The 144,179-nt window shown below is 37.7% G+C and overlaps 8 protein-coding genes and 1 non-coding gene across 10 annotated transcripts in view; 6 read left to right on the forward strand and 3 right to left on the reverse strand.

Annotated features, from left to right (window-relative positions):
• Positions 1–2,607: 2,607 nt before the first annotated feature.
• LOC149713649 (uncharacterized) lies at positions 2,608–6,206 on the reverse strand. The gene is made up of 6 exons (XM_089844097.1): positions 4,823–6,206; positions 4,670–4,753; positions 4,425–4,612; positions 3,711–3,911; positions 3,295–3,614; positions 2,608–3,088 (listed from the first exon to the last, which is right to left on the reverse strand). The coding sequence occupies exons 1-6, from the start codon at positions 6,204–6,206 to the stop codon at positions 2,608–2,610; spliced, it is 2,658 nt and encodes an 885-aa protein (XP_089700223.1).
• Positions 6,207–6,718: 512 nt separating this feature from the next.
• Positions 6,719–7,863, reverse strand: LOC149713650 (uncharacterized). Its single transcript, XM_089844098.1, has one exon. It carries the CDS (start codon positions 7,565–7,567, stop codon positions 6,719–6,721), a length of 849 nt encoding a protein of 282 aa, XP_089700224.1. The 5' UTR covers positions 7,568–7,863.
• A 16,667-nt stretch (positions 7,864–24,530) lies between these two features.
• LOC149713651 (cell adhesion molecule Dscam1-like) lies at positions 24,531–45,599 on the forward strand. The gene is made up of 3 exons (XM_089844099.1): positions 24,531–24,585; positions 24,672–24,833; positions 44,939–45,599. The coding sequence occupies exons 1-3, from the start codon at positions 24,531–24,533 to the stop codon at positions 45,193–45,195; spliced, it is 474 nt and encodes a 157-aa protein (XP_089700225.1). The 3' UTR covers positions 45,196–45,599.
• An 8,188-nt stretch (positions 45,600–53,787) lies between these two features.
• Positions 53,788–55,027, forward strand: LOC149713652 (cell adhesion molecule DSCAML1-like). Of its 2 annotated transcripts, XM_089843917.1 has the most exons (3): positions 53,788–54,145; positions 54,541–54,771; positions 54,835–55,027. In XM_089843917.1, exons 2-3 carry the CDS (start codon positions 54,606–54,608, stop codon positions 54,876–54,878), a joined length of 210 nt encoding a protein of 69 aa, XP_089700043.1. In that variant the 5' UTR covers positions 53,788–54,145; positions 54,541–54,605; the 3' UTR covers positions 54,879–55,027. The 2 variants fall into 2 exon arrangements, with proteins under 2 accessions (XP_089700043.1, XP_089700041.1); XM_089843915.1 differs by having other exon boundaries at positions 53,788–54,771.
• A 20,959-nt stretch (positions 55,028–75,986) lies between these two features.
• On the forward strand, positions 75,987–79,455 carry LOC149713653 (ATP-binding cassette sub-family C member 1-like). Its single transcript, XM_089844100.1, has 7 exons — positions 75,987–76,484; positions 76,994–77,082; positions 77,203–77,262; positions 77,337–77,512; positions 78,084–78,189; positions 78,273–78,797; positions 79,240–79,455. The coding sequence occupies exons 4-7, from the start codon at positions 77,397–77,399 to the stop codon at positions 79,453–79,455; spliced, it is 963 nt and encodes a 320-aa protein (XP_089700226.1). The 5' UTR covers positions 75,987–76,484; positions 76,994–77,082; positions 77,203–77,262; positions 77,337–77,396.
• Positions 79,456–79,540: 85 nt separating this feature from the next.
• On the forward strand, positions 79,541–82,967 carry LOC149713654 (ATP-binding cassette sub-family C member 1-like). The gene is made up of 2 exons (XM_089843918.1): positions 79,541–79,721; positions 81,923–82,967. The coding sequence occupies exons 1-2, from the start codon at positions 79,635–79,637 to the stop codon at positions 82,730–82,732; spliced, it is 897 nt and encodes a 298-aa protein (XP_089700044.1). The 5' UTR covers positions 79,541–79,634; the 3' UTR covers positions 82,733–82,967.
• A 37,332-nt stretch (positions 82,968–120,299) lies between these two features.
• TRNAV-CAC (transfer RNA valine (anticodon CAC)) lies at positions 120,300–120,371 on the forward strand. Its single transcript has one exon. It is a non-coding gene; the product is annotated as a tRNA-Val (tRNA).
• Positions 120,372–136,556: 16,185 nt separating this feature from the next.
• Positions 136,557–137,689, forward strand: LOC149713656 (uncharacterized). Its single transcript, XM_089844101.1, has 2 exons — positions 136,557–137,364; positions 137,430–137,689. Exons 1-2 carry the CDS (start codon positions 136,557–136,559, stop codon positions 137,687–137,689), a joined length of 1,068 nt encoding a protein of 355 aa, XP_089700227.1.
• A 4,658-nt stretch (positions 137,690–142,347) lies between these two features.
• Positions 142,348–144,179, reverse strand: part of LOC149713657 (uncharacterized) — a 5,175-nt gene continuing 3,343 nt past the window's right edge. Inside the window, exon 1 of the mRNA XM_089844102.1 lies at positions 142,348–144,179. This exon is cut by the window's right edge and continues 3,343 nt beyond it. Coding sequence (XP_089700228.1) covers positions 142,348–144,179 — 1,832 coding nt within the window.

Raw genomic sequence — 144,179 nt, forward strand, 5'->3', positions numbered from 1 at the left:
AAAACATTCAAATCGGTGGAAGCTCAGTGCTGTACTAGGGATACATTAAAAATATTCTAGCATTATGAAGGCTATTTTGATCATTTGAATTCATATTAATTTCCTTTTCAACACAAGCGTTCAAAAAATACCGCAAATAAAAAATAGACCGCCAATTATTTTTTAAAATCGGAAAAGTAAAGTGGACTTTTACCATTATATTCACAACCCAACACTTTGCATGGAACAACTTGTTTCCTTCCGCGCTCTTCTCTCCCAAACCTTTCCTCATTAGCTACCACTTACTTCCGTTTGCTTGCCCCGCTTATTAAAAATTTCTTTCGCGCCAAAATCATTCCTCTGGTTTAGTTCACAAATTCGCCGCTGCGTTTCGCATATACCGTTTTCTCTTCAGTGCTAGGAGACAATGCTGATGCACGGCGATGTTATATCGTCCAGTACTTCTAGGGAGCTGTAATATGATCCACTTCTGTCCGGGTGCATGAATTTAGGCCCTACGTATTGGTAGCTTTTTCCTAGGGCCTTTTTTATTCCTCCCATTTGATTAGCATTGGTGTTCACATTTGGGTCCCGCGTTCACTATTTAGGGTCAGGGTGTTTACATTTACCAGCGACTGTTCACATTTGGGGTCCTCTAAGGGGTTTTGGAAATGGGATATTGTGCAAAATTTAAAAGAGTTAAAAAGCTGAAAACAAAAACCATTTGTGTCTAAAGAACCATATTTCATGTCCTGAAAGTTTCAGGTGTCTAACGTTAGCGCCACGGAAGTTATTCAAAGATTTGCAAAAAGTGTTCACCAGTACCAACCCTACTTTGTTTAGCATAAATTACAAATAAAGTAGGGCTTACCTTAATGAACTTCCATTCCCGAGTCACGTTAGGCCTTCAAATCGGTTGATAACGTAAAACGCCTTCAAATCGGTTGATAACGTAAAACGCCTTCAAATCGGTTGATAACGTAAAACATACTCCTTTATAATTGAGGGGAACTTGATAATGAACACGTCCCTTAAAAGTGGAGTCTCTCTTCATAAAATTGAATTATTATTCTACACAACGATTAATGTATATGTGTTTCAAGTCCACCCGCCCTGAGAACATGTACTAGCTTTAAACACATTAGATTTCTTCCTTATCAGTGCCTACATTTAATATAGTTTGGCCTACCATAAGGAATTCAATAATGAAATTTGAAATCGAACTTCTCTGTTCAAAATAGATAGTCGGATATTTAAAGTAGGCTTAGGCTAAAGAGAGCTCCGTGCTTCCTTCCCCCTTGGCAACTGGGGGAGGATGCTTAGACCGTCGTGAAGGCCGAGGTTTATCAGCTCCGCGTTATATTTATATAGGTAGAAAATATTTTCCATATTTCTCTTTTTGTGAAGACTCGCTTTGGACGCAGTTTGGGGGAGTTCGTCGGCGACTTTTACTTTTCGAATCGATGAGGTAATTAGCTGGCTGAACGGAAAAACCAATTCGGAACTCACAATTTTTGCCGATAAAAGAAATAAAAATAAAGTCGAAACTCTCGCACATTTATCTGGTCTTCTTCGAATCGCAACCACCCAAATTATTCTTTCAAACTGCGCCTTCTTCGTTGAAAGGAAAAGTTATGAAATTGATCTATGGATGTATAAACGCTAGTTTTTCCTTGGAATTAACCTAATGCACTAATCGCGTGGTATTACTTTAAATCTTGTTAAAGTACACAAAATAATGAAGAACTTTTTACAACTAGACTTATAAATCGGTATCTCGAAAAATTTTGGTATTCTTGAAATACATTTGGTCCTATGGACGCTTTTGAGTGGATAAAGTCTTGGACAATTTGATGCCCAAGCCAGTCTGGGAAATAAGGATATTTTTTAAACTAGTCCTTTGGACCAGTGACCCCCTCGTTTCTGAAATAATAAACTGGTCTCCGGACTGGTCCCAGCCTTTGTTCTCCTATAGATTTGCAATTAATAAACTGGTCGCGAGGACCAGTAAACCCCACTTTTTGAATTAAAAAACTAGTCCAAGCAATTAATAAACTGGTTTTGAACCAGAGGAAGTGTGCTATTTCCCAGACTGGTCCAAGCTGTCTTTTTCGAGTTATGTTTGTAGTATTTTAAGATGACCCCTGTAACCCCAATCAAACTGGTAGGCTTACCCTAGAGTAATACAGCACTGTTTTAGCAACCAATAATTTATTCTCACTCACCCAGTCATCGTTTAAAGTTTAAAATAAAAAGTACAAAGTAAAAAGTAGAGCTTCCTCTCTTCGGTGAGCAGCCAAAAGATAAAAGGTCCCTTCTTCGTCCCCGGCCCCTCCTTTTATAGACACAGGGTCTCAAGTCGGGTCTACGGGGTCCTTCCCCCATGACTTTTGGTCAAGGGGTTAAGTCTCTGTCGGGATTCCGATGAGGACAGTTGCACGGTGCAATAGGACTTTCTTAGACCCCCCTGATAGTTTTACAAGCGTATGCTCGTTCCGCTGCCACCCCAAGCTCGCTAATTTTAACGTTATGAGGAGCAACGGCCTACCAGGGGTAACGCCATTTCGCGTTTGCGATATGGCCGTTACAACTCCCCCACCCAAAAAATACTTAATGGGTAGGGCTGTGCTATTCCAAGGAGAAAAGCTCTTCGTCCTCCAGCATTGGCGACAAATCCAACGCGTCCGAGAATTCGGACGGGCCGGACTCGTGAACCTCCAGCAGAGATGGAGCCGCGGCTGCGGCCCCAAAGTCGGTCCCACTCACCCCGACGAGGCCGTCAGGGGTGAGGGTCTTCCCCCTAAATATATTGGGGGTTGGGCCCCCAACACGGCTGGTTATCTGGCCAGCCGGCCACCGGGCGTCGCTGTAATAGATTTGGCCCGAGTGGCACCAAGTGGCGACGCTTCGCCTACTTGGCTGTTGGGGCGCCTTTGCTGTCATCTTTGGTGGGACGGGTGCCCTTCCCACCAGCTTCCCCACGGCGCCCTGTTGTTTCTGCGGCTGGCCCTGGTGTTGGGCCTGGCCGCCTTGGGCCACCACCACCACTGGTCCGCTTCCCTGACGCCGGGCGCGACCTCTATTGCTGGTACAGCTACATTTGGTACTACTATTTAAATCACGCGTATGCGCAAGATAAATTAGTCTTTCGGTTATTGTAAGGTTTCTTACAATTCCCAAGGGTTAAATGAAAAGAGTGTCGTGGTTTGGTTTCCCCCACCCAAAAACGTTACAAAGGGTTTCCTCTGGTGGAACGTAAATTGTACCTATGGCGAGGAACACTCTTTTCGCTCTCTCTCCGCCCTCTCCTCCTACGTTTCGATAGGTGAGTTTTCACCTGCGATTTCGCTATCCTGCGGAGAGTCTCCCGTCCAAGGTGGAGTGTACCGTTTCAGGTTTGAAACGTGAGAGATACCAGCGAATTTTCGCGTAGTTTCCTCCTCCAACCTGTACGTCAACGGGGTAGTTCTTTCCTGCACTACGAATGGGCCGTCGTACTTTTTCGCGAGCGAAGCCGTGAAACCACGACTCGCATCGGAAAGAGGGTGCGTACGGCGCAAAACAAGGTCGCCACGTCGAAAATACACGTGTCTCCGACGCTTGTCGTAGTGCAGTTTCTGCTTCAGCTTCGAGTCCTGCAGGTTATGCCTTGCATGATCGATAACATCATGAAGTCTAACCTTCAGTCTCTCAGCAAACAGATCTGGGTCTCGGTTCTAGTAAGTATTTACCGGTTCCAATTCCCAATCTAACGGAGCGCACAGCTCCCTACCGAAATTCATCGCCGCGGGCGTGAACCCAGTCGAGCTGTTTTCAGCCGACCTTAAGGCGAAGCCCAACTCAGGAATACGAGCATCCCAATCCCTATGTTTCTCAATATAAGAAATAATCATAGGCTTGATATTCCTATTCATGCGCTCAGTAATGTTTGCCTGAGCATGATACGGAGATGAATTTTTCGGGCGTATACCCAATCTTTTACATGTCTCCTTGAATTTCGGACTGGAAAACACAGAAGCATTATCAGTAATCAGTTCCTTTGGGAATTCAAATCGACAGAGAACTTCAAATAACTTCTCCCATATTTTCTCCGTAGTCATTTTTCGTAAGGGGTAGGTTTCTACCCACTTAGTGAAATGGTCTACGATGACGAGCAGGTATTGATTACCTTTCGAACTGCGGGTATAGGGACCCATGAGATCACAGGTCACTAATTCCCACGGCCTTTCGCTACGAACGCTTGATAGCTTTAATTGTGCAGATGGCTTCGATTTTTGACACATCTCACAACCCCGAACATACTTCAAAACGTCGCGCTTCATACCCGACCACGTGACTCGGGATTGTAAACGTTTATACGTTTTACAAACACCCAGGTGGCCGGCAAGGGGCTCGTCGTGAAAATATTTAATTGCCTCTAGCCTCAAGCTTCGAGGTAGTACTACCTTCCAAGCTTTCTCTAGGGCATCCTCATCTTCCTCGTCCCATGGTGCAAAGTATCTTAATAGAAGACCGTCTTGATCCATTACATACTGATCCAATACTGCCCCGGCCTTTATTGCCGTTTCCGGGTCTACAGAGCTTCTAACACGCTCTAACTCCTCGATTAAACGAGATAACTCTGGATCAGTAGCTTGGGATTTTATTATCGCCTCTTTATTAAAAGGTCAACCCAACTTGGGTGTGTTACCCCCCACTACTTCATTTGCAACCAATGTGACGGCTTCTTCATCGGCCAATTCGGTTTCGATTGGTGCCCGACTTAGAGCATCGGCTACCAAATTTAATTTACCAGGGCGGTATCGCACCTCGTAATTAAATGGTTGGAGGCCTAGAGATCAGCGGGCTAATCTTCCAACTGGCTCTTTCATCTTTTTAAGCCATTGAAGGGCCTGATGGTCGGTTTCGATTATCACATCAGTACCTTCAACGTACATTTTAAATTTCTTGAGAGCGAATACTACTGCAAGACATTCTAACTCTGTAGTGGAATAATTACGCTCTGCTGGAGTCAGCCCACGACTTATAAACCAGATAGGCATTAATCCTCTATCTGTCTCTTGTGCCAATACTGCACCCAAGCCGTGGCTACTAGCATCGGTTTGAATAAGAAATTTCTTATTCAAATCCGGGAGAGCTAATTCCGAGGTACTCTTTACCTTTTCCACTAACTCCCTCATAGCGTTGGTATGGGTTTCCTCCCAACGCCACGTGGAATCCTTCTTAAATAGGTTATACAAAGGACGAGCTATTCCCGCAAAGTTCGGTATAAACTGGCGGTAATAACCTATCATGCCAAGAAATCTTTGTAATGATTTCACGTCTCGAGGGATCGGGAATTCCTCAATCGCTCGAAACTTATCGGGATTTGGCATACAGCGCCCTGGACCAACCTTATAACCGAGAAGATTAACGGTATTCGTGCAAAGTTGCACCTTGCTCGGATTAATAGTTAATCCGGCATCTTTAAGGCGGCCTAGAATTTCTCGAATGTGAATCAAATGATCCTCAAACGTCTCGGAATATATGGTGATATCATCATAAAAACCGAGAGCGAAATTCCATTTACAGGGTCCTAACACACGGTCAACTAATCGCATGAAAGTTGCCGGTGCGTTTTTAAGTCCAAAGGGCATCTTTACGAATTCGTAAAGTCCCCTATGGCACACGAAAGCTGTCTTTTGTATATCGCTATCTTTCATCCTCACTTGGAGGAACCCCTTTGTGAGATCTATTGTCGTGAAATACCGCGCCTTCCCTAAGTACGCTAAAATATCAGGTATCGAAGGCATTGGATACCTATCGGCGGTAGTCACGTCATTTAACCTCCGCACATCTACACAAAGCCGTTTGATCTCACCCGGCTTTGGGTTAGCTTTCTCAACAAGAACTATCGGGGACGCCCAGGGACTATTGGATGGTCGTATAACTCCCAGTTCCAACAACTCATCAAAAGCCCTGTCGATCTCCTCCCTCTTCTTATTGCTAACCGGACGGGGATGACACGCTATAGGCCTAGCGTCACCCGTCTCTATAGAGTGCTCAATTAGCGAGGTTTCGCCAGGTTTCTTTGTGAATATACTTTGGAATTCCGAAAGCATATCCACCAACCTAGCTCTTTTATCTTTGCTATAGGTCGATTTCGACGCTAAAGCTTTTAACACATTTAAGGGGTCTTTTTCACTTTTGACGATTTCGCCAAAGCAATTAGACGCCCCTTTTTCCATTTCTTCGGTATCGAACGGGGTGACGTTTTGAGGGAAGGGGCCGATTTACCACCCACCTTCACTTAACCTAATGTCTATCCCCGTTCCTCGAAGAAAATCTCTCCCAAAAATAACTGAGGGTGTAAGACCTCGGACAATAGGAAAGCGCTGCCTTCTTTTCCCTCCGGGCCAATATACCTGGAGACGGATATCTCCGGCTACGCGGCATGTGCCGCGACCGAATCTAACCATTGTCCTATTAGCTTTTATCGCCATTTCGCGTTCTTCAAACATGGGTATGAATTCATCGCCCAACAAAGAAACTGACGATCCGCTATCTAACAAGCCAAGGAACGATTGCCCCATAGCTTGAAATCTCAATAATGGGGGAGTTTTCCCGCCAAAATCGGAACAGCGATTAACCGATGGCGCGAAAATTCGAGTTTTCGAATTTCTTGCCTGGTATTTGGCCCTCGTTATTTTGGTTTCAATTTTATCACGAGGTCCCTCCCAAGAATGATTCGGATTTCCGATTATCTTGGTTGCCTCGTTTGCCCATTTCCCGGATTAGTACAATCCCTTTTGAAATGGCCGGGTTGGTTGCACTTGTAACAGCGCCCAATACCCCGATTACCTCTCCTTTGGACTGGATTTCCGTCATTGGATTGTGCATTAAAAGTTGCACCAGAATTATTACCTGAGCGAGTATTTACTCCGCTCATCACTTGTCTCTGTACTCTAAAATAAGAGTACGGATCCAAGGCTGCCAATCCTACTCCCACCTGGTTTCCCGCAAATGCATTTGCATCCGCAGAAACAGACATAGTGACGGCTTTACTAACCGATTGATGCGATTGCTCAATCGTAGCGCTTGCCCCATATGCCAAACCAGGTTCCAAGGATTCCGCCATTGACGGTGGGGGTCTGTACATTACCTCGGCTAGGAGGTCAGATTGAATAATCTTAGCCTCCTCAGCCAATTCAGCAAGGGCAGCGAAAGCTTTCCCTCTTAGCATTCTACGGTATGTCGGATGACACTGCCGTAGGACTCGCTGAATTTGTACCGACTCAGACTCCGGTGTCTCTAATCGGTGAGAATACTCCGATAAACAATGGATGTACTGAGTGAACGGTTCATTTTCTCCTTGAGTTCGGTTATCCAACTCAATTTGAATGCGCCTAGAGTAATCAGTAGCCTGATACTCTTTTCTAAAACAATCTCGGAATTCCGAAAGGTTTTTGAAAGCGGCTGAACCCCCCACAAATTTAAACCAGCGATCGGCCGGCCCTTGTAAAGACAAAGGGATCACGTGAAAAAGGATATCCTTATCACTATAGCCGGTCGCTGATTGATACCGCAGAAGAGCCTCGAGGAAATCCATCGGAGATTTCTCATCTGCGGGTCCTAAATAGGTTGGAGCGTCTACTCACAACTTACCTGAGGTGTTTGCGTTGGATTTCCAACACTAGCTACCCCACTACCTGAGACAAAACCTTGAAAGGCTTGACGCAGGGCATCACTAATAAGTTGACTCATTTGTAGCGCCGGATCTCCGGACACTGCGCCTTCGTCATTATTAGTGGAAACCCCGGATCTAGTTTCCGGCATAATTCAATATAGTGGTATCACTATACTAAAATCACTAATTTCTAAACTAAACTAACTTTCAATCAACTAAATCGGGTCGCGACCACAACACTTTTTTAAATTAAACTTAGAGAAAAATTAAACTAAGTCCATGTAATACTCTATGTTCCCAAAGCCCCACGTTGGGCGCCAGTTTGTAAGCCCTACAAAACTGGTGGGCTTACCCTAGAGTAATACAGCACTGTTTTAGCAACCAATAATTTATTCTCACTCACCCAGTCATCGTTTAAAGTTTAAAATAAAAAGTTCAAAGTAAAAAGTAGAGCTTCCTCTCTTCGGTGAGCAGCCAAAAGATAAAAGGTCCCTTCTTCGTCCCCGGCCTCTCCTTTTATGGACACAGGGTCTCGAGTCGGGTCTAAGGGTTCCTTCCCCTTGACTTTCAAGGGGTTAAGTCTCTGTCGGGATTCCGATGAGGACAGTCTCACGGTGCAATAGGACTTTCTTAGACCCCCTGATAGTTTTACAAGCGTATGCTCGTTCCGCTGCCACCCCAAGCTCGCTAATTTTAACGTTATGAGGAGCAACGGCCTACCAGGGGTAACGCCATTTCGCGTTTGCGATATGGCCGTTACACCCCTTAAAATGAAGAAAGAAACGAGGACTCGCGTTCTTCGCCAGTTGTTAAAGGTGTCAATTTCAAAATTCGAAATCACATATTTTATTTAATTTACGATATTCTAATTACCCAAATGGTCCTATTCAAGAATATTTCTTCTTTACCTCTATTTATTTTAATATCTCCCCGGTTCAAATTTCATAGTGAATGAAGTTGAATCTTTGCTTTGTGATTATTATTATTATTATTATTATTATTATTATTATTATTATTATTATTATTATTATTATTATTATTATTATTATTATTATTATTATTATTATTATTATTATTGAAATAGGGGGGCTCCCGCCCTATCACCGATGCCAGAGGCATATTGTGCACCCTCATAATCAGGTCTCTCCAAGACCTGATTCAAATAAATAGTTATTTGAATCGGGTCTTGAAGAGACCCGAAGCCGCGGCGAAGCGGAGAATTCGCTCCACCGTGATAGAGGAGACCCGCAAGGGTTCCACAGTGTGTGAATCAAAGTATTCTAGTCTGAGAGAGGCAAAGCAGTTGCACTCGCACAGTACGTGAGAGGAAGTTTCTTCTTTCTCCCGGCACGACCTGCAGAGAGGGTAGTCAGCAAGGCCCATCAGATGGAGATGCCTATTGATCCGACAGTGCCCGGTCAGAAAACCGACTGCCAGCCTAATATCTCATCTGCTGAGCCCAATAAGGTCTCTAGCGCGAGACCCACAGGGGCCATTGACAAACAGCTTTGTCTGTCTCTGGCCCTCCATGTTAAGCCAAAGCTGGTTTTGCATGACAGTCAGCCTGTCATGCAAACTCCGTTTGACGTACCCGAAGGGGATGGGGACGACCGGCGCCGGCCCCAAGAACTTGGTCTCCGCCCCCCTTTTAGCAAATCTATCGGCTTGCTCATTGCCATGATATCCGCTATGACCCGGCACCCAAAACAACAGGACCCTGTTGCGGGACGCCAGTCGCGCAAGCAGATCGAGGCAACTGCGCACTAGTTGAGAAGTAATCTCATACTGGTTTAGCGCTTTCAAGGCAGCCTGACTGTCAGAGTAAATCTTCACAGTCCGACCGGTATACCATTTGTTAATGCAGTAATCCGCGCAGTAACAGATCGCGGCAAATTCCGCCTGGAACACACTAGCATAGGGGCCCAGATTAACTGAGAAACCGACCCTAGTGATTTGGCAGTAGTAGCTGGCACCAGCGCCGGAATCAGTCTTGGAACCATCGATGAACCAAATAGTTTCACCCCCAGTGCCAAGAGGCAGTAGTTTAGTCCACTCGGCCCGACTGGGAAAGTGGGTGCTGAACGGCTTAGTAAAGTCGAAACTGGTAACAGTTTTGTCAGAGCACATCAATAACGACGGCTCAAGTGCGGCAAACTCCCGGAAGAGCTTGGTATGGCTGTAGTCCCAGAGTCTGGGAGCCCAGCAGCCATTAATGTGAAGCCTGTAGGCCCCCATGACAGCCTCCTCCTCAACGAAAAGATGAAGAGGAAGCATGTCGAGGAGTATCTCCATTGAAGCAGTCGGGGTCGATCTCATGGCCCCCGTGACACCAATGCAGGCTAGCCTTTGGAGCTTGCGCAGGTCAGCCTGCAGCGTTTTGACCCGGACCCTCGTCCATTGCTTTGTGATACTGCACCTTTTAGGAATTTTCATTTTTCATCAGTAAAGGAGTATTAATGTAGCGAGCGGGTTATGATGGTAGTTTATGAAGGAACCATTCCGTTACGCTTATGTCGATATTTTCTTTAGAACGATTATTTTATCGAAGTTATAACTCTTGCCTGCCCCTTCCCTACTCCCGCTCAATCGCCCATTTTTCTAAAAGGCTACTCTTAACCCGCTTTTCTGACGTTCGATCCAACTAAAGTGCGTTCCAATTTCCTCGCAAGCCCGAAAGTCGTTTTTCAAGTTACCATATCATAATAATCATACTAAAAGGTGGGAGATTGGAGGGTTTGACGTCACGAGATAGACCGTAATAGCAGACTATACAGGATTTTATAAAAGGGTGGTGGGACTGAACTACAGCGGGATGGTTCTATAGACCCTAAAATAAAAAAAAACAAGCGCCCAGTCAAAAGCTGAGAGGAGCAACCGCCACGAAAGGGGGGATGAAAAGGGAGGGCAATTCGGTTCAGTTCAGTTCTTTGACCAATGAAATACGTTATTTTTCACCTCCCGAGTCCCACTCCCAATTTCCCAAATCATAATATCGTCTGCTCGACCAAAATCCAAACATTAGGCTTAAGCTTGTTGATTTAGCGATCTTTACTTAATGCCGAGTTTACCCTCGTAATATTGTATATTATATTTGAGATATTTTGTAAATGGGGAACTTAAGACGTGGTTCGAAATGTTGCGTCAACAACTGCAATCGTTTCTCTCGTACGCATTCCCACAAACCCACCATCAAGCATCAACCAAAGACAAAAAAGAAAAAACAGTGCTGTGTTATGTTCAGCACTGAATATTGTAACCTGCGATCAGGAATATTAACCATAAATGTCAACGCCGTATACTATAAGACTTCGGTTTTATCGATTACAGTTGACTGAACGCAGTTTAAGGAACCAATCAGGTTCGTCATACGGGTTGTCTTTTCCCAGCAAGCTCTGCGGCTACTGGAAAAACCGTTGGGATTTTTGAACGATTAGTTTTTAGGGTCTATTGGCGATTTTGAGTGAAAAATATTCTGACGTTATTTTGCCGTACGGGCTACCTTTTACAAAGTTATGATTGGAGTGTTTTGCAATGGATGACACCTTAATTAAATTGGCATTGTGTTTCAGTTTAGTACCTGCAGGAAGACATTAATTTCGTTCACTTACCCCACTCCCATCCACCTACATTTAAACACTGATGACTTTGAAATTAATTTCGAGTGACCACCGTAAACCATCCTAATTTCTAATGAACCCACGTATAAGACATGGCATATACTAAGTCACTTTTTCAGATTTGTCTACTAAAAGTCACGTTTACAAAAATTAGTTACTATTTGTCACTGTTTTCGGATTTATGAGTCTTTCGGTGTAATTTATCTTCTCGAACACAACGTTAAACCAGAAGCGACATAGAAATTATAATTTATTTCTATATCGCTTTTGGTTAAACGTAATATATTTGACTGTATGACGGTTTAAACGCAAAAATAGCGAGATCACAGTTGATCAAACCCCAAAATCGTGTAGCTTGCTTCGCTCGTTCAGCAAATGTTTAACTTAATATTTAAAATCAATTGAATTCAAATGAGTGGTTTCTTTCTGATTAAAAACGACATAAATTGCTTTGCATTCTGAGCTGTGCTCCAAAATTGTGTAATTGAATTATGAGATGACCTTTCCTTTCACTGGAATTTAAGCCCATATATTGGGCTTAATTACGACACCGACCCTTAAAATATCTTTTATTACAGAAACTAAGTATGAAAATTGGTCATCTTTGAAAACATTTCATTTCAAGTGGCCCTTTTTATAGCTTAATTTTCCCCTATTTAATCACTTTTTTCTTACTATTGACTTATTCAACTAAAATTGAGCGTATGAGTGAGTATCAGCCCTGTGTAATATTAAATTTGAAAAAAACCCATGACATACAAAACTCATAAGAATCGGCTTGCACGTGCATACCGTGAGATTTTTATTGGCAAAACTTTCTGTTTAACCATCTTCCGAAGATCCTTTGTGGATTTTCCAGGTGATCGCGTTTTGCAAATAAGTTTCTTAGTGCTTACTAAAGCGTAACGTTCCTGAAAATCTATTGTTCAGCGTCCCATATAAAAGAATGTGGTTTTTAGTTGATCACTGACTATCAATCGGTTGAGCCGGTATTTTGCACGCATAAATACGCTTATGGTTTTATATACATAGATAACCTAATGGTAACGACTTTTAAGCCATTGTAAAATCTTCTTGAAGTTAAAATAGACTTTATTTCTAAAGCCATCAAGTATTTTGGAATAAAAATAAGAAAGGGCGATTCACCTGCTCAAACAAAGTTGATAAAATAGTAACATTGATATACGCAATGTTAAATCTGATAGGTAATATAACATCCGTTATCCAGTATAGAGAAAGGGAATCTTCACCAAATATTATTATTCTATACAATTTCCAAACCTTTATTAATAAATCATAAATTTCATTCCTACTATAGGAAATGTAAGACTTATTGCTATTATGTTACTTGTGGTTTTTTATACAAATTTCAGTGACGGTAAGGATTAGTAATCGAAGCGTTAAGATACATCCTAAGGGTAGTCGCCTTGGAAGCAGGTGAACAATAAAACCACGTGGACCCAACTTAATAATTTAGTACTTGGGGAAAAAAGGCTTGTTCGCCAGTTCTCAAGAAGGCGAAAAGTAAAAAGAAGTGACTTTTTTGAAAATTAGCAGTCCCGTCTATAATTTTCCGGATTAAAATGTTCCCGAAAAAAGTATTGATTTGACTCTGCTAGGGTCCAGGCACATTAGAATATTGACATTGAATAACTTTTTTAAACACAAACTCCGTAATTTTCAATAACAAAACATATATAGTAGTCGAGGATAGGTAAGTTATTTGCAACGTTAAACGTTCTTCTTACTTAAATCCGTTTTTGATATTTTCGATAAGTAAATGTAAAATGACATGATCTCGACTGAATTCGTTGCCGGATTACGCGTTTTTGAGCGCCAAAATTCTGATCGATTCCAACAGCCTAACCCCCTAACCCCAAGGCCTATAATCCGGTTCTTTACAAAAACGAGGTTATGTTCCACATGGCCAAGGCGAATGAAAACAAAGGCGTGAAGGTTTATTATTAAAGATTATCCACGAGTTCAAGGCAATTGAGTCTTGAGACGACCCTGTACGTCAATGGGCTAGGGCGATCTATACGTAAGTTTTTTTGTGGCGCCAAATTTAATATATTTGGTTGATGCCTAGAGAATTTTAGGTATCACCAATTGATAAGTACTGAGGAAATGAAAGGCGTACGCTAGTCTTTGTTTGTCTTCGCTCGGATTACTAAATTACTTCAGCAATTTTTACTTTTCAAACATATAAAGTGTTGGCCTCATTTCATCCGAATTGAAGTTATTTTTGAGTAATCGTATTTTGAAAAAGCATTGGATCAAATGCATTCAATATTTTATGGAGCATGTTGTCTTGAATATGCACGCTTGTGTCACTTTTGATTTGAGTGTCGATGGGAAAAAGCGTGCACTCGCATAGTGATATAAAGGTGTCGTCATCATTGGAGATAAATCGAGCAGAATTCCGATTGGAATGCTAATAGCGGGCGAGGGCCCGCCGGATCATTACGGCATCATCTGCCTCCTTCTCCAGACTCTCATTCAAAGAAAGCAAGACTGACAACGCTCTAATCACTCTTTTAACGAAAATAATTAATATAAACGGTTTCCATTAATTACAACTTTGAACACCCTGTTAAAAACGTATAACAGAAAATGATTCAGTAAGAGCAGCGTGTGATTCATGTTGCCTCTGAGTCAAAGAAAAATCTCCTCCCGAATATGTAATAGCAGAAGTGAATCATATTACAGCTCCCTAGAAGTACTGGACGATATAACATCGCTGTGCATCAGCATGTCTCCCAGCACTAAAGGCAAAAGGGTATTATTAAAACTGTCTTTGTAGACAAAGACGGGAAAAAGTCTGAGATAAGTGAAGTAAATTATATCTCACCAAAAACATCTCTGTAAAAATATGCCAAGTTGTTTGGCCGTAAAAGAAGTGAGATCTAAAATACGGCCAAGTTATTATCTCCAGGTGAACCAACATTTTATTCGACTTAAAACTTCTCAAGAATGTTTTTCTGACTTGGCCATTTGCATATCAAGGATTCGTTTAATTCCAGATATGGATCGAAATTAAAATATTAAATCAAATTGGTTAAATATTCTTGATAAGCCTTTGTGGTTAAACTTGTAATTTCCGTTATTAACCTTCACGGGTGCAAAGAAGAAGGATGCAAGTTTGGAATGCTAATGGCCAAGTCAGAAAAACATTCTTGAGAAGTTTTAAGTCGAATAAAATGTTGGTTCACCTGGAGATAATAACTTGGCCGTATTTTAGATCTCACTTCTTTTTACGGCCAAACAACTTGGCATATTTTTACAGAGATGGTTTTGGTGAGATTTCACTCCTTTTTGTACGTGCATGTCCTTGTAGATTTATAGAAGTAGGATTATGAAGTGAAATAAACATTTGTACTTTTAGATTTTTATTTGTTCTTTCCAAGAGTTTTACTTGGCTTTGCCTTTTTCAACTTTTTTGCATTCAACTTTCTTTTTTTTCTCAGGCTGTGATAATTGTTAACCGTATTTCTATTCGAAGAACACAATATTGTGGCAAGTAACACTTTTAATCAACAGAATAGATTTAAGAAAAACTAAATGAATCAAAACACGCTTAGAACCATTTCAGACGAAATGAAAAGGAAATGAGTAAAAAATTTAATTACTAAAACATTATGTAAAAAACATAAATTTTGCAATAATACGAAAGAATCATATTAGTAAAAAATATTAATATTAAAAGACGAAAAAATTAAATTATAATGTCCTATTACGAGGAGATATAAATTATAAAACCCCCATTTCAGGGGCTAACAGGGGAAAATTCCCGCTTTTGGGACTTTTTCCTTTCTTTGTATGCTAAGTCCTACTTGTATGCCAAATTTTATCATTCCCGCAACACCGGAAGTGCCCTAGAGGTTTAGATGATGACTCTAATTTTAAACCCCCATTTCAGGGGCTAAAAGGGGGAATCTCCCGCTTTTGGGACTTTTGTCTTTGCTTGTATGCTTAGTGGTACAAGTATGCCAAATTTCATCATTCTAGCACCACCGGAAATGCCCTAGAGGTTTAGATGATGACTCTAATTTTAAACCCCCATTTCAGGGGCTAAAAGGGGGAAACTCCCGCTTTTGGGACTTTTCCCTTTGCTTGTATGCTTAGTGGTACAAGTATGCCAAATTTCATCATTCTAGCACCACCGGAAATGCCCTAGAGGTTTTGATGATGTGTCAGTCAGTCTCATAATGTGTCATTTTCACATAGTATTATCACAGAAACCAAATGAGTTAGAAAGCTGGAAGTTGGAGGACTTCCTAGGATTAACACTGTGCCCTTGAGGTGCAAATATGAGTGGTGTACTATTCCCCAGTACCGAGTTAAGAGGGGGTCAAAATGAGGCTGAAATGTTTCGGGTAAAGGATTGCTGGTAGTGCACGACAACTTGGCGGGTGCACTGCCGTGCACCCAGATCCCGAAGTAACAGATATTCAATTTTCACTTTTGAACACATGATTATAAAACATCAATTATTTGAAAAAATTCTACTAAAAAGATTAAGTAGGCCTGGGCACGAAAATATTCCATAGATCTGAGCACAAACAGATGCCATAGAATTGTGCACCAACACAAGTCATATGCTTATCGGTAATCTAGCTTAATTGACTTTTATCGGTAATCTAACTTAACTACCTTCCATCGGTAATCTAGCTTAATTAATAATAATAATAATAATAATAATAATAAAGCTTTTATTTCGTGCAAATAAACAGTACAGCGTAGGTGTGACCTTCAAGTATTTGCACGCGGGGACAATCGGTATAATGATACGTCGTTTGTGTGGTTTTAAATTATTAGGGGGTTTAAAAGTTAAAACTATGCTCATTTTGGTTCATGTTAAGTAAGGTCTATTTTTTTCACGTTTAACTTCTTATCATTGAAAATGTCAACATTGTTTCCATGAATATTAAAATTTCTCATTATCCGGCTCATAGGGTATATTGTAGACAATTGTGGTTTGAAAATTTGGTAATTTTTAATTCTTGTCTTCTGATTTGGGATATTTAGATTGATTTGACTTAAGAGTTCTTTACAGTCAATAGCGTTGTGAATTAATTTTTTTAGAAAGAGTATGTCTAGTTTTATTAAGGTGTCCCTTATTGAGTCCATTTTTAATGTCTTAATAACTGTTTCGTACTTAAACGGGGTTTTGATGCTAAAGTATTGATGGTAAAATTTAGCGAATTTCTTCTGGATACGCTCGAGCTTAGATATCTGGTATTGGCTACAGCTACTATATACTAGGGCACCGAATAAGAGCTTCGGTTTCACTAAAGTTGAGTACAATCTTTTAAAACATGTGGGTGAGTTTATATCCTTAGCGATTTTGAGTGCTAAACAGAGAGTTCTTAAACAGCTTTTTGAGGTGTTTTCAACTTGGCTTATGAAATGTAATCGCTCATCAAACAAGACTCCTAAGTCGCGTATGTTCTTTTCTCTCTTGAGTGTTTTTCCGTTCAGTTTGTAGGGATAAATAATTTTATTTTTCTTGCGGGTGTAAGACACTACATACGTTTTATCCTCGTTTATAGGTATATTATTTATGGTAGACCATTTCTGAAGGTTCATTAGGTCAGTGTTTAGTTTTCCACAGTGTTCTTCGTTGCGAATGTAATTACATAATTTGTTATCGTCGGCAAACATGTAAATTCTGGAGTCCTGGATCTGCAAGGGTATATCGGAGGTGTATATGTTGAATAGTAACGGACCTAGGGAAGAACCTTGAGGAACGCCACAAGTAACTCCATAGCTTGTTTTCGATATTTCTCCGTTGATTTTTAATGTGTTTTTCCTGTCCCTTAAGTAGCTTTCAATCCAGGCCAATAGTTTTCCCGTTAGGCCGTAAAAATTAAGTTTTTGAAGTAGAACACGGTGGGATACTCTATCAAACGCTTTTGATAGGTCTACATATAGGATGTCCACCTGTCCTCTATCATCTATTTCAGGAGCCATATATTCAAGAGTACTTAGGAGATTAGTTTCAACAGATCGACCCCTGACAAAGCCATGCTGATTTTCGGGTAAGTTAACCTTGAACCAGTTGTACAGTTTATTACTCATTAACATGTCAAATATCATTGGTAAGCAGTTCAAAAGGGAGATTGGTCTGTAGTTACTCGGATCGGCTTCCAAACCTTTTTTAAATATTGGGGAAACCAGAGCTTCTTTCCACATACTTGGGAATTGCCCAAGTTCTAGTGATAGGTTGAAAATATGCACTAATATTGGTGAAAGTAGGTCGCCGCAGCCTTTTACTACGAAGTTTGGAATTCCATCTATTCCAGATGATAGCTTAGGTTTGAGTTTCTTAATTGTATCTTTTACTTCCTGTTCTGATATTATATATTGATAAAATTCACATTGGATTTTGTTTTTAGGTGTGAAGGGTAGAAGTATAGAGTCATCATTCGATATATTCGAGAAAACCTTTTTGAATTCATTTGCAATTTCATCGTTATTTGTAAGGAGTTTATCTCCATTTTTAATCACGATTCTTTTCTTTTTTGACTTGGATTTACTGTTTATATACCGCCAAAATGTTTTTGGGTCGTTTTTAACACTATTACAAATTTCATTTGAGTATGTTCGTTGATCACGTAGTAGAAGTTTTTAACCGTTTTGCGAGCTATAATGTATTTTAAGTTATCATTTTCATTACCGATTCTCTTATTTTTTCTGTGATAGTAACGCTTATTTTTTAAGGCCTTGATGAGCTCACGGGAATACCAGTGTGGATATTTGTTTTTTGGAACATTTCTGGGTTTATTTGGATTACTACGGGGGATAGAGATTTCCATTGCTTCTTGAATATTTTTAGTTGTATAGTTTATGCAAAATTCTACGTCCCTAGATGAGTATACTGGACACCAGTTGATGTCTTTGATTGTTTTATACAGTTTCTGATAATCTCCCGTCATGAATATAAATCCACTAGATACACACTCTTCATATTGAATTTTTTGGTTCGTGCAGAATTCTAACGTAAAAACTGGGTGATATTTATCAATAGGTACTAACGGGATTTCATTGTGGTATTCTATTGTGCATTTGTCGCTGTTAACTAAACAGAGGTCTAGGATATTTCCACTGCTATTTCTTTTATAATTTAGTTGCTTGAGATTGTTTAGGTGGGAGAGCTCAAAAATATGTTCCGCCTTATGTTTTGCATAATAACCACATTCGTTAAGGTTCCAGTTGTCCCAATTGACACCGGGGAGATTGAAATCCCCCAAAAGAATTATATCCCCTTTAAAGCTAAGTAATTGATTTTTAATATTATCGTTAAATTCTTCGTAATCTGATATTGAAGAATCCGGGGGGAAGTAAGTACAACCTAATAGTAAATTTTCTCGATTGTTTAGGCGCACTTCAACAAAAACAGATTCATGTTGGTGTTCTAAGTCTGATCGCCTTATGGTTTTAAAGGTGTCTTTAATGGCTATTAGGGTTCCTCCACCAAGACTTCGTTTAATTCGGTCGGTACGGAAAACATTATAATTTCTAGGGAAGTAGTCAGAGCTACTATAAGAGTGGTTTAACCAGGTTTCGGTTAGGCACAGAACATCAAAATTTGTTTCTATTACGTTATTTAAAAATATAGTGGCCTTGCTACGTAGACCCCGGGTGTACCTTTCATCGGTACAATCTAGCTTAATTACTATTCAACGGTATAATTTAGCTTAATTACCTTTTATCGGTATAATCTAGTTTAATTACCTTTCATCGGTAACCTAGCTTAATTACCTTTTATCGGTATAATCTAGTTTAATTACCTTTCATCGGTAACCTAGCTTAATTACCCTTCATACCGCTGTCCTAGAATATGCGAAACGCAGCGGAGAATTTGTGAACTAAACCAGAGGAATGATTTTGGCGCGAAAGAAATTTTTAATAAGCGGGGCAAGCAAACGGAAGTAAGTGGTAGCCAATGAGGAAAGGATTGAGAGAGAAGAGCGCAGAAGGAAACAAGTTGTTCTATACATAGTGTGAATATAATAATAGACGTCTACTTTATTTTTCCGATTTTAAAAAATAATTGGCGGCCTATAGGTATTTCGCGCAATTTAAGCGCTTGTGTTCAAAAGGAAATTAATATGAAATCGCATGATCAAAATAGCTAGAGCATTTATAATGCATCCCTAATACAGCACTGGGCTTCCGCCGTTTTAAAGCTTTTTAGTGGGGATAGTTACACCGATTTATTACTTATTAAAGGTTATGTGCGTTGACATAGAAATTGGTTTTCCTTTTTAAGTCTGACACATTTTTTCAAAGCTATAACGTTTTCTGTTTGCGAAAGATGCTGGTCAATATTTTTCAGTTTTACAAAACGTTTTAGTCGCATACGGTTAAGTGCTTTTAATATCACAATCACACATGTTCAGATGTGTCTTTCATTTGGGCCTGCGACGATTGTAACTAATTGATCCTAGGCGTTTTTCCTAATTAGCAAAGAAACATAAGCCATTCTAAATCAAAATTATAACGCGATAACAAGCTTTATACTAATCACGACACTAACGGCGGTCTGACAGCCATTACCACCAACCGTAACTTCCGTAGGTTCAAGTAACTGCAGATCCGGTTAACGGGGGCAAACAATACCTGTAAACCAGGCGGGCTTGGACGTCTTGGAAGAAAACGCTGTTTACAAAAGTATAACCTACGTCCAGTACTTATAGGGAGCTGTAATATGATCCACTTATGGTAATAGGATATAGGTCGCGTATGAATATTAGTGCGAGTGCAAACCAAGGTTTCGCAAAGAAGTGTATGATCAAATGAAAGCAAAAATATTCAAATGGCTATTAATTCCTGAAAGCCGACTTGTCTACTTTCGTCGATATTAAACTTTCAAATGATGTTATAATATTAAAGCAGGAATGTATGGAGGGGCTGGAATGGCTAAGAAGTCTCTCGTTGTACCCTTGATGGTGGAAACATAAGGCGAGTCACTTTTTTTTTAGTGTAGCTCCTCCCCCTACGTCTGTTTAGCTGTCTACCGACGGCGAAAAATGTCATGACTCGTTAAAAAAGGCATGGCAGAAGTGACCTTCTAGTTTTTTTAAAGTTAAATGCGCTGATTCGCCGCCGTTCGCGTTCATATTCGATTCTCTCAGCCTAGGCAGAGGACCTAGGGTAGAGGGTGGAGAATAATAGCAAACAAGTTTTATTGGCAGCCAATGAATGAGTGAAAATAATTTAAGTGGTAAATACGATTTTTACGTCAGGCTATGACGTCACTGGCGTAAATTAAGCCACGCCAGACGTTTCCAAGAACATTTCACGTCGATTAGGATTTGGCCTTAGCCATTCCAACCCCTCTATGCATTCCTGGTTAAAGTAGAGAGCTGAGTGGTTCATTTTGAAGGAATCTAGAGAGAAAGCGAGGTTTGACGTGGTTGACATCATATTCGGCACTACGAAGGTCTTTAATCAACTCCGGTATACTCCTATTGGATAGAATCCCGTTGGACCGAATTCAAATTTCTACAAATGTAGCCAAATTTAAAACAATTTATAGCCCAAGGAGCGATTTTCTGCTGAATGGGAATATTTATATGGAAGAGCTTTCGTCTGAATGGGATGGGTTACACATATAAAATCATAGCGTTTTCCTTGATTTGCCAAGCTCCAGTAGCGCAATGGATTAAGTGATTTGGATGATCGAAGAAGTGAAGCAGCATCGAGTGCCGTCAGTACTTGAGAGGGAGATCTTGTTACGTTAGGTAAGGTTAGGTTAGGGTTAGACAATTTCAGAAATGAAACTTATTTACTGAAATTTATTGAAGGATGTTATTGGTGAACATACATATTATTTGCTCTAACATAGAAGTTTAATAAGAATATCAATTTTATTGTCTGGTTAGGTTTGGTTAGGTTAGGTTAGTAATATTTATAATTCATTTAATAATGTTACGCCTTTTCCAAAATATTAATGTTTAGCTTCATTGACTTCTTAAATAATTTGCCTTTTCCGAAACATTACTGTTATGTTAGGTTTGGTTAGTAATATTTTATAATTCATTTAACAATGTTACGCCTTTTCCAAAATATTGATGTTTAGCTTCATTGACTTCTCAAATAATTTGCCTTTTCCAAGACATTACTGTTATGTTATGTTAGGTTAGGTTTGGTTTTTTTTTGGTTCAGGGTTGTTTGATTTAAATCGGTTTGATTTAAATCATGATTTAAATCAAGAGATTTTTTTAAAAAAATCATTTGATTAAAATCAAGAATATATTTTATTTTTAAAAAATGTTTTCTAAGATTCCAAGAAGTAGTTTAAGAAACTCGAGAAGAAACTTAACTAGAAAAGACCTAAAATTAAAAATAAGCATGGTTTTGGTATATTTCAATGTAAGTTTTTCCCAGAACTCCAGTTTGTCTTGCTGGAAAGGCTAGGAAATGAAATAGCGGTCAAGCTAGAATTTTTATACAAGCATTTGAATAGTAATAATATCCAATAGCTGCTTAAATGTCATGATTATTTTGCTTTTGGTTAATTTTGACTCAAAAGTTTTCATGTTGGTAATTTACTATCTATTAGTTCAATAAAAATCAAAAAAATCAAATAAATCAATTAAAATCAAAAAAATCCGATTTAAATCAAAAAAATCGATTTTTTTGATTTTTTTGAAAAAATCAAAAAATTCAACAACCCTGGTTTGGTTAGGTTTGGTTAGGTTAGACAATTTCCAACAATGAAAATTAACTACTAAAATTTATTGAAGATTGTTATTGGTGAACATAAATATTATTTGCTGCAATATCAAGAAGTTTAATTAGAAAATCAATTGAAAAAAAGGAATGAAAGGAAAAACATTTTTTGAATTTGATTTGAATTTGAAAACCGCCCAAATTGCGGTATTCGGTCTAATGGGATTCGGTCGAACAAGACATTCGATCCAATGAGATTCGACCCAATGGTAGACAATCATCAACTCCCATTGCTTGCCACACTTTCTCTTATTTCTATTTTCCTTTTGGTTATGCAATATGTTTTAAATGACACCCACTATTATTAAAGGACATAGCGAACAAAAATAAAGGTACTTTTAAAAAATTCATCGGGACAAAATTTATCATCTAAATCTTCGAGCAAATAACATAAGAATTAAGTTTTGTTAACGTGTAAGACAAGATTTCCGCTGACCAGCAACATAGTTTTGGTTCAATCGACCCTTGGAAAGGCAGTAAGGCACGGAAAATAGGTGAACGAACCAAAGAAAAATATATTACGCTTTTAGAGCTTCCCATTTTCTCGTTTCAACATATGATAGAGAAAAAACCATTTTATAGAAATTCATCATTACGGATATAAATAGAAAATGCGTATCATGCTTATTAGGTTATTTATAATATTGTCAATAAACACAGCAGTAAGGTAATGTATTATCCTCTCGGAGTGGTCTTTCGGTGGACGGCTCTAAAAGGTTTTCCTGGAAACAAAAAGAAGATAGGGAAAAGAACGTAAAAAGAATTTGGCGTAAGAAAAGAAGGTAATGAGCAGATCGTAGCCTAGATTTGGAAAACTGAAGAAGAGCCATTTGGAATCCATTTCGTGCAGCTTCTATCTCTCGGCTCGCCAATGAACACCAACGATATCTTTAGCCAAGCTGAAGCCAACCCACATCGTTTGCCCATACAAAAGTATTACTATACCTACATGCACGAGATATCGTGGACCTATCTTTACTTTTCGCTTCGGAGATTTTTCTAAATGTAGCCACTCGATTTTTGTAAGGAAATCTTTTCTGTTCTCTTGGCCACCGAAGTAAGTCGCGCTAATTTCAAATACTCGTTAATTAGTTCATGCTTGACCTCATTTAAATGGAAGGTATTAGTAAAGACAAATAGATTAAAAAAGTGAAGCACTATGGATGCACGGATTTCCTTGTGACCATTATTTAAGTCTTGACCTCTTTCTGCCAACCTTCTTTGAGAAACTAATCAGCACTCGTCTTACCGGAAAAGGGAAGAAGATGGAGAGGTTGGGTTTAGTGGGTCTGACCCTTGGTACCAGAGTCAAATAGAACTGGAAGGATAAAAGTTTAACATAGTGTCCAATATGAGTTTACGAAACAAAGTCTCCACTCGCTAGTTTCTTTGTTCGACCAATCAGCATTGTACTTTATTGAGGCATTAGGTGCCTGAGAAAATTTTTATTTGCTGTTGATCATAGATTTCGCACGGCAAATATGGTTGCTAAATAAAACTCTTGTTCCCACGTGCTCGGCTCTATCATTCATCGGCTATTTTTCCTTAAACACGTTATTTTGTCATTTCGGTTAAATAGCTTGGTACCATCCTAAAGGCCATACTATTCACTCTGATGGATTTGAAAAAAAAATAATTTAATCTGATTGTATCGACAGTTTAGAATATAATTATCTGGAAGAACTGTGTCAAAATTTTTATATTGAGGCATTGGCTCGTGTACTTAACGTTTATCAAATGCATCGATAGTGAACACCTCCACGAAGAATTAAAAGTGATGTTATTTGCACTTTGGGGTCGGAAAAAGGACGCGATTGAGGGAAATATCAGTTACTTAAGATAAATATAATTGTTTAAGAAGAAACACTGGATTTGTTTGGGTTAAAGATATTTAGGAATGGTAGCGTTATCTTATTTTGTATCCTTTTACGGAGAAATCTATTATAGATGACCACGAGCATCGCATCAGACATTTATATGGTTTTTCTATCTGAAACTACGCAGAGCATGTTCTAATCTGAAGAATTGTAGGACTTGTCTAGGTTATTCAAGCACCCCTTCTAAAATTATTGATTTCCGTTTCGGAAAGTAGTACACCATTTACTTTTTTCCAATATTACGCGTATCACTAGTAAGCAATGGTAACGGTGAAAACTGATAATATTGTAAGAACTGCAATAATTTTGAAATGAAGGACATCATTTTAAAAAGTTGTCTATTATTATTTTAAAAGCCTTGAAGGAAAACATAACTCTTGTACACAATTGATAATATCGATATATTTTAAAATGTTTATTGTTTTTCAACATTTTTATATTTTATACAAAAACGTAATTATCATTATTTACCACTTGGTAGATACGCCTTTCAATTTCACCATTTTTTATTTATAATTTTTAAAAATGGATGGCGAAGATACTTTTAAACATTAGAAAAACTTATATGAAACTAACTTTCATAATTAGATTTGCTAAATTTGCTACTCAAAGACTATACAGATAAAGAGATTTTGAGACTATGCAGATGAGATGCATTTGAATTTTTATATTCTTTTGATACCTTTCTTTTTCTATGTAGATAAAGGTATAAGAAATAATATTCGTATAATTTAATCTGTCCAATTATAATATGGTTGACTTATGAAAAATACGTTTTTGTTATATTTCCAGTGAATGTTCAAAGTTACGCGGTGGACGTTTACGACGGGTTTGTGATTGCTGGCAACACTGCCGTTTTGAGATGTCACAATCCCGTATTCACGAAGGACTACGTCACCGTCAATGCCTGGATCACCCACGCCACTCAAGTCATTCCAGTTAACACCTTATCAGGTAATACGTTCCATTCATTCTACCAACATTTAAATATATTAGAGAAGCTAGCGCAGAGCGTGCTTTTACCATACACTTGCGATATGCTGGGAAAAATTAAGGTCAGCAGCATTTTCAAAATTAGTTGTTGCACCACCTTTGAGGTTTTTCAGTAGTAAAGAGATTTTACATTTTTTATTTTTGTAAAGTTCAACTAAGTTACATAATTTTTAAGTCTTCGGTAACTGTTCATTGAAGTGTGATAAAGTACTTGGAATTTATCATAAGTTATAAGGGTTTTACCTCAAATGTGAGAGTTCATTCTTGGAATTTATACCTATTTTTTCTTCCTCACCCAACAGGGATCGTTTTTCCAAAGCTAGGTTTGATTATGAAATAACTACTAAGGTCGTCAGGCATATTCATTAATGTATAATATTTTACTTAAAGGGATAGGATCAACGTTTTCCGACTAGTACAAGATGAGGGCAGTTTTAGGTAAAAATATGTGCCTAAAATTATGTGTGCCAAAAAAAATTCGAATTAAAACGTTTAAAATTAAGAAAAGTACGTTAGATATTTTGAAATTCAAACTAGCCGCGAAATACTGCCCAACTTGTTTTTCACACTATGACGTTGTAAATGTCTCTTGATTAATTGGTTGTTTGGAAATAGAAGAATGTAGGGGAACTCAAGTTGAGGATAGTAGGTTTTTTTTTCCGTCGTCTGCTACAGGAGCCAAATAGAAAATGTCATCGTCGACGTCGAGTCGTAGCTCGGAATCCGAAATATCAGACGGGCCTGACTCTGTAGTAGAATCCGATAGTTTAGACTCCGTTGAATCTTTCGAAATTCGTGAGTCAAGTGAGGAAAATTCAAATTCGGATAATTCGTTACTTGGTAGACTATGAAATGACAGAGATTTGTCCGAGTCTGTATTGGTACAGTCAAAAACAACGCACTTTCTACGACATTTTGGCAAAGGCTTAGTTTCCATGATCGATTTTTTTATTCTAAGTGGCCCTAAATTCAAGCTTTTAAGATTTATTTTTCAAATTAAATGTGCTAAACCTCTTACTTAAACGATTTAATTGCTATGAAACTATTTAGCTTCTTTCACGCCTCTCAAAACACTTAAATCGAAATAAAAGTTAAGGCCAAGTTTATTTGTGATCCACAAGTGAAATAGTATGAAAACTACTGTTAGTCATAAAGCTACCATATCTTCAAATAAGAGGAGCGTATGGAGGGGTGGGTAGATGTTTCAACCGTGTTTTTGCCAAACGACGCAGGAGGGGGTAGTGATCGGAGCTGTCCCAAAAAACAATACTTTTAAAAATTAATTAAAAATAGTTAAGTTATTAAAAGTATCAATATATATATATTTTTGAAAACGTAATTTTAGGTTCTATCTGATTTTAAAATATGAAATCTTTTCATTAGTAGCCAAAACATCGATTCTATCCCTTTAATTTCCATGTGTTAATAATATGTATTATTCCAACGGTTTATTCTACGAGGCTAAACGCTAAGAAAATATAATGGTTTTGTGCATGGGCTAAACCTAAGCATAAGGACATATTGTTTGATAGCGCTGCAAGAGCGTCGTTGTCTTTATGGATCAAGCCCACTCCATCAAGTTAGGCTTTTGATTAAAGTTTATAAAGTTGATCAGTGTCAAAAAGTGTAAATCCTTGTGATCGATTGCTCGGTGACAGAGAGTTAGGGTTAGGTTCTTAAACCCATCTATCGGTAGGTTTTTTCGAGTTCATCATGCTTGGTGATATAGTTCTGAGAGTTTAAGAAGCTGACCCATAATCGTCTAAGTTAATGGGAATGTGAAAACTGCCAATAATGCACATAAAATCGAAACAAAGATATGAGCTTTTCAAGGATCCATCAAAGTCTAAGTAAGAACAGTATGTAGGCGAAACTTTAACAAGCTAAATTTTTTTCAGTTTCAAATATGAATTTGCGTGAGTTTGGATGTTTGTTATTCAATGCCACTTTGATGGCTAAACGGATTTGGTTTGAGTCGGATTGTGAGTTTTTGCGACAAAACTATTGTTAGTAATTATCATGCCAAACCAGTCGCGAGAAAAAACCATAATTATTAAATATGGCTGTAATTTAATATTTTTAACTACTTTTCGATATAAGGCAAAAAAGGAGACTCATTAAGTTTGTATCTATGTACCTACATACTAAAACCATATATTCATGCAAACAAACATACACCACCAATTAGATAAAATTACCCATCTTTGAAAAACGCACTAAATCCACACGATGCTAGATAAAAACGAATTTAATATTCAAAGAACATTTCTAAGTATGTTTAAATTGTATTTTGAATTTGATATGCGCATATATTCGATGCAAAATCATGTAACCTTCACCATGGCCGCGTTTCTGAGCTTACTGTGGAGTAACCCCGCTGCTTTAACGGTCTGATAACGATACTTACTTCGATGTTGGATGGATCTGCAAACAGGCCTAGTTCACACTGTTCCTTTTCCTGGTTCTAGCTGTATTATTTATTAGTTATCACGTTATTAAAGAAAACTCGAATATGGTCTTTATGTAAGAATAACCTAATAATTCACTGTTGAAAAGATTCGTGGATGTAGACAATGTGGTTCCGGAGAAAAGCTAATGTACTTGTACTAAAACAAAGGATATCCACGAACGTTATAAAATGCAAATACCTTACGGAACCCCGTTGTGGGCGGATGACGTTTCCAGAGTTGTTAAAAATGGAAGGAATTTGACAAGGGGCCATCGTCATTTCCGGTGGGTGGCGTATCATTATTTTTGAAGTTTAACCGATTAGGTGCCTGAAAAAAAGAGAGTGTGGGTTGTTTTCCTCTTGAAGAGATTTATGATTTATGTCTGGAGAAGGATAACGGAAGAGGGAAGTTATTTTATCTGAAAAAGGAAGGCGCAACAACTTCCTATTGAGAAAATAAATCGGGAAGCTCCCCTAACATTGAATGATATTTCGGAAGTCCCAGTTTTAGGAAACGACTCACGTTCAGCAGATCATCCGCTCTCCATAGAATTAGATCCTAGCTCCCAAAACTTTCTTAGAACGAAATGGTCGTAACTGACTTGGGCTTGGAATGTTCTATCAAGACGGCAAAAACAAGGTTCGGCAATGGGAGTCGACATGGAAAATGCTGTTCCGTCGATTTGACGAAACACTCCGGTTTGAAATAGCGATGGTTTAGTAAGAATGCTTCGAAATGGTCAGCAACAATACGGTTGCGATATAACTTTCGCGCATGCGTATGAACTTGGTACTAGTGCCCCATTTGTGTGCGTGGAACTAATTACAATTTAGCTAGCATATTTTAGGGAATTCCTAAATTTTTCCGGTGCTACCCTTACAAAAATCTTCTTTAGAACTCTTTACAAAAATTCCTTGGGAAATTTCTTTAGAAATCCTTAAGGGGTTCTTCGGGAAATTGGGGAATATTGGCCTCTTTTTCTTTGGAAAATGATTTGGAAATATCTTTGGAATTTTCTTGGGAAATAGCTTTGGAATTTTCTTGGGAAATAACTTTGGAATTTTCTTGGGAAATATCTTTGGAATTTTCTTGGGAAATATCTTTGGAATTTTCTTGGGAAATATCTTTGGAATTTTCTTGGGAAATATCTTTGGAATTTTCTTGGGAAATATCTTTGGAATTTTTTTGGGAATAACTTTGGAATTTTCTAGGGAAATATAGGGAAGATTATTGGGTAAATTAATTTAGCCCTCTAGAAACGAGGATAGTTCTCACATGCAGAACCATATCCCAATGCAGGGAGTGTAGTTCTTATATGCTGAACAACACCCCTTATAACGCGGGCACTTCTCGCATGCAGTACGAAACTGCTTATAAAGTCAGACATTTGTTCGACTTAAAACTAACCGAAAACGGCAAAGTTTTAACCTTGTGCAAATGTATGGGGTACTAAGTAGGTTTTGGAGCGAGGGGTCGGTCATTCATGAAATCCCGTACGCTACCCGTGAAATCCAACTTAAGAAATCCGAAATCAATGCTGATTTCGAAATCAAATAAAAAAATCCAGAATCAGCAACGAAATCACAAAATCCGTAAAGAAATCATAAAATCAGTAAAAAAAATCACAAAATCAACAAAGAAATCACGAAATCAACATAGAAATCACGAAATCAGAAGCGAAATTAGTAAAGAAATCGTGAAATCCATTGCAAAATTCACGAAATCCAAAATCCAAAGAAATCACAAAATCCGACGAAATCAAGGTGAAAATCTCAAAATCAGAGGAAATCGAGCGAAAAACCTCAAAAACCAACGAAATCAAGGGAAATATCGCAAAATCCGTCGAAATAACGGTAAAAATAGCCAAATTCAACGGAATCACGGGAAAAATCTCAAAATTCGACGAAATCCGTTGGATTTTATCGAATTCTGAAATCAAACAAAATCCGATGAAATCAAACGAAATCCGAAGAAATCAAATTGGATTTCGAAATCCCGTACACTTTTTCCAAAACGTCCGATCCCTCGTTTTGGAGGCTTCAATGGCCAAGCAGTAGATACAGATGTTGTTGTTAAGTTTAATAATGTATTTTCACTTAGAGTTTTTTGAGTACCGGAAACGCGTTTAACCTAGTTTTATCTACAATATTTTTTTAAAAATATTTATTTCGAGACTCTAATTACGCTCGAAATAACGATAAAACATGTCACCAAGAATTAATTTTAGGTTAGTTTTACTTTTCAAAAGCGAAAGTTCCGACTGCCAGCTTATGCTCCCTGTAAATCTAAACATCACGATTTTAATTACGCGTATTTTACTTTTAATTTAATTTATCCTTTGCATAAACACCTCACGGATTATTATAGGGAAAAAACAAAAATAGGTAAATATGATAAACCATTTCAGCTGAGCCTTAGCTTCCGGACAAGCCTTCGTGAAACGTTTTTAATTTTTTAGCCATCAAGGCAATGTCTTTGCAGGAAAACTTTAGCTAAACAATTTGGGTAAAAATATTTTGAGATAATTATAGGTAAAGCATAATTGCAAATATATCTGGCCCTTTGAAACTCATCTCTAGAATTCTTAACGAATTTCATTGGAAAATAAACCTTATACCTTCTTTGGAAATTTATCTCTAGAATTCCTAAAGAATGTCTTTTTAAAATAATCTCAAGACATTCTTTGGACTTTTGTCTCAAGACTTCTTTAGGAAATTCCAAAGAAAGTCTTTGGGAATTGTTCCTTTAGAAAATGATCCCAAGGGCTCCATAGGGTTCCAAAGAATGGCCTTTGGAATTCTTAAGAACATTTTTGTAAGGGCAAGCTTTTTTGAAGGTAGATTTAGTATACCGAGAAGGCGGGTTAATGAGATTGTTTTATTTTTCACTGAACTTCGTCAACAACGTCTCAAGAATCCCCTTGATATTTGAAAAGCCAAATTACATTAGTGCCAGATTCTGATTCATTCGATTTGCTTTTTAATTTTACACGGAATTTTATTTCCGGTAAAATTTAAGAAAGGGCCCAAGCGCCTGTCCCTGTCCCTGTGCCGGACGCGTACACGATTCGGCGAGAGCGTACACGATTTGGAGAGAGAGAAGCTTGGAGAAAAACGAATGAAAGCGCGCGACGTAGAGGGAGAGCTGCCTGCCTGCCTGGTGAGAGTGGGAAGAGGGAGAGGGGGCGTCTCGCCCGGGGGAGAGAGAGAGAGAGAGAGAGGAAAGAAAGGTAGTTTAAATTTCGCGGGCTTTTTGAGTGAAGGGAACAAGATGATAATTTTCGAGCACTTTGTGCGCGTGATACATCAGATTATGCTGGGTGGTTAGGTTCGGTTTTGTGAAATAGAGGGGACGGTTTGCGGTCATAGTGCTTTCTGGTTTATGGGATCCAGGATTTTGTTTTAGGTAAATATTTGATTCATATGGTTTTTAAAAACTATACTTTAGTGGGGTGCACGATTTTGTTTCATTCATATTAATTGAAATGTGACGTTATTAGAAATTAAGGGGATACACGATTGTGTTTGAAAAATGTTTTTCAGTCGCACGATTTATTTTAATAATACCTTAGGGAGATTAACTATATGGGGGGCCACGTGAACGGTGTAAAATTAGTATTAAGGCCCAGCCCTAGGGCCATTTTATTTTGGTTGCGTTCGAATAATACAAATTCCGATTTTCCACAAATTCAAGTAATGAGACAGATCCAGTGTTCCACACGTTATAAATGGAACCTAACCACCTAGGGCTATAATAGACCGACATTTAAACTTCTTGCCCTAACTTAATATTTAGTTCATTGTAATCTACTTCTCTTTAACGTGGCGTGTTGTTAGTTCTAGAGAGGGCAAAACAGTAAGAGTATGGAATCACTTTAAAATATTTTATAAGCCAATCTTTATAATAGACAAATTATTTGTGTCGGTTGACTTAATTTTGTCCTGGCGTATCCGCGGAGTTACGTCAAAAGCAATCTATCTCTCGTAGCTGGCAGTTCCGGCGTGGTGATTGTCACAGTATGGTCATAGGGTTTGGCCCCGTGAGCTGAAATCGAAGCAACCAATTTTAGAAGCTTTGTGTGGTTATTAACTCATGCAGATGAAACTTGGGAAAAAGAATTACCGAGGGGATACCAGAGCCTCTGTACACCGACTACGCGTAATCATTTAAGCACTGTAGAGGGCAGGAAACTTAAAAATTACCTGTTATCCATTTAGTACAGTCAAAGGTACAGTCGTGTACACCGATTACGCTAAGTGACTGGCGGAAGGAGATGCTTTTATATCAGACGACATTAATTATGACCACTCTGATGCTAAGCTCTTTCTTCCTTTGCCTTGCGTTCATGGGGAAATTGATTTTCAATGTTTGTCGCCTATTCGTGGAAGAATGCGCCTCTCACTTTGATTCTAAATTCTTCAGGGAATTCTCGCAAAATTAACTGATTAAATCAGATATGATTCTCGCAATTCAAAATATACTAGACCGTTTTCCGTTCGGATCTTTTCTGCACGATACAAAATAATCGATATAGTTCCTGAAACAAAGAGTATGAAAGAAGAAGGTATATTAATCTTTAGTGCAGTTCAAAAATTTAAATGGATTTATTTTTTATTCATATTTAAACAAAATTTACATCATGTCTAGTCGAAAGACAAGATTTTTGTTTAACACAAGTTCTATTTGCTATTGGTAGGGTATTAAAATTTGGTCTAATTAATAATTACTATCGACAGAAGTTTATGACTTCTAATCCTCGGAAGTATTGGACTCTAACCATATCCGGAACCATCTCTGTTAGCCAACTTCTTATTAGGTCCGATCACCGCGCCACCTACGGCATTTCCTTCATTTTGAGCTGGCAGGCTGATTTTCGCGCCAGCAGCGGGCAAGAAACGAAACTTTAAGGTGTGTCCTGTGGTTTGAGGTAACGAATCAGAAACGGTGACAAGAAAAGCTGTTTTAATAGACTACTAGAAATTCCGGTCAAACTAGTGTGGGGTCCTAGGCCCACGGATTATAATGCATTTTCATAGAGTTCTAGCCAGACGGCTTTTCAACGATTGGCGCTGAAGAAGTTTTGAACACGCCCCATAGTTTGAGTGCCACAGCCTCTCGGCGTAGGATTTTTTTCAGTAGATTAGATAGTTTTCCTAGTGGGGAGGAAACTTTCGACCCTCTTTTACGATTGCCATAGGCAATTTTGACTTGCAGGGATGGATACTATATAATGCCTTAGTGTCCAATACTTCCCAGGATAAGAAGTCATCAACTTCTGCTATTGAGACGATATCTAATTATAATTAAATTAAATTTAAGTTAATTTAACTAATTCATAACGTTCCAGGAGTTGTTTTTTTTTAAATAATTTTTATTTGAGGAACGTGCTTCAAAAATAGAAAGTGGGGGTATTGTTTATCAATATTCCAGAGGAAAGACTGCATGAGTAAAGTAGATTTCCAATGTGCTGCGTGTCCCCTTGAATATTAATCCCATGGCCTTGGTGTCTTTGAAGTTTGCAATAAGCGTAACTCATCAGTTTATCCACGAGCACGTTGACGACCTGTAATTAAATTAGCGAATAATGCCACGTGTTGTTTTGGACCCAAGGTTGAGTTTCCTATATATAATCTAGGATTATATTGAATTATGAATGCCCATGTCGTAGATTTAAAGAACAAATATAAAACTGACTCGGAACGTTCGTTTGGTTCTGTTGTCAGTGGAGCACATAAATTTCAGGGGTCAGAGATATTAAGGTGATCTTAAAAGTATTAGGCGCCTGACTTCAAAAAGTACGAAGATCAAACTTCATCTCTTGCTTAGACAGGAGCGGAATAAACATATTTTCAATACTCTTATTATGAACAGATTCAATTTATAGTAACAATGGTCATGATATCAGCAAGTTCTGTCTAAAATACCCTCTTTCTGAAATCTTTATCCCCATCTCAAGCTATCGGGAAGCGCATCTTGATTTTTAGATCGAAGATGCTAACTTATATTTTAGTATGCCATGAATAGGTTGTCAAAAATGACAAATCAGGTGTCAACAGAATTCAAACTTTTAAAAATAAATTTCTTTAAATTCTACTATCACTGTAAAAAATGAGCGTGCTTTTGGCATTCAAAAATGGTAGCGACCGTTCAATTTTGAACAAGCCTCTATTGACGCATTCAGATTTAACCAGAGATATTCAATTTTGAACGAGGAGTGTTTTACGGGTTCAAAACTAACCATTAGCATACGTTTCTGAACAAACTACCGTCATATTGATCAGAACTTAACTGTAGCACTAATTTTTGAGCAGCTTTTGTATTACCATTCAAAAATTCATCTTTATCCCATTCAATTTTGAATAGCTAATGAAGCGTTCAGTTATGTAGTTATGGCGTTCTATAGGTTATATAAGCATTAAAAGAAGAGCGTTTTAGACGTTCAAATAATAAATTTTTGGCATTCGGACGAGGATGTTTATGGCGATCAAACGAGATTGTTTTTGACGCTCAAACGAAAGCGTTATGGGCGTTCAAAAGAGAGTGTTTTTGGGGTTTAAACGAGTGTTTTTGGCTTGAAAACAACACTATAAGAAAAACAGCGTTCAATGGGTAATCAAAAGTGAGCGCAACTGTTTATTATTGAACAGTTTGAAAATGTCAGGCGTTCAATGTGGAAAGGTGTGCAGTATCATCCAAGATCTTGGGTATCAAAACAAAACTTTCATTAAAAATCCGATAATATCTCAACAATTTACTGTGACTTGCTTATTTACCCTGAATTAAATATATATTTGTCTGTATAAACATCATTATATAATAATATCAAAGTAAAGGTTACGGATTATGGTGTATTTCACCAATCCCTTATATTTACATAAACCTTCAAATCGGTTGATAATGTAATACATACTCCTTTATAATTGGAGAGAACTTGATAATGAAGTGGAGTCTCTCTTCATATAATTGAATTATTATTTAACACAACGATTAATGTAAATGTGTTTCAAGCCCAGCCTCCCTGAGAAGATGTACTAGCTTTAAACACATTAGATTTCTTCCTTATCAGTGTCTACATTTAATATAGTTTGGCCTGCCATAAGGAATTCAATAATGAAATTTGAAATCGAACTTCTCTATTCAAAATTCAACGCTACAACTGTTAAGTTTCGATGCTTCATCAAACGCTTGTTGACCATGCCATGTATTATTAAGTGGTGAACTGCACAATTTTGAACGTAAGCAATTGAATATGAACGCTTGATCAAACTCTCCGATATTGCTCAATAATGAATGCATTGAGTTGGGCTATTTGAGTTTTAACTAAAATTTGGTTAAAAAATAACCCAGTGTTGTGTTTTCTGTTTATATGAAAACACATTTAGTTCTTAAAATAAATATAACTTTATTCGTCAACGTGACTGCGTCTAAATTACAACATGCTAGGTAGAGAGCCCGAACTGGAATGCCGTAGTACCGATGTTCGTCTGCTTATATATACAATTAGTGGGTGGTGCAGGGCTGATCATAAGCTACCAACACATCCCCCTTTCTTAGTTCAATTCCAGACATATTATACAACTAGTAAAGTTACTAACAGTATTAATTTAACAATTAATCATTCCAAATCATTCCTAACAATCTTGTGTTATAAATTAAGTTTGACGACTCTCTTCAGTTTTCTACCGTATCTTGTGTGAGTTGTTAAGGACTGGTCGCGTGTCTTCTGTCCTGAAGATTCAGTTGATGGCTGAACGTTGTCGGGTTGCGAAGGCGGCATGACATGTGTCCTGGAGATCCAGTTGGTGGCTGAACGTTGTCGGGTTGCGAAGGCGGCATGTCTTCACCGTCGTCGCGCGGCTGTGCGTTAGGTATGTCGTCAGTCCGGTTTGTTGGATGTTCGAGCTGGCTACTGGGTTCATTACTCGGTACTTGTTCCGGATCTGGCATCATTCTAGGGGCTAGGGTGATTCTTCGCTCTGGATAGTCTGGCGTCGTACTGGAGGCTATGGTGTTTCTTTGTTTCGGTGACGCTTGCGTTGGAATTAAATGAAATCTGTTCCTCCTAATAGTGCCGTTGGGCGTCTTAACTAGGTATGACCTTTTGTATGTTAGTTTTTCTTCGATGGTTCCGTGTGTCCGTAGGTCAGTCACCCACACTCTCGCTCCTCGTGACAAGGGAGAAAGAGTTTTGGCTCGGTGGCGAACGTCGTACTGGTCTTTCTGCTTTCTTTTTCGTTGTTCTTCTCGACTGCGTACGACCTTTGGTGGAGGAATCCGTGGCAGTAATTCCTTTTCGGTAATTGGTAGGGTCGAGCGTAGTTTTCTACCCATCAGGAGTTCGGCAGGGCTGTAGCCATTGGCTAGAGGCGTAGAACGATACGATAAAAGAGCCATGTTCATGTCCTCGCTCTTTTTCATGCATCTTTTTACTATTTTGACAGCGACCTCGACGAAGCCGTTACTCTGTGGGAAGTTCGGACTGGAGGTAACGTGTTTGAACCCGTATTCCATTGCAAATCTTCGAAACGCTGATGTCATATTGTTCTGGAACTGTGGTCCGTTGTCGCTACGAACTTCTTCTGGGATGCCATGAATAGAAAAGATGCATTTGACGTGATCGATTACTGACGTTGATGTTAAGCTGTTTAATTTTCTGATTTCCACAAATCTCGAGTATAAGTCGGTTACCAGTAGGTACCACTGTTTGTTTAAGTGGAATAAATCCATCGCGATCGTTTTCCATGGGCGACTCGGGAATTCACTTGGTTGAAGGGGTTCATGATGGTTAGTTGACTCTTGTACGCATACGTCGCAACTGCTAACCGTAGCTTCAATTTCCCGTGACATTCCGGGCCACCAAACTGAAGACTTGGCTCTTGCTCGGCATTTATTAATTCCTTGATGTCCTTCATGTATTTTCTCTAGAATGTCTGGTCGCATAGAGGTTGGTATTACGATCCTGGATCCTTTCATGATTAGACCATGTTGTATCATAATCTCGTCGCGGTACTGATAGAACTTGGCTATTTCTTGATTTAGTGCTTTTCGTCTTGGCCATGATGTTCGGCAGAATTGATGTAATTGTCTGCAAGTAGCGTCTTCATTTTGCGATTTCCAGACTTCTGCTAATCGTTCGTCGGATATCGGCATGGTTGATGTGACGAGTTGAATGTGAGCCGTGATTTCTTCGTCCATTTCTGAGGAGCCTATATCAGGTAGTGGGCTTCGTGACAGAGTGTCAGCGATAATTAAGTCCTTTCCAGGTGTATAGTAGATGATGTAATCATACCGCATGAGACGAATGCGAAGTCGTAGACGCGGTGACAGGTCGTCTAATGATTTTGTCTGCATGATCGCTACCAACGGCTTGTGATCTGTCTCGATCAGAATTCGGATGCCTTGAACATAGTCCTCGAAACGCTCACAGGCCCATGTCATCGCCAACGCTTCTTTTTCAATTTGGGCATATCGGGTCTCGGCCGGGCTGAGAGTTCTTGAGGCATAGGCTACGACCTTCTGTTCGTTCTCGTGCTCCTGTCGTAGGACGGCTCCGATACCATATAAAGATGCATCGGCGGAGACGGTTGTTTTCTTCTTCGGATCGTATAACGCCAGTATAGGTTTGGATGAAAGGATGTTCTTGATGTCTTCGAAGGCTTTACGCTGGGGTGCCTCCCATACCCACTGGTTCTTCGTGCTTAAAAGTCCGTTCAGGGGGCGGGCGATGTCCGCCATATTTGGGATGAATTTACCGAGGTAATGGCAAGCCCGAGGAATCTTTTCAACTCCGTGGCGTCCGATGGAGTCTTGATGTTGGTGACGGCTTTTAATTTTTCTTCGTCTGGATGGATTCCGGATTGGTTAATGACGTGTCCAACGAATTTTATGCTTGCAACGGAGAATACGCATTTCTTTTTATTCAGCGTTATGCCTGCTTCTTGAAGTCGGGTTAGTACTGAGCGAAGGTTCGCGTCGTGTTCTTTTTGCGTTGACCCGAATATCAATACATCGTCTTGTAAATTGACTTTTCCAGGGGTGCCTTCCAGGGTGGTGCTGATGAGGCGCTGGTAGTGTTCCGCAGCGGAGCTCAGGCCAAACGGTAGGCGGTTGAAACAAAACCGACCAAACGGCGTGATAAATGTGGTTAATAGGGCTGTCTCCTTTTCCAATGGTACTTGCCAGTAGCCGCTGTTTGCGTCTAGTTTTGAAAATATCTTCGCTCCCGCCAACTGGCCCAATAGGTGGTCGACCGCTGGTAGTTGGAAACGTTCCCTTTTTATATATTTTTTCAAGCGCGTAAGGTCGACGCAGATTCTGAGGTTATGTTTTGGGAAGCCATCACTTGATTTCGACGTGTCTGAATCTTTCTTCTTCACGATGACCATTGGTGCGCACCAGTCGGTGGGTTCTGCTATTTTAGAAATTACTCCTTTCTCGACCATGCGATTTAATTCCTTCTCTACGTCATCCATGAGAGCTATCGGGACTCGTCTTGGCGTCATCAGTGCAAAGGGAATCGCGTTATCCACCAGTTGAATGCGGTACGCTGTCTTCATTTTTCCCAAGCCATTGAACAAGTCCGGGAATTCATTGGTAGCATCCACGGTTGTGGTTGTTGCTGTTGACTTGTTAACTTCGTCTAGTCGTTTTACCAAGTGAAATTTTTCGCTGGCGGAGAGACCAAGAAGTGGAATCTGGAGGCCGTGGATGACATATAAATCTTCCTCAATCGTGTTCCCTTTTAGTCTCAGTTTAACTCGGATTCTCCCTGCTGTCTTCAGTCGGGTATGGCCTGGACCAAATAGGCATTTATCTGACGGCAAGAGTGGATAGTGCGCTAACCTTGACTCATAGTGACGGAGAGATATGGCATTGACTTCAGCGCCGGTGTCTACTTTGAATTCTATGGGCTCGTCGTCGACATGAATTTGGATGATCCATTTTCCGACCTTTTCGCTACTTATTGAGCAGAGAGGAATCGATGTGTCCTTGATGGCTGCATTTTCGTCGGAAAATAGTCTTTCGAGGCAGAGGTCATCAAGAATTTCTACGTCTTGTACTGTAGATTGATTTTGGCAGGTAATTGAATCGATATAGAGGTCCTCCTCTGCTTGGATCTGATCTATACGTTTTCCTCGGCATAGTTTTCCATAGTGTCCAATTTTGTTGCACTTGTAGCATTTTTGACTTGCAGCGGGGCATTTCTCCCTTGAGTGTTCTTCTTTGTTTCCGCATCGATTACAGCCATTTTTGTTTGTTGAAGAGTGGTTTCGTGAACCTTTAGTCTGTGGTCTCGTGGACTCACGCGCAGGCTTCTTATAGGGTTTCCATTCTTTCGTTTGAGATCGTGAACGTTGATGGTAATGTTGTTTACTACCACTCACGTGATCAACTTGACTATGCAGGATCTTGCCGTTGAGATCGTGCTGTTCTCGTTTCCGTTGTCCGAGCTACGAATGGTTTGAATGGCCTGCTCCAACGTCAATTTAGGGTCGTCTTGTAGTCTTTCGGACAGTTGTTTGTTAGAAATACCCACGACGATTCGATCCCGAATGAGTTCTTCTCTAAGAGTTCCGTAGCCACAGTGTTCTGCCAGGGCGTACACGGCGGTGATAAACTCATCCGATGTTTCACCTGCTTGCTGATTTCGGGTATTGAACCGTGCGCGTTCATATATCACGTTGCGCCGAAGGACGAAATGTTTCTCAAATTTGTCCAGAACAACTTTGTAAGTCTTCTGTTCTGCGGCTGTCAGGGTAAATGATAACAGGACGTCGTCGGCCTGATCACCCATCAGGTAAATAAGAGCATTGGCCTGTTCTTCTTTAGATTTGTTACTGAGGCCCGAAGCATGGCGGAATCTCTCGAAACGGCGGCACCATTTTGGCCACTCGTTGGGGATAGCGAAATTGAACGGTTCCGGAGTTGAAACTTGAAAAGCAGTAGCGTTGTTTGTAGGGTTCGCCATGGCTTACTTTAGTTAAGGCTATGGCAGGCGCGACTAGACTTGATTGTTCCGTACTTTACTATTACGCGATAACAACTAAACCTCAGCTCGACTAGAGTGTTCCGTACTTTACTATTACGCGATAACATCTAAGCCTTGGCGTGATGAGAGTGTTCCGTACATTATTATTACGCGATAACACGTCGTCGAAAAACAATTCGATATACTTGCGCGCCGTTCAGTCTTCTGACACCATGTTGTGTTTTCTGTTTATATGAAAACACATTTAGTTCTTAAAATAAATATAACTTTATTCGTCAACGTGACTGCGTCTAAATTACAACATGCTACTTAGAGAGCCCGAACTGGAATGCCGTAGTACCGATGTTCGTCTGCTTATATATACAATTAGTGGGTGGTGCAGGGCTGATCATAAGCTACCAACACACCCAGTAGCAGTTGAATAAACATTCCCTGGTAGTTTGGGATGGGGTTGTTTCAAACCCAAAAAATTTGGTTATTGCAGTAACCCAAATTGGGTCATTTGCAATTTTAGGCAAACCTAGCATACAAATACACGATATTGTACACTAGATGGATGTTTAGGTGACTTTGTTACTCTTTCTCTATTAATTTTGAGTTGATAAACATGATTATCTTAAATATTAAGATAAATACAATTAATATTTCACATTTTCTTCGATAGTTATTTACTTTATTGCGGGTTGCATCGTTTTAAAAAATAACTATTGAACATTATTGAGATACAGACTAATATTGAAGTTTTAAATGAAGTATACGCCTGTTGTTTCGTCTTACTCAAATACATAAGGCTTCGAATCTTAGTAATGGATCCGAACAGCGCAATTGTGTGTACCTTTGGTGAAGCCCCACCATTGATATGCAATGCATTTGAATGCAATTTTCCAAATTTCCGGGACCTGTAAATGCGGTCCGGAAATTGAGAGCACATTTGCTCCGATTTTCCAACTGCGAACGCGGTGCCCTGGGGTGTAACAACAGACGAAATTAGTACCTCTCCGTGACATACGTCAGGTAAAACTAATCAGCGATCATACAATATGGTGGAAGCTAAAATATGGAACGTGAGGTGGGAAAAAACGCTTAGCTATGTAATAAACAGCAATTTGGGTTCTAATTTGAGCGGTTTTAAACAACACAAATTAGGGTTTCGTTCAACCTAAAATTATGTAAGAATTTAACCCAATTTGTGGCTACCTTTTATCCCAAAGTTGCGTCAAAATTACAATTAACCCTTGCTAGAGTTGTTTTTTACCCAAATATGATTTTACAATTTAGCCAGTAATGTAGTTACTGGTCAGCCGAAATCTGAGTTATAGTTTACGTTGACTCAACATTGGGTTAAATAAACAACCAATTCTAGGGTCAAGGATCAACAACCCAAAAAATGGGTCGGTTAAATACTGACCCAGCAAAGAGTTGAAAAATAACCCACTTTGGGTCAGAAACAACCCAGCATTTTTAAGAGTGTAGTGTTCTGTTTATATTTGAACGCAAAGAAATTATTCAAATTTGAACGTTAAAGAGTACCACCACAGTGTCGGGGCTATGCACGCCTAAGCATTCAAAGATGAACCTCACTTTTTTGCAGTGTAATTGCACGGTTGGATTAATTATTTCATAGTGCACGTTAAAGTTACAGGGTTCATACAAAACTGGGAAACCAAAATGCAGTTACTAGGTGACCACTGACCATGCACCTAGGAATATCAGGCAAAAATATGGGAAATAACGCTGAGAATGTCAGGGAAATCCGTTTTCCAAAAGTTGTATGAACCCTGAGTTAGCCATAGCTACAAACCCATGATTACACGTTCATGAATATAAATAATATATCGGAAGAGAATATGGCAAGTTTGAAATGTCTTAGCCTCTTAGGGCTGAAATTAAAGGTTCTAAATTCCCTTTCTAATCAACACTGTTGTCTTCTATAGTAATGCGTGGGTGTACAAAACACGTCATGTATAAAATGAGGCGCTTTTGATTCCACGCATTACGGTATTAGTATTTATACCTAGTCTAAAAAGAATGTAAACTTAGCTTACCGTTTACTGAATCAAAAGGAGCGTGAAAAAGAATGTATATACATTAATTGTTGAAAATTTTAATATAGTGAAGTTTGCCATGGAATGCATACAGTTAAAAGGAATAAATATGTCCCCGTGTTAATTTTATTAGTTTTGCTAGATCTTTAAAAAAACCAACTTATTTTCACTATTTCAAAATAAATATATTTCTGATGGTAGATTATCCCCTTTTATGCACTCAATGAAAAAGATGAATTTCACTACTTACGCAACTCAGCTTATCATTGCGCATGAAAAGCGTGTAAAAGATAATTAAAATTAAAGTTTCTTCGCTTTTTTACGCACTTAGTGAAAAAGATTAATTTCACTTACTTAATTGAGCTTATCATTGTGAATTAAAAGGTGCGTGTAGAAGATAATTTAAATTGAAGTTTTTTCCGCGTTTCACGCGATATATGAAAAAGATGAATTTCACTTACTTAAACCTTATCGTTGTGAATTAAAAATTGCGTGTAAAAGATAAAATTAAAGTTTCTACCGCGTTTTTACGCACTTAATGATAAAGATCAATTTCACTTACGTCCGACTAATCATTGTGAATTAAAAGGTGCGTGTAAAAGATAAGTAAATTAAAAGTTTCAATAGAAGTACTTTCCAATTACAATTAAAACCGCATATATAACTATATTCATTTTCTTATTGTATAGTATCAATTATTTGAGTAAGTAAAATTCTAAGTCGAATTGTGGCCATTTCCTTAACCTCGTTGCCATTTTTCTAAACCTTGTTTGAAGTTGTTCCCATTTTTCAAACAAGATTTCCAAATCTTTCTACTTTCTTTTAGGTGTTATTTGACGTAAATAAGCATTTTAAAACCAAGGTTGTTTTAGAGCTTTCTTACCAGCAAGTAAATTCGCTAACTGCTCTAGCACGAGAATGGCAATAGTGAATACAGCAAAGAGGCGAAACATTTTGTTGGAATACATCTTGCAAATAAATTATATTACTGATCGGCTTTAATAACTATAAAATATCCCGTATTAAAAGGATAGAGTGGCGTTTGTTAGTCAAAACTTGGATTAAAGTGATATTTGTGTAGGCTGATGGACGGTTTTATACTCTTTAAAGTTTAACTCTATTAAGCTTCGATAGACGTGGGAAATAGGGATCACGTATTTGCCTATTTTCATATCTCTCTCTCTAAATTGGGGCTCTCGGAAAATGAACCGCATCTCATGGAGAACCCACACATGGGAGCAGCAGTTCAATTAAACCTTTTACTTGCACCTATAATGCGCTGGAAAAATATAGGTGGCAAGTTTTATAAAATTCCTCTCCACTAGTAAATCATCCTAACGTATATTCCAAGGCACGTTTCATCGAAATGGTGCCAAATATTCAAATAAATTGCGTTCCACATATTGATGTTTTAGATCCTTGTTATGGTTAATATAATCAAACCTCGGATCTCTTCTCTCATATATGGAGCACAACACTACACTCTCCGCTATTTGAGTTCATTGATCTAACTTTTAAAGCGAAATTGATCCATATTTTTCATTTAATATTTCGTATTAATCATAAATTCAGAATGTTTTAATTGAAGTTCCATGGGTGTTAACGAGGGATAACGGGGTAAAGGGGGAGGAGTTTTACATTTATTTTCTATTGAAAACCTGTAGAAATATTTCAGCCCCTCCTTGAACACGAGAAGACGTCTACAGGATGTTGTCCGTTTATATTTTCGTTATGCTTGTTGTATTGTGAAAAAAATTCTTATGCTTTAAATGTTCAGTCAGTTTAACGATAACTGGACTAACTAATATAAAATATGCTTGTTTTCATGGGTTAATTAGCTAATGTAGGAACTAGTAAAAACGAACTATATTTTATTAGAAATAGATTATATAAAAAATTACTATTCTTGTCATTTTTAATATTTCTTTTTTTAAATCTCTAACACTACGGATTATTTGTAAGTCTTTGGTATAATTCAAAGATTTATTATGTTTTTATTATTTTTATTATTCCTAAACTAAATTTAAATTGCCACTAATGTCTAACAAACCACAATGCTGGCACTCAGTAGAGTTAATGTGGATTAATACCCAATTAATTTGTAATGAAAAATAGTACGGTTTATTAGTTGAGATGATTATGTTTAGTTGCGATCTCTCTTAATATATAATAAAAAGTTTTCAATTAAAAATATTCAAAATTCAGGGAAAAATCTTCTTTGGGAACAAGATCTGATTTGTTTGCCTTTTAAAACTTTGCCGTAGAAAAATGTGGGATTAATGCTTTATATCGCCTTAATATTTAAAGCAAGCAATCCTGAAACCATAAGTAATGTAATAACAATAAGTATGGTTTGCTTTAGATAGGGATTGTTGCCATTTAAATGGGAACTTTGCCAACTCTAAAAGCGTAACCCACCTATTATTCCTTGGAAGTTGTTTATATCTGTTGGATCTTCCTCACTCTCAAGGGGTAGGTACTAACATTGCTAGTTTTTATTGGAAAATAAAAATGAGCAAGTTTGGTCGGTGAAAATAATTTCGAATTCATTTCTTACTTATTCTTGTTACGTTACTTATGGCGAAACGCTGTCCTTTGAGGGTTACGTTGAATATTTTATAAGGAAATTCTTCAAGCTTTACGAAAAGGCAAACACTCCTTAAAATCTTTAGCAAATATTTGAGTATTAAAGATGATCCCGCGTTATAACGTTTACCTAAAACTTGGAAACACGCTCCCTTTTCTATCCAAAAATATCCGAAATTTAATTTAAAATTTAGCAGTCAATTATCTCATTCAAACCTGAACAACTACGTTTTGACCGGTCAGGGCGATAACAAGAAATATATACGCCACGATATAATTGTCCACGCTATTTTTGCTCCCTAAAATCTTGACTTTTTGGATTTAAAATATAAGAACTCCAAGCAAACTTCAAGTAGATAATTTTATTTATGAATTGAGATGCGCTTTCAAAATTTCCTTAATTTTCATTGGCAAATTTTCAGTCCTTCAGTGAAACGAAAGAGAAAAACCTATTCTGAAAAATGCGACCTCCTAATTATTATTTGGGAAAACCTTTTATGCCAATTATAAAACTGCACTTATATGCCTAGTATTAGCTGTTAGCCGCGGCGTCGCGCGCCTGTAATAAGAACTTCCATCAAAATTATATAAAGAATGGGTAGATTTTACTGATGGCTAATTTTTTGTAGCACGTACCCTAGGAGCGAAGGCACTCGGCGTTGCCCGTCAGCCAGTCGGGACATTTTTTATTACTTTTCACGCGGACATTATTCCATAAAGACGGGTTTTTAAATTTCTGGCTGCCATTTAAAAAGATGGCAACAAATCTAACCCAAAAGACCTTTCAGCCCGTCTATAGGTTAAACCAGTGTACTAAATATTTGCGAAATCGGTTGAAAAGCACGGACTACTACTTTCGAGTAACGTTCCTGCAAATTTTCAGTCTTCTAGGGCAAGCGGTTTGGGCTGGGCGTTGATTATCATTCAGTCTGTTAGTCAGTCAGGACTTCAATTTATATAGATATAGATTACTTTATTTTCGTATTTTTGTTTCAGGTGATCGTTACAGCGTCTTTCCTAGTGGTGAGATTCATGTCAGACGAGTTGATATCAATGACAGTGAAAAGCGATTTCAGTGCCAAACGAGAAATAGACTAACCAATGAAATCTTCACTAGCGAAACATTCGGACGTATCATGGTCAATGGTAATTATAACATAATTTATATCACCGTATCCTGGTTCCTAATTCCGATGCCTCTCCACGGATTAAATGGTCTGATATGTAAGCAACGTCATCGAAACATAGAGTAAACGAAGGAAAAAAAGGCATAACTCCCGGAGATGAAGTGAAGATTTCTTAACAGTAATATCAAATTCTTAAATATGTGTTTCAAGTTCAAACTACAGTAACTTCAACCTCAAGATTAAGAAATGTAGCCTACAGCTGTGTGAAAAGACTCTTGGATTTCTGTTATGAATTATTGCAAAAGAGAAAATTAAAAACAATGTTCGTGATTGCAAAGTTTACAAATAAAACCTGAAGCTTAATTGCAATTTCGGTAGAGAACCAACCAAAGTTGGTTAATCGAACAGAAAAGCGCAGTAAAAACAAACTTAGTTTTCTAGTAGAAAATTCAATAGTAAATTTTCGTTACTATGATCTTACCTTTCAGAACTATTTGAAACTATACCCTTACAAAAAACTTCTTAAGAGTTCAAAGGAATTTTTTTGGAACCCTACGGAGCCCTTGGGATAATTTTCTAAAGAAACAATTTCCAAAGACTTCCTTGGAATTTCCTAAAGAATTCTTGAGATAAATTTCCAAAGAATTTCTTGGGATTATTTTCTAAAGAAATTCTTTGGGAATTCTAGAGATAAATTTCCAAAGAATGTCTTGGGATTATTTTCTAAAGAAATTCTTTAGGAATTCTAGAGATAAATTTCCAAAGAAGGTCTAGGGATTATTTTCTAAAGAAATTCTTTAGGAATTCTAGAGATAAATTTCCAAAGAATTTCTTGGGATTATTTTCTGAAAAAATTCTTTAGGAATTCTACAGATAAATTTCCAAAGAGTTTCTTAGGATTATTTTCTAAAGAAATTCTTTAGGAATTCTAGAGATAAATTTCCAAAGAAGGTCTAGGGATTATTTTCTAAAGAAATTCTTTAGGAATTCTAGAGATAAATTTCCAAAGAATTTCTTGGGATTATTTTCTGAAAAAATTCTTTAGGAATTCTAGAGATAAATTTCCAAAGAATTTCTTAGGATTATTTTCTAAAGAAATTCTTTAGGAATTCTAGAGGTAAATTCCCAAAGAAGGTCTAGGGATTATTTTCTAAAGGAATTCTTTAGGAATTCTAGAGATAAATTTCCAAGAATTTCTTGGGATTATTTTCTGAAAAAATTCTTTGGGAATTCTAGAGATAAATTTCCAAAGAATGTCTTGGGATTATTTTCTAAAGAAATTCTTTAGGAATTCTAGAGATAAATTTCCAAAGAAGGTCTAGGGATTATTTTCTAAAGAAATTCTTTAGGAATTCTAGAGATAAATTTCCAAAGAACTTCTTGGGATTATTTTCTGAAAAAATTCTTTAGGAATTCTACAGATAAATTTCCAAAGCATTTCTTAGGATTATTTTCTAAAGAAATTCTTTAGGAATTCTAGAGATAAATTTCCAAAGAAGGTCTAGGGATTATTTTCTAAAGAAATTCTTTAGGAATTCTAGAGATAAATTTCCAAGAATTTCTTGGGATTATTTTCTGAAAAAATTCTTTAGGAATTCTAGTGATAAATTTCCAAAGAATTTCTTAGGATTATTTTCTAAAGAAATTCTTTAGGAATTTTAGAGGTAAATTCCCAAAGAATTTCTTGGGATTATTTTCTAAAGAAATTCTTTAGGATTTCTAGAGATAATTTTCCAAAGTAGGGCTAGGGGTTGTTTTCCAAAGAAATTCTTGAGATAAATTTCCAAAGAACGTCAAGGGAATATTTTCCAACGAAATTCTTTAGGAATTCTTGAGATCAATTTCCAAAGAAGGTTTAGGGTTTATTTTCCAAAGTTTTTCACATTTTAAGTTTGTGGATGAGGAAAATTATGGCACTAACTCTTTTTTTTTCTATTGTGGAGGTTTCAATGTAAGTAGGGCACATACGTCCGCGACAAGGATGCGATTAGTCAGTGTTCAGTATGTGTTTAAGCAGGGAAGGAAATGAGGGTTACTTGGGAGGTGACGGAAGGGGTGTGGGGGTCAAGTCACTTCCGGCGGACACGGGGCAGTCGGCACCTGTAGTGTAGGATCGCCGACATGTGTCTTATTCCCTCAAACTTTGCCGCCCAGAAGCTTGGCTTACAGGAGTGCGCCACACTCCCGGCTGGCACTAATTCTTTAAAAGTAAAATAAGAGTATATAATTAAAATCGTTATGTTTAGATTTACAGGGAATCTAAGCTGTCAGTCGGAATTTTTGCTTAATTCTCTTATGGCATGTTTTAACTTTATTTCGAGCGTAATTAGAGTCCAAAATAAATATTTTTAAAAAAACATTGTAGAGAAAATTAGGTTAAACGTGTTTCTGATACTTGAAAAACTCTCAGAGATTATACATTATTAAATTTAACAACAACGTTTGTATCTACTGCTTGGCCGTTAAAGCCTCCAAAACCCACATAGTACCCCATACAATTGCAAAAGGTTAAAACTTTCTGCCGTTTACGGATGTTTTAATTAATTTACCCACTTCTCAAGATATTTCCCAAGAAAATTCCAAAGACATTTCTCAAGAAAATTCCAAAGATATTTCCCATGTAAATTCCAAAGACATTTCCCAAGTAAATTCCAAAGACATTTCCCAAGTAAATTCCAAAGACATTTCCCAAGTAAATTCCAAAGACATTTCCCAAGAAAATTCCAAATATATTTCCAAAATAATTTCCAAAGACATTTCCCAAGTAATTTCCAAAGACATTTCTCAAGAAAATTCCAAAGACATTTCTCAAGAAAATTCCAAAGACATTTCTCAAGAAAATTCCAAAGACATTTCTCAAGAAAATTCCAAAGATATTTCCCAAGAAAATTCCAAAGATATTTCCCAAGAAAATTACAAAGATATTTCCCAAGAAAATTCCAAAGATATTTCCAAAGCAATTTCCAAAGAAAAAGAGGCCAATATTCCCCAATTTCCTAAAGAACGCCTTAAGGATTTCCAAAGAAATTTCCCAAGGAATTTTCTTAAGAGTTCTTAAGAAGATTTTTGTAAGGGATAGCGCGTATTCATACAACTTAACGTATATTATAATTTAGCATATAAAGTTTTGCTGTAAATGCAGGGGACCTCATTAACACCGCCCTTTTTAGCTATATAACCCTTACTCAATTGATTGATATTTGTTTTTAAACATGTTTTAAACCATATTTCGTAACGCTACACAGAAAAAACGATGTTTAGATTCTAAAAGTTTCCTTAACGGGAAAATGCAACGGTTTTTTAAGCTCGAGCGCAGCCTATACTAGTGCTTCTAACTTCTATCTGTTTTGCAGTTAACCGCTATACAAACCTCAAAATAGATTTAGCTACAACCGCCTATAAACCGAGATCCTATTATCCGTGCTCGTTATCTGTTGTCAATTTGACATAATTATCAAAACTGGTTTAGTATTCCTAAACAGGTGATAAAGCAGTTATACACAAAGTCCATGCGTACTGTAAAATATATGAATGACTTTGGTAGTAGATACGAGTCATATTTATTCATCAGATTTCATTTCAATTGAATGCTTTATTAATAAATAGAATCTAAATTGACGTATTCAGAGATTCCACAAATTTTTAAGACAAAGTAGAGCCGTAATGGTTTAAGGACATAAAGACCTCCGTTGGGGAGTCACAACGTCAGTTCCAAGTGAAAAAAGTCGTTCAGATCCAGGAATTCCAAGATAATCGCGGGCCATGGTCCAGACTTTCTTATAATCCGTCTCGTGCATCTTCATAAAATAATGTCAAGTTATTTAGGACTACAACTTAAGGATTAATCGTCCACGTATTGTAGGTTAATGTATCACCTTCCACCATTGCAAAATATCGCTATGCGGTGACGCTACTTCATCTTTTAAATAAATAATTCAGAGGCTTTCGTTCTTCAATTGGCTCTTTTGGGATATAATGTTGACACGTTGACCCCGGTATAATTGTCTTGCGTACATGACTCATTATGTTCATCATCTATTTGTTGCAAGGTTGATCCGTCATCGTACTGCGAAGCGAAAACTGATACAATGACACTTTTAACCTTTTTGCAAAAGGTTACGTCATAATGGCTTTTATGCCATTCAGGCTTCAGTGTTGGATTCTTTGCTAACAATAAGATATCGTTAATTTAGCTCAATCCTTTGAAAACTTGATGAATTGCACATGTAATATAATATTGTTCTGTTTTCACAATGTTACAGATCATAACATTCCCATAGCAATCCACAAAGCAGATGTATCGGAATGTTCGAAATACGTCTTTGTTTACCAAGTGCATTCTTGCTAGCGGGGAGAAGAAGCGGGTCTCGATTCGTTATTGATTTGGTGGGTGGCCGATCGATCGGTGGCGTTGAAAGGCTTCGCGCTCTCGTGTCGAAATAACACGACCGTCCAGCTCATTGTAATCCTAGTGGCGCGAGGGAGTGAGACAACAATAAAACAAGACCGTTAATCAAGTCATGTTCGGTGAATTAGACAAGCTTTGAGAAAGAACTCTCGAACAACGCCAGCCAGTCCATGCTGCGGATCGCGCCATGCACTCAGTGAGCGGCTACGCTGTGTTAACAACCCAAAGTGCACGTGGTTTTTTTCTTTAGTTTGCGGCTCAGAACACTCGTTATTACATCGTTTAAGCCGATAAGAGATCCTAACCAACGTGGTGCCATGTTCCTCAAGAATCGCTTTTACTCCCAGCAGAATCCATGTCAAACCATTGTTCTGTACCCGACAGATTACACGCGAAGTATCTAATAGCAGAAGCAAATAGAAATAGGAGAGCGTAGGTGACGTGCGGTCTCCTCTAAGCTTGAATTCATAGAACAAGATTCGTTGAAGCAATCTATTCTTATTTCTACAGTCCTTCGGGATTATTTGTCAAATCCCTATTAGTAGAGACAGGTTTCATCTCATAATGCGAGCGCAGATGTTCAGTGCACCCATATTTTCCATTTCTTTAACGTGTTGATCGTTAGTGTCGGCGAGCATCGAAAGAGAACACGCCGATTCATCCTTAATTTGAATTAAGAATTCGAAGAACGAATATATTTCGCCACATTTATTGGAGGCTGAATAAATAACAGTTTTCACCATGAGAAACCAGCTGAATCAATACAATAAATTAGAAAAACAATCTTTCCAAAATCCAAAGTATTATTAAAATTTTTATAAAATGGCTTGGAATGACGTCAAGGGCTGTCGGCTAGAAGCATGCAGGAGATTTTACTTCAATTATTATTTTAAGAACCCATAGAAAAAGTGAGAACCCGGTTGAGTGAAATCACCTTTGGGAATTCTATCGTTAAAGCGATCTTCTCTGTGCGTCGGGGGTTAGTCTACGGGTGTTAGGCTTGTAGAGCAATCTCTGGTAGTCAGTTGGGGTACTTTGTTAGGAAAACAATAGTCGATGGAAGAAGAGAAGTGTCGAAGGTACACAGCACGCGCTACTAGTTGAGATAGCTAATGGCGTACGGGCGGGGTGGACGATCCACTGGGAACCGTTACCGTGGGGATCGATCTGGCAATGTTAAAAGGGGACTGTTGTGTGCCCGTCACAACATTACACTGCCAAAGGAACATCCCAAACTCTTACCTCTTCCTTGGAAGTCCTCGCCGTCTATGCCATGCTCCTTTTAACAGGGGATGCCTAAAAGGACACTGATAGTTTCAACGTTTACCTTAGGGAGGTCATTAGTTGCCAGTCAGAGAGTTAGTTGGTCAGACTCTCTTCTGGACCATTTTGGAACTCGTAGACTCGAAATCTAGTTCTATCATAAGTAGCATGCTAACCATAAGTATGATATACGCCCTCATTGAATATATGTTAATGACTTCTTATTAAACGTTTGATAAACGTAAAAACTGTATTTATGAAATGGAATTGTTCATATGTTTTGGAATTATAAAAGTTTACTTTAAACTTAAGGTCCAGATGCTTAAACTAATCTAACCCTAACCCTGTTTAAAGGCGGGTGCAGAGGGTGGTGGGAGTGCCAAAAAGGGTCATTGAGCAAGTAACAGCGTCGATATTGATTGAAATATAGAAATGTTGTAAGGGGTCAAGATAATCGGGTTACAGGATGATGATAGAGAAAATTTTACATCAGCCAAAATATTCTCTCTCTCTTACACCGTTTTTGCGCCTGTTAAGAATTTGTTTTTCGTTTGTTTTCACGAAACACAAATGTGGAACGTTATGCGACTTGGAACTTCAAGCTTTTTCCCATTATTATTGATTTTCCAGATAACTTCTGTTGACATCATAGTCGCTATCCCAAATCCGAATCATTAGGATATTTTTTGTTATTGTTATACGCTATACATTCGGTTTTGCATTTTTTACCTCTCCGAGCGACGATGAAGTCACGGAGAGGTATTACACTGGACGTCTCTGTGTGTATGCGTTCGCAGTTGGTAAATCGGTGCAAACGTGTTCGCAAAAAGCAATTTTTGGCTTTTACTCCCATTGTTGGCGTTAAGAAGTACGGCGGCGATCGGCGAGGGTTGCGAGAGATGTCTAGACTCCCAATGGCAGGGCTTCCACCAAAGGCTCACGCAATTGTGACCTTTCTTGCCATTTATTGTGAATCAATCGCCTTTCAAAAGTTGTTAAAGAGGCATTCCCTTGAATTCAAACGTCAACAATAGCTATGTTTCAAATGATTTTAGGAATAACGTTTCTTAAAACGATTCAACTAGAATTAAGGTAAATTAATGACGATTAAAATAATTAATATCAATTACGTTTATTTAATTGTTTAAGAAAAACCTCTTAATAGCGTCTTGACTCGGAGAGGTTTATTTTGGTTTTCCAACTTGTAGCAGTTTATTATTGTCGTTCAGAGAAGTAAACAGCTGTGGGGCATATTATCTATATTATCAGGAATGTATTGTAACGCTAAATCTTAACGTTAGTTACTTTACAATATATTCTCCAAAACAATTAGAAAAAACATATTCATGGGTTTATTAAAAATATTCATGTGTTTGTATGCGAGCATGGTACCAGCCCGCGTGCTCTTCACGCTACTTAAAATTTAATTCTCAATGGAAAAGGACAGGGATGATTTTCATTCATTCATTGTCTGCCAAAAACCTTGTTTGCTATAATTCTCCACCCTCTACCCTAGGTCCTCTGCCTAGGCTGAGAGAATCGAATGTGAACGTGAACGGCGGCGAATCAGCGCATTTAACTTTAAAAAATCTAAAAGGTCACTTCTGCCATGCCTTTTTCAACAAGTCATGACATTTTTCGCCTTCGGTAGACAGCTAAACAGACGTAGAAGGAGGAGCTACACTTCTCAAGGGTACAACGAGAGCCCCCTTAGCCATTCCAGCCCCTCCATACATTCCTGATATTATCGAAGTCTCTAACTTGAAGGGGATTGCGGGTAAATGTATTGCCTTCTTTTAAACTTAGCGCGTGTGTATCTGTTTTACCCTGTACTATACATAACTGTGCAGCAGTGTAAACATGTCTACAGGCGCTGGTAGAAAATACATTGGATCTTTTCATCCTAAATATTAGCTCTGCCATCTAACTTTCAATCTTATCGCGTAGTCGAAATAATAGTTCAGGAATATTTTAAAACTACCAAATTTAAAACTACCCCCAAAACAATTGTGATTTTTGGTTTTATGTGAATTCTTCTACTTTGCGTAAGCATTTATTATGCAGAATCCATTTCACTTCTGTAACAACTTCAAGAGTATTTTTCGTATCTCATCACTTTAGATAAATTTAGCAGAAATTCGAATGGAATGTGAATAATGCGCGGCCCGCCAGATCATTACGGACTCTTCTTTACTCTTGTTTCAGACTTTCTTTAGATCTGTCTTTTTACCTCAGCCACGCCAGACTTTCATTCAAGAAGAAACAAGATTGGCAATGTCCTAATAATTCCGAAGACAAAAATAACCCATTTCTAGAATTGGTTTTCATTACAAACTAGAAGACCCTATTGGAAAAAAATTTCAGGAAATAAAAGCGTGTAATTCACGTTGTTTCTTTCCGCTGACCAACTAGTTATTTCCCAATGGAAACTGGCCATAGTTCGAACGACCCCTGGTGAAGCACATGCAATGAACCAAGGAGTAGTATTGGAACCATTTTGCGTTTAGAGTTGACCTTTTTCCTTTATATTACTAAACCCCTCTGGGAACAAACCCTTGCCTTATACGGAAAACAATGGTAAATGCTTATCAAATTTGTTTTTAATGCGTTACTTTAATTCTTGAAAAAAAATAACTACGGCAGTAAGGCTCGGATTGGATTTATTATCTCCATGGAGTGGCTTATTTCGGGCGAGAATCTAAAAGGTTTGGGTGAAAAAGAAGAATGGACAAATAGCGTAAACGTATTTTAGCGAAAGGAAAGAAGGTAATGAGGAGATCGTATCCTCGATTTGGAAATCTAAAGAAGAGCCATTTGGAGCAGCTTTTATCTCTCGGCTCGCCAATGAACACCAACTATCTTGGGCCAGCTGAAGCCAACCCACATCCTTTGCCCATAAAAAAGTATAAGAGATATCGAGACCTATCTTTGCTTTTCGCTTCGGAGCTTTTCCCTTCCTTTTAAAATACACGAACGAAAAATATCACCTCATAACAATTCTCTCCCATTCACTCTCCCTTCAATGACAAGCGAAAAATACTATACTGCCTAAGGCAGTTCTCTTTCACGACGCCACTATCACCAACACTACCACCACCACCGCCAACAACAGGCCAGGTCAAACTAAGACCCACATCGTAGATGTTCATCATACGATGTGGCTAAAAACGATATAATCAATGTACGGATGGTCCCTATAATTGGGTTTTTGTCTCATATTGTTCAGATAATTGGCACACCCGAGCTTTCAATGCATCCGTACCTGGCGGGGAATCGGACGTGGTGGTAAATGGCCTCTATCCGGTGTTTCAATACAGTTTCCGCGTCACCGCCATTAACGGCATTGGTCGAAGTGAATACAGAACCACCATTACCGTTACAACCCACGAAGAAGATTGACAAGTCGTAATAAATGTTTTTCTAATATAAGTGCTGGTAACAATTTGGTTATTTTCGAATCATTGATTTTACCAAGGCATGATAAATGTTTAAACGCTTAGTAAATAATTTTAGAAACTGAAGGGAAAACGAGTACGTCACGTGAAAACGCGCTTTAGACAAAACAATGATGACATTAAGTTATATTTGACGTACAAATTTTGAAGCCTAAATCTTTCATTAATTTTTTCTTTCGTCTTTGACGTTTTAAATTTTTTGTTCTATGCAGCTTTGAAACTTGCATGAAATTGTAGGACGTGGAAGTTAATTTTATGTTTAGATGTTTTTTTATCCCCCTAAAGCGTTTGAAATAGTTGTTTTGCCCTTTTATAATTCTTTTAACCATATATGAACTGTTTCAGGCACCGCGAGTCCGCGACGTGATTTGCATTACGGAGAAATTAAAGGTTACTACGTTGGGTACAAAATGAGAGGCATGACAGACACGTACGTCTACAAGACCCTCGAGTCGGACCAGTGCTTATTGTCTAACCTGAAACGATTCATCGAATACAGCGTCATCGTTCAAGCTTATAATGCCCAGGGTGCTGGTCCACCTTCAGACGAAGTTATTGTCCAAACATTCGAAAACGGTCAGTTATGCAATTTACAAGTATTTCAATCCTCCAAGTGCTGATGTTCTACTCCAATTGTAGATCCTCCTAGTGCACCGAATTTAACGTCATCTTTTACCTGTTAGATAAGAATAGTTAAAAAACATATGTATGATAATAGATCAAAGCTAAAAAATATCTCACTGTATATAAAGGAATTTCGATGCCCAGATCGGGCAGAGTTTATGTAGACGCGTAGAGGAACTCTCAGAAGAATAAATGACTTTTAATCTTAACTGTGTCTCGTCAATACTTAACATGGTGTCAGAAGTTTACGTACCCTGCCCATCGCTTCCCAAGTAATTCGTCCCCCTTCACGAGCCGACCGTCCGTTCCGTCGTGTCACGATGACGACCACGCACTACGCCAGCCCCGCGCCGTTTAACCCGAGCGAAACCAACCCAGCGGCAGAATGGGCCGAATACTGAGAAAGTTTCAAGATAGACGCCATGGCAGCCAAGCTATCACAGGAGAACCATGCAACCCAAATAGCGATATTTTTACATATCTTAGGAGCGGCAGGACGGAGGATTTACAACACATTTGAAATACCCCTGCCTGAGGGTGGAACGCTTACATTGACCCAAGTGCTCGCTGCCTTCGACGACTACTATGAACCGTATAAGGATATCGTCGCCTACCAGTATCAATTTTTCACTATATTCCAGGGATCCCATCAGCCATTCTCCGAATTCCTCACGGATTTGAAGACTAAGGCTCGCAATTGTTCGACTGAAGCCAAACGCCACTCCAACTATATGTGCGCCACGCCAGATTCCATATGCGCTGCAGGCTGGAGTACGCAAGGAATTAGACCGCCTTACCAATTTGGGCATCATTACGCCGGTATCGGAGCCAACAGAGTGGGTGCACCCGACGGTCGTCGTCCAGAAACCACCAAAAGAAGGACAGGGCGAGAACGACGAAACACGACTACGAATTTGCTTGGACACATGGAACTTGAATCGAGCGGTTAAACGAGAGCCTTATCCCACACCAACGGCACAAGAAATCTTTGCCAAACTGCACGGAGCTGAAGTCTTCACGGTCTTCGACGCCCAAAGCGCGTTTTGGCAGGTGGAACTAGATGAAGACAGTTCAAGACTTTGCACATTCGCAACCCCATTTGGACGGTTCCGGTTCCGACGATTGGCTTTGAGGATATGCACGTCTTCATCAGTCTTTCAACGGATCATGCACGATATATACCCTTCCAATTTCCCAAACACGCACGTCTCAACGGATGATTTCTTGGTTGCTACCCGAGCACACACGCACAACAGAGAGATAGTGGCAGTCCTTGAAAGAGCGAGACAAAACGGCTTGATATTCAGCTCAGAGAAAATGCAATTGGCATCGCGAGAGATCACATACTTGGGATTAACCGTAACGCCTAAGGGATTGGCCATAGCCCCATCTAAAATCACTGCCATACAAGCCATACCTTCACCGACGGAAAGAACAGCACCACAGAGGTTTCTGGGGATGGTGAAATTCGTGGCCAAGTTCCTCCCACAGCACTCGTCGGAAGCGGCACCGTTACGTGCACTACTTAAGAATGGCGTTACATTCACTTGGGACTCCAATGCGGAAGGCACCTTCAACAAATTGAAACAAATCATAACGGCTGCCCCAGTACTGGTATTCTTTAACCCAAAATGTCCAATCACGATCAGCGTGGACAGCAGCATAGGCGTCGGCGCAGTCCTGCTCCAAGACCAGACAGCAGTGGAATACGCCTCTACATCCTTCACGCAAACACAGCAAAACTACGCACCGATAGAAAGAGAATTGCTGGGAGTGTTGTACGCCTGTGAAAGATTCCACTACTACATCACAGGGACGACCTTCACAGTGGAAACAGATCATCGTCCATTGGACTCGATCATACATAAACCTTACCACCTCTTATCTCCGCGTATTCAGCGTTTGGTCTTGAAACTTTCACGATATAACCTGAAGATGATTTACGTCCCGGGAGCCCAACTACACATCGCAGACACATTATCCAGGGCACCGCGCAAGGAGAATGACATCGACAGTTCAGACCTAGAAGGTCCATTCGTAGTAGTCCATGAAACGGCGCTATCGCCATGGAAGGCGGAGAGATTTCAAGAGGCCACGGACCAAGACCCTACGAGCCAAACGCTGAAAATGTACATCCGCCAGGGGTGGCCTGCGACAATAACGAAACTACATACGCCTCTCAGAACGTTTTGGGCAATTCAGGACGAGTTACATGAAATGGATAATCTTCTATTTCGGAGAGACCGGCTTTATGTTCCGGACACGCTGCGAAGGGAAACAATGCAGCAAATACCTGGAGCGCATCAGGGAATCAACGCGTGTATTGCCCGAGCACGGCAACACTTATACTGGCCCAACATGACGACTGACCTGACCGAATTTAGCAAACATTGCACGATATGCCAAAAAAGAGAACGAGCGAACACACCACTTCCCCTGCAACCGCAAGAACTACCTAAAAGACCGTGGGAGGTTGTTGGCTCAGACATCTTTCATGTGGGAAACCGAAACTACCCATTTTTGGTCGATTACATCTCGAAATTCGTGGAAGCAGCGGAAGTACCATCGACAAACACAGAAGCAATGATCAAATTCATAAACGGCCATTTTGTACGACACGGCGCCCCGATGAAACTCGTCTCCGACAATGGACCCCCATACAATTCAAAGCGCATTTCACCAATTCCTGCAGCAATGGGGAGTCCAACACGTGACCTGCAGTCCTTATCACCCAAAGTCAAATGGCATGGCGGAGCGCACAATCCAAACGATTAAGAATATGATTATAAAAGGTCGCGCGGAGGGAAAAGACATCGAAAACATTCTAATGGAATATCGCACGACGCCGATTGGAAACTTACCATCCTCAGCCGAAATGCTAATGGGCCACCAGATACGTAACCATCTCACAACATCAACAGGACCATTGCGGCCCCACTTCCCAACCCAACATATAAGATACGAACTTCGAGAGCGTCAAGAACGAATGAGCAACAATTACCGTCCGTCGCGCACACCCGAACCACTTCTGTTAAGGATTGGCACAGCAGTCTATCACTACATAGGACCACGGAACTGGGGAAAAGGCGTGATAATCAACAAAGCCGAAGAACCCCATTCGTATGAAATCCAGAGTGAGAACGGCGGTATTATTCGTTGAACTCGACACCAATTGCGTCCGATACCTCAGCCGAATCATGCCACGCAGCCAAACCAGACCAAGGAGGCAACGTTCAGGACAGCTACCACTAACACGCCGAGGGACATTAGAGAAATCCTTCCAGCAGCGACTTCAATTCGACACATAGGACGCACTGTAGCAGACGACAATCGGGGCCAGCCGCAAGACACGGGAAACCAGAGGGCCAAAACCAGAACTAACGAAATCCCTCGGGGCTCGCAACCTTTGCCAAGAGAAATACCACCATCGCCAATGCCAGATACCATCCCACCATTTCCGACGTTAACCGAACGAGATCGTCCCAGAAGAAACGTCAGACCGCCGCAACGTTATGCCAATGAATACCAGTGGCATTCAAGAAATTAATGTAGAAATGAAGTAGTTAAGCTAGCAAACCTGATGTAAATCTTAGACTTAGATTAACTGGTCAAATCTCAAATAATCGGAAAAGAAAGATGTTAGATAAGAATAGTTAAAAAACATATGTATGATAATAGATCAATAATAAAGGAATTTCGATGCCCAGATCGGGCAGAGTTTATGTAGACGCGTAGAGGAACTCTCACAAGAATAAATGACTTTTAATCTTAACTGTGTCTCGTCAATACTTAACATTACCACGCCCACTTCCATCGCCGTCTCCTGGAAGTGGATAATACTGATGTGACTCCTGTGATGTAATGTTAGATAAGCTCAGTCAGCTCCACATGACGTATAGATTAGTCTCTTACAGAGCTGTGCTAATTAGCTGACAACTAATTGAATTAGAATTAGCAATTAGGGAAATATTTATGAACTAATTAATTAGTAAATTAGCAATTAGGGAAATATTTATGTACTAATTAATTAGCAAATTAGCAATTAGACATAGAAACTAATTCAATTCAATTAGAAATTAGACATTTATTTATCAAACTAATTAATTAGAATTACTATTTTCTAATTAAGGAAAAAAAGAAACCATAAGTAAATATAAAAGTTTAAAAGTGCCCATGGATTTAGTACTTTGGTGATGTTTTGATGCCATTGAAAAACGGGTACGGAAGCCATGAATTATTCTCGAAAAATGAGACGAGCCTCGAGCCTTCCGTCATGTTAAAATTTTTCTCATTTCTTCATTTTCTTGCCACAGTTCCTATAATGGACTCCTGAGTAGTAAATACATGCGCACTGCTATTAATTCGAGTAGGTAAAACAGTCGAAATTTCGAAATGGAGCAGCTGCGAACTACGAAATTTTCTACTAGTACTAGTATTCTCTCATATTTGAGGAGCTGAAAAATTTAGAGTAGCACTAAGGTTTCCTCATCGATATAATAAGGCTTTTTCATATTCAAATAGATGAATCAAGAGTTAATTCCTCGATTTTTTACAACAAATTGGCGTAAAGGACAGAGCTGTGCTAATTAGCTGACAACTAATTGAATTAGAATTAGCAATTAGGGAAATATTTATGAACTAATTAATTAGTAAATTAGCAATTAGGGAAATATTTATGTACTAATTAATTAGCAAATTAGCAATTAGACATAGAAACTAATTCAATTCAATTAGAAATTAGACATTTATTTATCAAACTAATTAATTAGAATTACTATTTTCTAATTAAGGAAAAAAAGAAACCATAAGTAAATATAAAAGTTTAAAAGTGCCCATGGATTTAGTACTTTGGTGATGTTTTAATGCCATTGAAAAACGGGTACGGAAGCCATGAATTATTCTCGAAAAATGAGACGAGCCTCGAGCCTTCCGTCATGTTAAAATTTTTCTCATTTCTTCATTTTCTTGCCACAGTTCCTATAATGGACTCCTGAGTAGTAAATACATGCGCACTGCTATTAATTCGAGTAGGTAAAACAGTCGAAATTTCGAAATGGAGCAGCTGCGAACTACGAAATTTTCTACTAGTACTAGTATTCTCTCATATTTGAGGAGCTGAAAAATTTAGAGTAGCACTAAGGTTTCCTCATCGATATAATAAGGCTTTTTCATATTCAAATAGATGAATCAAGAGTTAATTCCTCGATTTTTTACAACAAATTGGCGTAAAGGATTAATTGCAAATCCAATTGGCTAATTAGTTAATCCTAAATCTAATTAAATTTTAATTAGATAATTACCTTTCCGATTCATACTAATTAATTAGAATTACTTCTCAATTAGCACAAGGTAATTAAAATTCAATTACCATTTTCAATTAGTAAATGTTGCTAATTAATTAGAAATTCAATTAGCTAACTAATTAATTAGCACAGCTCTGGCTCTCTTATCTATGTGTATAAAAAGCCATAACGGCTGTATATTAAAGTTAGGGCTGTGCGAATAGTGCTTTTTCAAACCGAATCGAATAGTAAATCTCTTATTCGAAATCCGAATCGAGTACTCGTTCAATCGAATATTACTCGTTTTTCAAAAAGACTGGTTCGAGTACTCGTTTTTTTCGATTAATCGGTTTTACCAGACGAATATTCGTTTCAAAACGATTAATCGTTTTCTAAATACACCTATAGCAGTACTAGTTTTTTAAAAGAGTACTCGAAATTTTTAATACTCGGTTTTATCAGACGAATATTCTTTTCAAAACGATTAATCGTTTCCTAAATACACGTAGCAGTCTAAAAATATTGTAGTTCCCCCATAGAATTGAATTTTTCCTTTCTCTCTGGTTCCTACGCTAAGACTGAGTATTTCGTGAGAGAAAAACAAAACATCGCAAACTGCTCAATCACGTTGTAATTCCATAAACAAAACGGCTTCATACATGTCATGTGACCACAGTTCCTCCCATTTCCAATCGAATACTCGTTTTCTATTCGAATTTAAGCCTTTAGAAACGATTACTCGGTTTAGGGAGCTGTATTCGTATTTAAATCGGTTATTCGAATTTCTTTTCGAATAATCGTTTCGTGATTCGAATACTCGTTTTTCTCCAAATGGCAAATTCGATTCGTCGAATCGAATAATCGATTCGAATAAAACGAATACTATTCGAAAATTCAAGTATTCGCACAGCCCTAATTAAAGTTAGTTAATTGCTAAGCCCGGTATAGACAAGAACCTTTTTTAATGTTAACGACGCGACCCACGCGGTCTTTCTATGTAAATAAATTGAGTTAAATAAACTACCGTTTTATTATACAACTCCAATAAGTGGTACGAGGAGTTCATAATAACCCGAAGTACGAAACTGGTTAAAAAGCCCGTAACAACAAAGTTTCGCCGTAAAGCTCAGCGGATTCATACACCGCTTAACTCCCAAAGAAATAGTTACCCCATTTTTTAGCGCCCACGCGCATTAACTTACACACTTCCGGTTTAGCACTATCTTCTCAATTTGCGAGCGAAAATGGCTCACGTCTGCTTCTGTCGGAATGGTGTAAATTAAGCCTTGGCTAAGAAGTTGGCTTTTAGTCGGGGTTTCTAGTTTTCTACAAAACATTTAAACGATCCTCAATAATGTTTTGTTGTGATATGTGTGAGTGAGAATTCCGAGGTTAAATTAAAACGGTTTGGACAAATTTATTCGCAGTATCTTTAATACAAGAATTGCAACGTGTTTCTACGTCCACCATATCGTTTTTTTTCTTTTCGACGGAAATCCCAGCCAACGGAACGAAAACCAAGGAGCATAGATATACGATATACTGTAAGGTTGTATGTCCATAAACAGGCTAATCCTTTCTATGCGCAACGACAGAATCTTGTTGTTCGCGATTTTTACCATTAGCTCTATGACCAGTTTCATACTCCCCCCCCGAAGGGTGGGGGTTATTATGAACTCCTGGTGGTACGAACCTTTTTCTAATAATTAACACGAGTGTTAGCAGAAGTTAAGGAGTTTATTTTGAGAAGTATAACACTCTGCGTGTTCGAAAATCTCTGTTCAGTAGATTATTCTTATTGGTGTTGAGAGATGAAGAGGAATTTACGCCAATGTTCTTAAGAAATAGACGAAAAATGAGGGTTGTCTCATATAGACCTATTGGAGTACTTTGAGTTTCAATGAATTGGGATTTTAGTACGTATCAGTATGACTGTGATGTCATAACGATAGTAGTTAATGACGTCTAGTATGAGAAGTAATGGACTTAAAGGTTCCAATTCGAAATCCTCCCTGTTAGGCAACTTGTTTAATAGTCCCGACCTTAGCCCCATAAGGAATGGAGCGGTGTTTTTGGCGTTTCGAGTTTAGAACAGATTTGGGCGAAAGCAGTGGAAAAATTCGTAATCTTTTCATCTGCTCTGTGGTTTGAGTTATCGAATTGGAGACGATCCAAGTACAGATGTTTTATAAGACTATGCTTAACATTCCGAGGAAAGAGATGATGAAGTGGGAATAGCTGAATGTGACTGAAACAAAAACAGTTTTCGCTTTGAACTAAAAACATTTAATAGAACCCAGGATATTAGTGAACACTCCCCTTGACTCGAGAGCTACATCCTTCCATTGCAGATTTCCTTCAGTATTTCAGGAGCATTTCCTTAGTGAGGAGGAAAATTTTGGTCCTTTTTACGAATGTCGTAAGCAATGGGATGGTACAATAAAAATATTAATTATACTTCCTAGGTCTATAAAACGGATCCTTCTTATACGAAGAAATTAGGTAAAGGGAGTCATTCTGCTAGATGATCTGTATGGTAGTATAAAAAGGCTAGACCAGTGAAATTACAATAAGTCGTTCTCCTTCGTCTTTCCGCATTACCATAACCAAATAATTTATAATTTTTTAATTTTATAATTTTAACCATTTCTCGCTAATTTCTTATTTTTTAAAAATTGAGTGATTCATTTCATTTAGGATTCATACTGCGTTTTCGGAAAGAGTCTGGCGTTTGGACGGAAACGAAACTTCCTGGAGTCATGAGGCATCACGTGGTCAGTCATTTACATTGTGGAGCGCGATACGTTTTCCGAATTACCGCTTTCAATAACGTTGGCAAAGGAGAAGGTAGTGAGATTTTACCGTCAATACAGATGGATCAGGTAAGAAAATGATTGTCTACCATTGGGTCGAATCCCATTAGATCGAATGTCTTGTTCGACCGAATCCCGTTGGACCGAATACCGCAATTTGGTCGGTTTTCCAATCATGAATTTTCCTTTCATTTCTGGTTTATTGTCAAATTGTTGTTTTTTAAGTAAGTATTTATTCGAATGATCAGAGCTATTGGTTTCATTTGTAATGCGAATATCTTAGTACAAAAATAAAGAACAATATTATTCAAAAAGGAGTAAAGTTATATCGGAAGTGAATATAAAATGTAATTTTTTTGGAAATGGCATATTAATTTGGAAAGTCAATGAAGATGAACTTCAATATTTTGGAAAAGGCTAACATTTTAGTTTTTTATAAATATTACTATTCTAACCTAATCTTTGGGAAAGGCATATTAATTTGGAATGTCAATGGAGATAAACTTCAATATTTTGGAAAAGGCGTAACATTTTAGTTGTTTTTTTTTCAATATTACTAGCCTAACCTAATCTTTGGAAAAGGCATATTAATTTGGAAAGTCAATGAAGATAAACTTCAATATTTTGGAAAAGGCGTAACATTTTAGTTTTTTTATAAACTATTACTAGTCTAACCTTTGGAAAAGGTATATTAATTTGGATAGTCAATGAAGATAAACATCAATATTTTGGAAAAGGCGTAACATTTTAGATTTTTTATAAACTATTACTAGTCTAACCTTTGGAAGTTGGAACAGGTATATTAATTTGGAAAGTCAATGAAGATAAACTTTAATATTTTGGAAAAGGCGTAACAATTTAGTTTTTTTTTATAAAATATTACTAACCTAACATAATCTTTGGAAGAGGCATATTAATTTGGATGGTCAATGAAGATAATCTTCAATATTTTGGAAAAGGCGTAACATTTTAGTTTTTCTTCTGAAATATTAGTAACCTAACTCTAACCCAACCTTACCTTTAAGAGATCTCCCTCCCAAATTATGACGGCGCTCGATGCTGCTTAACTTCTTCGATCATCCAACTTACTCTATTCATTGCGCTACTGGATCTCGGCAACTCATGGAAAACGCTATGATTTTATGTGTAAACCCATCCCATTCAGTCGAAAGCTCTTCCATATAAATATTCCCATTCAGCAGAAAATCGCTCTTTGGGCTATAAATTGTTTTAAATTTGGCTACAATTGCACAAATCTGAATTCGGTCCAACGGGATTCTATCCAATAGGAGTATACCAAGAAGATTATGGTTTTCAATTTCATACAAATACGTAGTTATCGGTTAATTTATTAAATGGTGAAATTTCGATATGTGGGCGGGTACTTTGTTAAGCTCAACACCACAAATAAAGATGAATGATACAACACTGTAAAAAAGTGAGATTCATCTTTGAATGCTTAGACGTGCATAGCCCCAACACTGTGGTGGTACGCTTTAACGTTCAAATTTGAATAGTTTCTTTGCGTTCAAATTTGAACAGATCACTGTTGTTCAAAATAAAACGGTCACGCATTCAAATTTGAACGGTACGTAAAAGGTTAGTATATCGTGTAAATTTAAGCACGAAACTGTTCAAATTTAAATTGAAAATTAAACGTTTAATATTGTATGTTTTTGCAATCATTATTGAGCAACATCGGATAGTTTGATCGAGCGTTCACATTCAATTGCTTACGTTCAAAATTGAGCAGTTCACCATTTAACAATACATGGTGGACAAGCGTTTGATGAAGCATCGAAACTTAACAGTAGTAGCGTTCAATTTTGAATAGAGAAGTTCGATTTCAAATTTCATTATTGAATTCCTTATGGTAGGCCAAACTATATTAAATGTAGGCACTGATAAGGAAGAAATCTAATGTGTTTAAAGCTAGTACATCTTCTCAGGGCGGGTGGACTTGAAACACATATATATTAATCGTTGTGTAGAATAATAATTCAATTTTATGAAGAGAGACTCCACTTTTAAGGGACGTGTTCATTATCAAGTTCCCCTCAATTATAAAGGAGTATGTTTTACGTTATCAACCGATTTGAAGGCGTTTTACGTTATCAACCGATTTGAAGGCGTTTTACGTTATCAACCGATTTGAAGGCGTTTTACGTTATCAACCGATTTGAAGGCCTATGTAAATATAAGGGATTGGTGAAATACACCATAATCCGTAACCTTTACTTTGATATTATTATATAATGATGTTTATACAGACAAATAATATATTTAATTCAGGGTAAATAAGCAAGTTACAGTAAATTGTTGAGATGTTATTGGATTATTATTGAAAGTTTTGTTTTGATACCCAAGATCTTGGATGATACTGCACACTTTTCCTGATTTGAACGCCTGACATTTCCAAACTGTTCAATAATGAACAATTGCGCTTACTTTTGAATAGGACTGTTCACGAGCCGAGCTGAGCGAGCTTTTTAAAAGCTCGGCTCGGCTTGACTCAAAAAACCGGCGGCTCGGCTCGACTCGAGTCGAGCTGGGTCTTGGCTCGGCTCTAGCTCGGCTCGGCTCGAAAATGATCGAGCCGAGCCAAGCTGGCTCGATTAATATATACATTTTTAAAAAAATTGCTACTACCAACGTCAAACTTGAGAACGAAATGCCATCTCATGTTTAGGAATTTAGAGGTTCAGTAAAACCCGCTCGGTAAAATGTGCTCAGGGTTAGAGACGAGAGATTTTTCCCACGCTATATTTCGTGTAAAAATACATCGGAAAGCTATTGGTGGAGAGAATAAAGACTAAAAGGGAAGCACTATATCAGTGACCAAGCTCGCGAGCCGGCTCGCGAGTCGTAGTGGCTCGATGCCTGTCGGCTCGGCTCGGCTCGACCATAAAAAAAGCTCGCTCGACGCTCGTTAATTAATAGAGCCGCAAAAGTGGCGGCTCGGCTCGGCTCGGCTCGAACTCGGCTCGTTCGTCACGAACCCGAGCTGGCTCGAGCTCGTGAACAATCCCACTTTTGAATACCCATTGAACGCTGTTTTTCTTATAGTGTTGTTTTCTAGCCAAAACACTCGTTTAAACCCCAAAAACACTCTCGTGTGAACGCCCATAACGCTCTCGTTTGAACGCCTATATCACACTCGTTTGAACGCCCATAACGCTCTCGTTTGAACGCCTATATCACACTCGTTTGAACGCCCATAACGCTCTCATTTGAGTGTCAAAAACAATCTCGTTGGAACGCCATTAACATCCTCGTCTGAATGCGCAAAAATTTGTTATTTGAACGTCTAAAACGCTCTTCTTTTAATACTTATATAACCTATAGAACGCCATAACTACCATAACTGAACGCTTCATTAGCGCAAGGTGGTTATTCAAAATTGAATGGGATAAAGATTAATTTTTGAATGGTAATACATAAGTTATTCAAAAATGAATGCTATAGTTAAGTTCTAATCAATATGACGGTAGTTTGTTCAAAAGCGAATGCTAATGGATAGTTTTGAACGCGTAAAACACTCCTCGTTCAAAATTGAATATTTCTGGTTAAATCTGAATGCGTCAATAGAGGCTTGTTCAAAATTGAACGGTCGCTACCATTTTTGAATGCCAAAAGCACGCTCATTTTTTACAGTGAAGCTCCTTTCGCATCAACGATTCTTACCGAGGAACTCTTCAGAATTCCCTCTTTCTCGCTACAAGATAAATAAAACTTGAGGTTCCAAGAAAGTCTCTGTACGATTCCTGATTGGTACTAAAATATTTATTTTTTTCATTACTTCTATCATTGTAAAAAATCATCAGACTGCAGCCTTCTTATTTATGTTTCAGTTTTTCATTAAAAGCGGTGAAATTGGTTTATTGTCAAGTTTATTCTGAAGTAATATTTGTCTTTGATTCAATTTATGTTCCTCAGAGATGAAATAATTTTTCAATTGTTTCTTAGAAAAATAAGACCGTATGATATTCTATTTATTTCTTTATTTAATGAAAGAACAACATCGGCATGGAAAATCAGACCAACTCCGTTATCCCCCCCCCCCAAGAGCGGAATCGCGTACTAATAATAAAGTCATCTTTATTGACGATATTCTTTTTAGCTATGTCGCTAATGTACAAAAGAGTCGTCAGTTAAATTAAATTAAATTTAGATAGTTACATAGGATAAAATTATGGGATTATAATTGTACTTCTAATTGAAAGTACTTGTCTAGTTCTAATTTAATAGTTGTATATGTTGCTGAGTTTTTTATATCCATGGGTAGAGAATTCCATAAAACTGCTCTCCTAAAGGATAGTCGATTTTTACTGTGGGTTTAGATATAAATTCGTGTTGTGTCCGTGTACGTTGCACAGTTCTGTGAATATCTGACGAATGTAAGTCGGAACTCGGCCTCTCTTGGATTTAAAGACAAAGCGTGCTAGATGAACTTTACGAAGGGTTGCTAGTAAAGACCATGATAGAATCGTATGTACAAGGTTAGTGTTTGTCCGTTTCTTCACGCCAAGGATTATCTTTCCCGCGGTGTTTTGAAGCGTTTGTAGCTTTTGTAGTGAGGTAGAGCTTGCCGTCATGTAGAGGATATCTCCATAGACGAATATTGGTAGTATCGCGGTTTTATACCATATGGCCAAAATATATGGTGGAATGTGTGGCCTTAAATGCCGTAGAATGTAAATTCTCGATTTTATTTTACTTATGGTCGCTTCAATATGATCTTTCCACGCTATTTTCTCGTCGATTTTAAAACCAAGGTACGTTGTTACCCTAACCCTTTTAATTGTTGCTTTAGGCAGTATCGTGATATTTTATATTGGTTTAAGACCCGCTGCGTATCCAAATAAAATGAATTCACATTTCTTCACATTTATGGTCATTCCGATACTATTGAACCATGTCACGCACTTTTGAAATTCTTTATCCAGTTGAGTGATAATAGTTTCTGGATTTTTATCTGCGGTAAGCATTGCCGTGTCGTCAGCAAACTGAAAGGGCGACGTAAAATTCAGTATGTGAGAGACGTCGTTCACATAGATAGAAAATAGCATCGGGCCCAGTATGCTGCCTTGGGGTACACCTCGTTCAGTGGTGCCCTTTGGCGATGTTGATCCGTTTATGGTTACTGACTGAGTACGATTTGTAAGGTATGAATAGAACCATTTGAGCGTTGAAGGTGAGCAGCCTATTTCAGCTAGTTTGTGAAGACGTATCTCGTGGTTCACCATACCCTTACAAAAATCTTCTTAAGAACTCTTAAGAAAATTCCTTGGGATATTTCTTTGGAAATCCTTAAGACGTTCTTTAGGAAATTGGGGAATATTGGCCTCTTTTTCTTTGGAAATTACTTTGGAAATATCTTTGGAATTTTCTTGGCAAATATCTTTGGAATTTTCTCTGGAAATATCTTTGGAATTTGCATGGGAAATATCTTTGGAATTTGCATGGGAAATATCTTTGGAATTTTCATGGGAAATATCTTTGGAATTTTCTTGGGAAATATCTTTGGAATTTTCTTGGGAAATATCTTTGGAATTTTCTTGGGATATATCTTTGGAATTTTCTTGGGAAATGTCTTTGGAGTTTTCTAGGGAAATGTCTTTGGAATTACTTGGGAAATGTCTTTGGAATTTACTTGGGAAATGTCTTTGCAATTTACTTGGGAAATGTCTTTGGAATTTTCTTGGGAAAAATCTTTGCAATTTCCTTGGAAAATATCTATGGAATTTTCTTGGGGAACACATAGAGAAGGTAATTGGGTAAATTAATTTGGCCACTAGAAACGAGGATAGTTCTCACATGCAGAACCATATCCCAATACTGGGAGTGCAGTTCTTATATGCTGAACAACACCCCTTATAGCGAGGGAAGTTCTCGCATGCAATGTGAAATTGCTTATATAGTCAGACATTTAATCGACCTTAAAACATCCGTAAACGGCAGAAAGTTTTAACCTTGTGCAATTGTATGGGGTACTAAGTGGGTTTTGGAGGCTTTAATGGCCAAGCAGTAGATACAGACGTTGTTGCTAAATTTAATAATGTATATTCACTGAGAGTTTTTCGAGTATCAGAGACGCGTTAAACCTAATTTTCTCTACAATATTTTAAAAAAAAATATTTATTTTGGACTCTAATTACGCTCGAAATAAAGATAAAACATGCCATAAGAGAATTAAGCAAAAATTCCGACTGACAGCTTAGATTCCCTGTAAATCTAAACATAACGATTTTAATTATATACTCTTATTTTACTTTTAAAGAATTAGTGCCAGCCGGGAGTGTGGCGCACTCCTGTAAGCCAAGCTTCTGGGCGGCAAAGTTTGAGGGAATAAGACACATGTCGGCGATCCTACACTACAGGTGCCGACTGCCCCGTGTCCGCCGGAGGTGACTTGACCCCCACACCCCTTCCGTCACCTCCCAAGTAACCCTCATTTCCTTCCCTGCTTAAACACATACTGAACACTGACTAATCGCATCCTTGTCGCGGACGTATGTGCCCTACTTATATTGAAACCTCGACAATAGAAAAAAAAAGAGTTAGTGCCATAATTTTCCTCATCCACAAACTTAAAATGTGAAAAACTTTGGAAAATAAACCCTAAACCTTCTTTGGAAATTGATCTCAAGAATTCCTAAAGAATTTCGTTGGAAAATATTCCCTAGACGTTCTTTGGAAATTTATCTCAAGAATTTCTTTGGAAAACAACCCCTAGCCCTACTTTGGAAAATTATCTCTAGAAATCCTAAAGAATTTCTTTAGAAAATAATCCCAAGAAATTCTTTGGGAATTTACCTCTAAAATTCCTAAAGAATTTCTTTAGAAAATAATCCTAAGAAATTCTTTGGAAATTTATCTCTAGAATTCCTAAAGAATTTTTTCAGAAAATAATCCCAAGAAATTCTTTGGAAATTTATCTCTAGAATTCCTAAAGAATTTCTTTAGAAAATAATCCCTAGACCTTCTTTGGAAATTTATCTCTAGAATTCCTAAAGAATTTCTTTAGAAAATAATCCCAAGACATTCTTTGGAAATTTATCTCTAGAATTCCCAAAGAATTTCTTTAGAAAATAATCCAAAGACATTCTTTGGAAATTTATCTCTAGAATTCCTAAAGAATTTCATTAGAAAATAATCCCAAGAAATTCTTTCGAAATTTATCTCAAGAATTCTTTAGGAAATTCCAAGGAAGTCTTTGGAAATTGTTTCTTTAGAAAATTATCCCAAGGGCTCCGTAGGGTTCCAAAGAAATTCCTTTAGAACTCTTAAGAAGTTTCTTGTAAGGGAATAAGCGTTAAAATAGCTAGCTACATGAAGTGGCTCTCTGATAGTGGTATTGTCACTTGAATTTTCAAGGATGATGTTTTGGTACGATGGTCTGTAACCTTTGAAATTTTCTTTAATCCGCCTCCAGGTTTCTTTCGAGAAAGAACATCTTTTTAGCATTCCTGACCTCAGAAACCGCCAGATTCCTATATATCCTAAACTGTTCCTTGTGGTAGGCCCCATTTGGTCCTGTCCTCTTTCTAGAATGAAGGTCTCTCAAGGATAAAGTATTTTTAATTTTGTCATCAAACCATAGAGGGAGTTTTATGTGGACCCTTTTCTTTCCCGTCGGTGCTTGTTCATTTAAGTTCTTATTTATTATTTGCTGTAGTAGAAGGCATGCTTCATTTATATTTATGGGTTGGTCAGTATTCGATAGTGTAATTAGTTCAGAAGTCGCAAGGTCCTGAGTTAAGCTCGTAATGAGGTCCGACAGGTCAAAGTTGTGATAATTTCTTGTGGTGACGAAGTGTGTTGGTATTCTTTCATGTTTAAGCTTGCGGACACATGTACTAGATTGTGGCCCGAGAATCCACAGTTTATGTTTCCAGTTTCCACAATAAAATTTGGATGTGTACTGTAGATGTGATCCAGTAATGTACGGGAGATTTCGGTTACGCGAGTTGGTTCCGTGATCATTTGCTGAAAACTCGTTAGTATTTGGTTCAGAGTTTTCGTAGGTTTAGAGAGCGGTTTGGCAAGGAGATCGCAATTGAAGTCTCCAACTAGGATAAGTTCCACATTTCGTGGTATGAGTTCCTCTATAGTGGAATATTGAGGTCTGAGGTTGGGCTTCTATAAAAGCACCCAATATACAATTTCGGGCTGTTTTTAAAAGCAATTTCTACCCAGAGTGTGGCATCGCTTTTTATTTCAAGGTGCGTTAAGGGCAACGTTGTCAAATAGTATATTAGTAAACCACCGCCTCTGTACGAGCCGGTCCGGTCCGCACGATAGAAGTTATAATTGGGGATCTCAACTAAGGAATTTGGGATCTGCGGGTTTAGCCAGGTTTCAGTCACGCATAAAATATCTATATTCTGCTGTGTCAACATCAATTGAATATCTAGGTGATGAGGAATGAGACTTCTAACATTAAGGTGGCCGATTTTAAGTCCTTTTATTTTTCCTTGGGCGGGTAGTGGTTTCGGAAGTGTTGCTCTATTTTCTTTAGGTCATACAGCGTCATTTCCCAGTATAACAAAGTCTTGTGGTTCGATTTTTGGTCGATAGATTTGAAAGCTTATACCGACCGGCCAAAATCCGGGGTTTCTGGCCTGTGGAAGATCTGAGTGCAAGACGTCGACTCTAAATGTTTTGTAGCCCTCAACCGTAGGAGGTTCCTCATTTAGGTGTACCGGGTTAACGCCTTTTGAGGCCATCCAATCAGAGATGCCTTTTATCGTTGTTTCTTGCCGACAGTGTTCAAGACATAGTGAAACTGAGTGGCTGTGTGCGAAATGGGATAGATTTGGGTCGTTATTTGTCCCATACACTCTTTTATTATACCCAGTGTTTCCTATCTTTGAGAGTGCAATAGAAGTTCCTGCAGGCCATTGTTCCGGGGTTAGAGGATTTACTTCTTCGTTTTCGTCGATTCGAACCTGGTAGCTTTTGAACGGTAACGATAGTCTCTTACTTGTTTCCTCCAATGAGAGAATGTTTAATCCAATATCCTTTCCATAGTCCTTGACATGTGTTGGTGTCGTGACTTGTGAAAGATCGGAGATATGATATAAAATGGAAGGTTATCCTGCAGCAAAGCCACCTTCATTTTCCTTCTCTTGTGGGGCAGTCCCTACTGGGAGTCGTGGTCTGCGATAAGTCGCTGTTTTCCAGGGATTGGGATTTTTTGTCAAGTTCTTGTTTGCGATTTGAGCAATTTCAGTATATGATGTCTTTTTACCCTTACAAAAATCTTCTTAAGAACTCTTAAGAAAATTCCTTGGGAAATTTCTTTGGAAATCCTTAAGGCGTTCTTTAGGAAATTGGGGAATATTGGCCTCTTTTTCTTTGGAAATCACTTTGGAAATATCTTTGGAATTTTCTTGGGAAATATCTTTGGAATTTTCTTGGGAAATATCTTTGGAATTTTCTTGAGAAATATCTTTGGAATTTTCTTGGGAAATATCTTTGGAATGTTCTTGGGAAATATCTTTGGAATGTTCTTGGGAATTTTCTTGGGAAATTTCTTTGGAATTTTCTTGGGAAATATCTTTGGAATTTTCTTGGGAAATATCTTTGTAATTTTCTTGGGAAATATCTTTGTAATTTTCTTGGGAAATATCTTTGGAATTTACTTGGGAAATGTCTTTGGAATTTACTTGGGAAATATTTTTGGAATTTTCGTGGGAAATAGCTATGGAATTTCTTGGGAAATATATAGAAAAAATTATGGGGTAAATTAATATAGCCACTTGAAACGAGGATAGTTCTCATATGCAGAACCATATCCTAATACAGGGAGTGTAGTTCTTATATGCTGAACTACACCCCTTATAGCGAGGGAAGTTCTCGCATGCAGTGTGAAATTGCTTATAAAGTCAGACATTTATTCGACTTAAAAACATCCGTAAACGGCAGAAAGTTTTAACCTTGTGCAATTGTATGGGGTACTAAGTGGGTTTTGGAGGCTTTAATGGCCAAGCAGTAGATACAGACGTTGTTGTTAAATTTAATAATGTATATTCACTGAGAGTTTTTCGAGTATCAGAAACGCGTTTAACCTAATTTTCTCTACAATGTTTTTTAAAAAATATTTATTTTGGACTCTAATTACGCTCGAAATAAAGATAAAATATGCCATAAGAGAATTAAGCAAAAATTTCGACTGACAGCTTAGATTCCCTGTAAATCTAAACATAACGATTTTAATTACTCTTATTTTACTTTTAATCTATTTTATCCTTTACATAAACGGATGATTAAAGGCAAAAATAAAATTAAAAAAATAGGTAAATATAACATTCCATTTCAGCGCTTGCTGAGCCTTAGCTACGGGACAAGCCTTCGTGAAACGTTTTTAATTTTATTAACCATCAAGTTAATGTCTATCTAGGAAAACTTTAGCTAAACAATTTGGGTAAAAATATTTTGAGATAATTATATGTAAAGCACAATTTCTATATATCTGGCCATTTGAAATTCATCTCTAAAATTCTTAACTAATTTCTTTGGGAAATTAACCCTAGACTTTCTTTGGAAATTTATCTCAAGAATTCCTTACTTTGGAAAATAACCTAAACCTTCTTCAGAAATTGATATCAATAATTCCTAAAGAATTTCGTTGGAAAATATTCCCTACACGTTCTTTGGAAATTATGTCAAGAATTCCGAAAGAATATCTTTAGAAAATAATCCCAAGATATTCTTTGGAAATTTATCTCTAGAATTGCTAAAGAATTTCTTTAGAAAATAATCCCAAGATATTCTTTGGAGATTTATCTCTAGAATTCCTAAAGAATTTCTTTAGAAAATAATCCCAAGATATTCTTTGGAGATTTATCTCTAGAATTCCTAAAGAATTTCTTTAGAAAAGAATCCCAAGACATTCTTTGGAAATTTATCTCAAGAATTCCTAAAGAATTTCGTTGGAAAATATTCCCTACACGGTCCCTGGAAATTTATCTCAAGAATTCCGAAAGAATTTCTTTAGAAAATAATCCCAAGATATTCTTTGGAAATTTATCTCTAGAATTTCTAAAGAATTTCTTTAGAAAATAATCCCAAGATATTCTTTGGAAATTTATCTCTAGAATTCCTAAAGAATTTCTTTAGAAAATAATCCCTAGACCTTCTTAGGAAATTATCTCTAGAATTCCTAAAGAATTTCTTTAGAAAATAATCCCTAGACCTTCTTAGGAAATTTATCTCTAGAATTCCTAAAGAATTTCTTTAGAAAATAATCCCTAGACCTTCTTAGGAAATTTATCTCTAGAATTCCTAAAGAATTTCTTTAGAAAATAATCCCAAGACATTCTTTGGAAATTTATCTCAAGAATTCTTTAGGAAATTCCAAGGAAGTCTTTGGTAATAGTTTCTTTAGAAAATTATCCCAAGGGCTCCGTAGGGTTCCAAAGAAATTCCTTTAGAACTCTTAAGAAGATTTTTGTAAGGGTAAACGGTAGGATTGGGTCGTTTATTGTCCTAGTGCCACTAAATGCTTGATGGCGGAGGCCGGAACCGAGATTATTTGCCGCTCCACTGTAGAGTGGGGTTATCTTCGTTGTATTTTTTATGTTCGTTAGCTTGTCTTCTAATGTACTGATCTTTTGAAAACGTTTTTCTTCTAGTTTTTCTAGTGTTTCCTTTATGGGAGTAATTTGTTCTTCAAAATCCTCATTGGATTTCCTTGATAGCCTTTCGATTAGCGATAATGTCTGTAGGTTTTCATTTAAAACTTTAAGGGATTTCTCCATGGCTCGAATTCTTTGAATTCCGATGAGAGTTTTTTTAGCGACTTTATAGATGAGACACATGTAGGACACATCCAGAAGGAGCCAGATAGTGCATTCTTTAGGCCGAGGCACACCAGATGAAACCATGTTTCGCAAAAGCCGCAGTGCACCATAGGCCCGTGTTTTTCCGAGCCACCGCCAAAGTTACAGTCTTGAATGCAGTTTTTCTTTGTCATTTTTAAACGGGGGATAATTACCAACCGTAGTCGAACTACCTAAGTTATTTAAAATAACGTTGCCTTAAGGCAACTCGTCGCGATAAAGAGTACACTTTGGGACTAAGCCTTTGAAGCCTAGGCTTAGCACCCAATACTTTTCCCGAGGCAGGAGCGAAAAAATTTGCGACCGGCAGCTACGATTTCCAGGAACCGTCATAAAGGCATTCTGTTATAGCAAAGACAAATAGAATAAACCGAAGGTGTATGCAAGTCTTCTGTAGTGACGGAGAAACCCTCACTCGCTTTCTCTCTTTACAAATCTGTATATTTCAATACTTTAATATTAACCTATTTAATTTCTCAGGCCAGAATATAGCAAATTTAGCTTCTGATTCTTTCGTACTGCGAGAATATATTTGCTTTTTCGAGATTATAATTCAATTTAAAGTGCAAACCTGATTGGTGAATCCAACATTTACGGTTTTCCCGCATGCTTTGTCGTGTATTAATGACGAATAGGCTTGCCTCTGTGGCTACCCGCAAGTGGCTATTTTGCAAAATAAAAGAAAAGTAAATTTTACTGTGCCAAATTTTACGCCTAGCAGAATGCCGGCTGCAATTGACGCGTACGCTCTCCTTACTGCCACACTGTGTTATTGCCCTTGCTATAATGTATTTATTTAAATTTTAGCTCCAATGACGCCGGACAAGCAGTCAATTCTATCGGTGAACATTTCATCGGTGCTGTTGAGACTGGACAAATGGCACGATGTCGGATGTCCCATCACTCACTACCTAGTAAAACATTAATTGCAGCGTCATAAACAATGGTCAGTCGCTGCGGCCAACATTCCAGGGAAGACTAAGACCCACATTATTGCTAGGAGGATATAGGGGCGAAGGAGTCTTCGACTGCCCGTTCTTAGAGCTCAGGTTTCGGCCTCTCCCATGGGAGATTCGTTCACGCGCACCTTGGTTACGCGCATCACGTGACCACGCAAATCCCAATTCAAAAAAGAGCGGGTTTTCACTCTAGCTTAGGCCTTAGAAGCAACACCGCCTATATGTAGGCGGCGTTGTAAAAAGTAAGAGATTTGGGGAAATAATGACATTTTTTAATGTTATCGGGTGTTAACTCTACTCTCCCACAGGCTTTAATCCATCTTAAACACTTTTTTACTTAAGTTTTGGGTTTAGGGAGAGAGTAAAAAAGCGTACCCTCTACAACAGTTTTATCAAAGAACAAATAATTTACAATTAATAAAAAATGAAATAATGATAAATGTTCCGTTAAAGCACTAAAAAATGCAGCCTTTACCAAAAATGAAATCTGAAGAAAAGACGACGCCCGATGACGATGTGCGCGGAACTAGTTGCGCGGCTATGAATATCCCAGAACGAGAGAGAACGGGGGGAAACCACGGCCGATAATCTGTAAGCGCGTTTCAATGGGAAATCGGGCAGTCGAAGACTCCTTCACCCCTATATCCTCCTAGATTATTGGTGGCCTGAGCGCCGGCACTTGGTACGATCTACAAATTATGACCACGAACGAAGCTGGACCCACAGAGGCCGTCTATATATTCCTTACGCTGGAAAAGTATCAAAGTAATAATTTTATAACCTATTTATGGTTTAAAGAGTAAGTAACGTAATAACAATAAGTATGATATGAATTTCATTTCCATAATCCTTCATTACTTAAGGAGAGGTTTGTTTCCTATTACACTCTTAAAACTCGTGGGTTGAATGAGTTGGGCTATTTGAATTTTAACTACAATTTGGTTACAAAATAGCCAAGTAGCAGTTAAATAAATACTTGTTTTGGATGGGGTTGTTCCAAACCCAAAAAATATGGTTATTGCAGTAACCCAAATTTTGTCACTTGCGATTTTAGGCAAACCAGGCATACAAATACACGGTATTGTACACTAGATGGATGTTTAGAAAACTTTGCAATACCAGTTATTTAAGTAATATATAAACAACTATTTCAAATAATAATATAAAAAAGATTCTTGTAATATCAAAATTAAACAGAACTTTATAGCTACAAAACTAATAAAGGAACCGAAATTTCGAAAAATATTTTAATATATTCATTTTATATTATAAAGACAAGGCGAACTGCTAACGGACGCACACAGACAAACACACACCGACACGGCCGTTACAGAACCTCTCCTGGACTACGTCACACGGAGAGGTAAAAATTGTGGCTCTAAAAACTTTCGTTGTCATCGTAATTGTCGGCTTTGAGTTAAGATAAGAAATACAAAGAAAACAATTAAAACATTAAGTACTTTTTTCTTAACAATAATTAAAGGGGGCCCATAATTTTAAAAAACATTTAGCCTACACCAAAAAGTATCCTCGCGCCGCTACTGTGAGTTGCTCGCTTTTGAAAGTTCCTTATGTTAGGAACTTAATAGCACGTTCTTCAAATTTTATTTGCTACAGACGAGAGTTTTGGTGACGCACAACTTGAGCTTCCTCCGAGAAGTGGACGAGATCTTCTTTATGAACAACGGACGAATCATCGAGAACGGAACCTATGATGAAATCATGAGCCGACAGGGAATGGCCAATGATTATTTCGCGCAGCACATGAGCGACGAGAATAAAGAAGACCCATCGTGAGTCTGTTACTGTTTGTAGAGATAGCCCTTAATTTAAATGTTTACCTCTCCGAGTGACGATGACGTCACCAAGACTGGTCGCGTGTGGGTGTGTTTGTCTGTCATAGCGTTCGCAGTTGGCAAATTGAAGTAAACGTGTTCGCAGAAGGCAATGTTGGCTTCTACTCCATTATGATCGTTAGGGTTAAGAAGTACGCGGCGATCGGTTAGGGTTGCGAAAAACGTCAAGCCACCCAATGGTTGGACTTCCACCGAAGGTTCACGCTATTGCCGGTTTTCTTGTCTTTTATTGGGAATAAAATCGCCTTAAATACCCTAAATTTTCTAAAATTGTTAAAGAGGCATGTGCTCGAATTCAAACGTCAACAATAGCTATTTTTAAATTATTAATCGGTCTAACTAAAATTAAGGTTAATGGCGATTAAAATGATTAATACTGATTAAAATTATTTAAGAAAAACCTCTTAATAACGGCTCCACTCGGAAAGGTTTAATTTGGTTTCCCAACTTGTTTGAATTGATTCTTTAAATTTGAAAACGCTTTGCTGAAATAAGTATTTTTTTAAAGTATGTTAAATACCAAAGTTGAGAAAATTCATCTTGCATCCCAAGGAAAAGTCTCAAATGAAGATGAGGGAAAACTCGTGACTAAAGAGACTCTCAAGGAAGGAAATGTATATATTCTTTAATATACGAGGAGAGTTTTGACTTTTCTTCACACCACTTTCCTCATTATAATATTATTGGTCGTTTGCAGATTTCCGTATCACAATACAAACAGTATTTTAAAACCTATGGCATAACATGGTTTGCGATCATCGAAGTAATGACCACCAATTCGGCAGTCTTAAATGTGGTCTCCGTGTACTGGCTGTCTCTTTGGTGCGCGGACTCTAAAGAAGATATTAAAGGGAACCCTGACCTAAAGGCAATCCGCATAGCAGTCTCAGTAGTTATTGGTCTAAGCCAAGCCATTTCTGGATTTAGCATTATAATCATGAACGTCTTTCGCTGTCTTCGAGCGGCACACTGTCTACATGGGACAATGCTTGACAGCGTATCTCGTTCTCCCATGTCCTTCTTCGACACTACCCCCGTTGGAAGGATACTCAATCGTTTTTCCCAAGACATCGACGCCCTCGACCAGCAATTACCTCCAGTGCTATCGCTAACTAATAGAGGATTGATATTTTTTGTTGTTTTCACGTTAGGAATTGCAATATTTTTACCATTATTCATATTTCCCTGTATCATTGTTGTCGTTGGATACTTTTTACTTCAGGTATGAACTAGATTTCAGTCTCCTGTCAGTATCTTTCTCAATTATTACGGAATTCGTGCCGAGGAATAGATTGTTTCTATTAATCTTTAATAATATGGGAATTGAACTTGTAGCGCTACAACTGGTGCTATTGAAAAATAGAAATAATTCCAATTAACAATAAAAATAGTCAAGATTATTATCGGCTTTTAAAGAGTTTTATCAAGCGTTGGAAGAGGTCTTGGTGCCAAATTGGGACTTCTCCACCCAACACTTTCCACGCTAATTTAAAATAGCAACAAATCTTTGAAATATTGAACCACTTAGAGTGTTTTCACACTTATATTTTATTGCAAAATGTTGAAGAAAACACGCGCATTTTACTCCAGGCGTCCTTTCGCCCACTCCGGGGAGAATTACTTAATAACTCATTAAAACTGAAGATTATCCAATATCTTTGCAGCGCTTCTTGATGTCGAGCAATCGTCAATTCAAGCGGATAACGAGCTTGAGAAATTCCTTCTTGTTTTCGCACGTGGGAGGATCAGTGGCTGGCAGCATTGTCATCAGGGCATGCGACGCCGTAGAGAACTTCGAAGGACACTTCCTGAAATTGATCGACGAATGCACTGCTGCTAATTATATGATGAATATGGCGCAAAGGTATCTCATTCACTAAAGTTTGTAGCATATACACTAAATTTTGTAGCATATACACTAAATTTTTACCTTCGATTTGAAATGCACTGTTGATGCAAAACGGGTATTCCAAGTGGCAACTCTTTTGCTCAATTCAATAAATTCCTATTTCTTTCCAGTTGGCTGACAGTACGCTACAATATCTTGGGTAATTGCTTGATGTTATGCACCGCAGTTTTCATAATTTTGAGCAAAGGAACTTTGTCAACTAATTTTGTCGGAATGATATTGGCGAATGTTGATCGGGTAAGCGCTACAAATGAAGTCGAAGCTAGTAAATAATAACCTTACCAAAACCTAAAATCTCTGTTGGTTTTCCATTATTTCTTGATACGGAAGGCTTTTCTTAGATTTATAGCGAAGCGTCGCTAATGTAGGTAGATAGAACTCGTCTAGACTCGCAGAGGTTTATTTTGGTTTCCCAACTTTTTGCTCATTATAGTTACTGTCGGCGTAGTCTCAGCGAAATTGAAGTTTATGTGTAAACAATTTTTTTGGAGAACTTTTTTCTTAAATGGTTTCGTAACTAATTGAAAGTAAACGCGAAACGTAACTTCTGTTTATAAAACCAATCAACTCTAAAAAATAACAAGCCGTCATTGTTAGATTTAGAATAATTTAATAATGAGACAATTACTTTTTCGATCTATCTTTTACAACAATTCAGCGAACGATGTTTCCGCTTTCGTCGTCAGTACATGCAAAATAGTGAAAATAATAGAAACTGCAGGAACATAACTTTATTAGATCTCGTAATTGTATCCAATTCCTGCAACTCGAAATAGTATTGCTGAAAAAGGTCATTCGAAATTGGGGAAAGGTATAACGTGCTTGACTGAGACTATTTGCTTCAATTTATATACTTTTGGAGAAATACTGTAATACTTGCATTAAATTCGTTATTAGGTCTCTTCTATGAAGGTTATTATATTATTTTATCTAATTGGCTAATATGAGTTTCCCCTGCATTTTCACCAGAGTTTGTGCAGAATTTTCGATGACGTTGAACAATTATCACTCTTAAAAATGTTGGGTTGTTTTTGACCCAAAGTGGGTAATTTTTCAACTCTTTGCTGGGTCAGTATTTAACCGACCCAATTTTTGGGTTGTTGATCCTTGACCCTAGAATTGGTGTTTTATTTAACCCAATGTTGAGTCAACGTAAACTATAACTCAGATTTCGGCTAACCAGTAACCACATTACTTGTTAAATTGTAAAATCATATTTGGGTAAAAAAATACCCTAGCAAGGGTTAATTGTAATTTTGACGCAACTTTGGGATAAAAGGTAGCCACAAATTGGATAAAATTCTTACATACTTTTGGGTTGAAATGAAGCCTAATTTGTGTTGATTAAAACTTCTCAAAACAGAACCCAAATTGCTATTTATTACATGTTTCAGCTTCCACGATATTGTAAGATCGCTGATTAGTTTTACCTGAAGTTTGTCACGAAGAGGTTCTAATTTTGACGTGTATGTCTGTTTTTACAACCCGAGCCACCGCGTTCGCAGTTGAAAAATCGGAGCAAATGCGCTCTCAATTTCCAGACTGCATTTACAGGTCCGGGAAATTTGGAACATTGTATTCCACTTATGGTTATTACCCCATTGTCTGCCTAACACCACCATCCTCTACTTGAATGTCCATCCCACATGGACTCGAGTCTGTAAATACTGGCTACTATACACCATCATCGTCTGGTCTTTTTCTATCCCACATGGACACCAATCTGTACTTACTGGCTTCTACCAAGAAGTTATATCTAGTATCTCAGAGATGCTGATATAACTTCTTGCTTCTACTCCATCATCATTAAGTTAAGATGTACGCGGCGATCGGCTAGGGTTACGAGAAACGTGACGTCTAACCTACCAATGGTGGGACTTCCACCAAAGGTTGATGCAACTGCGCTGTTCTGATCCATTACTAAGATTCGAAGTCTTATGTACCGATTTGAGTAAGACAAATCAACAGGCGTATGCTTCATTTAATACGTCAATATTAGTCTAGTATCTCATTAATGTTCAATAGTTAATTTTTATCGAAGAAAATGTATAAAATTAACTATTTATTTTTATATTTACGATAATCTTGTTTATCAACTCAAAATTAATACAGAAAGAGTAACTTTACATATTACTTAAAAACTGGTATTGCAAAGTTCTCTAAACATACATCTAGTGTACAATTTCATGTATTTGAATGCTTGGTTGGCCTAAAATTGCAAGTGACCCAATTTGGGTTACTGCAATAACCATATTTTTTGGCTTTGAAACAACCCCATCCCAAACTACCAGGGAATGTTTATTCAACTGCTACTGGGCTATTTTTTAACCAAATTGTAGTTAAAATTCAAATAGCCCAACTCATTCAACCCATGAGTTTTAAGTGTGTATAGTTAATTTAAGCAAATTAGGTACAAATTTAATATTTTTAAATCGTAGGTTCTGCATTTTCTGAAACTCCTTATTTCGGCCACTACGGGTTTGGAATCAAATTTAGTCTCTATAGAAAGAGTTGACGAATACTGTCGTTTGGAGTCTGAGGCCGAGTGGGAGAAACCAGAATCTCAGCCTCCATCTGACTGGCCTCAACTAGGACAAATCATATTCCAGGACTACAGTACCAAATACCGAGAAGGCTTGGATTTGGTCTTGAAGGACATAGATGTCAGGATCGAAGCCGGAGAGAAGGTGGGCGTGGTGGGGCGGACAGGCGCGGGAAAGTCATCGTTGACGCTGGCGCTCTTCCGACTGATCGAAGGAGTGCGGGGTCAGATAGTCATAGACGGAGTGAACGTGGAGGGATTGGGCTTGTCCGATTTGAGATCGCGGCTGACCATCATCCCCCAAGAGCCCGTCCTCTTCTCGGGCACGCTGAGACTCAATCTGGATCCCTTCGGGCAACAAGACGACCAGCGACTGTGGGCCGCCCTCGAACACTCGCACCTGAAGTCCTTCGTGGCGTCACTCGAGCAAGGACTGGATCACCCCGTGGCTGAAGGAGGTAACAATCTGAGCGTCGGTCAGCGTCAGTTGGTCTGCTTGGCTCGTGCCCTGTTAAGGAACACAAAGATCCTCATCTTGGATGAAGCGACTGCCTCGGTCGACATGGACACCGACGATCTCATTCAAGAGACCATCAGGAAGGAATTCGCAAACTCCACCATCATCACCATCGCACACAGAATAAACACCATTTTGGACTACGACAAGTTAGTTCATGTAGCAATTGAAAAGGCATTATGCGTCTAACGTTTTGTCCTTTATCTATTCGTAGGGTGATGGTTCTCGATCAGGGTAGAATTGCGGAATTCGATTCTCCACATGCTCTTTTGAAGAATGAGAAATCAATGTTCTACGACTTGGCCAAAGATGCCAACATACTCTAAATACCCTTTATTTTAAAGTTTGCCATCAGTTTTTTGTACATTATCAGTACAACCAATCATTCTTTAGTGCTCGTCAAATAGTCGTGGTATGAACTGTCGTGTACAAAATAAAGTTCCCCGTGAACTAAAAGCAAACTTTGCAAATCAAAGGTGGCAAATATGTGTTGTAGCAAAAGGCATACCTAAAATTAGGATCGATTTTTAACTCGAATAACTCGTCTTTTAAAGATGTAATTAAATTACCGTAAAACCATTGTTAAGTTTTCAATGTGAGTGATCCCCGAGAGGTCTGACATTCCCAAAAAGGCACACCGTAAAAACTAGGGGTCTAAAATGGTCTCTACATTATTAAAACTGAAACATCATACCTGTAATATTTTAAATTTAGGTGTTTTACGATTTGAAAATGGTATCAGTCAAAATTAACCATGAGCGGTTTGTCCATAAACCTAGATTAAACCGACGATGTTCTGGAATTTGACATGAAACCGTTATGTTCTAGTATCCGACCCTTGAACTAATGTTCTGTTTTCAGAATGATTCAGAAATGTTCCGATTTTAAACCATATGTCGTTAATTATCCGTCTTTAGACCATATTCTGCTAATGTTCTAATAATACTAATAATAGAGGTAAAGTTTAAATGTTCTAGTATTAGAACTCAATATTTTACTGTTCTGATATTAGAAAATAAAACTTCACTGTTCTGATATTAGAAGTTAAAAAGAAAACAATTGTATTCTAATATTAGAAATAAAAACATTCTAATTTTAGACACAAACCCCATCATGTTGTAATTCTAGTCCACTTAGCCTCAATGTTCTGATTTTAGATCAAATCCATTATGTTCTACTGTTAGAAGAAAGACCTAATATTCTTTTATACACTGTGAAAAATACAGGTTTCAATTTAAACCATAAATGTGTGTTTACTTTTTGTCCAAAACTCAAACCCTGGAAGGTTTAAATTAAAACCATTTTGAAATCTAATGGATTAATTGAAGAACTTTTTCATTTTAGATAATTTTAGTTTGGATTTCAATGGTTTATGTTAAAACCACTGGTTTATGTAGCTTAAACCATTAAATACTGTTAAATAATCGCAATAGTACGAACATAAACCATTTTCGTACTATCACAAATTTAACAAGACGACTCAAGGGCTCGTAATAGCAGCCACATCGTACCATACTTAACAGGAGCACCGAAAATTTGAGTGAATTTCCCCTCGATGCGCAACCTTTAACAGTGGCAAAACGAAATACCCATTATATGAAGTACAGATAATCACAGTGAATAGCCCCTCGATGCCCTAACAAAAAATTATAACCCCCTAATCCTTACTTCAATAAATTTACTTACGTTATAATTGTAATATCTGTACCTATAAGATAAGCTAGTACCTTCTTTTAAAACTCTTCTCGATTTGAGGAGAAATAAACGTAACTTCCAATAATAAACACCGCCTTAAAACCATTCCAAATGTAACGTCGGTATATAGTTCCTTTTGCTTTTAAAAAATCCCCTCGATTTCTTTGAATTTTGAAATAGGGGAGCGGAATTGAAAGCGTGAGGGAAGCCTTCATATGAGCAGTTCCCATATGAGAGGATTTCATAATAGCGGTCCTCATAACAACAGTTCTCTAAATAGCGGTTCCCGAAATGGCAGTTTACCCATTACAGCAATTACCGATACAGCGGTTCTCGTAAACGCGGCGTACCGTTACAGCAGTTCTCGTAAACGCGGCGTACCGTTACAGCAGTTCTCTAAAGAGCGGATAAACAGATATGCGAAAAACTATAGTTGTTTATTATGGTGTAAGGTGGCCCAGCTGGGTTATAAGAACTCAAAAAGAACTAGGTCAGATATGGATAATTTGGTTAGGTTAAAGTTGATTATTTCAACTAAATAGTATTAGGTCAGGTCAGGTCAGGTTAGGTTAGGTTAGGTTAGTAGGTCACATTAATGATTAAATGATCACGGAAAAGGTAGTATTTGAAACCATTGAATATAACTGTATTGTTAAGACATGCTCGAAACTCAAGACAAACACTGCTATTTCTCAAAATAGCAGCCGCTATTTCTAAAACAGCAGTTTTGAAAAACTAAGCTGTTTTTATGGAATCGCGGTTGCTATTTCGAGAACTGCTCTACAGGGAACTGCTCATATGGGGTACACCCAAAGCGTGAAACCCTTATTGTTGACGGGTGACAGGGATTTTAAAGGGAGCATTAAACCTCCAATTTAAATTAAGGCAATACCATAATCCTCTCTCTCGCTTTAACTATATCGGGCAAACGTAAAACACAATTCAAAATTATTAATCTTACTAGTACAATTAAATGCAATGCTTAAACTTACTATTATAATTCCCATCCTTTTAAAATACAAAAACGAAAAATATCACCTCACCACAATTCTCTCACATTCACTCTCCCTTCAATGAAAAAGGAAAAATTTATGCTGCCAAAGGCATAAAATAACCATTTCTTCGGCTAGCTCTGACATAACCATTTCTTTGGGTAACTCTGACCACATTCCAAACTACTACTACCACCACCACCACACCCACCACAGGCTCGCGGGACAAACTAATAGCCTCATCGTATATCAATGTGCGATGTGGCTAAAAACCAAAAGAATGGTTTACATTCGGCTTAGTATATTATCAGGAATGTATGGAGGGGTTGGAATGGCTAATGTCAAATCCTAATCGGTGTGAAGTGTTCTTGGAAACAACTGTGGCTTAATTTACGCTAGTGACGTAAAAATCAAATTTACCACTTAAAACATTTTTATTCATTCATTGGCTGCCAAAAAAACTTGTTTGCTATAATTCTCCACCCTCTACCCTAGGTCCTCTGCCTAGGCTTACAGAATCGAATATGAACGCGAACGGCGGCGAATCAGCGCATTTAAAATCTAAAAGGTCACTTCTGCCATGCCTTTTTTAACGAGTCATGACATTTTCCGCCTTCGGTAGACAGCTAAACAGACGTAGGGGGAGGAGCTACACTTCTCAATTTTAAAAAAAAAATTTAAATGGACTCGCCTTATGTTTCCACCATCAAGGGTACAACGAGAGCCCCTTAGCTTTTCCAGCCCCTCCATACAATCCTGATATTATTGTAATGGCCCTAATTGTGTTAGATGAAACTATTAAAGCTTTGCTTGTAAACCAGACCTTCACTGTCGAATAAATGTTTCTTCAGATCGTCATGTTTTTCCCTGCCCTTGGTCCGAATTCCCATTCGACTTCCACACCAATCGTGGCTTTCCGAAAGCTGAAAGTAGCGTCAAAAGACGGCACTTTGTGGAAGTGTTTATTGCTAATTTTTCTCCGATATCAAGGGAATAGCTTATATGAATATAAAAGAATGGTGAAAAAGGCCATAATCAGTAACATATTCTTTAATATTATTGTAAAATGATGCTTAAAAAGATATACTTATATTGAAATAAGCCCCAGTAGCAAAATCGACGTTGGGCCAACGGAGTCGGCTCGAGATTCAACCGACACTGCCCTATACTGCCGCAAAATGGTCGGTAGACTTTCCTTTTGACAGTCGAAATGTCCTACCTGAAAATGGGTCGGTCCGGCGGTTTTCCAACCTTTTCAAACGTGCACGGAAAAGTTTCGGGATTTCCAAAATGAGGTCGGGATAGAAATTTTGCCAGCACTTTAACCGACTCTAAAAGTAAGCGTGGCCAGCTCTTACATTATCAAACAAGAAGTCGGCTTTGTTATCGGGTTATGGTCGGATTATTAATCTAATTGCGGTCGGCTTTATGGCTTGTTTGTGGTCGGCTTTATGGCTTGTTTATGGTAGGCATTACGATTTGTTTATGGTCAGCTTTACGACTTGTTTATGGTCGGCTTTACGACTTGTTTATGGTCGGCTTTACGACTTGTTTATGGTCGGCTTTACGACTTGTTTATGGTCGGCTTTACGACTTGTTTATGGTCGGCTTTACGACTTGTTTATGGTCGGCTTTATGGATTGTTAATGGTCGGCTGTAGAATTTTTTAAGGGTCGGTTTAGAGATTTTTAACTGTAGGTATTGCGAAGTATCTCTGGTGATTCCCTCCCATTGGACCGAAATCCCATTCAACCGAAACCAAAGAAGGGAGGTCCCATTGGACCGAATTCCGCACCTTGGGCGGTTTACGCAATGTGGAGATATCCATGAATGACTGCACTTAACGTTAGTGTACACTGCAGTTATCTCCGATAAAAACGAAGTAGCAATGAGTTGACCGTGGAAACGGTTTTAAAGCCTTATGAAAATTTAAGGGAAAGCTAAAATAGGCCGTAAACCGTAACATTTTCTTTAATGTTACTTTAAAATGATACTTAAAACGAGGGATTTATATTTATATCAAGGTGAATAAACATATTACACTATATTGTTGATTCTAAAATTTTATTTAATGTTTTGTTTGTAATACAAATCCAAGTATCTTTGATTTGTCTTAAAACATAAGAAAACAATAAATAGCTCCCTATAAGTATGAAACGTAGTACATTTTCATACTACAGCATTTGCTCCCAAATTTGGCGCGCTTACGCTTTTACGCCCCGTGGGAGAAGTTTCGGTACTACGAGTAAAAGGGGGGCGAAACTATCGCCGCCACCTAAGGTGCCCGCGAAAGGCACGATGGGCCGGGGAAATATCGCCTAGCAAGTAGAGACACAAGATACTCATTACCTCGTACCAATGTCAAAATCTCGCGCCATCAATTAATTTATTATGATAATTTTGCAATGTACTTAATCAGTTATAATTATCATTATAATAATTTCAAGACCTTTAACTATTTAATTACGATAAAAAATTTGAAAATTTTCCAAACAAATATTTCAACTTTTTAACGCCAAAAGCTCTTAACAGGCGGCATTAGAAACTTTTTACAAATTGCAATGGAAGAAAATGCTGTTTACATGGCTTAAATGGAGAGTTTCATACTTATAGGGAGCTATATATTATTTTCTTATGCTTAAAATAACTAAATCTGAAATCTTTAGTATGATCGGTAGGTAGTCGGATATGCCGACCTCTCGTCCCTTGTTATTTTGATAAAAACCAATGTTAGTTGGTAAGGAGTTGAGCAGCCGACCTAATCCTTTCTTACACCAACCGACATAAAATGTAACTATCAGCCAACTCTATTTGTTTGTTTTCTCGTCCGACTTCAAAGCGAAGCTGGTATCTGAAGTTGGATAAGAGTCGGACTTTAGTCGTAGGTGCTGACTAGGCCATAAAGCGAAGAATCTACCTCGAACCGACTCAAACGCGTAAGAAGCTTCATTATAACTATTCTTTAGAGATCGGTAGGTATTCGGATATGCCGACCTCCAGTCCCTTGTTGTTATTTTGATAAAAACCCATGTTAGTTGGTAAGGAGTTGAGCAGCCGACCTAATCCTTTCTTACACCAACCGAAATAAAATGTAACTATCAGCCAACTCTATTTGTTTGTTCTCACGGCCGGCTTCAAAGCGGAGCTGGTATCTGAAGTTGGATAAGAGTCGGTCTTTAGTCGTAAGTGCTGACTAGGCCATAAAGCGAAGAATCTACCTCGAACCGACTGAAAAGCGGAAGAATCTTCATTACAACTAAATCTGAAATTTTCAGTGTGATCGGTATGCCGTCGGAAATGTCGACCTCTAGACCCATATTGTTATTTTTTATTTGATAGAAACGCGTGATAGTTGGTAAGGAGTCGAGCAGCCGACCTAATCCTTCATTACATTAACCGACTTAAAATACAACTATCAGCCAACTCTATTTTATTGTTCTCACGGCCGACTGCAAAGCGGAGTTGGCAACTGAAGTTGGATAAGAGTCCGGTTTTAGTCGTAACTACCGACTAGACCATAAACCGACGAATCTACCTCGAACCGACTCGAACGCGGAACACTCGTGTTACTGGGGAGGGTAAATAAACATTTTACAGTAAATTGTTGAGATATTAATGAATATGGCGCAACTTTTCAAATTTCCCGCTAACAACGTCACGTGATACGTGACGTCATCAATTCCCTGTTCCCCGGGACGGCCCTATAACGCCAAAAATTTTACCCCGCCACCCCCAAAGGGGGAAGGAAGGGCGGTTAAATTTTTGGAGTTATAGGGCCGTCCTTACTCTCACCGTGTTTGGAAATTTATAAGAGTTTTAGTTCATATTTAATTTGAAGTATTTTAATGATTAATTTAAATGTCATTTTATTCAAAATGAATTTCTAATCTATTTTCTTTAAAAGATAATAAAACTAATAAGTTATTTCACGGACTGATGTCTGGAATTGAAACTTATTGCGTCAGTTTTAAAAGATTATTTAAAATAGTAGTACTTCATAATAGCTTATTGACCATGTAAACTCCCCTCTAATGCCTCGATTCATCTAAATCACGATATATATCGTAGGTCAAGAATGGAATAGAGAAATTTATAACACTAAATGTACGTAAAAAATTTTATTACCGTTTAAAATAAAATTTTAAAATTTTTTCCAAAAACTATAAACCAAATAGACCTAATAAAATGTAAGATTAAACAATTATATTTGAAAACGTTGAATTTAAACTAAAACCAAAATAAGTAACTATTGTTTTTTTTGCGCTCTTCTTTTCCTTCGGATATGTTATTAATTTAGGCCATACACCACTGGAAGCGATGGTTGTGCCATGCTTTCAAATCATGATCTTCTTCGAGGGCCAACATAATGTGCCGAGGAGTGATGCGGCCTTTCTTCTCCTCGCGAGCTTTCGCAGAGGAAATTTCCATTATTTCAGAGCCGCGGTCAAGGCTACAACCGCGTCTTTTCGGTAACTGAAAGCGTAGCTGCCATCTTGTAGTCTACGTTTCACGCGTGGAACTGGCAGGATCAGTTCGGCACGACTCGAAACTGTTTGTCGTGGGTGCCTACTTTTCTTCACAATTGCTATAAATAAAAACATCACTTTTATAGTCATTTGTAGTTGATAAGCAAATTTTAGACCTCTTCTTCATGCACAGTCACAGTTCATTTCCGAGTAAACATTCAAGTTAAAATGAGAAACGTTAATTTCAACTTTCAAACAAATTCCTTGAAAATACGCGCGATTAATTTATCACACGTGCTATCTTTATTTTCAAGCCACAATTGACCCGAGAAGATCAAATGACGCATAAAATTATCAAGAATTAAAGTATGTTCTATTCTTAGACGTGCCAGTCTGTTAGAACCTGGGTCTTAACAAGTACGGGAAAACTGTGAGTGGCGTGCATGAGGAGAGGTTAACTAGGATTCTAGCCTATCAAGGTCAATAGAAACTTCAAAGTGATCAATGTAAGGCGGGCGATTGGAAGAGAAACCCCAAAGATCTGTATTTCAAATACAGTTTCTTTTCTGTGGAAATAAGACGGTATAGCCCAGATTATTCTACATATTTACCATGGTCAATCGATCTTGGAATTTCCGGTTTATCGACTTTCCTCTTCCTAATTGTAACATTGCGCATATCCTTCGGTCCTGTTTTAGTGCGAGCCATTACTCAATATCACCAGTGCTGACTATGGATAAGAGACTTGAAATCTGATTTGCATATTTCGTTCGAAAAACTTTGCCTTTTATATCGTTTAACCAAGAGAGATTATATGGAAGAAGTCAAGAATACCGTCGTTCACGTGATTCATAGCTTAAAATAATTATTCCAAAAAAAACAAATAAAAAATAATATAAAAAATTCCAAAATAAAAAACTTTTTAATTTCAATAGTCGTTACAAAGCATATTACATTATTGTTATTGGAGTGAGAATCAAGCTTTCCTTTAAATTGCACTGCATTGCAGTTTGGTCTCCCTAAATATTAATCCATGGTGGCAGATTGTTAGTCAATTATTGTCATAGGTCAGTGCAATAACTTTTAACCTAAATGTTTAGGTGTACGCCATCTGTTTCGTGATCCTTCAAATACCAGACTATTTTTTCCACATTTTTAGGGTTAGTTTACTGTTTCACGATAACGTGACTCGGGAATGGAAGTTCATTAAGGTAAGCCCTATTTTATTAGTAATTTATGCTAAATAAAGTATAACTTTGTATTTTAATAATTCATTGGACACTTTACAAACTTTACATACTGAGGTGTGCGGTTAACCGTTTCAATTGAACTAGGCTTAACTATTTGCGAATATTAGGCTTAAATATTCGCGAATACTAGGCTTAACTATTCGCGAATACTAGGCTTAACTGTTCGCGAATACTAGGCTTAACTGTTCGCGAATACTAGGCTTAACTGTTCGCGAATACTAGGCTTAACTGTTCGCGAATACTAGGCTTAACTGTTCGCGAATACTAGGCTTAACTGTTCGCGAATACTAGGCTTAACTGTTCGCGAATACTAGGCTTAACTGTTCGCGAATACTAGGCTTAACTGTTCGCGAATACTAGGCTTAACTCTTCGCGAATACTAGGCTTAACTGTTCGCGAATACTAGGCTTAACTGTTCGCGAATACTAGGCTTAACTGTTCGCGAATACTAGGCTTAACTATTCACGAATACTAGGCTTAACTATTCGCGAATACTAGGCTTAACTGTTCGCGAATACTAGGCTTAACTATTCGCGAATACTAGGTTTAACTGTTCGCGAATACTAGGTTTAACTGTTCGCGAATACTTGGTTTAACTATTCGCGAATACTTGGTTTAACAATTCCCGATTAATTGGTTAGTTAAAAATTTACCAAGGCCTAACTATTCGGTATTCGATTTGGAATATACTATTGGATTCGGTATTTGATAAAGAAAATTTTTTGGTATTCGGTATCTGGTTCAATACCCAAAAAATATTCGCACACGCCACAATGTATATCGTTGTTACAGGCGTCAACTTTGGTCATCAAATAACTCGAAGAAAGCGGTGATGAGTAGAGTTTCTCGACCGCAGCCTCACCATGCATCGCAAGTGTGCGCAACAGTCAGGTTAGGCGGCGAGGAGCTTAATTGCCACTATGAAACCAAAATTTGCATTAAGTTCTAAGGGAGATGATAGGTATTTTGGCCAGACCCTCTGTGCTACTGATCCAAACTACCTGAAATTTTAATGAGATTTGTGTTTTGACGTGTTTTCATATACTAAAATGGATTCGATATTTTTGAATAGATAATTTTATGAAAACGATTTACAATTTTCTTGTGTAAAGGTGTCTCAGTGCAGTGTAGAAGATCCACTGGTTATTTTGTAGCATCCATATCTGGATCAGTTAAATGAGATACAAAGGCTAACTAAGGGCGAAAGTTGCCGCCGTTTATGGCGCGAATTGGTACAGGGCGAAAAAGTTCCATTATAATAGACTAGGCAGATTGGCCCAGAAAATAATTATTGATATTCAATTATTTGATTTTCATTGAAACGTTTCAGCTTCGAAAGCATCCAGGTCTCCTCATACTTTCCCACCCTGACCTCGCTTAGTCCTCTTTTCCCAAGTGACATAGTAACATTAAGTAGGATATGAACTTCCCATTGAATTTTTGCTAAATACCCATTGGCTCGCCCACATTACCCTCAAGGCTTGATTTCTTCTTTAATTTAAGCTGGTCTTCATTGACAAAAAATATCAAATTGAGTTTAATGGATATCAATTTTAATCGGAAATTAACATACATTAATTTATACGTTGGGTGCGTTTCTTACTTATTGCTTCAATGCCACTTATGTCTATCCGTAAACGATTGGGGAATGGCCAATTAGATTAAAGCGAGGAGAGATGGCTTCATTTAATTTTCCATTACATTCGACGTAGCATCCCAAACGAAAAATTATTATTATCCGATAGAATTTTCTAAATTTCTAATTAATTTAGGCTTAAAGATCGTGATTCCGTGTTTCCCGTACAGATTTAAAATAGAAGATATATTGCGATTTCAAAGCACTAATATGTACATGTGTTAACGCGGAGAACACAGACGAATAGGAATGGAAAACTAGCTTAATCAGATCGTAAAATGGCAACTTCTATTTTTGAAAAGTGTATCCGATTACAGGACAATCCAATCTTGGCGAAACAATTATACGCTTTTCTACTGCAATTTAATTTATCGTTTTAAAATTTTAAATGAGACTATATTCAGTAATGTCCCTCAAAAATTGCTGAGGTTAACTAAGTGTAATAGCACGAATCTATTTATTGATTCATGGTAATAGCATGTGGCGCTGTCGGTTAGCTGTGGCAAACAGGGCAAGACTCCAAAACCCAAACCTCTTAAAGGAACAATTTGAAAAATAGCCGCTGGTTTAGGGTGAATATTCCTTCAGAGATGAAGCTTATAGTTATTTTTTCTTTCACTAATTCGCGACGGAGGGTCAAGAGTCAGGGGAAAGTTTTATCATAAGATCCACATTAGAAAATGCTATTGGTAACTCACGCCTGACATCTGGGTTGCATTTAAAATTTCGTTCATTTAAGTATACCTTTGTCAGAGCGGTTTGGTACATCAATTATTATTCTTGATTTTTAGCCACATATTATGGCGAGCCAAAGCGGACAAAATTCGAAATTCGCTCTCCCTCCTTAGATATTTCGCGCTCTCCCTCCTTATAATACCCTCGCTCCCTCTCTTTAAACCTCGCACCCTCCATTCAAAACCTTCCCTCTCTTTCAAAACCTTCCCTCTCTTTCAAAACCTCGCTCCCTCCCTTCAAAACCTTCCCTCTCTTTAAACCTCGCTCCCTCCCTTCAAAACTTTCCCTCTCTTTCTAAACCTCGCTCTCCCTCCTTATAATACCCTCGCTCCCTCTCTTTAAACCTCGCTCTCTCCCTGCAAAACCTTCCCTCTCTTTCTAAAACTCGCTCCCTCTCTTTAAACCTCGCTCCCTCCCTTCAAAACCTTCCCTCTCTTTCTAAACCTCGCTCTACCTCCTTATAATACCCTCGCTCCCTCTCTTTAAACCTCGCTCCCTCTCCTTATAAAATCCTCGCTCCCTCTCCTTATAAAATCCTCGCTCCCTCTCCTTATAAAATCCTCGCTCCCTCTCCTTATAAAAGCCTCGCTCTCCTTCCTTATAATACCCTCGCTCCCTCTCCATATAAAAGCCTCGCTCCCTCTCCTTATAAAAGCCTCGCTCTCCCTCCTTATAATACCCTCGCTCCCTCTCCTTATAAAAGCCTCGCTCCCTCTCCTTATAAAAGCCTCGCTCTCCCTCCTTATAATACCCTCGCTCCCTCTCCTTATAAAAGCTTCGCTTCCTCTCTTTATAAAAGCCTCGATCCCCCTCTTCATAATAGACTCGCTCCCCCTCTTTATAATAGACTCGCTCCCCCTCTTTATAATAGACTCGCTCCCCGTCTTTACAATAGCCGCGCTCTCTCCTCGGAAAAAACGGTCGCTCTCTCCCCTCAAGATAGCGTCCGGGCTTGCTTGTTTTCTATCGGTGCCTTCCACAGTACATTTTTTTGTTGGGATGCGCTATTTTGCAAAGCCATACAGTTGCGGTGAAGATATTCAAACAGCTCGTGCTACTTTGCAGACCGTAGTTCAGGAGACTCATATGCAGACTCTGTATAGGTTGGAATTATATACAAATTATTACGGATAATTACAGATAATTATTAAATAAAGTGCAAAATAAACTAAAATCTTATTATCCATATTTTTTTCATGTAATACCATGCCAATTTTCTGGGTAATTTTAAAATAAAGTGACGTAGCTTATGGTTAAAAAGACAAAGCTCTGGTGCTTAACTATGCAAACGTTAGCTCACACGATTGTAAGATATTGAAGAGGTAATTTCGGAATTTACTCGGGTACAAGCATGCTTGTTGTTGTGTTTTTCGACAGTCATTTAGGCGGTCTAAAACAGTCCGAAAATTAGTGAGTGCACTTTTCGGCAAATTGCAAAATGAATTAATTAATCTTCATTTACAAATTTATTCTAATATCAATTTTGTCTGTAAGTTGTACTGAAGCATTTATTGTGCAACTTTAGAAATAATTGCTTTAGTGTTATGAATTTAATTCACTTTAAGGTATGTTTCCATTTCTCCCCATCTCAGATTTAATAATCGGATTTTTTCTCCCAATTTTTAAGATTTCCATTTCTCCCAATCGGATTATTTCTCCCAATTTTTCAGACTCCCATTTTCCCCAAAATCACGTTCCTCCCAAAGCTCTTAGATACAGAATTTAGTAAGGTGGAATTGATTAGGTTCGTTGCAGTTGTACTTGATTACATTAGGTTAGGTTTGGTTGGAATTGATTAAATTTAAAAAGGTTGGATTTGGTTGTCATCAGGAGCAGATGACAAAGGAGTCTCGGACGCTAGCTTCCACAATATAGAGGGCAATGGGACCCGCATACGTCACAGCTGTAGCGGTATCGTTTGCCATAGAGGCGCTATCAGACATTATAGCAGACGATGCTTTTGGTGGATTATATCTGGCACCAAAGTCTGCTGGGAAATTTTTTTTGCAATAACAAATTAAGTCCAAACTAGCAGAGAAACCCAGGTAAGCCAAGGCTTAATTAACAATTTATGCCCACTGGAATGATTGGGCTCGGGTTTTCAAAAGATAAAAGCAAGGTTTTAAAAGATCCCGAAACACAATGTTATATATGTTTTAGTGCCAAAATATTCCGTATTTCTTTTGAATTAATTGACTGCTACAAGAGGTTGGATACGAAATCACTGTCTCTTACTTTTTGGGTTTTAAAAGATCGTGAGTGATTTCTTTTCCCAACCTCTTGTAGCTATCATTTAATTCAAGATGAAATTTAGAAAAAATTGGCACTGAAACACATTTTAGTTTTTTATTAGTGTACATATGTTACTCGCTGGGCTTTTCATTATCAATTTTAGTCTAAAAAAAGATTAAAAAGCCGTTGAAATCCATTTTTTAACTCTAATACTCGTTAAGCCTAGGCTAATTATAAGCAGACGATACGTATTTTTAAAGAGAGGCTCCAGAGTCCAGACGCGATTTCCCAGATCTCCTTTCGAGACTTTGCAGCAACGCTATTGGTTGGAAAATAAAGCTCAAATTTCCTACGAGAGGTGGCACTGGCGTAATGATTTTGGTTAACAACCGTGACGTTCGCGAATCCCATTGCCCTCTACATTATGGAAGCTAGCGTCCGAGACTCCTTTGTCATCTGCTCCTGTTGTCATTGATTAAATTTGGCTTGGTTACGTTTAATTGGAATTGATTAAATTACGTTAGGTTTGGTTGTATTATAGTTAATAAGGTTAATTAATTAATTTAGTTTGGAATTGAAAAAATAGGTTAGGTTAGGCCGCTTTCTTATTGGAAATGTTTTCTATACGTTTTTAACTATATTTGGAAAGTCTTTATTTTGCTCGAATACATCTTCTTTAGAAAAATACTGCTTCTTTTATAGGGCAGGTTTCGTTAGGTTGGAATTGAAACAATTAATAATGTTGCGCTCACTCAAAAACCAAATTTTTAGGAATTTCGGGAAAAATAACTATTGGTTTTAAACTTTGAAACTTTGGACGACAATTTAGAAACCTTCATTTCACGTCTCTGTAAATTTTCAAGATATTTGAACCGTTGAATCCGAAGAAAACACTTTCAATAAGGGCCGAGCCAACTACTTTATGTCTAATGTTAAAGTCCCATAGAGCAGATCATTTTAGCGGGCCGTATCCTAAAAAACTTAATTTACCGGTATATTTCCGTTACATTTTTTCCCAAAATTTTCAAATACCGACGAAAAGGTAACTAAACATAGTTGGATATAAAAAGATTCTACGAGTACGAAGAAAAAACCTGTGTATTACCATAAATTAATTATCCTCCTCTAAGTACACAAATGCGGGGTTTTGGCTGGGTATCTTCGGCAGGGTAGCGTGACGTCAGAACTTGTATGGCTCTAAGATCGAAAGAGAGAAAATTCTGTCGAGGTGCAGCCACCGAACGGCCGAGACGGTTACTAAATATGTGGAGCTATTCGCAAACGCCACTGAATATAGGGGGTGCTACGGAATTTCAAAATGGCGGACGAGAGAAGGATAGCGCTTGTCGGTGTATAGACAGTTTAGCACTTTTTATCGCGCTTACTCTTAAAATTAGTAGTTTAAAAACTATTTTCATGTAAGTTACATTTATTAGAACATGGAGGAAGTGAAATTTTCGGTTTCTATCGAGTCTATTCTACAATATATCGATTATCAAGGAGAAAGAAAACGGTGCCTTGTAGAGGGAGAAGAAGTTTTGAAAAGTAAACATTTGGTATGTTGTGGAATACAGAAAAGAGAAGAACATAATTTGAAGATTGTCGCACTTTGCTTGAAAACGAGTGATTTAAAAGGCGAACCCCTCGAATTAAATTGTTCATTAAATGTTAAAGGCGACTTCTCGGTTGTTTGCTCTTGCAAATCAGGCCTTCTAGAGAAATGTAAACATTGTGTGGCGTTACTTCTGTTCCTGAGATGATTTAAGCTGCACCGATATAACGCAACAATGGGGCAAAAGGAAAAGTGACGCTAAGTCAATGTATGATCCAGTACCATTAACTGAAATGTGCCACGTGAAAAAAATTGTGGGATTTCATCGGGAGCCGTCAGCTGATGAGAAACAGCATTTCAAACGCAAATTGCTTGAGTGTGCGCCGGACTCTGCAATTTCTTTACACAAGAAAGGTAGAGTACGCAGTACTAACCTAGTCACCAACAAACCCAATCTGCAACCTAATCTAGTCACCACTGAACCCAACCTGCAATCAAATCTAGTCACCACCGAACCCAACCTGCAATCTAACCTAGTCACCTCCGAACCAAACCTACCAATTAGTCCCAATCATGCTTCTGAGCTTGCTATTTCTGAACCTAACCCATCTGTTAATGGGAATTTTAATCAATTTCAGAATGAAGCTAATTTGGATAGCACTTTGGACACAAATAAAGAATCATGTAGGGTTTTGTTGAAGCACGCTTCAGATAAAAATTGTGTAATAGACAGCATTAGTGCACCTCATATGGAAATAGAAAAGCTGGAACAGCAAAACTTTTACCGCGAAGGAATTGTTATCACTGAAGAAGAAGCTTTAAAAATCGCTATCGAGACTGAAAAGCAGGGTGGTGATGGCTCCGACTGTAAAGAAATTTGGGTACAACTCAGGAGAGTTCGAATTACAGGATCAACTTATTTACGTATAATGGGGATTGGGTGAAAAAAATAACAAATCATTTAAAAAACATTGAGTTCAAGGGAAATAAGTATACAAAATTTGGTCAGGCCAACGAATTAAACGCAATTAGGAAATACCAAGAAGTAACGGGCTCAACTGTTGTATCTATAGGCCTTATTATTAATTATTTATTGCCGTGGCTAGGCTATAGCCCAGATGAAATAGTTTTTGAAGGAGGCATACCAGTAGCCCTAATTGAAGTTAAATGCTCCTTTGAAGCCCAAAATGATTCTCTCGATAAAATATTTGACAGCAAAAAAATTAAATATTTGACTAAAACCAATGGGGTTTATGCCCTAAAAAAGAAACACAAATATTATGGCCAGATTCAACTTGGGATGGCTTTAACCAACTTAAACGTTTGCCATTTCATCGTGTTTGGTCAAAAATTAAATGAAATAATTCTCATTCATGTTTATCGTGACTTAGCATTTCTTGACAAGTATTTAATGAAATTAAAAACCGTGTATTTTAAATATTTGCTTCCAAAAATTGCAGTAGAATGATGGAAATAAAAAAGTCCAATTCTTAAATTTTCAATTTAATCTGTTTGAATTTATTTGTTTAATGATATTAGAATCTTTTATCGCTTAATATAGGTCGGGATAAGTTGACGATAGAAGCTCCTATGTCTTTCATTGCATTTAGATATGGTAACATCTCCCATTCAAGCTTTTGGTTAAAAATGGCAAAGATTTTAAAGCGTTGAATCGCTCTCTCAACGTGTACCCTTGCCTTTGCTATCGCTACATTTTGTCGAGCCTCTTGAGCTGTTAATTGTTTCTTCTTCCAAAGGTACGGAGGCCTTAAAAACTTAGCTGTGTTAACTCCCTTGTAGAATGAGTATGTCAACAAACTACACCTCAGACACTTTGGCTTCTCAATAGGTATTTCAGTACAGTCTAAAACTACCACTATGTTTTTGAAATTCTCGAAACATTGTGGTATATTTTTCTGTATTTCATCCTTTGATGGCCATTCTACTGTATCTCTCAAAACATCCGCTAACGCTAACACTGCTCCTTGAAAATATCGTCTACAACTAGTTTCGGGAATTTTAAACATAGTTGAGAGCACACTGTATGTCAAATTGAGCTTCATTTTTGTAAGAACCAAAGTTACGAGACCTTCAACGGGCAGTAAGGTTTTCACTGTGATAATGTCTTCCATGCAGTTTACAATTGTTCGAAAACACTCAAAAGATGGAAGACCGCACATCGTATTTAGATCTTTATCAGTCTTAATGAGATTAAGAAGGCTAAATTTCTCTATTGTCAGCGTGTTAACTTGCACAGAAACATCTGCCATTTCACAACTGTCACATTGAACATCAGCTTCCCGTAGAGTGCATTCTCGGATGTGACTTGTTTCTTCTACCTGAATCCCAGCTTCATTTAAATTTTCATTTCTCTTCTTAAAGGGGCTCTTTCTGGGGCTTTTGCGAGGACTTTTCCGGGAAATTTTCCGTTTAATAATTCCATTAACTTCCAATTGACTAACTGGCAAGCATCTGGAGGGTATAACTCCTCTCTTTAATCTTTTTTCTCACTAGGTAAATCTATGAAAAATATTAATTAATTTAAAATTAAATACCACAACCAAAATAGTACTAACCTGGGAAGAAGTAGTCTGACCGTAGGAAATGTAGGCTACAGACTCGCATCGAATTTGTTATGTTTTTACCGATTTTGAGTTACATTTGCCACAAAGACCGCTGTTTTTTATCTTTGGGGAAGGCGTGCATACTTAAACCAGGTATACATCTTTTTTTAGATGAATTGCACTGAGGAACAGAGCAATAAACATTGCTTGGTTGAGGCATAATTATTAAATAAATAGCCAATTTGCTAAACCACAACAATTCCCACTAACGTCGTCTGCTAGGTATCCTTCTCTCCCAGGTTCCATAGAATGCCGCAAGGTGGCACCCTATTCAGTGGCGTTTGCGAATATTTTGGGAGAGTTCACTATATAATCACTAGTAGTATTTCTGTTAGTAGTCAAGCTGGCAGGTGAACCTTCCCTCCCGCTATCTCTCGCGTAGGGTATTGGGGGGAAAGCATTTTTCAAACCGAACCCAAAAATTCTTCTCTCTGGCGAGTTCGAAGCAGGTTTCAGGCCTAAAGCGTAGTAAAGAATATGTAGGAAGCGCTAGCTCATACAGCACAATTTTGTATTAATGTTGAGTTGATACATGTTACGGATAGGGTATAGGGTCTTTGTAATGGAATCCAGACAGACACTATTGCCATAGGAAGCATAGCGTTTTGTGTACTTAGAGGAGGATAATTAACTTATGGTATTACCAAAAGTATAAAGATATTAGAAGAAAAAGTACAGTTCGTACAATCTTAATTGCGAGGGTGTAGACACTTCATTTTTTTGTGTAACCCTGAGTTCGAATTTTGCTGAGTTCGCAAGAGATCTTCTGAATACGAGAGAGTTCTATTGAAATCGGAAGAGTTTCTTGCGAGTTCTATTGAATTCCAAAGAGTTTTTCTTGCGAGTTCTATTGAATTCCAAAGAGTTTTTCTTGCGAGTTTTATTGAATTCCAAAGAGTTTCTTGCGAGTTCTATTGAATTCCAAAGAGTTTCTTGCGTGTTCTATTGAATTCCAAAGAGTTTCTTGCGAGTTCTAATCCGCGCCACTTGCGGACGGTCTGAAAACTACTCCCATTGAGTCTAGGGCGCCATACACGGGTTTGCAGAATCACCGCCAGGGCTCGAGCGCCGCGCCATCTGACGGAAATTCTGCGAACCCGTGTATGGCGCCCTAGACTCAATGGGAGTAGTTTTCAGACCCTCCGCTAGTGGCGCTGATTAGACATATGGCGAATTAGAAAGAGTTTCTGAGTTCTTCTGAATTCGGGAAAGTTCGTGCGAGTTCTTCTGAATTCGGGAAAGTTTGTGCGAGTTCTTCTGAATTTGTGAGAGTTCTCGCGAGTTCTTCTGAATTCGAGAGAATTCTAGCGAGTTTATTCTGAATTCTAGAGATTTCTAGCTAGTTTCCAGGAGTTCTCAATCAAGAGATCTCGGAGTTCTGGCGAATTCGTGAGAGTTCTTGCGAGTTCATTTCCACTTGTACACCGAGTTCCTGAAGTGTCAGCCCCCTCGACCTAACCTAACCAAATTTAATAATGAATTCCAACCAAATCTAACCTTATTTATTCACTTACCACCAAACCTGACCTAACCGAATTTAATCAATTTAAAAAAACCTGACCTAACCTAATTTAATCAATTTCAACCAAACCTAACCTGAATTTATTTATTCAAACCCAGTGAAACATTACTTCAATAAATCAAATCCAGCCAAATCAAACCAATACTAATCTAATTTGTGCAATTCCAACCAAACATAACCAAATCTACTTTAATCAATGCCAACCAAATCCAACCTTTTCAAATTTAATCAATTCCGACCAAATCTAACCTAATTTAATCAATTACAACCAAACATAACCTAAAGTAATCAATTACAACTGCAACGAACCATAAGTGTGTCAGTCGTTAATGAAAGCTTGTCATGAAGTGACGTAGGTGAAACGTCATAGATTCTCGTAAAGCGACGCCTAGTGAGGCGCTGTCAAAGGCTTAGTACAGACTAAAGAGGAGGATGGACTGAAAAACCGAGTGTAGTCAATTCTCACGTCATTCTTGAACTAGCTCTAATTAAGCCTCTAACATTACGAAGTATGGGTAGTGACATACTTATGGAACATATCTTATAAACTTATGAACGAACCTAATCAATTCCACCTTACTAAATTCTGTATCTAAGAGCTTCGGGAGGAACGTGGTTTCAGAGCTGTGCTAATTAATTAGTTAGCTAATTGAATTTCTAATTAATTAGCAACATTTACTAATTGAAAATGGTAATTGAATTTTAATTACCTTAGTGCTAATTGAGAAGTAATTCTAATTAATTAGTATGAATCGGAAAGGTAATTATCTAATTAAAATTTAATTAGATTTAGGATTAACTAATTAGCCAATTGGATTTTCAATTATTCTTTTACGCCAATTTGTTGTAAAAAAATCGAGGAATTAACTCTTGATTCTTCTATTTGAATGTGAAAAAGCCTTATTATATCGATGAGGAAACCTTAGTGTTACTCTAAATTTTTCAGCTCCTCAAATATGAGAGAATACTAGTAGAAAATTTCGTAGTTCGCAACTGCCCCATTTCGAAATTTCCACTGTTTCACCTACTCGAATTAATAGTAGTGCGCATGTATTTACTACTCAGGAGTCCATTATAGGAACTGTGGCAAGAAAATGAAGAAATGAGACAAATTTTAACATGACGGAAGGCTCGAGGCTTGTCTCATTTTTGGCTTCCCTACCGTTTTTCAATGGCATTAAAACATTAAACTTTGCATTACCAAATTACTAAATTCATGGGCACTTTAAAACTTTTGTTTACTTATGGTTTCTTTTTTACCTTAATTAGAAAATAGTAATTCTAATTAATTAGTTTGATAAATAAATGTCTAATTTCTAATTGAATTGAATTAGTTTCTATGCCTAATTGCTAATTGGCTAATTAATTAGTTCTTAAATATTTCCCTAATTGCTAATTGGCTAATTAATTAGTTCATAAATATTTCCCTAATTGCTAATTCTAATTCAATTAGTTGTCAGCTAATTAGCACAGCTCTGCGTGGTTTCGGGGAAAATGGGAATCTGAAAAATTGGGAGAAAAAATCCGATTGGGAAATCTGAGCGAGGATGCCCATTTCCGCACAATTTTCGAGAATCATAGCCCAATTCCGCACACTTTTTATAACCCATTTCTACATTAAAATTTTAGTTCACCATTTTTTACCATAACATTCCCACTCAGTTAGGTTCTGTTTGGTTCGGTTAGGTTTTGGCTAGGTTAGGTTCGGTTCGTTTAGGGTTGGATTCGGTTTGGTTCGGCTTCGGTTCGGTTTGGTTTTGATTAGGTTAGGTTCGCTTAGGGTTAGGTTTGGTTCGGGTTCGGTTAGGGTTAGGTTAGGTTTGGTTCGGGTTCGGTTTGGTTCAGTTAGGTCATGCTACAATAGAGGTATCCTATTAAACTTGTGATTTGACCATTGCAATATCACTATCTATAAAGAAAAGTGTATTGATAGACGTTAGCATTTAATTAAGTGTGTTTTTGTTAAAAAAAAAGAAGTAAAAGGAGCATTTTTTAAATACCGTTTGTAAAATCTGTATCAAAATTAAATCAATCGTTAAATAGTATCGAAAATTTTATAATCATAAAACCTCATATTTTTCCTATTTTCGTTCCAATGAGTCAGCAGCCCAAGCTTAAGGTTTCTAAAAGAAAGTAAAAATTGTTTTTTTTTATTAAACTGTGCGGAAATGGGTTATGAAAAATTGTGCGGAAACGGGCTATGGGTTTTTAAGGTGTGAAAAATAAAACTCTGCGGAAATGGGCAACCACCAATCTGAGATTGGGAGAAACGGAAACATACCTTAAAGTTAATTAAATTCATAACACAAAAGCAATTATTTCTAAAGTTGCACAATAAATGCTTGAGTACAACTTACAGACAAAATTGATATTAGAATAAATTTGTTAATGAAGATTAATTAATTCATTTTGCAATTTGCCGAAAAGTGCACTCACTAATTTTCGGACTGTTTTGGACCGCCTAAATGACTGTCGAAAAACACTACAACAAGCATGCTTGTACCCGAGTAAATTCCGAAATTACCTCTTCAATATCTGACAATCGTGTGAGCTAACGTTTGCATAGTTAAGCACCAGAGCTTTGTCTTTATAACCATAAGCTACGTCACTTTATTTTAAAATTACCCAGAAAATTGGCATGGTATTACATGAAAAAAATATGGATAATAAGATTTTAGTTTATTTTGCACTTTATTTTATAATTATCTGTAATTATCCGTAATAATTTGTATATAATTCCAACCTATACAGAGTCTGCATATGAGTCTCCTGAACTACGGTCTGCAAAGTAGCACGAGCTGTTTGAATATCTTCACCGCAACTGTATGGCTTTGCAAAATAGCGCATCCCAACAAAAAAATGTACTGTGGAAGGCAACGATAAAAAACAAGCAAGCCCGGACGCTATCTTGAGGGGAGAGAGCGACCGTTTTCCTGAGGGGAGAGAGCGACCGTTTTTTCCGAGGAGAGAGCGCGGCTATTGTAAAGAGGGGGAGCGAGTCTATTATATAGAGGGGGGAGCGAGTCTATTATAAAGAGGGGGAGCGAGTCTATTATAAAGAGGGGGAGCGACTCTATTTTAAAGAGGGGGAGCAAGTCTATTATGAAGAGGGGGATCGAGGCTTTTATAAGGAGAGGGAGCGAAGTTTTTATAAGGAGAGGGAGCGAGGGTATTATAAGGAGGGAGAGCGAGGCTTTTATAAGGAGAGGGAGCGAGGCTTTTATATGGAGAGGGAGCGAGGGTATTATAAGGAAGGAGAGCGAGGCTTTTATAAGGAGAGGGAGCGAGGTTTAAAGAGAGGGAGCGAGGGTATTATAAGGAGGGAGAGCGAGGGTATTATAAGGAGGGAGAACGAGGTTTAGAAAGAGAGGGAAGCTTTTGAAGGGAGGGAGCGAGGTTTAAAGAGAGGGAGCGAGTTTAAGAAAGAGAGGGAAGGTTTTGCAGGGAGAGAGCGAGGTGTAAAGAGAGGGAGCGAGGGTATTATAAGGAGGGAGAGCGAGGTTTAGAAAGAGAGGGAAGGTTTTGAAGGGAGGGAGCGAGGTTTAAAGAGAGGGAGCGAGGGTATTAAAAAGAGGGAGAGCGAGGTTTTGAAAGAGAGGGAAGGTTTTGAAGGGATTGAGCGAGGTTTTGAAAGAGAGGGAAGGTTTTGAAGGGATTGAGCGAGGTTTTGAAAGAGAGGGAAGGTTTTGAAGGGATTGAGCGAGGTTTAAAGAGAGGGAGCGAGGGTATTATAAGGAGGGAGAGCGAGGTTTAGAAAGAGAGGGAAGGTTTTGAAGGGAGGGAGCGAGGTTTAAAGAGAGGGAGCGAGGGTATTAAAAAGAGGGAGAGCGAGGTTTTGAAAGAGAGAGAAGGTTTTGAAGGGAGGGTGCGAGGTTTAAAGAGAGGGAGCGAGGGTATTATAAGGAGGGAGAGCGAGGTTTGGAAAGAGAGGGAAGGTTTTGAAGGGAGGGAGCGAGGTTTAAAGAGAGGGAGCGAGGGTATTATAAGGAGGGAGAGCGAGGTTTAGAAAGAGAGGGAAGGTTTTGAAGGGATTGAGCGAGGTTTTGAAAGAGAGGGAAGGTTTTGAAGGGAGGGTGCGAGGTTTAAAGAGAGGGAGCGAGGGTATTATAAGGAGGGAGAGCGAGGTTTGGAAAGAGAGGGAAGGTTTTGAAGGGAGGGAGCGAGGTTTGAAGAGAGGGAGCGAGGGTATTATAAGGAGGGAGAGCGAGGTTTAGAAAGAGAGGGAAGGTTTTGAAGGGAGGGAGCGAGGTTTTGAAAGAGAGGGAAGGTTTTGAAGGGATTGAGCGAGGTTTTGAAAGAGAGGGAAGGTTTTGAAGGGATTGAGCGAGGTTTTGAAAGAGAGGGAAGGTTTTGAAGGGAGGGTGCGAGGTTTAAAGAGAGGGAGCGAGGGTATTATAAGGAGGGAGAGCGAGGTTTAGAAAGAGAGGGAAGGTTTTGAAGGGAGGGAGCGAGGTTTAAAGAGAGGGAGCGAGGGTATTATAAGGAGGGAGAGCGAGGTTTAGAAAGAGAGGGAAGGTTTTGAAGGGAGGGAGCGAGGTTTTGAAAGAGAGGGAAGGTTTTGAAGGGAGGGAGCGAGGTTTTGAAAGAGAGGGAAGGTTTTGAAGGGAGGGTGCGAGGTTTAAAGAGAGGGAGCGAGGGTATTATAAGGAGGGAGAGCGAGGTTTAGAAAGAGAGGGAAGGTTTTGAAGGGAGGGAGCGAGGTTTAAAGAGAGGGAGCGAGGGTATTAAAAAGAGGGAGAGCGAGGTTTTGAAAGAGAGAGAAGGTTTTGAAGGGAGGGAGCGAGGTTTAAAGAGAGGGAGCGAGGGTATTATAAGGAGGGAGAGCGAGGTTTAGAAAGAGAGGGAAGGTTTTGAAGGGAGGGAGCGGGGTTTTGAAAGAGAGGGAAGGTTTTGAAGGGAGGGTGCGAGGTTTAAAGAGAGGGAGCGAGGGTATTATAAGGAGGGAGAGCGAGGTTTAGAAAGAGAGGGAAGGTTTTGAAGGGAGGGAGCGAGGTTTAAAGAGAGGGAGCGAGGGTATTAAAAAGAGGGAGAGCGAGGTTTTGAAAGAGAGAGAAGGTTTTGAAGGGAGGGAGCGAGGTTTAAAGAGAGGGAGCGAGGGTATTATAAGGAGGGAGAGCGAGGTTTAGAAAGAGAGGGAAGGTTTTGAAGGGAGGGTGCGAGGTTTAAAGAGAGGGAGCGAGGGTATTATAAGGAGGGAGAGCGAGGTTTGGAAAGAGAGGGAAGGTTTTGAAGGGAGGGAGCGAGGTTTAAAGAGAGGGAGCGAGGGTATTATAAGGAGGGAGAGCGAGGTTTAGAAAGAGAGGGAAGGTTTTGAAGGGATTGAGCGAGGTTTTGAAAGAGAGGGAAGGTTTTGAAGGGAGGGTGCGAGGTTTAAAGAGAGGGAGCGAGGGTATTATAAGGAGGGAGAGCGAGGTTTGGAAAGAGAGGGAAGGTTTTGAAGGGAGGGAGCGAGGTTTGAAGAGAGGGAGCGAGGGTATTATAAGGAGGGAGAGCGAGGTTTAGAAAGAGAGGGAAGGTTTTGAAGGGAGGGAGCGAGGTTTTGAAAGAGAGGGAAGGTTTTGAAGGGATTGAGCGAGGTTTTGAAAGAGAGGGAAGGTTTTGAAGGGATTGAGCGAGGTTTTGAAAGAGAGGGAAGGTTTTGAAGGGAGGGTGCGAGGTTTAAAGAGAGGGAGCGAGGGTATTATAAGGAGGGAGAGCGAGGTTTGGAAAGAGAGGGAAGGTTTTGAAGGGAGGGAGCGAGGTTTAAAGAGAGGGAGCGAGGGTATTATAAGGAGGGAGAGCGAGGTTTAGAAAGAGAGGGAAGGTTTTGAAGGGAGGGAGCGAGGTTTTGAAAGAGAGGGAAGGTTTTGAAGGGAGGGAGCGAGGTTTTGAAAGAGAGGGAAGGTTTTGAAGGGAGGGTGCGAGGTTTAAAGAGAGGGAGCGAGGGTATTATAAGGAGGGAGAGCGAGGTTTAGAAAGAGAGGGAAGGTTTTGAAGGGAGGGAGCGAGGTTTAAAGAGAGGGAGCGAGGGTATTAAAAAGAGGGAGAGCGAGGTTTTGAAAGAGAGAGAAGGTTTTGAAGGGAGGGAGCGAGGTTTAAAGAGAGGGAGCGAGGGTATTATAAGGAGGGAGAGCGAGGTTTAGAAAGAGAGGGAAGGTTTTGAAGGGAGGGAGCGGGGTTTTGAAAGAGAGGGAAGGTTTTGAAGGGAGGGTGCGAGGTTTAAAGAGAGGGAGCGAGGGTATTATAAGGAGGGAGAGCGAGGTTTAGAAAGAGAGGGAAGGTTTTGAAGGGAGGGAGCGAGGTTTAAAGAGAGGGAGCGAGGGTATTAAAAAGAGGGAGAGCGAGGTTTTGAAAGAGAGAGAAGGTTTTGAAGGGAGGGAGCGAGGTTTAAAGAGAGGGAGCGAGGGTATTATAAGGAGGGAGAGCGCGAAATATCTAAGGAGGGAGAGCGAATTTCGAATTTTGTCCGCTTTGGCTCGCCATAACATCTTATGATGAACATCTTCGATGTGGGTCTTAGTTTGACCTGGCCTGTTGTTGAAGGTGGTGGTGGTGATGGCGTCGTGAAGGAGAACCGCATTAGGCAGTATAAAATTTTTCGTTCGTCATTGAAGGGAGAGTGAATGTGAGAGAATTGTGGTAAGGGGATGTTTTTCGTTCGTGTGTTTCAAAGGGATGGGGATTATAATAGTAAGTTTAAGCCTTTCATTTAATTTTACTAGTAAGGTTAAGCATTGCAAATTGTGTTTTACGTTTGCTCGATATATTTAAAGTGAGACAGAGGATTATGGTATTGCCTTAATTTAAATTGGAGGTTTAATACTCCCTTTAAAATTCCTGTCACCCGTCGACAATAAGGGTTTCACGCGTTTCAATTCCGCTCCCTAATTTCAAAATTCACAGAAATCGAGCGGAATTTTTAACAAGCAAAAGCAAGTATTTACCGACGTTATATTTTGAATGGTATTAAGACGGTGTTTATTATTAGAATCTACGTGTATTTCTCCTCAAATCGAGAAGAATTTTAAAAGAAAGTACTAGCTTGTGGCCCCAGATATTACAATTATAACGTAAATAAAAATATTGAGGTAAGGATTAAGGGTTATAGTTTTTTGCTAGGGCATCAAGAGGCTCTTTAGTACTTCTTTTAATGCGTGGGTATTTACGGGTATTTCGTTTCACTGTTAAAGGATGCGCATCGTAGGGGTACTCACTGACGTTTTCCGTTCGCATCACACTATTATAATTATAAAATAAGTAATAATTTTAAAACAGTTAAAGGTAGTTCATCGCAGAGCTGTGCTAATTAATTAGTTAGCTAATTGAATTTCTAATTAATTAGCAACATTTACTAATTGAAAATGGTAATTGAATTTTAATTACCTTAGTGCTAATTGAGAAGTAATTCTAATTAATTAGTATGAATCGGAAAGGTAATTATCTAATTAAAATTTAATTAGATTTAGGATTAACTAATTAGCCAATTGGATTTTCAATTATTCTTTTACGCCAATTTGTTGTAAAAAAATCGAGGAATTAACTCTTGATTCTTCTATTTGAATGTGAAAAAGCCTTATTATATCGATGAGGAAACCTTAGTGTTACTCTAAATTTTTCAGCTCCTCAAATATGAGAGAATACTAGTAGAAAATTTCGTAGTTCGCAACTGCCCCATTTCGAAATTTCCACTGTTTCACCTACTCGAATTAATAGTAGTGCGCATGTATTTACTACTCAGGAGTCCATTATAGGAACTGTGGCAAGAAAATGAAGAAATGAGACAAATTTTAACATGACGGAAGGCTCGAGGCTTGTCTCATTTTTGGCTTCCCTACCGTTTTTCAATGGCATTAAAACATTAAACTTTGCATTACCAAATTACTAAATTCATGGGCACTTTAAAACTTTTGTTTACTTATGGTTTCTTTTTTACCTTAATTAGAAAATAGTAATTCTAATTAATTAGTTTGATAAATAAATGTCTAATTTCTAATTGAATTGAATTAGTTTCTATGCCTAATTGCTAATTGGCTAATTAATTAGTTCTTAAATATTTCCCTAATTGCTAATTGGCTAATTAATTAGTTCATAAATATTTCCCTAATTGCTAATTCTAATTCAATTAGTTGTCAGCTAATTAGCACAGCTCTGGTTCATCGAGGGGCAATTCACTAAACTTTCTGTACGCCTGTTAAGTACGGTACGATGTAGCTACTCTTACGATCCCAGCCATTGGGTCGTCTTGTTAGAAAGATTTTAATATTTTTATAATATTTGATCGATAAATGGTCACAAGTTTTTGGAAATGCTTTTTGCTTGCATTTTTAATGGGAGTGAAATCAAAGTATTAAAATTTTCATTGTAAAAGCGAGCGCTAAGGAATATATTATATCGGTGCTTCGACCACGGTTCCCTGCCGTTTAATATAAGCAGGAATGCTATTAAAATGAATTTCGTTCCCCTGTGCAACCCCTCTCAGCATCGACGTCTCAAATTAGCTTTCAATCTCGCGCAGTGTGCACCTACAGCTTCTTTCATAGGGATCAAATGTACTTACACTTCTGAAAACCAGGACTAAGATTTCTACATACAATGAGCTAGAACTAAAAGAACCAAGGGTTGCCCATCGGGATGATTTTCAGCCCACCATTTTAAAAGATGGCGGAAAATTGAGCCCAACAATGGCCATAGTGAAATAGTAAAATAAATTTAAGTGATGTCCATAAAGATGGTTTCTCATATTTCTGTTCGCCATTTCAAAAGATGGCGGAAAATTGAATACCAAATGCCTGAAAACCCGTCTAAAGTGTATTGGACCCATTGTACTAAATATGAGCGAAATCAGAGCCTCCGAGATATCTTGGCCCATGCATGTTGATTTTACGTGGGGAAATATCCAGTTTCATAGAGGAAATATTTTCAACCTTCGTGTGTACGAGGTGGCGCTTTAATGACCGTTGCGACCGGGGTCTTCCATAAATTATCGATGACATTTTAGGGTCCAATTATAAAACTTTTATGAAAGAGAAAGGTTTCACCTTTAAATTAAAGTAATATTTTAAGGGCTATTAACTTTTTATTGAAACTTTTGGTCAGATTGTATGGACAAAAAAGTAATTATGAGATTTTAACATCGTTGTTTTTTAGTAAAACAAAACTTCTTTAAGTTGCTAATTCACAGTGCTCATATACCATTAGAGGATTTTTTACCCCTTCAAAACCTTTCATTTTTTTAACCTTAACATTTTTATCCTTTACTTCTTTGGAATGATTGTTTAGTAAAGGTCTTCGGAAATTTTCAAAAACATTTTTTAACTCTCCGCGACCTCGGCTTCACCGCTCTACGTCTATACCTTGCCCTAATATTGTAGCACTCGACGGGGTCATAAGGCTGAATTTGTTTATTTTACGGTGCTGAAAGCGCCACCAAGCGGGAAAACACGGCGAACTAAATTAGTAAAATAATATTCTCGCTTCGCTACATGCATGGGCCTATATATCTCGGAGGCTCCGGTCCATGTTAACTCCCCTCTAATGCCTCGATTCATCTAAGTACGATATATATCGTAGGTCAAGAATGGAATAGAGTAATTTATAACACCAAATGTACGTAAACCATTTTATTACCGTTTAAAATAAAATTTTAAAAATGTTTCCAAAAACTATAAAAAATAGGACTAATAAAACTTAAGATTAAACAATTATATTTGAAAACGTTGAATTTAAACTAAAACCATCATAAGTAACTATTGTTTTTTTGCGCTCTTCATTTCCTTCGGATATGTTATTAATTTAGGCCTTACACCACTGGAAGCGATGGTTATGCCCTTGAACAATGACTTCAAATCAAGGTCTTCTTCGAGGGCCAACATAATGTGCCGAGGAGTGACGCGGCCTTTCTTCTCCGAGAGCTTTTGCTGATGAAATTTCCATTATTTCAGCCACAGGTATTCCAGAGCCGCGGTCAAGGCTACAACTGCGTCTCTTTGGTAACTGAAGGCGTAGCTGCCATCTTGTAGTCTACGTTTCACGCGTGGAACTGGCAGGATCAGTTAGACACGACTCGAAACTGTTTGTCGTGGGTGCCTACTTTTCTTCACAATTGCTATAAATAAAAACATCACTTTTATAGTCATTTGTAGTTGATAAGCAAATGTTAGGCCTCTTCTTCATGCACAGTCACAGTTCATTTCCGAGTAAACATTCAAGTTAAAATGAGAAACGTTAATTTCAACTTTCAAACAAATTCCTTAAAAATACGCCCCATTAAATTATCACACGTGCTATCTTTATTTTCAAGCCACGATTGACCCGAGAAGATCAAATGACGCATAAAATTATCAAGAATTAAAGTATGTTCTATTCTTAGACGTGCCAGTCTGTTAGAACCTGGGTCTTAACAAGTACGGGAAAACTGTGAGTGGCGTGCATGAGGAGAGGTTAACTAGGATTCTAGCCTATCAAGGTCAATAGAAACTTCAAAGTGATCAATGTAAGGCGGGCGATTGGAAGAGAAACCCCAAAGATCTGTATTTCAAATACAGTTTCTTTTCTGTGGAAATAAGACGGTATAGCCCAGATTATTCTACATATTTACCATGGTCAATCGATCTTGGAATTTCCGGTTTATCGACTTTCCTCTTCCTAATTGTAACATTGCGCATATCCTTCGGTCCTGTTTTAGTGCGAGCCATTACTCAATATCACCAGTGCTGACTATGGATAAGAGACTTGAAATCTGATTTGCATATTTCGTTCGAAAAACTTTGCCTTTTATATCGTTTAACCAAGAGAGATTATATGGAAGAAGTCAAGAATACCGTCGTTCACGTGATTCATAGCTTAAAATAATTATTCCAAAAAAACAAATAAAAAATAATATAAAAAATTCCAAAATAAAAAACTTTTTAATTTCAATAGTCGTTACAAAGCATATTACATTATTGTTATTGGAGTGAGAATCAAGCTTTCCTTTAAATTGCACTGCATTGCAGTTTGGTCTCCCTAAATTTTAATCCATGGTGGCAGATTGTTAGTCAATTATTGTCATAGGTCAGTGCAATAACTTTTAACCTAAATGTTTAGGTGTACGCCATCTGTTTCGTGATCCTTCAAATACCAGACTATTTTTTCCACATTTTTAGGGTTAGTTTACTGTTTCACGATAACGTGACTCGGGAATGGAAGTTCATTAAGGTAAGCCCTATTTTATTATTAATTTATGCTAAATAAAGTATAACTTTGTATTTTAATAATTCATTGGACACTTTACAAACTATACATAATTAGGTGTGCGGTTAACCGTTTCAATCGAACTAGACTTAACTGTTCGCGAATACTAGGCTTAACTGTTCGCGAATACTAGGCTTAACTGTTCGCGAATACTAGGCTTAACTGTTCGCGAATACTAGGCTTAACTGTTCGCGAATACTAGGCTTAACTGTTCGCGAATACTAGGCTTAACAGTTCGCGAATACTAGGCTTAACTGTTCGAGAATACTCAGCTTAACTGTTCGCGAATACTAGGTTTAACTGTTCGCGAATACATGGTTTAACTATTCGCGAATACTAGGTTTAACTACTCGCGAATACTTGGTTAAACTATTCGCGAATACTTGGTTTAACTTAGGGGTGTGCGAATAACACTTTTTGGGTATCGAACCGGTTATCGAATACAAAAAAATTTTCCTTATCAAATACCGAATCGAATAGTTTATTCCAAATCGAATACCGAATAGTTAGGCCTTGGTAAATATTTTACTAACCGATTAATCGTGAATAGTTAAGCCTAGTATTCGCGAATAGTTAACCCTAATACTCGCGAAAACTAGGCTTAACTATTCCCGATTAATCGGGTGGTAACCCATATATTCGCAAATAGTTAATACAAAGCAATGAGAAAAACATTTAGGAGCTCCTAAATTTCAAAATACCTCTCCTCATTGGTGGCCAAGTATTTTTTAAACTTTTCCTAGGCGCTTGATGGTAGTTTTTGATGGAGGACAAATAAAATCGGGATGCTATTTTTTGAAATAAGGTGGGTCTCTCTAGTGCCAAGGACCTAAATTTATGGTAGTCGAACTTAAACCGAATAGTCAGTTCGGTATTCGATATTCGTTTCGAATAGTGAAAATGGGCTTATCGAATACCGAATCGAATAATTCGGTTCGGTATTTGATCGAATTATTCGATTGAAACGGTTAACCGCACACCTCTAGTTTAACTATTCGAGAATACTTGGTTTAACTATTCGAGAATACTTGGTTTAACTATTCGAGAATACTTGGTTTAACTATTCGAGAATACTTGGTTTAACTATTCGAGAATACTTGGTTTAACTATTCGAGAACACTTGGTTTAACTATTCGAGAATACTTGGTTTAACTATTCGAGAATACTTGGTTTAACTATTCGAGAATACTTGGTTTAACTATTCGAGAATACTTGGTTTAACTATTCGAGAATACTTGGTTTAACTATTCGAGAATATTTGGTTTAACTATTCGCGAATACATTGTTTAACTATTCGCGAATACTCGGTTTAACTATTCGCGAATACTCGGTTTAACTATTCGCGAATACTCGGTTTAACTATCCGCGAATACTCGGTTTAACTATCCGCGAATACTCGGTTTAACTATCCGCGAATACTCGGTTTAACTATCCGCGAATACTCGGTTTAACTATCCGCGAATACTCGGTTTAACTATCCGCGAATACTCGGTTTAACTATAGGCGAATACTCGATTTAACTATACGCGATTACTCGGTTTAACTATACGCGAATACTCGGTTTAACTATACGCGAATACTCGGCTTAACTGTTCGCGAATACTCGGCTTAACTGTTCGCGAATACTCGGCTTAACTGTTCGCGAATACTCGGCTTAACTATTCGCGAATACTCGGCTTAACTATTCGCGAATACTCGGCTTAACTATTCGCGAATACTCGGCTTAACTATTCGCGAATAATTGGTTTAACTATTCGCGAATACTTGGTTTAACTATTCGCGAATACTTGGTTTAACTATTCGCGAATACTTGGTTTAACTATTCGCGAATACTTGGTTTAACTATTCGCGAATATTTGGCTTAACTTTTCGCGAATACTTGGCTTAACTGTTCGCGAATACTTGGCTTAACTGTTCGCGAATACTTGGCTTAACTGTTCGCGAATACTTGGCTTAACTGCTCGCGAATTCTTGGCTTAACTGTTCGCGAATACTTGGCTTAACTGCTCGCGAATACTTGGCTTAACTGTTCGCGAATACTTGGCTTAACTGTTCGCGAATACTTGGCTTAACTGCTCGCGAATACTTGGCTTAACTGTTCGCGAATACTTGGCTTAACTGTTCGCGAATACTTGGCTTAACTGTTCGCGAATACTTGGCTTAACTGTTCGCGAATACTTGGCTTAACTGTTCGCGAATACTTGGCTTAACTGTTCGCGAATACTTGGCTTAACTGTTCGCGAATACTTGGCTTAACTGTTCGCGAATACTTGGCTTAACTGTTCGCGAATACTTGGCTTAACTTTTCGCGAATACTTGGCTTAGCTGTTCGCGAATACTTGGCTTAACTCTTCGCGAATACTTGGCTTAACTGTTCGCGAATACTTGGCTTAACTGTTCGCGAATACTTGGCTTAACTGTTCGCGAATACTTGGCTTAACTTTTCGCGAATACTTGGCTTAACTGTTCGCGAATACTTGGCTTAACTGTTCGCGAATACTTGGCTTAACTGTTCGCGAATACTTGGCTTCACTGTTCGCGAATACTTCGTTTAACTATTTGCGAATACATGGTGTAACAATTCCCGATTAATCGGTTAGTTAAAAATTTACCAAGGCCTAACTATTCGGTATTCGATTTGGAATATACTATTGGATTCGGCATTTGATAAAGAAAATTTTTTGGTATTCGGTATCCGGTTCAATACCCAAAAAGAGGTAATCGCACACCCCGCAATGTATATCGTTGTTACAGGCGTCAACTTTGGTCATCAAATAACTCGAAGAAAGCGGTGATGAGTAGCGTTTCTCGACCGCAGCCTCACCATGCATCGCAATTGTGCCCAACAGTCAGGTTAGGCGGCGAGGAGCTTAATTGCCTCTATGAAACCAAAATTTGCATTAAGTTCTAAGGGAGATGATAGGTATTTTGGCCAGACCCTCTGTGCTACTGATCCAAACTACCTGAAATTTTAATGAGATATGTGTTTCGACGTGTTTTCATTTACTAAAATGGATTTAATATTTTTAAATAGATAATTTTCCTGTATAAAAAATTTTTTCCAATGTCAAAATGATGGATTCAGTCAAAGACTGATGAAAAATGGCCAATTAGATTAAAGCGAGGAGAGATGGCTTCATTTAATTTTCCATTACATTCGACGTAGCATCCCAAACGAAAAATTATTATTATCCGATAGGATTTTCTAAAATTCTAATTAATTTAGGCTTAAAGATCGTGATTCCGTATTTCCCGTACAAATTTAAAATAGAAGATATATTGCGATTTCAAAGCATTAATATGTACATGTGTTAACGCGGAGAACACAGACCAATAGGAATGGAAAACTAGCTTAATCAGATCGTAAAATGCCAACTTCTATTTTTGAGAGTAGTATCCAATTACAGGACAATCCAATCTTGGCGAAACAATTATACGCTTTTCAACTGCAATTTTATTTATCGTTTTAAAATTTTAAATGAGACTATGTTCAGTAATGTCCCTCAAAACTTGCTGAGGTTAACTAAGTGTAATAGCACGAATCTATTTATTGATTCATGGTAATAGCATGTGGCGCTGTCGGTTAGCTGTGGCAAACAGGGCAAGACTCCAAAACCCAAACCTCTTAAAGGAACAATTTGAAAAATAGCCGCTGGTTTAGGGTGAATATTCCTTCAGAGATGAAGCTTATAGTATAGTTATTTTTTCTTTCACTAATTCGCGACGGAGGTTCAAGAGTCCGGCGAAAGTTTTATCATAAGATCCACATTAGAAAATGCTATTGGTAACTCACGCCTGACATCTGGACTGCTTTTAAAATTTTATTCACTTAAGTATACCTTTGTCAGAGCGGTTTGGTACACCATTATTATGCTTCATTTTTAGCCACATCTTATGATGAACATCTACGATGTGGGTCTTAGTTTGATCTGGCCTGTTGTTGAAGGTGGTGGTGGTGATGGCGTCGTGAAGGAGAACCGCATTAGGCAGTATAAAATTTTTCGTTCGTCATTGAAGGGAGAGTGAATGTGAGAGAATTGTGGTAAGGGGATGTTTTTCGTTCGTGTATTTCAAAGGGATGGGGATTATAATAGTAAGTTTAAGCCTTTCATTTAATTTTACTAGTAAGGTTAAGCATTTCAAATTGTGATGAGGTAAGGATTAAGGGTAATAATTTTTTGCTAGGGCATCGAGAGGACTTCTTTTAATGGGTATTTACGGGTATTTCGTTTTACTGTTAAAGGATGTGCATCGTGGGGGTACTCACTGGCATTTTCCGTTCCTATCACAGTATTATAATTATAACATAAGTAAAATTAGTAAATATTTTAAAACAGTTAAAGGTAGTGCATCAAGGGGCTATTCACTCAAATTTTCTGTGCACCTATTAAGTACGGTACGATGTAGCTACTATTACGATCCCAGCCCTTGGGTCGTCTTGTTAGAAAGATTTTTATATTTTTATAATATTTGATCGGAAAATGATCACAAGTTTTTGGAAACGTTTTTGCTGGAAGGGAAGTCAACGTATTAGAATTTTCATTGTAAAAGCGAGCGCTAAGGAATATATTATCTTGGTGCTTGGACCACGGTTCCGTGCCGTTTAATATAAGCAGGAATGCCATTAAAATGGATTTCGTTTCCCTGTGCAACCCCCCTCAGCATCGACGTCTCAAATTAGCTTTCAATCTCGCGCACCTACAGCTTCTTTCACAGGGCTCAAATGTACTTACACTTTTGAAAACCATGACTAAGATTTCGCCATACAGTGAAGTAGAAATAAAAGAACCAAGGGTTGCCCATCGGGACGATTTTCAGCCCGCCATTTTAAAAGATGGTTGAAAATTTAGCCCAACAATGGCCATAGTGAAATTCGCTAGCGAAACGGGAATAGGGGGCGCCGCAATCGCTACCCCTGCAACTTGGTTTTCCTGCTTATAGTGGTGATCAAACAAACCAAAACATATGGGCTATGGCCGCTTGTACTAACACTAGAGGCGGAAGAAATTGTGCTGTTCTTTTTGTAATAATACTGGAACTCAAAATAGTAATGAACAAAAGTCGGAGTTATCATTTCACACATTAATTAAAATTACGTCGTCTTTTTCGTTAGCCAAAAATATAATTTTAGAGATCCTTTCTGGTTCTCCCTGAACATTCTTATGATTCTTTCCCCTTCATTTAACGCTCCTGGCTTTCTCTAATGTATTTTAGAATTTCAAACATGGTGAGATTCACAATTATGAAAAAAAAATAAGAAATAAAACTATACATAGTAATTAATAATAATTTAAAAAAAAGGGTCAAATGGAAAATCAAGTGATTTTTAATCGATTCTTCTACTAATTATAAGACGAAACTACATAGTGAAACATCCAAGATGTAACACAGAATGATTTTAAAATTAAAATTCGTTTCAAATTTTATGGATAACTAGCTGTTATCAGCGGCGTCGCTCACGTGTAATAAGAACTTCCATCAAAATGATATAAAGAATGGGTAGATTTTACTGACGACTGATAATGTTGTAGCACCTTAGGATCGAAGGCACTCGGCGTTGCCCGAAGGGACATTTTTTTATTTCTTTTCATGCGGACATTATCCATAAAGAAGGGTTTTTAAGTTTTTTGCCGCCATTTAGAAAGATGGCAACAAATCGAACCCAAAAGACCATTCAGCCCGTCTATAGGTTAAGGGAAACAGTGTACAAAATATTTGCGAAATCGTTTGAAAAGCGCGGACTTGGTTGCATAGAGAAGATTTTTACATTTCTGGGCGCCATTTATTAAGATGGCTTCGTATTAGAAAAATCCTTCTTAGTACGCGCCTACTACTTATGAGTAACGTTCCTGCAAATTTTCAGCCTTCTAGGGCAAGCGGTTTAGTCTGTCAGTCAATCAGTCAGGACTTTGATTTATATCATGAGTTAATAGCTCCCTATAAGTTACTCAGGCTCCATAGGCGTAATGTATCCAGCGATTTCTTCTCATTTCGCCCGCGCGGGAAGAAAATCCGAATGTTGCGCTCTCTCTTGTCGGAAAAAAATCCAGCTCGTACGGCTCCTCGACCTCGAGTCGTCGGCTGCTTTTTCACCAAGGGAGTGTTTTAGTCTTGAATGTTTATGTTTTAACAATTTAAATTAAATCAAGGCGTTTGTGTCAGTACTGAGACAAAAAAGTGCAGGAACTCAATGCAATTTGCCGATATTGATAAAGAATGCTAAAGATAAGAGTTGTTAATGTGACTTGAATCCAGAAAATTATACAACAGCTAAATCCATTCCACTGATCTCTTAACTGTTTTCTTAACCGAGGCTACTGAGCGAAATATTCGGCTGCTTAAATAGCTCCGATATCATTGGCTAGCTTCCACTACACGCGCTTCCAGGGAAAAACCGGAAAGAAGAGTAAATAAGATTTTCGTTCGCTTGGCGGCCACAGAGCGTCGCATATAATTGGGAAGCCGGCGGCGCGGGAGAAAACGCTGGAGTATAAAAATGTATTGCCTGAGTAACTTATAGGGAGCTGACATATTATTAACTCATGTTTATATAGATATAGATTTAAAATAAGTACCTCCAACCAAGTACGCTCTGTTTCGAAAGAAATTTATCGAGAGGTTTGATAAAATTTGTGACAATCGTGGCTCAAGAGATGGAGCGTGCCACAAGAATTTTGTTAAAAAGATGGCAGGGACTTACGGGATCGGTCGGAGGTACTTATTTAAAATTATACATGATTTTAAACCATACGGATGTATTTCACTAGGCAGATTGATCTTATAATTAGCAGAATCGATGAAAATTATCTTGATTTTCTTTTTCACACTCCCTTTAATGATGACATAGCTATTTGAGATTCCATTGTTTCAGTGCATTAATAACGCGGAGAGCCGGCAATGCCGAAATGGGGACAACTGATTTATTCTGATCAACACTATTTAGTTCCACGCAGTGTGGATAGGTGGCGTCTACGTAGTTTTCGCTAGCGAATAGTAAAATAAATTTAAGTGAAGTCCATAAAGATGGTTTCTCATATTTCTGTTCGCCATTTTAAAAGATGGCGGAAAATTGAATACCAAAAGTCTGAAAACCCGTCTATAGCGTATAGGAACCAGTGTACTAAATATGAGCGAAATCGATTGAAAAGCGTCTAGGTTATACCAAGAAGAATGTTTCTATCAAGATGGCCGAAGATTGAAAAAGTTTTTCTCAGTGCTTTCCTACTACTACGCCCCAGGAAAATGTCAGCCTTCTGGAAAAAATAATTTATATAAATTCGGATAGAAACTATATACTTTTGATTTAAATAAGAAGTTACATTTCTATTTATTAAAAGCAGTAATATGATTTAAAGCTTTATAAGTTAGCGCAATTCTACAGGGCCGGTAGGCCCTTGTAGATATGACTTGATACCGTTTTGTAACGTTAAAGTAATATTCACCCGCTTTTGCTAATTTCCTATGGAGATTAACATGGGTTTTTCGTGATTTTTCCCCACCGATAACTTAAAAACTACAGCGAAGATACTTTTCGGAATTATCTTAAATTAACAATTAAGTATTCAGGGTGTGGTATCGGCCAGCTTGATCAAAACAATTAAGTCTAAGTACGTTAATTTTACTTAATTACAGAAGTACGGCTTTGACCATCGTGATTGGACATAATAATTAGCTAGCTCTCTTGGAAAACTCAGTGTCACATCGTATCTGTAGTGTGGTGGTTATCACGTGCGCTTCACACGCGGAAGGTCCCAGGTTCGAGCCCTGATAGATACATGTATTGACCATCGTGATTGGACATAAGAATTAGCTAGATCTCTTGGAAAACTCAGTGCTACCACGTATCTATGGTGTAGTGGTTATCACGTCCGCTTCACACGCGGAAATCCCAGGTTCGAGCCCAGGTAGATACATGTTTTAACCATCTTGATTGGACATAATAATTAGTTAGATCTCTTGGAAAACTTAGACTTACCACGTGTCTGTGGTGTAGTGGTTATAATATATATTTAACAATTATTTCACTTCACTTGGTTTAATAAGGTGACATAGGTAGCGTACTTTTTCCCTACTTTTAAAACCATTTAACTAAGTAATATTAGAAGTTCAATAGATTGTCTAAAAAAGATGTTAAAAGCCACTGTAAATGGTGCATAAATGCTTAATATTTTCTTAATACTTGCAAATAATATTAGTAAATGGCGTGAATTGATCATAGAAATGGGGTTAAAGTACACCCTAAATGATGTCTTTTATGGCACTGGAAAAAACAGCATATATGGTGTTTGAATGCACCATTATATTTTAGAGGGCAAATGTATGACGGTAAAGCAAATATATTTATTCAAAATTTAATTACATTAAGACTGAAGTGACAGAAATTATATAAAAACGTCTTGGTTTGGACAAAGGCCGAAAAAACAAACGATATGTGTGAGGTTTATCAATTGACTGAAGTTTCAGATATTGCAATTTTGTTCTAGTTCTTTTTATCCACTCAATCCTTAATCAATATTTAATTCAATCAACTGATTTTACTGTTAATCGATCTAGTCCCTCTAAATTAATTGAAAAAATTACATATCTACGCTTTTTAAAGAACAATTAATTTCATGATAAAATGTTTTCAAAAATGTAATTGTTCTTGAAAAAGCGTAGATATGTAATTTTTTCAATTAATTTAGAGCGACTAGATCGATTAACAGTAAAATCAGTTGATTGAATTAAATATTGATTAAGGGTTGAGTGGATAAAAAGAACTAGAACAAAATTTCAATATCTGGTACTTCAGTCAATTGATAAACCTCACACATATCGTTTGTTTTTTCGGCCTTGGTCCAAACCAAGACGTTTTTATATAATAAAACAATTGATTTGAAAACATTGTGAACCTAGTTTCTAAAAAGGAACAATTCATTCCAGATAGATTCCAAATAACGATTGTGAGTCAACGCCCACTTATGGGAAAACATTTCATTGTACCTTTAAAGTTTATAATTGTCGTTTTCATGAAAACTCTATTAAAATCCCGGATAGCTTGAGGGTAGAGGCGAGTAGGGATGGAGCGACGTGGTGTGTTGAAGGACGCCCGGTTCTTTGTAGCGGAACAAAAGAGTACATCGATCTTATATTCCTTAATCCTGAAACCGAAAGTTTTCAAAATGATTATTAAAGGGAACCCGAACCGAAAAAAAGTTAGAAAAATAAAAAACGGTCTCAAGAAAAGTTCTTTTCAAAAATAAAAGACATTCACCCCCAACTTTCAACAGGGTTATCAGAAGCCAGAGTTTTAGATATTCAAATCATGGCTTTTTGGAAACAAAAAACATTTGATACTTGACTAGTATCTAATCCTTTCTATTTATGGGATATTCTATCTTCGTTGCTTGGACAATGGTTCCTTCCAATTGCACCGAAACTCCAACGCAAAATTCGAAATTCCCATTCAACCGAAACCGAGCATCATCGCGGGTTTACGAAACGTAAACCCTAGCTTAGATATCCCGGGAACGCAATTATAGAATAATTCAGCCAAGAAATGAGGGATTATTTACTTTTAAAGTAAGCCGAACTTCGAAACAGTTAATTAGATATTCGGATTAAGAACAATTAATTCTCAGTTAATAAATTTAATGGAGAAAACCGTTGATCTTATCTTTAATTTTTAATCATAATCTTCATTATAATACCATTTAAGGGAATCCATATCGAGCAAAGATCTGGCCGAATATATACTACTTCATGAGTGAATCATATACTAGCTCCCTATAAGTTACTCAGCCACACTGGCCTAATGTATCCAGCATTTTCTTCCGAATAGTCGAGAAGAGGGGAGGCGGGTGAAAGTGTTAGTAGACGGCGCCCTCTCTTAGGGCTTTGAAATTAATATATCGAGAACATAATATTTATCGTCTGCTTATAGAAATGTTAGGCTAGGTTAAGCGCGTGTCAGAGATAATTTCTTCGTTAACGAACTTAAAGGACTAATTTTAAATTAATTTTAGGGATATTTTTTAAATTTTATTATGTCTTTGGTATCAATATTGCGGAAAAAACGGCTAGATACCCCAGATATCTCGTTAGCGGTGAAGAAAATTAGAGTAAAAAGACCATGGATAGGGCGACACAATATGATTGGACACTTAGTATGCAAAATATTCCAGTTATAAATTCGTTTGTTTCTGTAAAACCTAAATCAAGTGAACTATCTACTGAAAATAAGAAAACAACGTCAGTTTCAACACAGTGTTGCCTATTAACCGTTTCTAAAGAATCGTCACAGGCATCGGTGCCAGTTAGTAAAAAATTTAAATCATCGGGAACCCAATGTTGTTCAAAAGAGAATCATACTGCAATTATTATCCCAGTGGAAAAGAAACTGAAAACAGAAAATAAAACAACACAAGCTGATTGCAAAGCTCCACCGGTGTATGTAGGCAATAGTCTTATTTTAAAAAATGCATACAGAGTTTTGACAGAAGATGAAGCTTACTACACGTAACTTCAGTTTCATGTAAGTATATATTTATATATAAACTTATCTTAATTAGTGTTTTAAAATTTATTTTATTATCTTAGACCAAGACAGATTACTTGGGAGAAGAATTTTTAATACTCACACCGCTTCAGTCAATAGGAATTCTGGGTGCAAAAATGGATCCAATTACTTTAACAATAGGAAAGAGCGGAGACTGCTTATTATCAATTCTCTTTAAAAAAGCTGAAACGCGTAATATCATGAATGCTGAAGGTGAACTAGACACTGAAAAATTTAAAGAGCAACTTAACTATCTATTACCATCAAGTCTAAATGTATTTTGCTCTGGCATTAATTTAAAATTAATTGAAAATGGAGAAACGCATTCTACAATGGTACGATATGATTATCCAACTGTCAGATATCAATCCAAAAAATGTGATGTTTACTACGCAGTCACGAAACCAACAACCCTTAAGATAAAGCAATGTTTAAACTGTAAATATGCAACAAACTGCTTAACAAAAGCTAAGAAAAGATACTTGGCGGAAACCCCCACAAGAAAATACAAGCGTCAAAGCATCACTAGTAACTTCAGTGTTGGAAACTTAACCCCCTCAAGTAAGAAGCTACGCCTAACAAGACTTAGGAAAGCAAAAACAATATTAAACCGAAAATTAGCGAAAGTGGAAGCTAAACTGAAATCTAGGGAAGTTGAGCTTGACAGAGATCAATCCGATGAAATGGAAGCTATCACCGACTTCATTAATAATAACTGCACTGACGAACTTAATACGATTTTGAATGATCCTAAACTTTTGAGAAGAAGGAAGGAGTTGCTTAAGAAAGCGTGGGAGAAGGACTCCAAAATGAAAGAAAAAAATGACAAAGAAGAGTTTAGAAACGACCAAGAAAGATGTAAAACTGGTAAGAGGACAAACCGTTGGAGCGCAATTACTCTCAGGATTGCCTTGGCTATTTACTGCCGAAGTCCAGCAGCTTTTAAGGCTATGAGAAGCTTCAAGATACTAAATCTACCAAGTGAAGCGACTTTAAAAAGGAAATCAAAGAAGTTTTCATTAAAACCCGGGATAAACCAAGAATATTTAGCTGAAGAGGGAGAAAAGTACCGGGCCTTTCAGATGGAAAAGGAGAAAAAAGGCGATAGAAAACCACAAGGCATAGGAGTAACGATTTTTGACGAAGTTAAAGTGATAGATAAAGTGATTTGGAATTCTAAATCAAACGAATTCAAAGGTTTTGCCATGCCAAGAGAATCTTTCAATGACTTAAATGACATTTTTGAACCCAAGCACTCCAAAGCTCCCTCTGCTACACAATATATCTTGCAATTTATCTGGAGGGATCTTACATCAGACTACCATCTCATTGGACCTTATTTCACCTCTTCATCATCGTTTCAACAACACTTTGTTGCTGATGCTCTTTTTAAAACTTTGGAGGTGTTTCATGCTTATGGATTTTGTACTTTAGGGCTAGTGTGTGATGGTGCTAGTGAGAATTTGGCTTTGATCAAAGGAACGCTTGGACTAAAGGGTCCAATACCGACTGACACAGGAAATCTAAGGTTCCATCCCAATTTTCAGAATCCTTTTGCCGCAGGAAAACTAATTCATTGGATTATATGCCCTTCACACCAGCTTAAAAGTATGGTCCAAGCCCTTATCTCGTCCAAACCCAATGGACCTAAACAGTTCTCCAGAGGCGGTATAGATTTTGGTTGGCGTGATATTCAAGCTCTAAAGCGTAGAGAAGAAGCTAGATTTGAGAGGAAGGAAACTAGGTTTGTCCCAAAACTCCTTACCAGCTACATTATTAGAGATTCGTGGACCCGTTTGAACGTCACCCCCAGCAAGATCATGCAACAAGAACCGGTTTTATCAGAATTGTACGACTTTGCAATAGGGAGAATTGGTAAAGAAGAAGAGAGGAAAAGCGCAAAATTAACATACGATTATTTAAGAGCGTGCAATCAATTATTTGAAAAAGGTTTATTGGCAAAAGAGATGATAACTGTGGAAGATCTTAGTTGTATCGACTCAATTAAATTGGGATTTGCATATTTCACGGATTGGGTTAACGAGGTGTTGGAAAACCCAGATATAAACTTGACCTCCCCACTTCAAACAGAATTCTTAAGTTGGCAGACCTGGGATTTACTAAGAATCTGTGTATACGGAATGATCGACTTATCTGAAGATTTCTTATTACAGTATCCTGAGTATTTCATCTCTCCACCACGAGTAAATGGAAGTTCCATTGAAAGCTTTTTCTCCCAAGTTAAATACGCAGCAGGGAGCAAAACTTCGGGCATTTCCTACGAAGCTGGCTTAAAAGCAGTGTTATGCAAAGGGAATATTCACGGTCATAATGCTAGTAACAGGGACATAAGGGACACTCATCTGTACATCCAAAATGTTACTTTTTAAATTAAATTTTCTATTTTTAAGTTTAAGACTTTACAACCAGTGACTGGAAGCAAACATACGATTAGCTCATGCTTTTACAAAATAAACAATTTTCAAATTTAAAGGAACAAATGGTTTTTATTTCAAAAACAAACAAAATTAACACTCAACTATATTCAAACTCTTTGAAAATCTTTCTTTGGCGCACTCTAGCGCTTTTCCTTGTGGTTATAAGAGGTTTGCCTTTATGAGCTTTGCAAATTGGATTGGTGTTTTCGAGTAATACTTGTTCATCAGGTATAAAGGCTGAGACTTTGGATATCACAGTTTTACTCGCAGGATTGTCAATTTTTTTAGGAATAACAGTTTCATTTTCAGGATTGTCTATTTTTTTAGGAATAATAGTTCCATTTTCAGGATTGACTATTTTTTTAGGAATAACAGTTCCGTTTTCTGGATTGACTAGTTTTTTAGGGAGCACAGTTTCATTTTCAGGACTAGCAATGTTTTTGGGAATCACAGTTTCATTTTCAGGACTAGCAATGTTTTTGGGAATCACAGTTTCATTTTCAGGACTAGCAATGTTTTTGGGAATCACAGTTTCATTTTCAGAACTAGCAATGTTTTTGGGAATCACATTTTTATTTTTAGGATTAACAATTTTTTTAGTTATCACATTTTTATTTTTAGGATTAACTATTTTTTTATTTATCACAGTTTCATTTTTACGACTAACAATGTTTTTAGATTTCTCAATGGATTTATCCATTAAACTTGTTTCTACTTCACTTGACATTGTCTTGGTATCAGTTGTAACTTCAAAGAGCTTCTTTTGACGTACTCTACCACTTGCCCTCACGTTTGATCTCTTACCCAAACAATGTAATTCCTGCGTATATTTTAACTGTGTTGAAAGCTTGCTTGGAGTATTAAATGTTGCAACTTCCGGTATAACAGTTGTAGTTGGTAGCACAGTTTTAGGAGGTAGAGGTTGTTTCCATTTATGATGATCTTCATTAGAGTAATTTTTTGATTCTATCAATTCTTGTGCAGCTTTAGTTTTCTTAGAGGCAGCAGAGGTAGAAACGCCAGTGGATTGTTTTCTTTTTCTAGACGGAACTGGCATTTCATCCTCCTGAGCTTCTAGATCTTCGATAACTTTAATGCCAAGTTTGGAGAGGTTTTTAACTGAATTAGAATTTCTTTTTATGGTTAGAGTTGGTAGAATATCGTCCTGAATTTCAAGATCTTCATAATCATCTTCAATCAGGTTCTTTTTCTTACCAGGTTTTGAAAGGTTTTTAACCTTTTTAGTTAATTTTTTATTTCTCGTAACCGCAGCATACAGTTTATCCCTCAAATTTTTCCCGCCTTTACCAAGGCTTGAACTTTTTCTGGCAATTTTATCTTTAAATCCCTCAAGGAATTCTTGAATCCTTGAATTTACTAATTTTCTTAACCAAATTTGGAAAAAATCTTTCACACCTGGGTTTGTTGGGGGACAATCTGAGGGTAAACCCCTACAAAACAAGATCCAAAAGGTGTTTAAATGTTTATTTATTTCTTCTTTGCAAACCTAAAAATAATTAAAATAACATTTAGAACAACAACAGAAACAAAAAAAGCAATATTCTAGTACTTATAATAAATTATGATTATACCTTTATCATATTTTCTCTGTTGATCTCGAAACCTTCGGTAGACGCAAATTTTCTTGTAAGGTTTATTACAAGTCGAATGAAGGGTAGAAATTCTTTTTTTGGAATCATTAAACCTCCTTTTTTCCCATAATCACGTATCTTCAAACAAATGGGCAAATTTGCTTCTTTTTCTTGTTTTGATTGGCAAATAACTCTAATCATTCTATAAACGTTGCGTTCCCTAATTTTTTGACTCAAAGAAAAGCTGTACTTTTCTTTTAATAATTTTGTAACGTTTTTTATCTGACCAATTGAACCACCAGCCAGTTTGTACAATGAGGCTTCAGATTCGGACCCCATGAGGTTTCCATTTAAAGAAAAAACTGCTCAAATGCCACCAGCTGCTTATCAATTTCTTCAGGTGTATGTTCCATAACAGCGTTACTATCAATGTTTTCCAATAATTGGGCATCTATGTCAAAATCTATATCTGACCTTTCAAATTCATTAACATCTGTGTCTTCCTCTTTCTCGGGTTCGATCTGAAGACCACCAAAGTCGTAATTCTTTTGAGATTCTCTTAGTTTTGAGAGACTGAAGTCATAAACCACTCGAACCATAAAATTGAAAATTATTTCAAGATCACGCCTATCACAGTTGGTTCCGACTAGGTATTCTTCAACATTTTCAAAAAAGCTGTCTTTTAATTTACTTGCTTCATTCAGATATTGCAATTTGAAAGTGATGATTGTTCCAAATGGTATTAACGGTCTTGGAGGTTTTGGCTTCTTTGTGTCACATTCCTTCTTTTGCTTATTTAAAAATAGTTTGGGTGTCACAATAGGCTTCTTTAAAAATGGGTTGGGCCTTTCTTTAAGTTTTTCAATTAATTCTTTAGAAGCATTATTAAAAATTTTACTAAGGTTTTCTAGATGACTATGAAGTTGTTGTTTAGCTCTTATTTTTTGATAGAGTTTGGTTCTCTCACCATAAATAGTTCCTGCCTCTGAATTTAGATGGGTTTCTTTGATTTGGGCTTTATCTAAAAATTTCCAAAATTCTGCCATTTTAATGCGAAAAAAACCCTAACAAATTATTAACATAAACTCAAAATACGACTGTGAGTCTGTGACCCGCGAACAATCACAACATTTCCAAAACGTCGTCTGCTTATACTAACTACCGTTCAGTTCAGTTTCATTGGTTGATCTCTTTTTCCGGTTTTTTACCGGAAATACGTAAGCGCCGAGAGTAGTGTTATTTTCTCTCACTGGGGTTCGCATATAGGTAACACTTTTTTGGCGGGAAGAAAATGCTGGATACATTAGGCCAGTGTGGCTGAGTAACTTATAGGGAGCTAGTATATGATTCACTCATGACTACTTTTATGGCGATTCTCTAAATATGTCTACCACATTTTTTTTTTCATTTAAAAGAATATATTTTTAGTATGAGTTACATAGCTTAAACTAACTTGACATAACAAACCCTAACCTACATTCTTCTATCCCAAACGAACCAAACCTAGCCTGGAGTGCAAATATTTGGTATGCGACTGATTTCAAGGAAAAATATTTTGAAAAACGTGAAAAATTAATTTTTAATCAACTCAATTTAAGCAATTTATTCTCCAACAGTATTAAATGGAATGGTTTATAAAACGATTTTACACACTTAACTGGAAGCGCATTTACCTAACCACATCATTCAAATAACCGTGTATTTCTCATTTAAAATTGAGCTTGCGAATCGATAATGGCCCAAGGTATGTGGATCCCAAAAATAACGTATCTCTTAAAAGATTCTTTTCAAAGATATACGTTAGACGCTTCCACGATATAACGGATCCAGCATCCTCTGCGCAGGTGTAGTCATTGTCCTAAATGGACCAGCCTAAAAAGGATGCATTAAGACACGGGCAAATGATCTTAGAGGAATATGTTAATACAATTTACTTCCTCTCCTCACTTTACTATCACCAGTGATCACTTAAATTTTGAGTGACCTTGATATACTAGATTACTATCGCTCCTCCAAAGAATGGATTTTTTACCCAAAAAAGTCCAGTTTCCCTTTCCGCTTTATGGTTTTTAAGATACTAGAATAAAAGACACCTGCTGTGGTTCGTCAGCCCATCGGAACGTCTTAGTTACTTTATGGGACACCATTTTAAAATTCAGTCGAAATGTTTTCTATAGTCATATATTTTCCAAGAATCCGATACGGCGAAATGTATTTTGTTTTAATTTTTCAGGCTTTGTTCCTCAACCTACTAATTATTTGATGAAAATTAAATATTAAAATATTTCACGCATTCCTTAATGGCTGCAGGGAATTTTTGGAATATAATTATCTATATATTTAATTTTAAGCAAAAGTTCTTACTGACTGACTGACTGACAGTCAAGGAAAAGCTCGAAGATAAACTGCTTTTCTTAAGAAACTGAACACCAGTTTCGCTAGGACCCTAATTTACTCATTAGTCTTTAGTAGTTAAAAGATTTAATCGGATAACTCATTGTTCAAGGCTATACAGCGAAATGAGTGATTTAACAGAGAAAAATGCCAGTAGGCCTAGTCGAAATAAAGGAAAATTTTATTATTGCAGAAGTTATGAAATGGAGTTTTGTCATATAGGAAAAATAGGATTTTTTTCCTGTCTTGTACACTTCATGGGTCAACAAGACTATATAGGATAGTTTTAGGACTAAAATTGTTCATGGTATGGCTATTTTTGTGTTGAAATTTATAAAAATCAATTGAATTGGGAAAATAAAATTAAGGAACTTGGGGAAATATTTAATTCGTTAGTGGACAAGCGGAAGTACAGTAGATAGCAAAGACGCTAACTTGCCAGTTGCCCAATAAAATAAAAACAATTAGTCCCATAGGCTGAGGGATAAGTACATTATATATTTTACTAAAAGCCAACAAATATGTTGGAAAATGTATCTTCTTAAAAAAATTGGTTTTAAAAAATGTTCCCTGGGTCAATGGCCCCAACAACAACCTTAAATAACAGATATTTTATAGATAAGAAATAATTCAAAGGCACGCAGTTACTACGTTATGATGCCGTTTAAATTTTCTATGCATGGCCATTTGGCTGCGAGGACTTGATGTAGGGAGTCAAGTGTCAAAAGTCCACCGATGTTGGTTGGGGTCCTTGAAAATATTTTTAAAGCAAGTTTCGATGGAGTTTTTATAAGATGGTGTTGGTTGAATTGAGAAAAGGGTGAAGGCATGAGGCGTAATCTTCAAAAGGATCATTGATTTTAAATTGCAGGTGTATAAAAACGACGCTAAAAAACTTTCACTTCATCCTGGCAAACTTTGTCTTTTTCCAAAACTTTGGAAATTATAATTTTTTCTCTATTTTCTCGTTTTCGAGGAATTTGGAGTCGCGTAATAGCATTTTCTGAATTTGCCTATTGATTTTCTTTTACCATTTCACCAACGCTTTCAATTCTCCACTTTTGACCTTAAAGGCATTTTTACACTTTGATTTATAAAGTAAGCGATAAAAAGGAAAAGCGAAAGACTTGAGATTTCTAATCATAAGTGCTTCTATGAGAGCTTAAAAAATTAATGAAAACTTACATTCTAGACAAAGCATTGAAAATAAAACATAAGTTGACCAAATGAATGTGCTTAAGTGTCAGATAATCAAATTTTCAGTTTTAAGGACATGATTATAAACATCTACGTATCATCCTTTCTTATAAAAAAAATTCGATTTGACTAAAATATTTTCCTACATGATTAATACTCGACTCTAGCTCTCAGTTGTAGTTCTCTCAAGAAAATTGTCTCTTCAGGGATCTGTAAAGGTATAAAAGTGTATCATTTCGACTAACATTAAGTTTTGGTAGTTTTAAATATTTGTATAAAGGTAAAATAGCAACAAGCACAATCTGATTATTAGCGACATCGTATTAAATTAGCACTTCAATAAAATGAAAATAAATATAAAGACCCCAAAGATATAAATTCAAAAGTATCCGACCCCTACTGATAGAAATTAAATAATATCCAACCTCACTGATAGAAATTATATAATATCAAACCCCACTGATAGAAATTAAATAATATCCGTCCCCACAGATAAAGAAGTACCACCCCGCACCCCAACACTTTAGAGATTAATTAAGGATGAAAACTAGGCTTTCCTATCGAGTCTTTATGGTGCAGACCATGCAGTGGTAGAGTGTCTTACTGCTACGTCAGCGTCCCGGGTTTAATTCCCGGGTGCGTTGTGAACATTTTTTAATTAAAATAAAATCTATTACCGAGCCCAGTTAGCCCTATGCGGCCCTATGGGTGGGTTGAGGTACTTTAGAATTCCTTTCTACCTAAAATCTGACGATAGCGAAGCGAAAACTACGGCCACAACTACTGCTATTACTACTGTTACGGCTCGGGGCAAACCAAGAGCCTATCGTATACTACGATGTGGCTAAAAATTAAAGTTTTTCAAATGAGATGTGATTGCACTCGCAAATGCTCAATGACAAAAACCATTCTTAGACATTTTATAAACTTTTCTCCTTCAAGGTTACCGTAGGAAAAATTAATGGGGATCGCCATTGTTATAAAGATATCCCCACTATAGCCATCTAGCTTCAAAGTAAAGCGTAAAGGCCGCATTTAACATGTTCAAAAGGAGTAAGCACAAAATAAGTCGTTTCAAATCTTGATTTCTCCAATGATTTATTTCTAGTTTGTTTTTGCCTGCAGAGGGGAAGCAGCATACTCCCTATACTATAGACTCGGCAAATATTCGCTGGCGACTCGCCGAATATAAGAACGCACCAGCTGTATTTGAAAAAAGAAGAGGTTGCATTGATGGGCATGCACTTACGAATAAAAATTTTCAGGCGGTGAAGAGGAAAAACCCTGAAAGTTCCAAATCTGACAATACCCATGTTTTCTAACACAGTAACGTAATATACGAGATAGACCATTTCGATGCAGTTAAGAGGGAAAGACACGGAGGGGGGGGGCTTTTTTGCGCCTGCGGTATAGTCTTTTTGTATCATGAGAGTGCGCAGAGACGGAAATGTATCAAGTCTCTTGTATGTCTCCTTACTGAGGGTTGCCTCCCTCCTTTTTCACAACTGAAACGTCTATTGCACTAACGGTTTCTGTACATTTAGTTCATATAGGTAGCGCTTATTCAAAGAATAATATTTACAACTCAATCAATATTTTAAAACAGACATACAAATGCTGAGCGCAATAAATATGTTCTTGTTCCTACATGCTATAGAAAAAATTATTTCATGAAAGTTTGTAAATCAATTGAAGTTTTGCGAAGGACTTATATCGCTATTCAGCGTGTTTTAAAACCAGGTTCCCATTTTATTCTCTTTTCGTAATCTATTAAAATACAGACCACGCCTTCTACATCCTCAAGCTAAGAAATAACCCCCTTTGTCTCTCAATCAATTGACGGCGGATGGAACCGAAGGGTAAAATACTTTTGAAACAGCGAAACGCTTTTCTAGATTTTGCAAAGTTAATAGAAAATATTTTTACTGTAAAATAAAACTAAATCTAATGTACTTAAGCTTCCCTTAGCAAACTCTATACAGAATTGAGGGAAACTGAACACTGCATTTATACCCATTTCTTTAATTCCTAATACGAGTTAGGAGTTGGTTGCGGATATTGTCTTCATCAGCATGTTTGATTTTCGTTTGGACCATACACATATTCAAACAGTCAAACAGACTAACGAACAAAACAAGATGTTAAAGTTAGGTGTATTACATAAACACGCAGAGCAAAAAGGGTAAAACCCTAAAAAGTGAACCTAAGGCCAACAAATGGTAATGTTTAGTTTGGATAAAGTGGAAGATATCTTAGGGAGCCCATTTGTCCTACATTTTCTATAAAATCCTATATATTTGAACCAAGCGTTTATTCATAAAACAACCCTTTAAATCCTATAGTTTTGAGTAAGTTTCTATGAAATACAATTGTTTTTGTTAATTAGCTAAATAATCAGTGTATGAGACAACTTAATTTAATTTAAAAAGCCTAGTTGCATAAATTGCTCTTTATTGACCATCCACATCTAAACTTAAAATGTTTTCTAGTTTGCTTTATCAAGTTTTAGCAGATTGTGTTACATAACCTAATTCAGTTCTATAATATTTGACTATGTAGAAGTAGTCAAATAATGTATGAAAAATAAATTTTACTCTCATATTATCCAATATGACATCATTGTTTTGCCACTTAAGTCCTAGAAATAAGTTAAAGAAAATTTCCCAATTTTACCATGAAAAATCAAAATTTTTGGCTAAACTTTCTCCACCACTTTATTCTATTCAAAAATATATAAGCTCATTTTGATCCAGTGCACTTTTGTCATTGTAATCATTATTGCTTGTGCAATATTTTGCAAGAGGCTGGATCGGTTATGCTAACAAAAGCCTTTTTCAATTCAAGATACAATTTGCGCCTCTCTTTCATCCACTTTCTACAATCTCCCCCCAAAGAAACTTAACTTCTTTAGGAACGCTTTTTACAACTTTCTATTGGAGTGCCGCCATTTCAACGATATTCTGTTCAATCAGATTCGTAGTCAAATGCTTAGTAATTATACGATGGCTCCTTGTATGTATGAAATCCAACCTTCCTTTGTATATTTCCAGTATGATGTGAACGTCGCACTCGAAATATTATTTCCTCTCTAGCTTTTTGGTCGACCAATCAGAGCTCAAGTTTATGAAGTTATATCACTTCGCTTCCGAGTTCCGCGAGTATCCTCGATAATACCCATCAGTATATTTTGTCCTTGAAAGTATAAGACTAAGAGTGTTTAGGACTGATCTCCAGGCCAGCAGTGGGGAACTAAGGAAACTCTAAGGCGTGGTCTGTGATTTTAATTCTCGGACGAGATACGATTCAAGAATAGCTGTTGAAGCAGAGTCTGTCAGACATTCCGATTTAAGAGGTGATGATAGGGATTGAAGAAAGAAGGAAATTACTACAGCCATTACTGGTCTGGGAGTCTTCTAACACGACCCTTGGCTTTTTGCAACCTTTTACGGTGCAAATGGAATTTTGGGGTGAGAGTAATTTTTTATATAATTGATGTTTTAACATCATGTCTTTAAACTGAACATATTTAATATCTGGCCATTCAGTAATTCTGTTTTGTCCACTTATCCCTTATTATTCTAGGCTTTATCAAACAGACAGTTTTTATTCAAATCTGTCTCTTCAGTCTTAATTTTAAACAAGTTTATTGAGAAAGTGTTTCAAAATTAGCACATGCCACATGCAGAGACAAAAGTGAAGAGCATATCCGTAGAGTGTAGACCAATCAGACATTCGAACGAGTTTAAAAATGATTCTACACTTCTACAAACTATTATAAGATACATTTCGCAACTCCTTCTAGAACCCTAGCCATTTACTGAACGTCAAAACGATCCTCCTGCCAAGATTTTTGAACTATCAAACTGTCACTTATACCAGTCCCCTTTACGATTGCAATATTGATATATATATATGTAAACAGACGACGGAGTAAATATAACAAGTCTGGAAACCGAAAAAAACCTCTCCTAGTCGAGACCCAATTCAGAGGGTTTTCTTAAATAATTAAATAAATATAATTGATATTATTTTAGTCGTCATTAATTTACCTTAGTACTAGTTAAATCGTTTTGAGAAACTTTACTCCTAAAATCATTTTAAACATAGCTATTTTTTGATTTTTTAATTCGAGCGTCTGCCTCTTAAACAATGTTTGGACATTTACACTGTAAACAAGTTGGGAAAACCAAAATATTACCTCTCCGTGTCAAGAGGGCTACTACTACAAACGTATTTACCTAGATATGGAATTATTTCACTTTTTTGAAGTAAAAATTTACGAAATATTGAAGCAGTATTCCAAACATAGCGAATGTACAGTAAAGCAGACGACATTTTACATCCAATAAGGATAAATCTTGGACACATGGAAATCAGTCAATGGGGAAAAGAACAGGAAATGAAGTCTATGCTTCAGCTGTTTACCCTATATTCTGAAAGCTACATTCACAACTGGTTTGCAGTGTAAACACTATCGTCTCGTCTCACCTCAACAATATTCTTAGTTTGCCAACATGAATGTTAACGTTAAATAACACCAAAGCTAAATTGTAGCTAGACGCACTAATAGTCAATGCGCACCATAAAGAAAATAATAAGTCTGTAGTTACTAGCCGCTTACCATTGGCCCTTTAACTAACCTTATTATTGTTATTATTTAAGAGTGTATTTAACTTTCGGCTCACTCTGAACCGTTGATGTCTGTTCATTTCAGACACGAAAATCAAAGCCAAAAGTTTACTTCACCTCAGGCCTCAATTATTTACTCTTTGTTTCACTAAGCCTATTGCGGATAATACTTGTTATACGCTTATACGCGCCTGAGTCTAGGTCTTATTTTTCTTCATGAAATTACTAAACCAAGGATTATTCTATATACAGATGTAGTATAGCTTACGCAATATATAAACAGCCATTTCAAATAACAATATTAAAATAAATCTTTGGAATATCAAAATGAAACAGAGCTTTAAAGCTACAAAAGTACTAAATGCATCATAATTACGAAAAATACTTCCACATATTCACTTTATATTATGGAAAAAGGGAATATTAAGGTTCTGTATGATTTCTTAACACATCAACACAAGGCTAACTGCTAACGCGACGCACTAGTGTAACAATGGACGGACACACACAGACAAAAACATAGACTGCTTTTTAAATCTTTCCGTATTAATTTTGAGTTGAGAAACAAGATTATCTTTAATATTTAAATAAATATAATTATTTTTAATTATTCTAATCTTCAATTATTAACATTAATAATAGTTAAATCGTTTAAAATAAAGTTATACCTATTATCTTCTCAAACGTTTCTAATATTGACGTTTAAAGTGAAGGGTACCCCTCTTGCCCGCTTTCTTCAAATTTTGGGGTATATATACGATTCGTTTCCATTATAATAGTAAGGAAAAAGCGCAATTGCGAAAACCTTTGGTGGCCGATCCCACCTTAGGGAGGCTAGACGTTTCTCGTAACCCTAGCTGATCGCCGCGTATATCTTAAAACCAAACGATGATAATGGAGTAGAAGCCAATGATACAGATTGGTGTCTATGTGGAATAGACGGAAGACCAGTGTATGGTGGTGTTAGAAGCCAATGATACAGATTGGTGTCTATGTGGAATAGACGGAAGACCAGTGGATGGTGGTGTTAGAAGCCAATGATACCAAAAGTATATAGATCTATAAAAACAAAAAGTACAGTTCATGAGCAATTCCCTGCCTTTGGCTGTAGACGGCATGTAAACTGAGAAGCTAACGGTCCTCTTCTCAACCCCAACACGAACTAACCAATCGGAGAAGCGGTTTTTGACGTCATAGGTTTATCGATTTTTTTTCTGAAAATAGTACATCACGCTGACGCCCCAAACGTTAATTCTTTGTACTAGTCTAGTAGCGTCTGCTATCTTTTCTGCTAGAATATAACAGTCAAAAATGGAAAACGACGTATCTGTCGACTTAATTTTAAAAGACTTTGAAAATAATGATTTTTTTACAACGGACCCGTCGGAAAAGAGGAAAAAACAGATTATGTTTATGAAGGATTCTGGCTCTTTAAAGGGAACTGTAGAAAATATGAATATACAATATAATTTACTCTATTCAAAACATGAAGGAGATCGCGGAGGTTATTCGGCTTTTTTATATTCATGGTGCAAGTGGGTTCACAATTTAGTCTTTTCTGAAACTGGAACAGATCCAGTAATCTTATGTGATGACGAATGTGAAAGTGAATTACTAAATGTTATTCAGTGGGTGGGTTGGCGGTTCATTGATCTTAAGGCCAGTGACAAACAAATCAATGATGTTCTACCACAAAAGCGGTCTTATGACCAAACATTTATAGAATACGAGGAAGACATAATCGCTGCAAAAAGATCTAAATTGAGACATTTAAAAACCGACAGGCTTTATACAATAAATAGGCTGGTTGGTGGAGTTATGGGAGAGATCTGGTCTGTTAACAAAGAAGGGATGCAAATTCTTAAAAAAATTAAAAAGGGCAAAAAACCTTTAAGTGCAAAGCAAAGGGATAAGGCACACTTGTTGTATAGAATTGCTTTATCAATAAGAAATACTGAACAACTAGTCTCAGAAATTCCATCAGTTATAAGAATGATCAACAGAGGCGGATTATTTATTGCGCATCCAACATTGATACCGTTTGTATCTCGCTTATGCAAAATGGTTGTGGACCTATATAGATATTGGTCAACTACTCCAACCCCCGGGAAAACAATTAGTAAGTAATTTTAGTCCTTTTGGTAAGCTTTTATATCCCTGATTTTGAAACCTTTACTATTGCAGAGGAGACCACAAAAATTATAAGAGAGGATGAATCTTTGAAAGCACAATTTCACGCAATAGTGTCGGAAATTCCTGAAGTTCAGGAACATGGATTTACAACTAGTCAGTTGGAAGACTTCAGAATAATATTTCAAAGGAAATTGGTCCACGCCAAGTTGGCTGACCTCATAAGAGGTGCAACACGTCGGAGAAACGAAAGGAGGGGTAATCGAGGTGTAGGAGTATGGGGCGCCAAACCGGACAAAATTCGTACATATTAGTGATATATATCAGTCGAACTCTGATATATATTAGTTGAAATCTGATATATATTAGTCGAAAAGTGATATATTTTAGTCGAAAAGTGATATATTTTAGTCGAAAAGTGATATATTTTAGTCGAAAAGTGATGTATATTAGTCGAAAAGTGATGTATATTAGACGAAAAGTGATATATATATATATTAGTCGAAATCTGATATATATTAGTCGAAATCTGATATATATTAGTCGAAATCTGATATATATTAGTCGAAATCTGATATATATTAGTCGAAATCTGATATATATTAGTCGAAACCTGATATATATTAGTCGAAACCTGATATATATTAGTCGAAACCTGATATATATTAGTCGAAACCTGATATATATTAGTCGAAACCTGATATATATTAGTCGAAATCTGATATATATTAGTCGAAATCTGATATATATTAGTCGAAATCTGATATATATTAGTCGAAACCTGATATATATTAGTCGAAATCTGATATATATTAGTCGAAACCTGATATATATTAGTCGAAACCTGATATATATTAGTCGAAATCTGATATATATTAGTCGAAATCTGATATATATTAGTCGAAATCTGATATATATTAGTCGAAATCTGATATATATTAGTCGAAATCTGATATATATTAGTCGAAATCTGATATATATTAGTCGAAATCTGATATATATTAGTCGAAATCTGATATATATTAGTCGAAATCTGATATATATTAGTCGAAATCTGATATATATTAGTCGAAATCTGATATATATTAGTCGAAATCTGATATATATTATTGTTTGGAGGATTAGCAAAAACTAATGCACTGTGCATGAAACATTGCACAGTGATAAATAAGGGTATTTCTAATTAATTCAAGATTAGAGCCCACCTCAAACTCATCTGTGACATTTGTGACAAGCTTTTAAAAGTCCCCTAACGACATATACTGTATATTTGAATTCTGAAATTTATGAAGTTCCCTAAACTTCGTTGCAGAGCGAAAGGCGGACGGTCCAGTCGGGACTCGCTAGCGATAACATACGCAATTTATGCAGTCTTAAAGGATATTATATGTTTTTAAAACAATGGAACTGATTAAAATATAGAGAACGTACACAATTTTGGTTTTAACACTTAAAATAGACAACGTTAAATGCAATTTAAGAAGCGCTATTTGAATATTTTTCTTTTTAATTTATTGCGTTCTTAAAATTATTTTACACACCCTCCAAATTTTCAAAGTGCGGTGCAAGGTAAATTTGCTTTTACACATTTGCATTTACCATGTCAACCTTTTAGGCACCCACATTTAACTATTTCCCGACAAGCTTCTGCCGCTGGTGGCATTGTCAACCATTTTGGTTGCCATTCTACCGTACTATGAAGTTGTGCCAGTTTAGTCCGGCTGCTTTACCAATGTTCATACGTAATTACAAATCTCTTTATAGTTGGTAGAAATTCTTTAACGACTATTTTAGAAGGACTTCTGAATTTGGTTTGTAAAGCATGAGTTAGTTCATAGAATGCTTTGCAAGTTGACCATGCGGTTTTCTCTCCTTTTGCGTTAAAATGTGATGGGGAATGAGAGAGAGAGAGAGGATGACTGGCACCGCGTAGTTACAACCATAGATATAGTAAAACTATAAAGGGTCTAGATCCACTTCGCTGGCTTAGGCTTAACGAAAAAACGCGGAAGGGGCAACGAGCAGACAGCCACTATTTTCTGGGGGTAGCCGTATAAAACGCCATCTATCGGGAACTTTCGAAACTAAATTAAGGGATGAGCTTAGAGTAGTGGCACTCTATGTTAACCGCCTATAGGGCATAATAAGTCAAACCCTCGGAGATGCCATTACTCCATTTTATACGAGCTAAGAGCAGAAAAACGTATTTTATAAATTTTACACCTGTAAAATCTTTTAAAAAAACACTTGGAACTTGTATTTCTACTTACTTTCGAGGAAATACCACCGTTTTCTGAAGGTAAGAGTCTTTTTTTATACATTTATTAGTAATAAAAACATTTAAGGCGAGCTAAGCCTTGGTCTTGTAAAACACGGCAGATTACGCTCTCTTTTCTCTATGTGCAAATCTACATTATGGCCATGACCAAGGCTTAGCTCGCCTTAAATGTTTTTATTACTAATAAATGTATAAAAAAAGACTTACCTTCAGAAAACGGTGGTATTTCCTCGAAAGTAAGTAGAAATACAAGTTCCAAGTGTTTTATAAAAGGTTTTTCTGCTCTTAGCTCGTATAAAATGGAGTAATGGCATCTCCGAAGGTTTGACTTATTATGCCCTATAGGGGGTTAACATAGAGTGCCACTACTCATCCCTTAATTTAGTTTCGAAAGTTCCCGATAGATGGCGTTTTATACGGCTACCCCCAGAAAATAGCGGCTGTCTGCTCGTTGCCCCTTCGGCGTCGACCTCCCATTGAATTGTGTATCTACCCTTTTAATATATCTATGGTTACAACACATGCTTCGAGTGACTTTTGGGGGCGGACATTGGTAAAACAGCCGTATTTATCGGACGCGTCTAACTTCGGAATGACCAAACTTGTACAACCTGATAGTACCATAGAATGGCAACCAATATGGCTGACAATGCCGCCAGCGGCAGAAACTTGTCGCGAAATGGTTAAAAGTGGGTGCCTTAAAGGTTTACATGGCAAATGCAAATGTGTCAAAGCAAATTTACCTTGCACCGCACTTCGAAAATGTGGCGGGTGTGAAAAATAATTTTAAGAACACGATAAATTAAAAAGCAATACTATATTCAAATAGAGCTACTAAAAAGTGTTAAAACTAAAATTGTGTGCGTTCTCTATATTTAAATAATTCCATTGCTTTAAAAAATATTATATCCTTTAAGACTGCACAAATTGCGTATGTTTTCGCTTTACAGACGGCCCCCGTGGAAATGCCCTTAGCGAGTCCCGGCTGGACGTATTTCGCTTTGCAACGAAGTTTAGGGAGCTTCATAAATTTCAGAATTCAAATATATGTGTCGTTAGGGGACTTTTGAAAGCTTGTCACAAATGTCACAGGTGAGCTAGAGGTGGACTCTAATCTTGAATTAATTAGAAATGCCTTTATTTATCACTGTGCAATGTTTCATGCTTTCTTCACAAAGTGCATGATTTTCTGCTAATTCTCCAGACTATAATATATATCAGGTTTCGACTAATATATATCAGACTATATATATCTCGACTAATATATATCAGATTTCGACTAATATATATCAGATTTCGACTAATATATATCAGATTTCGACTAATATATATCAGATTTCGACTAATATATATCAGATTTCGACTAATATATATCAGATTTCGACTAATATATATCAGATTTCGACTAATATATATCAGATTTCGACTAATATATATCGATTTCGACTAATATATATCAGATTTCGACTAATATATATCGATTTCGACTAATATATATCAGATTTCAACTAATATATATTCGATTTCGACTAATATATATCAGATTTCAACTAATATATATCAGATTTCGACTAATATATACCAGTAATTTGGACGAATTTTGTCCGGTTTGGCGCCCCATATAGGAGGGCAAAATTTACGGTGTATGCTGTATGGGACTAAGAAAAAAACTGTGATTAACAAAAAGGTTGTGATTAACAAAAAAAATGTTATTAGCAAAAAAAATGTGATTAGCAAAATAAATGTAATTAAGAAAAAAAAGGTGATTAACAAAAAAGAGATAAACAAACAAAATGTGATAAACAAACAAAATGTGATAGACAAACAAAATGTGATAGACAAACAAAATGTGATAGACAAACAAAATGTGATAGACAAACAAAATGTGATAAACAAAAAAAAATTTGATAAACAAAATAAGTCTCAAAAACAAAAAAGTCCTTATGAAGATGAAAACTGCCATAAACAAAACATCTTGGATCCTGATCTTCCAAATCAAGACACAGACTGCAGCAACACTCAAATAATAAGCCCAACTAGGCCAATCAAGTCAAGTTCTTTCAGAGCACCTAGAAAATTAAGAGACATTGAAGATAACTTACTCTCGGAGAACACTCAAATTAACAGCATAAACAATGATTCAATTACGCCAAACAAATTAATAGAAGCTGAAAAAACGTCAAAAAATAGATTAATAGCAGGGGAAAGCGAGTGCAGCAACAAAGGCATAGTAAGCCCAACGCCATCAACTTCTGGGTTTACTATCGAAGGACATGTAGGGGAAATAACGAGATGAAGATCAGGGAGACATATTAAAAAGAAACAATTAAAAGACTTTTGTTACCATTAAAATTTTATGGTACTATTTTAAAATGTGTAATTGTCACCAAGTGTTCGTGTCTAGTCGCCAACTCCCGTAGAGAGCTATCAACCGACTGAATACGCGGATGCGCGGAACGAAATGAACCACTCAAGAATTTTTTGAACACTAACTAAAATTGTTTTTATTACTTGGTTATATATTAATGATAAAAAATACAGTCAATCTACCAAAACGTAAATCGCTATCATAAAACATTATATTTTTTACATTATCGGTTTTAGGCTTCTGACTGGTAATTAACAAGTTAGAATTATTAACTGAACATTCTCCCGGCCTTAATACGACCGTATTAACTGACTTAACATGAGAGCTTAAGTATCTTCGGTGTCAAATGGCAAGAGGCATAATTTAACGATGGGTCTCTTGATTTCGCCTTTACTGGTTCGTAGCGTAACAACTCTCGTGCAGCCATCTTGACCTGGATGTATTTGAATGACTCGAGCTAGCGGCCAACGTGCGGAAGGTTCGATGTCGGATTTGACGAGGACCATGTCACCGATCTGGATATTCCTTTGTTGCGTCATCCATTTTGGTCTTTGTTGTAATCTACTGATATACTCTCGGAGCCATCGTCTATGCACATCTTGCTTAAGTTTTTGGAGTAGTTGCCAACGATTTAGTCTGTTCGTAGGTAGGTGGCCTAGATCAGGATCGGGAATAGATTGCAGGGATTCTCCGATTAGAAAGTGAGCTGGTGTTAAGACTTCGAGATCATTTGGATCGGATGAGAGTGGAGTGAGAGGCCTTGAGTTAAGACTTCCTTCTATCTGGGTGATGATTGTTGCAAACTCCTCGTACGTCAGTCTGGTGGAGCCAACGACTCTATGCAGATGATGCTTCACGGACTTCACGCCCGCTTCCCATAAGCCGCCAAAATGAGGGGCGCCCGCCGGGTTGAAATGCCATTGTATACCCTGTCCAGATAGATGGTTGGTGACGGCTTCATTATGATGCTCGGACTGGATTATTTGTGCAAATTCCTTAAGTTCTCTGGCAGCCCCGACGAAGTTAGTACCGCAATCACTGTATATCTCAATTGGTTTGCCACGTCTTGATGTGAATCTCCTTAGGGCTGCAATGAAGGCGTCTGTTGTCTGAGAGGAGACTATTTCCAGATGTAAGGCGCGCGTCACAAAGCATACAAAGAGTGCCAGATAGGCTTTGTATGTGGTCTTGCTTCTTGAGATGGGGCGTAACAGGAACGGACCCGCATAGTCGACGCCAGTTTTCAGAAAGGCCCGACTGTACTGTACTCTTGACTTCGGCAAGTCACCCATTAATTGGGTTACGGTTGAAGCTCTATGTCTTGTGCAAGTAACGCACTTCCGAATCTGGAACCGTATGGCGTCTCGGCTTCTTATAATCCAATAATTCAAGGACAATATTCCTTGGACCATTTGAGCGCCAGCATGGAAATGTTGTACATGAGCTTCTTGGATAAGTAGTTCTGTGAGTCGATGATGACGTGGTAGGATGATCGGATGCTTCATAGCAGATGTTATATTAGCGTGTTTCAGTCGTCCCCCAACTCTCAGAATTCCATTGGTGTCTAGTTCGGGACGCAGGCATAGTATTTTGCTGGTGTTGGTCAACGGTGTACCATCCTTCAATGCGGCTATTTCGTTCGCAAATGTCGTGCCTTGGGCAATTGTGATTAATGTCCGTAGTGCGGCTTCCAATTCTTGGGATTGAAGTGGACCAATCATTGTAGAGATGAGCGATTGAGGATTGATCTTCTTTCGATGTCTAGAGAGAGTATTGTTAATGAACCGACGAATCCAGGCTATTATACGCCGTAGACGAAGAAGTGTTGAATATCTCGCGAAAATCGAGTTGTCCCCTGTCTGGGTTGTTGAAACTACTACGGTGCGTTTGGCTTCCTCTTCGAGACCCTCTTCGGAACAAGCGGTGGAGAGTTGCCCTATTTCATTCGGAACGCTTTCTTTGTCGGCCAACCATGATGGTCCCTTCCACCACAGCTTATGGTTGACTAAATTGGCGACAGCGATTCCCCTGGAGGCGATATCCGCTGGATTTTCGCAACCTGGTATGTGACCCCATTGCAGTGACGGAATACTTTCTTGAATTCTAGCTACCCGATTGGCAACGAACGTTTTCCAGCGGCTTGGACATGACTTGATCC

The sequence above is a fragment of the Phalangium opilio genome, unplaced genomic scaffold, assembly GCF_054372755.1.
Source record: "Phalangium opilio isolate 3A_F unplaced genomic scaffold, DU_Popi_V2 ptg000009l_1, whole genome shotgun sequence".
Taxonomy (NCBI): Eukaryota; Metazoa; Arthropoda; class Arachnida; order Opiliones; family Phalangiidae; genus Phalangium; species Phalangium opilio.

Bases quoted from the DNA above. Each gene is read 5' to 3' on its own strand.
- LOC149713649 (XM_089844097.1), bottom strand. From the start codon at position 6,206: ATGGAAAAAGGGGCGTCTAATTGCTTTGGCGAAATCGTCAAAAGTGAA. The intron at 3,912-4,424 runs GTAGTACTACCT...TATCATGCTCAG, and splicing joins CCCTAGAGAAAGCTTGGAAG to GCAAACATTACTGAGCGCAT. The intron at 3,089-3,294 runs GTAGGAGGAGAG...TGATTTAAATAG, and splicing joins GAAAACTCACCTATCGAAAC to TAGTACCAAATGTAGCTGTA.
- LOC149713650 (XM_089844098.1), bottom strand. From the start codon at position 7,567: ATGGATTTCCTCGAGGCTCTTCTGCGGTATCAATCAGCGACCGGCTAT.
- LOC149713651 (XM_089844099.1), top strand. From the start codon at position 24,531: ATGCATTTGAATTTTTATATTCTTTTGATACCTTTCTTTTTCTATGTA. The intron at 24,586-24,671 runs GTATAAGAAATA...TTATATTTCCAG, and splicing joins CTTTTTCTATGTAGATAAAG to TGAATGTTCAAAGTTACGCG. The intron at 24,834-44,938 runs GTAATACGTTCC...TTTTTGTTTCAG, and splicing joins TCCAGTTAACACCTTATCAG to GTGATCGTTACAGCGTCTTT.
- LOC149713652 (XM_089843915.1), top strand. From the start codon at position 54,606: ATGAGAGGCATGACAGACACGTACGTCTACAAGACCCTCGAGTCGGAC. The intron at 54,772-54,834 runs GTCAGTTATGCA...CTCCAATTGTAG, and splicing joins TGTCCAAACATTCGAAAACG to ATCCTCCTAGTGCACCGAAT.
- LOC149713653 (XM_089844100.1), top strand. From the start codon at position 77,397: ATGAACAACGGACGAATCATCGAGAACGGAACCTATGATGAAATCATG. The intron at 77,513-78,083 runs GTGAGTCTGTTA...ATTTTTTTAAAG, and splicing joins GAGAATAAAGAAGACCCATC to TATGTTAAATACCAAAGTTG. The intron at 78,798-79,239 runs GTATGAACTAGA...ATATCTTTGCAG, and splicing joins TTGGATACTTTTTACTTCAG to CGCTTCTTGATGTCGAGCAA.
- LOC149713654 (XM_089843918.1), top strand. From the start codon at position 79,635: ATGTTATGCACCGCAGTTTTCATAATTTTGAGCAAAGGAACTTTGTCA. The intron at 79,722-81,922 runs GTAAGCGCTACA...TTTAAATCGTAG, and splicing joins TATTGGCGAATGTTGATCGG to GTTCTGCATTTTCTGAAACT.
- LOC149713656 (XM_089844101.1), top strand. From the start codon at position 136,557: ATGGAAAACGACGTATCTGTCGACTTAATTTTAAAAGACTTTGAAAAT. The intron at 137,365-137,429 runs GTAAGTAATTTT...TTACTATTGCAG, and splicing joins AACCCCCGGGAAAACAATTA to AGGAGACCACAAAAATTATA.